The 144179-nt window shown below is 49.9% G+C and overlaps 1 protein-coding gene across 6 annotated transcripts; it reads left to right on the forward strand.

Moving 5' to 3' along the window:
* Positions 1-8044: 8044 nt before the first annotated feature.
* LOC116957150 (serine/threonine-protein kinase 25-like) lies at positions 8045-115885 on the forward strand. 6 transcript variants are annotated; one of them, XR_012931582.1, is made up of 13 exons: positions 8045-8561; positions 17958-18059; positions 25428-25556; positions 50178-50234; positions 51238-51346; positions 71347-71501; positions 84468-84653; positions 94506-94639; positions 101096-101207; positions 105391-105465; positions 107293-107429; positions 110754-114252; positions 114313-115885. XR_012931582.1 is itself a non-coding variant. In XM_032979115.2 (12 exons), the coding sequence occupies exons 1-12, from the start codon at positions 8529-8531 to the stop codon at positions 110794-110796; spliced, it is 1272 nt and encodes a 423-aa protein (XP_032835006.1). In that variant the 5' UTR covers positions 8045-8528; the 3' UTR covers positions 110797-115885. The 6 variants fall into 6 exon arrangements, 2 of the variants coding, with proteins under 2 accessions (XP_032835006.1, XP_032835007.1); XR_012931580.1 differs by having other exon boundaries at positions 110754-114128; positions 114165-115885; XR_012931581.1 differs by having other exon boundaries at positions 110754-113992; positions 114119-115885.
* Positions 115886-144179: the final 28294 nt, after the last annotated feature.

Here is a 144179-nt window from a genome sequence, read left to right on the forward strand (position 1 = left end):
AGCGGAGGGGGGGGTCCACTTTACAATAGGCGTGCAAAAATTTGCATAAAGAGAATTTGCATAACGTCTCAGCCAATCACGGGAGCCGCTGCTATATTTAGACCCCCTATATAACCCCCCATCTACCCTCCCTCACGCTCGCTCCTCCGCAGGGACGCATGCCACGTGACCTGCCGCTGCACGCGAGTTCGAACCCCGCTCGGAGGAGAGTAAACATATTTATTATTTAATATTTATTTAAAATATATTACAAAAAATAAATTTGTTGTTCACAATTAACTGTTCGTTCGTTAGCAAGACTGCGAAACCGCGGTGACGATGATTACACCGAGAGAGGGCTTAAAGAACACACACGGAGGGTAAAGAACATCCTTCTCATCACCATCACGCTGATGTCCATCCAGCAGTGGACAGAACCTGGTGGTGGTGTTGGCACGTTGGTGATGTCTCTACCCCGTCTCGCAGTGTCACCACCACCACCACCAGGCCCTATCCACTGCTGGATGGACATCAGTGTGATGGTGATGCACTCCGGCTGTACAAATAACAACACCACCAACACCACCACCACCATCTATTCAACACGAAGAAGGACCATTGCCTGAAACGTCGATTGCCCTGAGCGGTATTTTTGTTTAAAGGTTATAGTGTAACTAGCAGTAGTGTGTGAGTGTGTGTGTTTATCGGCGTATTTGGGGTAATTTATAGACTTTGGGGAGTCATAAATAGAAGCCCTAAGGAACTTTGAACTTTGGAACCCAAGACATGGCTCCCCAGCACGTCCAACGCCTGGCCATGGGATTTGTCCTTATGGGGCCGTCCATAAATGACGTCACGCACCTAGGGGAGGGGGGTGTCAGACATTTGTGACGATGTGTGACATCAAAATGCGCAACTTTAAATAAATATAGACAACACGTTCTACTTAAATAGACTTTAATAATTAAACAAACTTTAAATAAACTTTAATAAATATTTTCTCCCACAACATCAGAGTGCAGTGCCACATTAAGTACGCACTACAATGACAACAATAGTTTAAAGCGATTTGAAGCATGTTTTATTTTTTTGGGGGGGGCAGAGCTTTGTGACATCATATTTGAGGGGGGGCAGAGCTTTGTGACGTCATATTTGAGGGGGCGGGGCAGAGCTTTGTGACGTCATATTTGAGGGGGGGCAGAGCTTTGCGACGTCATATTTGAGGGGGCGGGGGCAGAGCTTTGTGACGTTATATATGAAGGGGGGGCCAGAGCTTTGTGACGTCATATTTGAGGGGGGGGGCAGAGCTTTGTGACGTCATATTTGAGGGGGGGCAGAGCTTTGTGACGTCATATTTGAGGGGGGGCAGAGCTTTGTGATGTCATATTTGAGAGGGGTGGGGGCAGAGCTTTGTGACGTCATATTTGAGGGGGGCAGAGCTTTGTGACGTCATATTTGAGGGGGGGCAGAGCTTTGTGACGTCATATTTGAGGGGGGGCAGAGCTTTGTGACGTCATATTTGAGGGGGGGCAGAGCTTTGTGACGTCATATTTGAGGGGGGGGGCTGACTTTTTGTGACGCCGCATGACGAAGGGGGGGGGGGGGTTAAAAATCCTCCAAGCTCGCGTGACGTCATTTATGGACAGTCCCTAAACGTGAATCGTCCATCACAGCCACGAGATGATGAGTGAGTACATGTCCTGAGTAGTCCACGTCCTGAGTACACGTCCTGAGTACACGTCCTGAGTACACGTCCTGAGTGAGTACACGTCCTGAGTAGTACACGTCCTGAGTAGTACACGTCCTGAGTACACGTCCTGAGTGAGTACACGTCCTGAGTGAGTACACGTCCTGAGTAGTACACGTCCTGAGTACACGTCCTGAGTAGTACACGTCCTGAGTAGTACACGTCCTGAGTACACGTCCTGAGTGAGTACACGTCCTGAGTACACGTCCTGAGTGAGTACACGTCCTGAGTACACGTCCTGAGTACACGTCCTGAGTGAGTACACGTCCTGAGTAGTACACGTCCTGAGTACACGTCCTGAGTGAGTACATGTCCTGAGTACACGTCCTGAGTACACGTCCTGAGTGAGTACACGTCCTGAGTGAGTACACGTCCTGAGTGAGTACACGTCCTGAGTACACGTCCTGAGTACACGTCCTGAGTAGTACACGTCCTGAGTAGTACACGTCCTGAGTACACGTCCTGAGTGAGTACATGTCCTGAGTACACGTCCTGAGTACACGTCCTGAGTGAGTACATGTCCTGAGTACACGTCCTGAGTGAGTACACGTCCTGAGTGAGTACACGTCCTGAGTACACGTCCTGAGTACACGTCCTGAGTGAGTACATGTCCTGAGTACACGTCCTGAGTACACGTCCTGAGTACACGTCCTGAGTGAGTACACGTCCTGAGTACACGTCCTGAGTACACGTCCTGAGTACACGTCCTGAGTGAGTACACGTCCTGAGTACACGTCCTGAGTACACGTCCTGAGTACACGTCCTGAGTGAGTACACGTCCTGAGTACACGTCCTGAGTACACGTCCTGAGTACACGTCCTGAGTGAGTACAAGTCCTGAGTACACGTCCTGAGTACACGTCCTGAGTGAGTACACGTCCTGAGTGAGTACACGTCCTGAGTGAGTACACGTCCTGAGTACACGTCCTGAGTACACGTCCTGAGTACAGGTCGTGAGTGAGTACACGTCCTGAGTACACGTCCTGAGTACAAGTCCTGAGTGAGTACAAGTCCTGAGTACACGTCCTGAGTACACGTCCTGAGTGAGTACACGTCCTGAGTGAGTACACGTCCTGAGTGAGTACACGTCCCAGACCTTCCGAGGTGATGAATTCGTCACTAAAAACTGCCCACGACCGGTGCCAACCCACAGGGCTTAACTCCGTGTGGTTGATGTGAAACAACAACAACTACTACTACTACACATGATGTTGCTGCTGTTTCACTTACATGCCACTCTGATGTAAGTGAAACAACATCACGTTAAGAGGTTTTCTCGTTCACGTTTTCGTGTGTTGCAGAGTCTCACCCCGATGTAAGAGCTGAATGGCTCACAGGGCCCCACCTGATACACAAGACTGAACCGGGGCCGTTTTGTTCAGGGAAATTTGTCGATTTGTTGGTGTTTCTCTACTTATTATGGGACTCTGTCGTAGTGAACTTTGAGATTTACAAGGGGCACACAGTGACCAATGAGGTCTGAATTGGTCTGTAATAAAGTGGGGCACTGATAAGGGTTTGACAGGTCCCATAGACTCCAATGTTAAAGTCTCTACCCATAGACCCCAATGTTAAAGTCTCTACCCATAGACTCCAATGTTAAAGTCTCTACCTATAGACTCCAATGTTAAAGTCTCTACCCATAGACTCCAATGTTAAAGTCTCTACCCATAGACTCCAATGTTAAAGTCTCTACCCATAGACTCCAATGTTAAAGTCTCTACCCATAGACTCCAATGTTAAAGTGTCTACCCATAGACTCCAATGTTAAAGTGTCTACCCATAGACTCCAATGTTAAAGTGTCTACCCATAGACTCCAATGTTAAAGTCTCTACCCATAGACTCCAATGTTAAAGTCTCTACCCATAGACTCCAATGTTAAAGTCTCTACCCATAGACTCCAATGTTAAAGTCTCTACCCATAGACTCCAATGTTAAAGTCTCTACCCATAGACCCCAATGTTAAAGTGTCTACCCATAGACTCCAATGTTAAAGTGTCTACCCATAGACTCCAATGTTAAAGTCTCTACCCATAGACTCCAATGTTAAAGTCTCTACCCATAGACTCCAATGTTAAAGTCTCTACCCATAGACTCCAATGTTAAAGTCTCTACCCATAGACTCCAATGTTAAAGTCTCTACCCATAGACTCCAATGTTAAAGTCTCTACCCATAGACTCCAATGTTAAAGTGTCTACCCATAGACCCCAATGTTAAAGTCTCTACCCATAGACCCCAATGTTAAAGCTCCCATAGACTCCAATATTAAAGTCTCTACCCATAGACTCCAATGTTAAAGTCTCCCATAGACTCCAATGTTAAAGCCTCTACCCATAGACTCCAATGTTAAAGTCTCTACCCATAGACTCCAATGTTAAAGTCTCCCATAGACTCCAATGTTAAAGTCTCTACCCATAGACTCCAATGTTAAAGTATCTAACCATAGACCCCAATGTTAAAGTCTCTACCCATAGACTCCAATGTTAAAGTCTCTACCCATAGACTCCAATGTTAAAGTCTCTACCCATAGACTCCAATGTTAAAGTCTCTACCCATAGACTCCAATGTTAAAGTCTCTACCCATAGACTCCAATGTTAAAGTCTCTACCCATAGACTCCAATGTTAAAGTGTCTACCCATAGACCCCAATGTTAAAGTCTCTACCCATAGACCCCAATGTTAAAGCTCCCATAGACTCCAATATTAAAGTCTCTACCCATAGACTCCAATGTTAAAGTCTCCCATAGACTCCAATGTTAAAGCCTCTACCCATAGACTCCAATGTTAAAGTCTCTACCCATAGACTCCAATGTTAAAGTCTCCCATAGACTCCAATGTTAAAGTCTCTACCCATAGACTCCAATGTTAAAGTCTCTACCCATAGACCCCAATGTTAAAGTCTCTACCCATAGACTCCAATGTTAAAGTCTCTACCCATAGACTCCAATGTTAAAGTCTCTACTCATAGACTCCAATGTTAAAGTCTCTACCCATAGACTCCAATGTTAAAGTCTCTACCCATAGACTCCAATGTTAAAGTCTCTACTCATAGACTCCAATGTTAAAGTCTCTACCCATAGACTCCAATGTTAAAGTGTCTACCCATAGACCCAATGTTAACGTCTCTACCCATAGACTCCAATGTTAAAGTCTCTACCCATAGACTCCAATGTTAAAGTCTCTACCCATAGACTCCAATGTTAAAGTCTCTACCCATAGACTCCAATGTTAAAGTCTCTACCCATAGACTCCAATGTTAAAGTCTCTACCCATAGACTCCAATGTTAAAGTCTCTACCCATAGACTCCAATGTTAAAGTCTCTACCCATAGACTCCAATGTTAAAGTCTCTACCCATAGACTCCAATGTTAAAGTCTCTACCCATAGACTCCAATGTTAAAGTGTCTACCCATAGACTCCAATGTTAAAGTCTCTACCCATAGACTCCAATGTTAAAGTCTCTACTCATAGACTCCAATGTTAAAGTCTCTACCCATAGACTCCAATGTTAAAGTGTCTACCCATAGACCCCAATGTTAACGTCTCTACCCATAGACTCAAATGTTAAAGTCTCTACCCATAGACTCCAATGTTAAAGTCTCTACCCATAGACTCCAATGTTAAAGTCTCTACCCATAGACTCCAATGTTAAAGTCTCTACCCATAGACTCCAATGTTAAAGTCTCTACCCATAGACTCCAATGTTAAAGTCTCTACCCATAGACTCCAATGTTAAAGTCTCTACCCATAGACTCCAATGTTAAAGTCTCTACCCATAGACTCCAATGTTAAAGTCTCTACCCATAGACTCCAATGTTAAAGTGTCTACCCATAGACTCCAATGTTAAAGTCTCTACCCATAGACTCCAATGTTAAAGTGTCTACCCATAGACTCCAATGTTAAAGTCTCTACCCATAGACTCCAATGTTAAAGTCTCCCATAGACTCCAATGTTAAAGTATCTACCCATAGACTCCAATGTTAAAGTGTCTACCCATAGACTCCAATGTTAAAGTCTCTACCCATAGACTCCAATGTTAAAGTCTCCCATAGACTCCAATGTTAAAGTATCTACCCATAGACTCCAATGTTGAAGTCTCTACCCATAGACTCCAATGTTAAAGTCTCTACCCATAGACCCCAATGTTAAAGTATCTACCCATAGACTCCAATGTTAAAGTCTCTACCCATAGACTCCAATGTTAAAGTTTCTACCCATAGACTCCAATGTTAAAGTCTCTACCCATAGACTCCAATGTTAAAGTCTCTACCCATAGACTCCAATGTTAAAGTCTCTACCCATAGACTCCAATGTTAAAGTCTCTACCCATAGACTACAATGTTAAAGTCTCCCATAGACTCCAATGTTAAAGTCTCTACCCATAGACTCCAATGTTAAAGTCTCTACCCATAGACTCCAATGTTAAAGTCTCTACCCATAGACTCCAATGTTAAAGTATCTACCCATAGACTCCAATGTTAAAGTCTCTACCCATAGACTCCAATGTTAAAGTCTCTACCCATAGACTCCAACGTTAAAGTGTCTACCCATAGACTCCAATGTTAAAGTTTCTACCCATAGACTCCAATGTTAAAGTCTCTACCCATAGACTCCAATGTTAAAGTGTCTACCCATAGACTCCAATGTTAAAGTCTCTACCCATAGACTCCAATGTTAAAGTCTCCCATAGACTCCAATGTTAAAGTATCTACCCATAGACTCCAATGTTGAAGTCTCTACCCATAGACTCCAATGTTAAAGTCTCTACCCATAGACTCCAATGTTAAAGTCTCTACCCATAGACTCCAATGTTAAAGTCTCTACCCATAGACTCCAATGTTAAAGTTTCTACCCATAGACTCCAATGTTAAAGTGTCTACCCATAGACTCCAATGTTAAAGTCTCTACCCATAGACTCCAATGTTAAAGTCTCTACCCATAGACTCCAATGTTAAAGTGTCTACCCATAGACTCCAATGTTAAAGTCTCTACCCATAGACTCCAATGTTAAAGTCTCCCATAGACTCCAATGTTAAAGTATCTACCCATAGACTCCAATGTTGAAGTCTCTACCCATAGACTCCAATGTTAAAGTCTCTACCCATAGACTCCAATGTTAAAGTTTCTACCCATAGACTCCAATGTTAAAGTGTCTACCCATAGACTCCAATGTTAAAGTCTCTACCCATAGACTCCAATGTTAAAGTCTCTACCCATAGACTCCAATGTTAAAGTCTCTACCCATAGACTCCAATGTTAAAGTCTCTACCCATAGACTCCAATGTTAAAGTCTCCCATAGACTCCTATGTTAAAGTCTCTACCCATAGACTCCAATGTTAAAGTCTCTACCCATAGACTCCAATGTTAAAGTCTCTACCCATAGACTCCAATGTTAAAGTCTCTACCCATAGACTCCAATGTTAAAGTCTCTACCCATAGACTCCAATGTTAAAGTCTCTACCCATAGACTCCAATGTTAAAGTCTCTACCCATAGACTCCAAAGTTAAAGTCTCTACCCATAGACTCCAATGTTAAAGTCTCCCATAGACTCCAATGTTAAAGTCTCTACCCATAGACTCCAATGTTAAAGTCTCTACCCATAGACTCCAATGTTAAAGTCTCTACCCTTAGACTCCAATGTTAAAGTGTCTTCCCATAGACTCCAATGTTAAAGTGTCTACCCATAGACTCCAATGTTAAAGTGTCTACCCATAGACTCCAATGTTAAAGTCTCTACCCATAGACTCCAATGTTAAAGTCTCTACCCATAGACTCCAATGTCAAAGTCTCCCATAGACTCCAATGTTAAAGTCTCTACCCTTAGACTCCAATGTTAAAGTGTCTTCCCATAGACTCCAATGTTAAAGTGTCTACCCATAGACTCCAATGTTAAAGTCTCTACCCATAGACTCCAATGTTAAAGTCTCTACCCATAGACTCCAATGTTAAAGTCTCTACTCATAGACTGCAATGTTAAAGTCCCCCATAGACTCCAATGTAACTAAATATAGTTCTTGTCTACGTGTTTGTGTTTCTCTGCTTGTGATGGGACTTTGTAGGATGGAACTTTGAGACGTATAAGAGCAAAACTGTCCGAATTGTTATGCAATTATCTAGGACACCAATAAATGGTGGACACAAATGCACCTGTGAGGGAAAGTCGCGTCCCAAGTACGCGTTTAAACCTTCGGAAGTGATTAATTTGTCACAAAATCGAACAGTTTAATTATCAATGTGTTCAGTTTTTTTCACCACGATTCACCACCCCACTCCACCCATTGCAATGCATTGCCGGCACTACTTTCATCGCGGTGGCGGCGGAAGGTTTGAGGGCGCGCGCGTGCGCTCGCTCGCTCGCTCGCGCGCGGACGCATCACCGCCCGCTGCTCCGCCCAACTTAAGAACTATTTTATTTTTAGGTTCTAAAACACCTCGGGCAGTCGCGGCAAAGTTTCGCCGGCGGTTTCTCGCGGCTTCCCGTCGATAATTGTCAGATTTTAAACGAACAAACGAACAAACAAAAAAACCCTCCGCCGCAAATATTCCGTGGCCGGCTACGTTCCCGCATCGACGTTCGCCTCGCGTTAAATTTTCTATTTTTTATTTAAAAAAAATATTCGCGGATTTATTTTAATCACCAACGTAGTCGCTCCCCATACCCGTTACGGCCCAGTGAACCCTGCGGGGAAAGCCTGCGCCTAGCCCCCCTGGAAAACTAGGCGAGGCCGCTATCTTCCTTCGGGGTGGGGGTCCCGTCATTAAAAAAGAAAACATTAAGTTAACAAGACGAACGGGGATATGGCGCTGCTGGCGAAAGAACTGAACGTGCAGGTGAGTGGTGCGAGCGCTTTTAATCGCTGTCGTTTTTTTAATCCGTTACAATTTCGTTTTAATTTACATTGTCGTGGAGTTCGGGTCGTTGGATTTCCGACTTCCGGGTTTTCCCCGCAACCTCCCGACGTGCCGAATCCGGGAGTCGGAGCTTGTTGGGGTTGGCGGTTCCCGGTACAAATCCCGGAACGGATTCGCGTGAAGTGGATTCTTCGACAACATTTTAATTAGTTTAACACGTAGGCTTTCGCGACCAATATTATTCATAATAAAGGTTTTTGGGTTAGATCGCGTTTATTTATAAATGTGTCGTAACCCTCCACCACCCGACACGACCACTGCAATAATTGCAAATTCATTAATCCCTAAAAATGAGCAATACCTAATTAAGCCAAGGGCCTCAAAACCACCTAGACTCTATGGGCTACCAAAGATTCATAAAATCGGCATCCCATTACGACCCATAGTCAGTACAATTGGCTCTGCCACATATCAATTAGCAAAATAGATAACCAAACAAATACAGCCCTACATCGGTAAGACATCTTCATTCATAAAAAATTCAGAACATCTTGTGAATGTGATTAAAGATATTAAACTTACTCCTGATGATATTCTGGTAAGTTTTGATGTGATTTCTCTATTCACTAAGGTTCCAGTGGACGAATCGCTTAAATTACTTGATACACTAGTAAAGAATACCGGTTTACAAAAAGATATTCCGAAACTTGCTGGCCATTGTTTAAATAACACTTACTTCTTATGGAGAGGGGATTTCTTTAAACAAAAGGAAGGAGCAGCAATGGGTTCTCCTTTATCCCCTGCTATAGCAAATTTGTACATGGAAAACTTTGAAATAAGAGCACTTGCCTCGAGCACATTAAAACCATCCTTTTGGTTTAGGTATGTGGATGACACTTTGGTTGTCTGGCCACATGGTAAAGATACACTTAATGATTTTCTAAATCATCTCAATGCACAAAACCCGGCCATCCAGTTCACCATGGAAATGGAGGTGAATAACACACTCCCATTCCTAGATATTTTGCTTGGACATGGTCTAAACGGTAAAATAACACACAGCGTTTACAGAAAGCAAACGCACACTGATGCCTATCTGAATGCAGAATCACATCATCATCCAGCTCAAAAATCCTCTCTTATCAAGACGCTCGTACATCGGGCGAAAACAGTGTCAGATGGTGAGAGTCTAGTGAGAGAGATTAAACACGTTAAAGACGCACTACGACAGAATGGCTACAATAATGCTCAAATTAACAGAGCACTGAATGCCAAATCACGATCGCAAAGCAATACTACTGAAAGCGACCAGATTGTTAAAACAATAAAAATTCCATATATCTCAGGAGTAACTGACAAATTAGCCCGCGTTTTGCAAAAGCAAAACATTACAGTAAGATTTGGTACAGTACACAAAATTCAAAAACTAGTATCTTGCACTAAAGACGCATTACCTAAACTATCAACAGAAGGTGTATATCGGATTAATTGTTCATGTGGCAGCTGCTACATTGGGCAGACGGGACGTAATATCAGCGTAAGACTAAAAGAACATCAGAGAAATATTAAATTATCTCAAACACAACTGTCGGCAGTGGCAGAACATGCTTGTCAACAAGGACACTCAATTGATTTTGACAATGTTGCAGTGGTGTGTAAAACTAATTATTACTGGCAAAGACTAATTAGAGAATCCATTGAAATTGAGAGGAACAAGAATAACTTTAATCGCTCTGACAGCTACCGGCTTAGTGCGGCCTGGAAGCGTATTATTAAATAATACACATTACATTTTGTTTTAAAGAATTACTAATCTACAACTCATTACTAATCATAACCAATGACTGATTACTAATCGATTATATAATTACATTACCCCCCCCCCCTCCGCATCAAATCACTGCACCTGATGAGTTAAGTGATGACGTCACCCTGCTGCCCTATATAAAACCAGGAGCAAGCGAGGGCTTTACCATTCTGGCGAATTGCCCGATGATGCTGGAAGTATTTACCAGCGAAACGTCGTACTCAAACTGTAAATGTGGATTAACTCTTCAACACACCGGTGGGCTGAAGTAGTGAATTATTTGTCTTTTGTCAACGTGACACTTTTTTTGCTGATTGGCCGTGTCGGGTGGTGGAGGGTTACGACACATTTATAAATAAACGCGATCTAACCCAAAAACCTTTATTATGAACATTTTAATTACTTGTTTCGTATTATCCGCAGTATTGTGCTTAGACAACTTAACAGGTGACAATGTGTATCCTTCCGAGATTGCCGGCTCTTCTCACGAACACGCATTTATTTTTACACATGGCATCAGCCCTCAACCACAGTATTGGTTCAACACAACCAACTCTCATCACCAGCAGTCTGTGATTGAACCAATCTGGTAGTGGTGGTGGTGGTAGTGGTGGTGGTAGTGGTGGTGGTAGTGGTGGTTGAACACAGTGTGGTGGTAGTGGTGGTGGTAGTGGTGGTGGTAGTGGTGGTGGTGGTTGAACACAGTGTGGTGGTAGTGGTGGTAGTGGTGGTGGTAGTGGTGGTGGTGGTAGTGGTGGTGGTGGTAGTGGTGGTGGTAGTGGTAGTGGTGGTAGTGGTGGTGGTAGTGGTAGTGGTGGTTGAACACAGTGTGGTGGTAGTGGTGGTAGTGGTGCTTGAACACATTGTGGTAGTGGTGGTGGTAGTGGTGGTGGTAGTGGTGGTGGTTGAACACAGTGTGGTAGTGGTAGTGGTGGTGGTAGTGGTGGTGGTAGTGGTGGTGGTGGTAGTGGTAGTGGTGGTTGAACACAGTGTGGTGGTTGAACACCGCGTGGTGGTGGTAGTGGTGGTGGTAGTGGTGGTAGTGGTGGTAGTGGTAGTGGTGGTAGTGGTGGTAGTGGTAGTGGTGGTAGTGGTAGTGGTGGCAGTGGTAGTGGTGGTGGTGGTAGTGGTTGTTGAACACAGTAGTAGTGGTGGTAGTGGTTGTTGAGCACAGTGTGGTGGTGGTTGAACACAGCGTGGTGGTAGTGGTGGTGGTAGTGGTGGTAGTGGTGGTGGTAGTGGTGGTGGTGGTTGTTGAGCACAGTGTGGTGGTTGTTGAACACCGCGTGGTGGTGGTGGTGGTTGACACAGTGGCACAGAGTCCAGGAGAACAGGATCCCCACACAGGAGCAGGTGGAATCGGTGAGTGAGGCTCACGTGACCAGTCTCCACGGTCGTCGCATCATAGCGATGATGAATCCACGGTGTGTTGTTGTTGTTTTGGCGATATTGTTATTGTTGTTATCGTGTTGTACGTGTTATATTCCTTTGTGTTGTTGTTGTTGTTTTGGTGATATTGTTGTGTTGGTATTGTTATTGTTGTGTTGTTATCGTGTTGTACGTGTTATATTCCTTTGTGTTGTTGTTGTTGTTTTGGTGATATTGTTGTGCTGGTATTGTTATTGTTGTGTTGTTATCGTGTTGTAGGTGTTATATTCCTTTGGGTTGTTGGTGTGTTGTTGTTTTGGTGATATTGTTGTGTTGGTATTGTTATTGTTGGGTTGTTATTGTTGTGTTTTTATCGTGTTGTAGGTGTTATATTCCTTTGCGTTGTTGATGTGTTGTTGTTTTGGTGATATTGTTGTGCTGGTATTGTTATTGTTGTGTTGTTATTGTTGTGTTGTTATCGTGTTGTAGGTGTTATATTCCTTTGGGTTGTTGATGTGTTGTTGTTTTGGTGATATTGTTGTGCTGGTATTGTTATTGTTGTGTTGTTATTGTTGTGGTGTTATCATGTTGTACGTGTTATATTCCTTTGGGTTGTTGATGTGTTGTTGTTTTGGTGATATTGTTGTGCCGGTATTGTTATTGTTGGGTTGTTATCGTGTTGTAGGTGTTATATTCCTTTGTGTTGTTGTTGTTTTGGTGATATTGTTGTGTTGGTATTGTTATTGTTGTGTTGTTATTGTTGTGTTGTTATCGTGTTGTACGTGTTATATTCCCTTGCGTTGTTGATGTGTTGTTGTCTTGGTGGTATTGTTGTGCTGGTATTGTTATTGTTGTGTTGTTATCGTGTTGTAGGTGTTATATTCCTTTGCGTTGTTGATGTGTTGTTGTCTTGGTGGTATTGTTGTGCTGGTATTGTTATTGTCGTGTTGTTATTGTTGGGTTTTATCGTGTTGTAGATGTTATATTCCTTTGCGTTGTTGATGTGATGTTGTTTTGGTGGTATTGTTGTGCTGGTATTGTTTGTGTTATTGTATTGTTGTATTGTTATTGTTGCATTTTCGTAGAAAATGTAGGTGGGCAAATCAATAAAAAATGACTCCCCCCCACCTAAAACTGGCCCGTTTTGCCTTGCAACCATTCGCTGGTAAGACCACCTCATCTGTACTTAACTCAGCTCACTTGGTATTGTTAATTAAGGACATCTCACTATCTTCAGATGATTTGCTCGTTTCGATGTAGTATCTTTATTCACCAAATTTCCTGTGCCCGACAATCATTGAAGATTTGGTCCAGCAAGGACTGAATGCTGATGTAGCGGCCCTGGCGAGACACTGCCTCACCAACACTTACTTCACCTGGAATGGAACATTCTACAAACAAGTTGAGGGCAACCCAATGGGTTCTCCCTTATCTGCGGTTGCAGCCAATGTTTTCATGGAAAAATCTGAGACAAGCCATCCAGGCATCCACTCTACGCCCGTCCTTGTGGAAGAGGCACGTAGATGACACGTTCGTCATCTGGCCACATGGCCGACCAGCTCTGAACCAATTCCTCAACCACATCAGTTCCATACACCCAGCCATCACATTCACCATGGAGGTGGAAAAGGATGGCAAGCTTCCATTCCTTGATGTTTTTTTATCGAAAAGAGACCAGATGGCTCAATGGGACACTGTCTACAGGAAAGCCTCCCATATGGATGCCGACCTAAAACCTGACTCCCACCACCATCCATCCCAGAAGAATTCCCTCATCAAAACTCGACACCATAGAGCTCGATGTATCTCCGACCATCATCACCTAGCCAGTGAACTGAAACACGTGCACCAAGCTCTCAAGACGAATGGATATTCAGACTACACAATCCGTAAAGCTATCACCCCAACCGTTGGGAAAGAACCATCTGAGGACCCAATCAAAACCATCACCTTGCCATATATAGCAAGGGTCACCAAAAATATTTCGAAAATCATGAGCAAACACAAGATCCAGGTTTGATTTAACACAGTGCATTAAATTCGTGATTTGATCCCATCTGTGAAGGATATGATCCCCGACATGCAATACCCCAGCGTCTACAAACTAAGCTGTGTCTGAGGCATTCGTTACATTGGGGAAACTAAGCGACATGTCTCGGACCGTGTTTGTGAACATAAGGCAGATCTGAAACACGGTAGGACCAATACCTCAGCCGTGGCTGATCGTTGTTTTAATGCAGTTGGCTCACACGGAATTGATTTCTCTAAGACAAAGGTACTTTGCAAGCCCACTGGCTATTAACAAAGATTCGTTCATGAAGCCATACAGATATATACAGACACAGACACAATTTCAACCGAGCGGATGGTTACAAACCCGGCAATCATTGGAAGGACGTCGTCAGCCAGTTTAAGTCATACCTGGCTGTGATGTTACCATCTTGTCACCTTCCGATGTTAGTTTTATTTTATTTTACTAATTTCTCCACGGCTCGTGCACCTACCCTTCTCTTGATTCTCCGATTTCACGTGAACATGACCATCTCCGCTTGAAGTTGGGCGCACTACAAGTGTTGTGAAGTGCAGAACGACTCGGAGACAGAATTCCTAGCCAGGCCTTGCGCCGGTTTATCAACACAAGGGGTATCAATTTACACCAGAGGGGCTGGTGTCCCTACACTCGGTCGTTCACTCGGAGCTCGGGCTCTATCTGTCCCGAGCGTCGGGCTATCCCTTGGGCCCCCTCACTCGAGTCGGGACGGGGGATCAGCCACCGAGGAGAGCGGCACCCCACGTTACCCTAGCCGGCTCTGACAGACTTCTCCGAGCCCTACCCCTGGCTGTATCTTCGGCTCGTAGAACCCGGACGGGGGCTCGGCCAACGCCGCCCGGTCTCGAGCAGGAGAGAGACCTCCTTGTCCAGACGCTACCCATCCCGGGGCTCCCACAACGACCCCCCTTAAGTATCCCCTTGGGCGGCTCCTCCCCCCCTTTTCTCGGACCCGCCCTCGTTCTTCCCGATGTCTGCCTTTGGTGCGCGTGACGCCAAGTCATCGCGCCTCACAGCGCGTCACGACGTCACGTCATCGTCACGCTACTCTACACAAGTACAAAAAGTTGTTAATTTGCCACATCAACAAAACCATCGCCGCTTGCGCTGAGCCCAAGGCCCTTGTGGCCCCGCCCACTTGGTTGGGCGCACTGCAAGTTGTATCCATAGGCCTTTGTGTCTCGAGAGACAATTCTATTTGCGCCTTACCAGGTCAGCTGTAGGCTTCGCAGCGCCTAGAATGACTTAGTAGGCCAATCCTTGAGTGACAATCCTTGCCACGGCAATTGCAAGTGAATGCGGTGGCAGCTCCAGAGGTTGTTTGTTGATTTTCCTTGACGTCGCTCCGTCTTGGTCTGCCAAGCGTTGCGTCTTTTCTCCTCGCCTCTCCCGAGGCCTGTCTTCACAGCCTGCTGGTCCCAGCTGAGTCGGTCGCCGGCAGTTTTCTCCCAGTCATTTGGGCTGATGTCGCAGCTCTTCACGTCCCGTTTACAGACATCTTTGAAGCACAGGACCGGGCGACCAGTGGCCCTTGTGCCTGATGCCAGCTCGCCGTACGAGACATCCTTGGGTATTCTGCCATCCTGCGTGCGGCGCACGTGTCCAAGCCATCTCGAGCGCCTATGACTGAGTAGAGAGTACGTGCTGGGAATGTTGGCCAAGTTGAGAACTGAGGTGTTGGGAATGCGATCTTGCCATCCGATATCGAGGATGCGCCTGAGACATCGGAGGCGGAATGTGTTTAGTCGGTGTTCTTGATGGGCGTATGTTGTCCAGGACTCGGACCCATAGAGCAGGGTGCTAAGGACGCAGGCCCGGTACACCTGTACTTTGGTGTTGAGCGTTAGGGATGTGTTCTCCCACACTCTTTTAGTCAACCTGAACGTAGCTGTAGACGCCTTCCCAATGCGCTTGTCAATCTCTGTGACGAGGGACAAATTGTAGTAGGTGATGGTAGAGCCCAAGTAGGTGAAGTCCTGAACGACTTCCAGGGTGTAGCTGTCAATGTTTATGGAAGGGGTGTCTCTGACATCCTGGCCCATGACATTGGTCTTTTTCAGACTGATTGTCAGGCCAAAGTTGTTGCAGGCATTGGCAAGGTGGTCGATGAGTGTCTGCAAACCTTGTTCTGTGTGAGCTGTCATCGCAGCATCATCAGCAAAAAGGAGTTCTCTAATGAGGACTTTGCGGACTTTGGTGTTGGATCTGAGACGGTCAAGGTTGAAGAGTTTGCCAGCAGATCTTGTATGAAGAAAGACTCCCCCTCTTCTGCTGTCCCAAAGGCACGTGTGTGAGCATAAGTGAGAAAAAGATGCCAAACAGTGTTGGGGCAAGCACGCACCCCGCCTGCTTTACACCGCTGATTAATGGAGATTCCTCTGAGGTGGTGCCGCTGTGCTGTGTCGTTCCTTTCATGTTGTCATGGAAAGAGGAGATGACTGCCAGCTGCTTCGGTGGACAGCCGATCACTTTGAGGAGTTTGAAGATGCCTCCCCTACTGCTGAGGTCAAAGGCTTTAGTAAGATCAATGAATGCCAAGTACACAGGGGCATTCTCTGTTCTCGACATTTCTCCTGTAGCTGACGCAAGGAGAAGAGCATGTCAATTGTAGACCTTCCTGCTCTGAAGCCACACTGAGCCTCAGGATGCGTCCTCTCAGCTAGTATCTGTAACCTGCTGAGGGCCACACGGGCAATGGTTTTCCCCACGATGCTCAGCAGGTAGATGCCGCGGTAGTTATTGCAGTCCCCACGGTCACCCTTGTTTTTATATAGGGTGATGATGTTGTGGAGTCTCTCATTGTCTTGAGGCACTGCTCCTTCTTCCCAGCACTGGCAGAGAAGTTCACGGAGTTTTTGTGAGGACGGCGGGTTTTGCACATTTCAGTACCTCAGGCGTGATGCCGTCCTGTCCCGGTGACTTGCCGCTGGCTAGTGAGTTGATGGCGTTGTCAAGTTCCTTCAAGGTTGGAACATTGTCCAGTTCGTGTATCGTTGGTAGGGGCTTTACAGCAGCAAGGGCAGCTTCTGACACACCGTTGTCTCGTGAGTAGAGCTCTGAGTAGTGTTCTACCCACCTGGCCATTTGCTCTTGTTTATCAGTGATGATGGCCCCTGTGCTGGATTTAAGGGGGGCAGTCCTTGGGCTATGTCCACCTTAAACCTTAAAAAAACAGCGCTTGCCTTTGGGAGGGTTTCCCCCTTGTTTCCCACCTGAAGACGGTTACTTGTGTTGCCATGGAAACATCGTGGTTTTTTGTTTATTTTTTTATAAATTTTAAACCTAACTACGTGACTTTACCGAAGTACCCCAAGAATATTGATTCCTGCGGTCACGAAAGATTTAAGTCAAGAATTAGAATTGCTTTGTTTTTATTGTGTTGGTGTTGTTGTTGTGTTGTTATTGTGGTCTTCTTCTTTGGTTCTTTCGGTAAAGTCACCACGTAGAATGAGAATAAAATAATAAATTGATAAAATAAAATAACACAATAAAATTCTCACGACGTTTCGGCCACAACTCAAGTGGCCTTCATCAGGTGAAGGGACGAGACTGTCTGGAGGACAGCGCTGGAGCGACAGTCTCGTCCCTTCACCTGATGAAGGCCGCTTGTGTTGTGGCCGAAACGTCGTGAGAATTTTATTGTGTTATTTTATTTTATCAATTTATTATTTTATTCTCATTCTACGTGGTGACTTTACCGAAAGAACCAAAGAAGATGAATCCTTGCAGTCACGAAAGCTTTAAATCGAAATATTGTGGTCTTGTGTTGGTATTTTTGTCGTGGTGTTGTATTGTTGTATGGTTATTGTTATTGTAATGTTACTGTTGTGTTGGTGTTGTTGTGTTATTGTGGTCTTGTGTTGGTATTGTTGTTGTAGTGTTGTATTGTTGTATGGTTATTGTTATAGTAATGCTATTGTTGTGTTGGTGTTGTTGTGTTGTTATTGTGGTCTTGTGTTGGCATTTTTGTTGTATTGTTGTATGGTTATTATAGTAATGTTATTGCATTGTTTTTGTTATGTTGTTAGATTGCGGTGGCATTTTTGTGTCATTGATGGGTTTGCGATTGTTGTGGTGTCATTGTTGTGGTGTCATTGTTGTGTTGTCATTGTTATGGTGCCATTGTTGCATTGCTGTTGTTTATTCACAGAGGACCAAGGCAGACCCAGAGGAGTTGTTTACCAAGCAGGAGAGGATTGGCAAGGGGTCGTTTGGGAAGGTGTTCAAGGGCATCAACAATCACACCAAGGAGGCAAGGCGGGCGGGGAGCGGCTTCACCGCAGCGGGCGGCGTCATTGTCATCATCACCGTCATCGTTCTTGTCGTCATACACAGCGTCATCATCACCATCATTGTTCTTGTCGTCATACACACAGCGTCATCATCACCACCATTGTTCTTGTCGTCATACACATAGCGTCATCATCACCATCATTGTTCTTGTCGTCACACACACAGCGTCATCATCACCATCATTGTTCTTGTCGTCATACACACAGCGACATCACCATCATTGTTCTTGTCGTCACACACACAGCGTCATCATCACCATCATTGTTCTTGTCGTCACACACACAGCGTCATCATCACCATCATTGTTCTTGTCACACACACAGCGTCATCATCACCATCATTGTTCTTGTTGTCACACACAGCGTCATCATCACCATCATTGTTGTTGTCGTCATGCACAGTGTCATCATCACCATCATTGTTCTTGTCACACACACACAGCATCATCATCACCATCATTGTTCTAGTCGTCACACACACAGCGTCATCATCACCATCATTGTTATTGTCGTCACACACACAGCGTCATCATCACCATCATTGTTCTTGTCACACACACAGCGTCATCATCACCATCATTGTTGTTGTCGTCATGCACAGTGTCATCATCACCATCATTGTTCTTGTCACACACACAGCGTCATCATCACCATCATTGTTCTTGTCACACACAGCGTCATCACCACCATCATTGTTCTTGTCGTCACACACACAGCGTCATCATCACCATCATTGTTCTTGTTGTCACACACACAGCGTCATCATCACCATCATTGTTCTTGTCATCACACACACAGCGACATCATCACCATCATTGTTCTTGTCGTCACACACACAGCGTCATCATCACCATCATTGTTCTTGTCGTCACACACACAGCGTCATCACCATCATTGTTCTTGTCGTCACACACACAGTGTCATCATCACCATCATTGTTCTTGTCGTCACACACAGCGTCATCATCACCATCATTGTTCTTGTCACACACACAGCGTCATCATCACCATCATTGTTCTTGTCGTCATACACACAGCGTCATCATCACCATCATTGTTCTTGTCACACAAACAGCGTCATCATCATTGTTCTTGTCGTCACACACACAGCGTCATCATCACCATCATTGTTCTTGTCACACAAACAGCGTCATCATCATTGTTCTTGTCGTCACACACAGCGTCATCATCACCATCATTGTTCTTGTCACACACACAGCGTCATCATCACCATCATTGTTCTTGTCGTCACACACACAGCGTCATCATCACCATCATTGTTCTTGTCACACACACAGCGTCATCATCATCATCATTGTTCTTGTCGTCACACACACAGCGTCATCATCACCATCATTGTTCTTGTCGTCACACACACAGCGTCATCATCACCATCATTGTTCTTGTCACACACACAGCGACATCATCACCATCATTGTTCTTGTCGTCATACACAGCGTCATCACCATCATTGTTCTTGTCGTCACACACACAGCGTCATCATCACCATCATTGTTCTTGTCGTCATACACAGCGTCATCACCATCATTGTTCTTGTCGTCACACACACAGCGTCATCACCACCACCATTGTTCTTGTCACACACACAGCGTCATCATCACCATCATTGTTCTTGTCGTCACACACAGCGTCATCATCACCATCATTGTTCTTGTCGTCACACACACAGCGTCATCACCATCATTGTTCTTGTCACACACACAGCGTCATCATCATCACCATTGTTCTTGTCGTCACACACGGCGTCATCATCACCATCATTGTTCTTGTCGTCACACACACAGCGTCATCATCACCATCATTGTTCTTGTCGTCATACACACAGCGTCATCATCACCATCATTGTTCTTGTCACTACACACAGCGTCATCATCACCATCATTGTTCTTGTCACACACACAGCGTCATCATCATCATCATCGTTCTTGTCGTCACACACACAGCGTCATCATCATCATCATTGTTCTTGTCGTCATACACACAGTGTCATCATCACCATCATTGTTCTTGTCGTCACACACACAGCGTCATCATCACCATCATTGTTCTTGTCGTCATACACACAGCGTCATCATCATCATCATCATTGTTGTTCTTGTCGTCACACACACAGCGTCATCATCACCATCATTGTTCTTGTCACTACACACAGCGTCACCATCACCATCATTGTTCTTGTCGTCACACACAGCGTCATCATCACCATCATTGTTCTTGTCGTCATACACACAGTGTCATCATCACCATCATTGTTCTTGTCGTCACACACACAGCGACATCATCACCATCATTGTTCTTGTCGTCATACACACAGCGTCATCATCACCATCATTGTTCTTGTCGTCACACACACAGCGTCATCATCACCATCATTGTTCTTGTTGTCACACACAGCGTCATCATCACCATCATTGTTCTTGTCGTCATACACACAGCGTCATCATCACCATCATTGTTCTTGTCGTCACACACACAGCGTCATCATCATCATCATTGTTCTTGTCGTCACACACACAGCGTCATCATCATCATCATTGTTCTTGTCATCACACACACAGCGTCATCATCACCATCATTGTTCTTGTCGTCACACACACAGCGTCATCATCACCATCATTGTTCTTGTCGTCACACACACAGCGTCATCATCATCATCACCATCATTGAGGAGTGTTGGTCGTGGTTACTTATGCCCCACCGAAGACGAACATCCGTGGAGGGATGCAGGCAAAGCCGATGAGTCAGATGCCTTCTATGACCTCCTGTCACAGGTGCTGGCTAAAGTCGCACCTCGGGATAGAGTCATCATGTTGGGTGACTTCAATGCCCGAGTTGGTCATGATGCTGGCACCTGGTCTGGAGTGATTGGAGGGCATGGGCCAGATCAGCTCAATAACAATGGTAGGAGGCTGCTAGATTTTTGTGCAGCCCATGGGCTTGTAATTACCAACACGCTGTTCCAGCATCGGCGCATCCACACAACATCATGGATGCATGCCGGGTCCAAGTAAGAACATCTGCTGGACTACATAGTGACGGACCAGCGGATGCAAGCCCATGTCCTTGACACCAGGACCTACCGTGGAGCTGATCTGCCCTCTGACCATCGACTAGTCATCTGTAAGATGCGCCTGCCATTCTTCCACTCCGGTGGTGGGTCTACACCCAGGACCCCATTCCAACCTAAAGTGGCCTGGTCTCAGTTATCTGATGAAAGTTGCAAGCAAGAATTTCATCATCGCTTGCGGCTGGGTTTGGCATCGTCCCCCACTCCTCCTGATGTCGAGGGTAAATGGGCGAGGTTTAGGACTGTGACTCATGCAGCTGCAATGGCTGCTTTGGGTACGCGGTCCAGACCTCCCTAGAGACCCTTGCTGACAGAGGAGGTGTTCAGGATGGTTGAGAAAAAGCGACAGGCCCACTGTCATCGGCTACAGAATCCCACGTCAGAGAATGAGGAGGCTTACCGCAGCCTTCGCTCGGAGGTTCGGAGAGCCGTGAGGCGCTGCAAGGATGGGTGGTGGTCGTGGGTTGCTGAGGAGATGGAGTCTGCCTCAGTGGCCCGCGATCACAAATCTCTATTTAACTCCATCAAAAAAGTAACCTGCAGCGCCACACCTATTACCATCATTAGGTGAAAAAACGGTGATCCAATCTCCGACCCCCAGGAACAGGTTTGCAGATTTGCTGAGCATTTCTGGGAGGTCCTGGGGGAGGGAAAATCCCTCAGCCAGGAAAACATCGTGGCACAAAGTGAGGATGACTCTGCTGAGGCTGCAGTGCCTCAAATATTGGAAGAAGTCACCCCTTGTGAGTGGCTGGCTGAAGTACCATCCGTTGAGGATGTACTGAAGGCGATCCGGAGTCTAAGACCAGGAAAGTCAGCGGGCAGAGATGATCTGTTGAGGGAGGGTGGCGTTTGTGCACAGACTGCCCTATATGACATCATAACAACAGTCTGGACCACTGGACGGGTTCCGCAGGATTAGAAGGATGCCCTGGTGGTCTCCCTCTTTAAGAAGGGGGACCGCACAGACTGTAACAACTACAGGGGCATCTCACGCCTCAGTGTGCCGGGAAAGGTCCTGGCAAGGATTATTCAACATCGCCTCACCAGGCACGCTGAGGAGAGGCTTGCGGAGCCCCAATGCGGTTTCAGGAAAGGGCGGTCCTGCACAGATGCCATATTTTCTGTCCGTATGCTACAGCAGAGGTGTAGGGAATTCCAACAAGACCTACATCTCTGCTTTATTGACCTGGTCAAGGCCTATGATACCATCAGTAGGCCTGGGCTCTGGGTTGTTCTTCATCCTTTTGGAGTCCCTGACCCTCTGCTCACGATCATTAAGGACCTTCATGATGGTGAGCCGGGAGTCAGAGCCATTCCCTGTACACCTTGGGGTGCGACAGGGATGTCCTCTGGCTCCCACATTATTTAACATCTATTTTGCCCCCGTAGTTCGTGAAGCCTTCAATAGCTGTACCGGGGGAATCTCCATTTGGTACAGATATAATGGGAGGCTGATCGATGCCCGGGTGCGGTCAAGGGATGGCTCCCTATTGCTCAACCACGTTATGTATGCCGATGATTTGGTAATAGCTGCTCATTCAGAGGAGGAGTTGGAGACGCTGCTGCTGAGACTGGAGCGTGCCACTAAGAGATGGAACCTTACCATCAGCCCCACCAAAACTAAGCACCTGCCTGGGTATTTTGTACCATCGGACACTCCACCCCCACAACTCCAAATTGGTGATGGGGCAGTTGTGGAAAGTGTGGAAAGTTTCCCATACCTGGGCAGTGTGCTTATGACCGGCTCCAGTTTAACAGCAGAGGTTTCACTCTGAATCAGTCGAGCGGCATTATCTTTTCATGGGTTGCGTAACGCTGTGTGGAAGCTACCTGGTCTGTCGCTCCGCACTAAGCTTCAGGTCTTCTCGGCCACGGTCTTTCCCTCCCTTCTCTACGCTTGCGAAACGTGGACCCCCTTAATGGAGCATCTTCACCGGTTGGAAACATTTAGGCTGGCCTGCCTACGATCCATCCTGGGTTTAACCAGACTGGATTGTGTGAGGAGCTCACAAATCCTTGAAAGATCTGGGCAAGGTCCCATCGGTGAGCTTCTTCAGGAGGCAAGGCTGCGTTGGCTGGGTCATGTAGCCCGCATGCCCAGACACCGCATGCCGAAACAGCTTTTGTTCGGCCGGATCGAGGGGGCTAAACGGGCGCGGCACGGGCTAGAGAAGAGATGGAGTGATGTGGTACGGGAGGACGTGGAGCTGAATGGACTTGCCGATGACTGGTACCAGCGGTGTCAAGATCGGCCTCTGTGGAGGAGGCTCGTGAAGGACGCTACTGGGCAGTTGGAGGTAGTCGCCCTCCAACAACAACGGAGGGCGGAGGAGCGACGCTCACAACAACGAGCGGAGCGCCGGGTGGCTAAAGCACAGCAGGTTGGCACAGTAGGGGGCACAGGTGGTGCATCAGCCAGTCATCTCAGTCAGTCGACCCGTGGCACCTGGGTCTGCCCCGTGACCTCCTGCCAGCGGGCGTTCGACACTTCACGTGGCCTCAGGGTGCACATAGCCTGGCACAAGCGTCGTGGTGATGTCACCGCCACTTAGTGGCGAACGGCGGTTGTTGTTGTTGCGCGCGTGTGTGTACGTGTGTGTGCGCGTGTGTGTACGTGTGTGCGCGCGTGTGTGTATGTGTGTGTGTACGTGTGTGTGCGCGTGTGTGTACGTGTGTGTGCGTGTGTGTATGGGGAGCGGTAGTGTAGCGGTTAGCGCTACGCTGCGCTACGAACTTGGCGCCACGAGTTCGATTCCCGGTCACGGCCACCAGTACCTGGTGCGGTGTGTAGTAAACATCGCCACTGGAGAGACAAAGGTGGCCGGGCGTGGTGTTGGCCACCAAGCTTCCTCATGTGCCTTGCCGGCCTTCAGAGGTGCTCGCTAAAAGCACTTGCCAAAACAGTCTGTTAAGGCTGTACGGGGAGCTTTGTCTTTGTTGTGTGTGTGTGGTACAGGCTGTGCGTGGTGCAGGCTGTGTGTGGTACAGTGTGTGTGTGGTACAGGCTGTGTGTGTGTGTGGTATAGGGTGTGTGTGTGTGTTACAGGATGTGTGTGTGGTACAGGATGTGTGTGTGTGTGTGGTACAGGCTGTGTGTGTGTGTGGTACAGGGTGTGTGTGTGTTACAGGATGTGTGTGTGGTACAGGGTGTGTGTGTGTGGTACAGGCTGTGTGTGTGTGTTACAGGGTGTGTGTGGTACAGGGTGTGTGTGTGTGTGGTACAGGCTGTGCGTGGTGCAGGCTGTGTGTGGTACAGTGTGTGTGTGGTACAGGCTGTGTGTGTGTGTGGTACAGGCTGTGTGTGTGTGTGTGGTACAGGCTGTGTGTGTGTGTGTGGTACAGGCTGTGTGTGTGTGTGTTACTTGCTGTGTGTGTGGTACAGGATGTGTGTGTGTGTGTGGTACAGGGTGTGTGTGTGTGGTACAGGGTGTGTGTGTGTGTTACTTGCTGTGTGTGTGGTACAGGATGTGTGTGTGTGTGGTACAGGGTGTGTGTGTGTGGTACAGGGTGTGTGTGTGTGTTACTTGCTGTGTGTGTGGTACAGGATGTGTGTGTGTGTGGTACAGGGTGTGTGTGTGTGGTACAGGGTGTGGGTGTGTGTGTGGTACAGGGGGTGTGTGTGTGTGTGTGGTACAGGCTGTGTGTGTGGTACAGGATGTGTGTGTGTGTGGTACAGGGTGTGTGTGGTACAGGGTGTGTGTGTGTGTAGTACAGGGGGTGTGTGTGTGTGTAGTACAGGGTGTGTGTGTGTGACAGGCTGTGTTTGTGTGAGTGTGGTACAGGCTATGTGTGTGCGTGTGTGGTACAGGGAGTGTGTGTGTGTGTGGTACAGGGTGTGTGTGTGTGTGACAGGCTGTGTGTGTGTGGTACAGGATGTGTGTGTGTGGTACAGGGTGTGTGTGTGTGTGACAGGGTGTGTGTGTGTGTGTGACAGGGAGTGTGTGTGTGTGACAGGGAGTGTGTGTGTGTGACAGGGTGTGTGTGTGTGTTACTTGCTGTGTGTGTGGTACAGGGTGTGTGTGTGTGTGTGGTACAGGGGGGTGTGTGTGTGTGTGTGTGTTACAGGGTGTGTGTGTGTTACAGGGTGTGTGTGTGACGGGCTGTGTGTGTGTGTGGTACAGGGTGTGTGTGTGACGGGCTGTGTGTGGTACAGGCTGTGTGTGTGTGAGTGTGGTCAGGCTGCGCCTAGAGGCTATAAGGGGGCGTCTGTCTGTGTCACCCCTCCCCCACCCCGCCAGGTGGTGGCCATCAAGATGATCGACCTGGAGGCGGCTGAGGATGAGATTGAGGACATCCAGCAGGAGATCACGGTGCTGAGTCAGTGCGACTCTCCCTTCGTCACGCGCTACCACGGCTCCTACCTCAAGGTGCACGTACACACGTACACATGCACGTACGCACACACGTACACGTACGCACGCACGCACGTACACACGTACGCACGCACGGACGTACACACGTACACACGTACGCACGCACATACAAAAAAGGCAAAGATCCCCTTTAACCACCTGGCCCTCCGCTCGTTGTTGTGAGCGTCGCTCCTCCGCCCTCCGTTGTTGTTGGAGGGCGACTGCCTCCAACGGCCCAGTAGCATCCTTCACGAGCCTCCTCCACAGAGGCCGATCTTGACACCGCTGGTACCAGTCATCGGCAAGTCCACTCAGCTCCACGTCCTCCTGTACCACATCACTCCATCTCTTCTCTAGCCCGTGCCGCGCCCGTATAGCCCCCTCGATCCGGCCGAACAAAAGCCGTTTAGGCATGCGGTGGCTGAGCATGTGGGCTACATGACCAATCCAATGCAGCCTTGCCTGCCGGAGGAGCTCACCGATGGGACCTTGCCCAGATCTTTCAAGGATTTGTGAGCGCCTCACACAATCCAGTCTGGTTAAACCCAGGATGTATCGTAGGCAGGCCAGCCTAAATGTTTCCAACCGGCGAAGATGCTCCATTAAGGGGGTCCACGTTTCGCAAGCGTAGAGAAGGGAGGGAATGACCGTGGCCGAGAAGACCTGAAGCTTAGTGCGGAGCGACAGACCAGGTAGCTTCCACACAGCGTTACGCAACCGATGAAAAGATATTGCCACTCGACTGATTCGGAGTGAGACCTCTGCTGTTAAACCGGAGCCGGTCATAAGCACACTGCACAGGTATGGGAAACTCTCCACTCTCTCCAAAACTGCCCCATCACCGATTGGGAGTTGTGGGGGTGGAGTGTCCGATGGTACAAAATACCCAGGCAGGTGCTTAGTTTTGGTGGGGCTGATGGTAAGGCCCCACCTCTTAGTGGCACGCTCCAGTCTCAGAAGCAGCGTCTCCAACTCCTCCTCTGAATGAGCAGCTATTACCAAATCATTGGCATACATAACGTGGTTGAGGAATAGGGAGCCATCCCTTGACCGCACCCGGGCATCGATCAGCCTCCCATTCTATCTGTACCATATGGAGATTCCCGCGGTACAGCTGTTGAAGGCTTCACGAACACACACGTACACGCACGCAAACACACACACATACATGTACACACACGCAAACACACACACACACGTACACACACGCAAACACACACACGTATACACACGCAAACACACACACACGTACACGCACGCAAACACACACACGTATACACACGCAAACACACACACGCACGTACACGCATGCAAACACACACACGTACACGCACGTATACACAGACATGCACACGCACGTGCATGCACGTACGGGCGGTTCCCGATTGTACGACGTTCCGATGCCGTTCCCGGAAGCCACCGGCGCCGTGAGCCCCACAGCCTTTCCCAGTCTCACACCGGCGAGGGAGGTGATCCAAGGCGGAGCTGCGATCCGGGAATTCTTCCCATCCTGCCGGAACTCCCTCCTGTGGTTCCAGACTGCATCGCGCACAGGGCAGCCTTGCACACAATCGATGAATGGTCAGCTCTGCCCGGCGCTTTCTCAGCACACTGCCTTATCAGCCGGCCACTCCTCCAGTATTCAAACTGGAAAACTAAAGATGATCATCGGTCGTCCGGCACCGCTGCGACCCTTACATTCCTGGGTTCCATCCAGTGAAACCACTCCAAAGATTGTAAACCGATCCGGCGATCGGCACCACAAAGGGTAGCTCCGATGGATTTCACTGTTGAATATTGCACAGAGCACAGTGGGGACCCCTCTGAACGAGCACACCTCGCTTAACGACGGGCGTCCATAGAGACCAATGTGTAGTGTCTAGTGGTGTAGTGTCTAGTGGTGTAGTGTCTAGTGGTGTGGTGTCTAGTAGTGTGGTGTCTTAGTAGTGTGGTGTCTTAGTAGTGTGGTGTCTAGTAGTGTAGTGTCTAGTAGTGTAGTGTCTAGTGGTGTAGTGTCTAGTGGCGTAGTGTCTAGTGGTGTAGTGTCTAGTGGTGTAGTGTCTAGTGGTGTAGTGTCTAGTGGTGTAGTGTCTAGTGGTGTAGTGTCTAGTGGTGTAGTGTCTAGTAGTGTAGTGTCTAGTGGTGTAGTGTCTAGTGGTGTCTAGTGGTGTAGTGTCTAGTGGTGTAGTGTAGTGTCTAGTGGTGTAGTGTCTAGTAGTGTAGTGTCTAGTGGTGTAGTGTCTAGTAGTGTGGTATCTAGTAGTGTGGTGTCTTAGTAGTGTAGTGTCTAGTGGTGTAGTGTCTAGTAGCGTAGTGTCTAGTAGTGTAGTGTCTAGTAGTGTCTAGTAGTGTAGTGTCTAGTAGCGTAGTGTCTAGTGGTGTAGTGTCTAGTAGCGTAGTGTCAAGTAGTGTCTAGTGGCGTAGTGTCTAGTGGTGTAGTGTCTAGTGGTGTAGTGTATAGTGGTGTAGTGTCTAGTAGTGTAGTGTCTAGTAGTGTAGTGTCTAGTAGTGTAGTGTCTAGTAGTGTAGTGTCTAGTGGCGTAGTGTCTAGTAGTGTCTAGTGGCGTAGTGTCTAGTAGTGTAGTGTCTAGTGGTGTAGTGTCTAGTAGTGTGGTGTCTAGTAGTGTAGTGTCTAGTGGTGTAGTGTCTAGTAGCGTAGTGTCTAGTGGTGTAGTGTCTAGTGGTGTAGTGTCTAGTAGTGTCTAGTAGTGTCTAGTAGTGTCTAGTAGTGTAGTGTCTAGTAGTGTAGTGTCTAGTAGTGTAGTGTCTAGTAGTGTAGTGTCTAGTAGTGTAGTGTCTAGTAGTGTAGTGTCTAGTAGTGTAGTGTCTAGTGGTGTAGTGTCTAGTAGCGTAGTGTCTAGTAGGATAGTGTCTAGTGGTGTAGTGTCTAGTGGTGTAGTGTCTAGTAGTGTAGTGTCTAGTAGTGTAGTGTCTAGTAGTGTAGTAGTGTAGTGTCTAGTAGTGTAGTGTCTAGTAGTGTAGTGTCTAGTAGTGTCTAGTAGTGTAGTGTCTAGTGGTGTAGTGTCTAGTAGTGTAGTGTCTAGTAGTGTAGTGTCTAGTGGTGTAGTGTCTAGTAGTGTCTAGTGGTGTAGTGTCTAGTAGTGTCTAGTGGTGTAGTGTCTAGTAGTGTGGTGTCTAGTGGTGTAGTGTCTAGTAGCGTAGTGTCTAGTGGTGTAGTGTCTAGTGGTGTAGTGTCTAGTAGTGTCTAGTAGTGTCTAGTAGTGTCTAGTAGTGTAGTGTCTAGTAGTGTAGTGTCTAGTAGTGTAGTGTCTAGTAGTGTAGTGTCTAGTAGTGTAGTGTCTAGTGGTGTAGTGTCTAGTGGTGTAGTGTCTAGTAGCGTAGTGTCTAGTAGGATAGTGTCTAGTGGTGTAGTGTCTAGTGGTGTAGTGTCTAGTAGTGTAGTGTCTAGTAGTGTCTAGTAGTGTAGTGGCGTAGTGTCTAGTGGTGTAGTGTCTAGTAGTGTAGTGTCTAGTAGTGTAGTGTCTAGTAGTGTAGTAGTGTAGTGTCTAGTAGTGTAGTGTCTAGTAGTGTAGTGTCTAGTGGTGTAGTGTCTAGTAGTGTCTAGTAGTGTAGTGTCTAGTAGTGTAGTGTCTAGTAGTGTAGTGTCTAGTGGCGTAGTGTCTAGTAGTGTAGTGTCTAGTGGTGTAGTGTCTAGTGGTGTAGTGTATAGTAGTGTAGTGTCTAGTAGTGTAGTGTCTAGTGGTGTAGTGTCTAGTGGTGTAGTGTCTAGTGGTGTAGTGTCTAGTGGTGTAGTGTCTAGTGGTGTAGTGTCTAGTAGCGTAGTGTCTAGTGGCGTAGTGTCTAGTAGTGTAGTGTCTAGTAGCGTAGTGTCTAGTAGTGTAGTGTCTAGTAGTGTAGTGTCTAGTAGTGTAGTGTCTAGTGGCGTAGTGTCTAGTAGTGTAGTGTCTAGTAGTGTCTAGTGGTGTAGTGTCTAGTAGTGTAGTGTCTAGTAGTCTAGTGTCTAGTAGTGTCTAGTAGTGTAGTGTCTAGTGGTGTAGTGTCTAGTGGTGTAGTGTCTAGTGGTGTAGTGTCTAGTGGTGTAGTGTCTAGTGGTGTAGTGTCTAGTAGTGTAGTGTCTAGTAGTGTAGTGTCTAGTAGTGTAGTGTCTAGTAGTGTAGTGTCTAGTAGTGTAGTGTCTAATAGTGTAGTGTCTAGTAGTGTAGTGTCTAGTGGTGTAGTGTCTAGTAGTGTAGTGTCTAGTAGTGTAGTGTCTAGTAGTGTAGTGTCTAGTAGTGTAGTGTCTAGTAGTGTAGTGTCTAGTAGTGTAGTGTCTAGTGGTGTAGTGTCTAGTGGTGTAGTGTCTAGTGGTGTAGTGTCTAGTGGCGTAGTGTCTAGTGGTGTAGTGTCTAGTAGTGTCTAGTGGTGTAGTGTCTAGTGGTGTAGTGTCTAGTGGTGTAGTGTCTAGTAGTGTAGTGTCTAGTAGTGTAGTGTCTAGTAGTGTAGTGTCTAGTGGTATAGTGTCTAGTAGTGTCTAGTAGTGTAGTGTCTAGTGGTGTCTAGTGGTGTAGTGTCTAGTGGTGTAGTGTCTAGTGGCGTAGTGTCTAGTGGTGTAGTGTCTAGTGGTGTAGTGTCTAGTGGTGTAGTGTCTAGTGGTGTAGTGTCTAGTAGTGTCTAGTAGTGTAGTGTCTAGTGGTGTGTCTAGTGGTGTAGTGTCTAGTGGTGTAGTGTCTAGTAGTGTAGTGTCTAGTGGTGTAGTGTCTAGTAGCGTAGTGTCTAGTGGTGTAGTGTCTAGTGGTGTAGTGTCTAGTGGCGTAGTGTCTAGTGGTGTAGTGTCTAGTAGCGTAGTGTCTAGTGGTGTAGTGTCTAGTAGTGTAGTGTCTAGTAGCGTAGTGTCTAGTAGTGTAGTGTCTAGTAGTGTAGTGTCTAGTAGCGTAGTGTCTAGTGGTGTAGTGTCTAGTGGTGTAGTGTCTAGTAGTGTAGTGTCTAGTAGTGTAGTGTCTAGTAGCGTAGTGTCTAGTAGTGTAGTGTCTAGTAGTGTCTAGTAGTGTAGTGTCTAGTAGTGTAGTGTCTAGTAGTGTAGTGTCTAGTGGTGTAGTGTCTAGTAGTGTAGTGTCTAGTAGCGTAGTGTCTAGTGGTGTAGTGTCTAGTGGTGTAGTGTCTAGTGGTGTAGTGTCTAGTGGCGTAGTGTCTAGTAGTGTAGTGTCTAGTAGTGTAGTGTCTAGTAGCGTAGTGTCTAGTAGTGTAGTGTCTAGTAGTGTAGTGTCTAGTAGTGTAGTGTCTAGTAGCGTAGTGTCTAGTAGCGTAGTGTCTAGTAGCGTAGTGTCTAGTAGCGTAGTGTCTAGTGGTGTAGTGTCTAGTGGTGTAGTGTCTAGTGGTGTAGTGTCTAGTGGTGTAGTGTCTAGTAGTGTAGTGTCTAGTGGTGTAGTGTCTAGTGGTGTAGTGTGTAGTGGTGTAGTGTCTAGTGGTGTAGTGTCTAGTAGTGTAGTGTCTAGTAGCGTAGTGTCTAGTGGTGTGGTGTCTAGTGGTGTAGTGTCTAGTGGTGTAGTGTCTAGTAGTGTAGTGTATAGTAGTGTCTAGTAGTGTAGTGTCTAGTAGTGTAGTGTCTAGTAGTGTAGTGTCTAGTGGTGTAGTGTCTAGTGGTGTAGTGTCTAGTAGTGTCTAGTAGTGTAGTGTCTAGTGGTGTGTCTAGTGGTGTAGTGTCTAGTGGTGTAGTGTCTAGTAGCGTAGTGTCTAATGGTGTAGTGTCTAGTGGTGTAGTGTCTAGTGGTGTAGTGTCTAGTGGCGTAGTGTCTAGTGGTGTAGTGTCTAGTGGCGTAGTGTCTAGTGGTGTAGTGTCTAGTAGTGTAGTGTCTAGTAGTGTAGTGTCTAGTAGCGTAGTGTCTAGTAGTGTAGTGTCTAGTAGTGTAGTGTCTAGTGGCGTAGTGTCTAGTGGTGTAGTGTCTAGTAGTGTAGTGTCTAGTAGTGTAGTGTCTAGTAGCGTAGTGTCTAGTAGTGTCTAGTAGTGTAGTGTCTAGTAGTGTAGTGTCTAGTAGTGTAGTGTCTAGTGGTGTAGTGTCTAGTAGTGTAGTGTCTAGTAGCGTAGTGTCTAGTAGTGTAGTGTCTAGTAGTGTCTAGTAGTGTAGTGTCTAGTAGTGTAGTGTCTAGTAGTGTAGTGTCTAGTAGTGTAGTGTCTAGTAGCGTAGTGTCTAGTAGCGTAGTGTCTAGTGGTGTAGTGTCTAGTGGTGTAGTGTCTAGTAGTGTAGTGTCTAGTGGTGTAGTGTCTAGTGGTGTAGTGTCTAGTAGTGTAGTGTCTAGTGGTGTAGTGTCTAGTAGTGTAGTGTCTAGTGGTGTAGTGTGTAGTGGTGTAGTGTCTAGTGGTGTAGTGTCTAGTAGTGTAGTGTCTAGTGGTGTAGTGTCTAGTGGTGTAGTGTGTAGTGGTGTAGTGTCTAGTAGTGTAGTGTCTAGTAGCGTAGTGTCTAGTGGCGTAGTGTCTAGTAGTGTAGTGTCTAGTAGTGTCTAGTAGTGTAGTGTCTAGTAGTGTAGTGTCTAGTGGTGTAGTGTCTAGTAGCGTAGTGTCTAGTAGCGTAGTGTCTAGTAGCGTAGTGTCTAGTAGTGTAGTGTCTAGTAGCGTAGTGTCTAGTAGCGTAGTGTCTAGTAGCGTAGTGTCTAGTAGTGTAGTGTCTAGTAGTGTAGTGTCTAGTAGTGTAGTGTCTAGTAGTGTAGTGTCTAGTAGCGTAGTGTCTAGTGGTGTAGTGTCTAGTGGTGTAGTGTCTAGTGGTGTAGTGTCTAGTGGTGTAGTGTCTAGTAGTGTAGTGTCTAGTGGTGTAGTGTCTAGTGGTGTAGTGTCTAGTAGTGTAGTGTCTAGTGGTGTAGTGTCTAGTAGTGTAGTGTCTAGTGGTGTAGTGTCTAGTGGTGTAGTGTGTAGTGGTGTAGTGTGTAGTGGTGTAGTGTCTAGTAGTGTAGTGTCTAGTGGCGTAGTGTCTAGTGGTGTAGTGTCTAGTGGCGTAGTGTCTAGTGGTGTAGTGTCTAGTAGTGTCTAGTAGTGTAGTGTCTAGTGGTGTAGTGTCTAGTGGTGTAGTGTCTAGTGGCGTAGTGTCTAGTGGTGTAGTGTCTAGTGGTGTAGTGTCTAGTGGTGTAGTGTCTAGTGGTGTAGTGTCTAGTAGTGTCTAGTAGTGTAGTGTCTAGTGGTGTGTCTAGTGGTGTAGTGTCTAGTGGTGTAGTGTCTAGTAGCGTAGTGTCTAGTGGTATAGTGTCTAGTGGCGTAGTGTCTAGTAGTGTAGTGTCTAGTAGCGTAGTGTCTAGTAGTGTAGTGTCTAGTAGTGTAGTGTCTAGTAGCGTAGTGTCTAGTGGCGTAGTGTCTAGTAGCGTAGTGTCTAGTAGTGTAGTGTCTAGTGGTGTAGTGTCTAGTGGTGTAGTGTCTAGTAGTGTAGTGTCTAGTAGTGTAGTGTCTAGTAGTGTAGTGTCTAGTAGCGTAGTGTCTAGTGGTGTAGTGTCTAGTGGTGTAGTGTCTAGTAGTGTAGTGTCTAGTAGCGTAGTGTCTAGTAGTGTAGTGTCTAGTAGTGTAGTGTCTAGTAGCGTAGTGTCTAGTGGTGTAGTGTCTAGTGGTGTAGTGTCTAGTAGTGTAGTGTCTAGTGGCGTAGTGTCTAGTAGCGTAGTGTCTAGTAGTGTAGTGTCTAGTAGTGTCTAGTAGTGTAGTGTCTAGTAGTGTAGTGTCTAGTAGTGTAGTGTCTAGTGGTGTAGTGTCTAGTAGTGTAGTGTCTAGTAGCGTAGTGTCTAGTAGTGTAGTGTCTAGTGGTGTAGTGTCTAGTAGCGTAGTGTCTAGTAATGTAGTGTCTAGTAGTGTAGTGTCTAGTAGCGTAGTGTCTAGTGGCGTAGTGTCTAGTGGTGTAGTGTCTAGTGGTGTAGTGTCTAGTGGTGTAGTGTCTAGTGGTGTAGTGTCTAGTAGCGTAGTGTCTAGTGGTGTAGTGTCTAGTGGTGTAGTGTCTAGTGGTGTAGTGTCTAGTAGTGTAGTGTCTAGTAGTGTAGTGTCTAGTAGCGTAGTGTCTAGTAGTGTAGTGTCTAGTAGTGTAGTGTCTAGTAGTGTAGTGTCTAGTAGTGTAGTGTCTAGTAGCGTAGTGTCTAGTAGTGTAGTGTCTAGTGGTGTAGTGTCTAGTGGTGTAGTGTCTAGTGGTGTAGTGTCTAGTGGTGTAGTGTCTAGTGGTGTAGTGTCTAGTAGTGTGGTGTCTAGTAGTGTGGTGTCTAGTAGTGTAGTGTCTAGTAGTGTCTAGTAGTGTAGTGTCTAGTGGTGTAGTGTCTAGTGGTGTAGTGTCTAGTAGTGTAGTGTCTAGTGGTGTAGTGTCTAGTGGTGTAGTGTCTAGTAGTGTAGTGTCTAGTGGTGTAGTGTCTAGTGGTGTAGTGTCTAGTGGTGTAGTGTCTAGTGGTGTAGTGTCTAGTGGTGTAGTGTCTAGTGGTGTAGTGTCTAGTAGTGTAGTGTCTAGTGGTGTAGTGTCTAGTGGTGTAGTGTCTAGTGGTGTAGTGTCTAGTGGCGTAGTGTCTAGTGGCGTAGTGTCTAGTGGTGTAGTGTCTAGTGGTGTAGTGTCTAGTGGCGTAGTGTCTAGTGGTGTAGTGTCTAGTAGTGTAGTGTCTAGTAGTGTAGTGTCTAGTGGTGTAGTGTCTAGTAGTGTCTAGTAGTGTAGTGTCTAGTAGTGTAGTGTCTAGTAGTGTAGTGTCTAGTAGTGTAGTGTCTAGTAGTGTAGTGTCTAGTGGTGTAGTGTCTAGTAGCGTAGTGTCTAGTAGTGTAGTGTCTAGTGGTGTAGTGTCTAGTAGCGTAGTGTCTAGTAGTGTAGTGTCTAGTAGTGTAGTGTCTAGTAGCGTAGTGTCTAGTAGCGTAGTGTCTAGTGGTGTAGTGTCTAGTAGTGTAGTGTCTAGTAGCGTAGTGTCTAGTAGTGTAGTGTCTAGTAGTGTAGTGTCTAGTAGTGTAGTGTCTAGTAGTGTAGTGTCTAGTAGCGTAGTGTCTAGTAGTGTAGTGTCTAGTGGTGTAGTGTCTAGTGGTGTAGTGTCTAGTGGTGTAGTGTCTAGTGGTGTAGTGTCTAGTAGTGTAGTGTCTAGTGGTGTAGTGTCTAGTGGTGTAGTGTCTAGTGGCGTAGTGTCTAGTGGTGTAGTGTCTAGTGGCGTAGTGTCTAGTGGTGTAGTGTCTAGTAGTGTAGTGTCTAGTAGTGTAGTGTCTAGTAGCGTAGTGTCTAGTAGTGTAGTGTCTAGTAGTGTAGTGTCTAGTGGCGTAGTGTCTAGTGGTGTAGTGTCTAGTAGTGTAGTGTCTAGTAGTGTAGTGTCTAGTAGCGTAGTGTCTAGTAGTGTCTAGTAGTGTAGTGTCTAGTAGTGTAGTGTCTAGTAGTGTAGTGTCTAGTGGTGTAGTGTCTAGTAGTGTAGTGTCTAGTAGCGTAGTGTCTAGTAGTGTAGTGTCTAGTAGTGTCTAGTAGTGTAGTGTCTAGTAGTGTAGTGTCTAGTAGTGTAGTGTCTAGTAGTGTAGTGTCTAGTAGCGTAGTGTCTAGTAGCGTAGTGTCTAGTGGTGTAGTGTCTAGTGGTGTAGTGTCTAGTAGTGTAGTGTCTAGTGGTGTAGTGTCTAGTGGTGTAGTGTCTAGTAGTGTAGTGTCTAGTGGTGTAGTGTCTAGTAGTGTAGTGTCTAGTGGTGTAGTGTGTAGTGGTGTAGTGTCTAGTGGTGTAGTGTCTAGTAGTGTAGTGTCTAGTGGTGTAGTGTCTAGTGGTGTAGTGTGTAGTGGTGTAGTGTCTAGTAGTGTAGTGTCTAGTAGCGTAGTGTCTAGTGGCGTAGTGTCTAGTAGTGTAGTGTCTAGTAGTGTCTAGTAGTGTAGTGTCTAGTAGTGTAGTGTCTAGTGGTGTAGTGTCTAGTAGCGTAGTGTCTAGTAGCGTAGTGTCTAGTAGCGTAGTGTCTAGTAGTGTAGTGTCTAGTAGCGTAGTGTCTAGTAGCGTAGTGTCTAGTAGCGTAGTGTCTAGTAGTGTAGTGTCTAGTAGTGTAGTGTCTAGTAGTGTAGTGTCTAGTAGCGTAGTGTCTAGTAGTGTAGTGTCTAGTAGCGTAGTGTCTAGTAGTGTAGTGTCTAGTAGTGTAGTGTCTAGTAGTGTAGTGTCTAGTAGTGTAGTGTCTAGTGGCGTAGTGTCTAGTGGTGTAGTGTCTAGTGGTGTAGTGTCTAGTGGTGTAGTGTCTAGTAGTGTAGTGTCTAGTGGTGTAGTGTCTAGTGGTGTAGTGTCTAGTAGTGTAGTGTCTAGTGGTGTAGTGTCTAGTAGTGTAGTGTCTAGTGGTGTAGTGTCTAGTGGTGTAGTGTGTAGTGGTGTAGTGTGTAGTGGTGTAGTGTCTAGTGGTGTAGTGTCTAGTGGTGTAGTGTCTAGTGGTGTAGTGTCTAGTAGTGTAGTGTCTAGTGGCGTAGTGTCTAGTGGTGTAGTGTCTAGTGGCGTAGTGTCTAGTGGTGTAGTGTCTAGTAGTGTCTAGTAGTGTAGTGTCTAGTGGTGTAGTGTCTAGTGGTGTAGTGTCTAGTGGCGTAGTGTCTAGTGGTGTAGTGTCTAGTGGTGTAGTGTCTAGTGGTGTAGTGTCTAGTGGTGTAGTGTCTAGTAGTGTCTAGTAGTGTAGTGTCTAGTGGTGTGTCTAGTGGTGTAGTGTCTAGTGGTGTAGTGTCTAGTAGCGTAGTGTCTAGTGGTATAGTGTCTAGTGGCGTAGTGTCTAGTAGTGTAGTGTCTAGTAGCGTAGTGTCTAGTAGTGTAGTGTCTAGTAGTGTAGTGTCTAGTAGCGTAGTGTCTAGTGGCGTAGTGTCTAGTAGCGTAGTGTCTAGTAGTGTAGTGTCTAGTGGTGTAGTGTCTAGTGGTGTAGTGTCTAGTAGTGTAGTGTCTAGTAGTGTAGTGTCTAGTAGTGTAGTGTCTAGTAGCGTAGTGTCTAGTGGTGTAGTGTCTAGTGGTGTAGTGTCTAGTAGTGTAGTGTCTAGTAGCGTAGTGTCTAGTAGTGTAGTGTCTAGTAGTGTAGTGTCTAGTAGCGTAGTGTCTAGTGGTGTAGTGTCTAGTGGTGTAGTGTCTAGTAGTGTAGTGTCTAGTGGCGTAGTGTCTAGTAGCGTAGTGTCTAGTAGTGTAGTGTCTAGTAGTGTCTAGTAGTGTAGTGTCTAGTAGTGTAGTGTCTAGTAGTGTAGTGTCTAGTGGTGTAGTGTCTAGTAGTGTAGTGTCTAGTAGCGTAGTGTCTAGTAGTGTAGTGTCTAGTGGTGTAGTGTCTAGTAGCGTAGTGTCTAGTAATGTAGTGTCTAGTAGTGTAGTGTCTAGTAGCGTAGTGTCTAGTGGCGTAGTGTCTAGTGGTGTAGTGTCTAGTGGTGTAGTGTCTAGTGGTGTAGTGTCTAGTGGTGTAGTGTCTAGTAGCGTAGTGTCTAGTGGTGTAGTGTCTAGTGGTGTAGTGTCTAGTGGTGTAGTGTCTAGTAGTGTAGTGTCTAGTAGTGTAGTGTCTAGTAGCGTAGTGTCTAGTAGTGTAGTGTCTAGTAGTGTAGTGTCTAGTAGTGTAGTGTCTAGTAGTGTAGTGTCTAGTAGCGTAGTGTCTAGTAGTGTAGTGTCTAGTGGTGTAGTGTCTAGTGGTGTAGTGTCTAGTGGTGTAGTGTCTAGTGGTGTAGTGTCTAGTGGTGTAGTGTCTAGTAGTGTGGTGTCTAGTAGTGTGGTGTCTAGTAGTGTAGTGTCTAGTAGTGTCTAGTAGTGTAGTGTCTAGTGGTGTAGTGTCTAGTGGTGTAGTGTCTAGTAGTGTAGTGTCTAGTGGTGTAGTGTCTAGTGGTGTAGTGTCTAGTAGTGTAGTGTCTAGTGGTGTAGTGTCTAGTGGTGTAGTGTCTAGTGGTGTAGTGTCTAGTGGTGTAGTGTCTAGTGGTGTAGTGTCTAGTGGTGTAGTGTCTAGTAGTGTAGTGTCTAGTGGTGTAGTGTCTAGTGGTGTAGTGTCTAGTGGTGTAGTGTCTAGTGGCGTAGTGTCTAGTGGCGTAGTGTCTAGTGGTGTAGTGTCTAGTGGTGTAGTGTCTAGTGGCGTAGTGTCTAGTGGTGTAGTGTCTAGTAGTGTAGTGTCTAGTAGTGTAGTGTCTAGTGGTGTAGTGTCTAGTAGTGTCTAGTAGTGTAGTGTCTAGTAGTGTAGTGTCTAGTAGTGTAGTGTCTAGTAGTGTAGTGTCTAGTAGTGTAGTGTCTAGTGGTGTAGTGTCTAGTAGCGTAGTGTCTAGTAGTGTAGTGTCTAGTGGTGTAGTGTCTAGTAGCGTAGTGTCTAGTAGTGTAGTGTCTAGTAGTGTAGTGTCTAGTAGCGTAGTGTCTAGTAGCGTAGTGTCTAGTGGTGTAGTGTCTAGTAGTGTAGTGTCTAGTAGCGTAGTGTCTAGTAGTGTAGTGTCTAGTAGTGTAGTGTCTAGTAGTGTAGTGTCTAGTAGTGTAGTGTCTAGTAGCGTAGTGTCTAGTAGTGTAGTGTCTAGTGGTGTAGTGTCTAGTGGTGTAGTGTCTAGTGGTGTAGTGTCTAGTGGTGTAGTGTCTAGTAGTGTAGTGTCTAGTGGTGTAGTGTCTAGTAGTGTAGTGTCTAGTAGTGTAGTGTCTAGTAGTGTAGTGTCTAGTAGTGTAGTGTCTAGTGGTGTAGTGTCTAGTGGTGTAGTGTCTAGTGGTGTAGTGTCTAGTAGTGTAGTGTCTAGTGGTGTAGTGTCTAGTAGTGTAGTGTCTAGTAGCGTAGTGTCTAGTAGCGTAGTGTCTAGTAGTGTAGTGTCTAGTGGTGTAGTGTCTAGTAGTGTAGTGTCTAGTAGTGTAGTGTCTAGTGGTGTAGTGTCTAGTGGTGTAGTGTCTAGTGGTGTAGTGTCTAGTGGTGTAGTGTCTAGTGGTGTAGTGTCTAGTAGTGTGGTGTCTAGTGGTGTAGTGTCTAGTGGTGTAGTGTCTAGTGGTGTAGTGTCTAGTGGTGTAGTGTCTAGTGGTGTAGTGTCTAGTAGTGTAGTGTCTAGTGGTGTAGTGTCTAGTAGTGTAGTGTCTAGTAGCGTAGTGTCTAGTAGTGTAGTGTCTAGTAGTGTAGTGTCTAGTGGTGTAGTGTCTAGTAGTGTAGTGTCTAGTGGTGTAGTGTCTAGTAGTGTAGTGTCTAGTAGTGTAGTGTCTAGTGGTGTAGTGTCTAGTGGCGTAGTGTCTAGTGGTGTAGTGTCTAGTGGTGTAGTGTCTAGTGGCGTAGTGTCTAGTGGTGTAGTGTCTAGTGGTGTAGTGTCTAGTGGTGTAGTGTCTAGTGGTGTAGTGTCTAGTAGTGTAGTGTCTAGTAGTGTAGTGTCTAGTAGTGTAGTGTCTAGTGGTGTAGTGTCTAGTGGTGTAGTGTCTAGTAGTGTAGTGTCTAGTGGTGTAGTGTCTAGTGGTGTAGTGTCTAGTGGTGTAGTGTCTAGTGGTGTAGTGTCTAGTGGTGTAGTGTCTAGTGGTGTAGTGTCTAGTAGTGTAGTGTCTAGTGGTGTAGTGTCTAGTAGTGTAGTGTCTAGTGGTGTAGTGTCTAGTGGTGTAGTGTCTAGTGGTGTAGTGTCTAGTGGTGTAGTGTCTAGTGGTGTAGTGTATAGTAGTGTAGTGTCTAGTAGTGTAGTGTCTAGTGGCGTAGTGTCTAGTGGTGTAGTGTCTAGTGGTGTAGTGTCTAGTAGTGTAGTGTCTAGTAGTGTCTAGTAGTGTGGTATCTAGTAGTGTGGTGTCTTAGTAGTGTAGTGTCTAGTGGTGTAGTGTCTAGTGGTGTAGTGTCTAGTGGTGTAGTGTCTAGTGTGTAGTGTATAGTAGTGTAGTGTCTAGTAGTGTAGTGTCTAGTGGTGTAGTGTCTAGTGGTGTAGTGTCTAGTGGTGTAGTGTCTAGTAGTGTAGTGTCTAGTAGTGTAGTGTCTAGTAGTGTAGTGTCTAGTAGTGTAGTGTCTAGTGGCGTAGTGTCTAGTGGTGTGGTGTCTAGTAGTGTGGTATCTAGTAGTGTGGTGTCTTAGTAGTGTAGTGTCTAGTGGTGTAGTGTCTAGTGGTGTAGTGTCTAGTGGTGTAGTGTCTAGTGGTGTAGTGTCTAGTGGCGTAGTGTCTAGTGGTGTGGTGTCTAGTAGTGTGGTATCTAGTAGTGTGGTGTCTTAGTAGTGTAGTGTCTAGTGGTGTAGTGTCTTAGTAGTGTAGTGTCTAGTGGTGTAGTGTCTAGTGGTGTAGTGTCTAGTGGTGTAGTGTCTAGTGGTGTAGTGTCTAGTGGTGTAGTGTATAGTAGTGTAGTGTCTAGTAGTGTAGTGTCTAGTGGTGTAGTGTCTAGTGGTGTAGTGTCTAGTGGTGTAGTGTCTAGTAGTGTAGTGTCTAGTAGTGTAGTGTCTAGTAGTGTAGTGTCTAGTAGTGTAGTGTCTAGTAGTGTCTAGTAGTGTAGTGTCTAGTAGTGTAGTGTCTAGTGGTGTAGTGTCTAGTGGTGTAGTGTCTAGTAGTGTAGTGTCTAGTAGTGTCTAGTAGTGTAGTGTCTAGTAGTGTAGTGTCTAGTGGTGTAGTGTCTAGTGGTGTAGTGTCTAGTAGTGTAGTGTCTGGTAGTGTAGTGTCTAGTGGTGTAGTGTCTAGTGGTGTAGTGTCTAGTGGTGTAGTGTCTAGTAGTGTAGTGTCTAGTAGTGTAGTGTCTAGTAGTGTAGTGTCTAGTGGTGTAGTGTCTAGTGTCTAGTAGTGTAGTGTATAGTAGTGTAGTGTATAGTAGTGTAGTGTCTAGTAGTGTAGTGTCTAGTAGTGTAGTGTATAGTGGTGTAGTGTCTAGTAGTGTAGTGTCTAGTGGTGTAGTGTCTAGTAGTGTAGTGTCTAGTAGTGTAGTGTCTAGTGGCGTAGTGTCTAGTGGTGTAGTGTCTAGTAGCGTAGTGTCTAGTAGTGTAGTGTCTAGTAGTGTAGTGTCTAGTGGTGTGGTGTCTAGTGGTGTGGTGTCTAGTGGTGTGGTGTCTAGTGGTGTGGTGTCTAGTGGTGTGGTGTCTAGTGGTGTAGTGTCTAGTGGTGTAGTGTCTAGTGGTGTAGTGTCTAGTGGTGTGGTGTCTAGTGGTGTGGTGTCTAGTGGTGTGGTGTCTAGTAGTGTGGTGTCTAGTGGTGTAGTGTAGTGTCTAGTAGTGTGGTGTCTAGTAGTGTAGTGTCTAGTAGTGTAGTGTAGTGTCTAGTAGTGTCTAGTAGTGTAGTGTCTAGTAGTGTAGTGTCTAGTAGTGTAGTAGTGTAGTGTCTAGTAGTGTAGTAGTGTAGTGTCTAGTAGTGTCTAGTAGTGTAGTGTCTAGTAGTGTAGTAGTGTAATGTAGTGTCTAGTAGTGTAGTGTCTAGTGGCGTAGTGTCTAGTAGTGTAGTGTCTAGTGGCGTAGTGTCTAGTGGTGTAGTGTCTAGTGGTGTAGTGTCTAGTGGTGTAGTGTCTAGTGGTGTAGTGTCTAGTAGTGTGGTGTCTAGTGGTGTGGTGTCTAGTGGTGTGGTGTCTAGTAGTGTGGTGTCTAGTGGTGTAGTGTAGTGTCTAGTAGTGTGGTGTCTAGTAGTGTAGTGTCTAGTAGTGTAGTGTAGTGTCTAGTAGTGTCTAGTAGTGTAGTGTCTAGTAGTGTCTAGTAGTGTAGTGTCTAGTAGTGTCTAGTAGTGTAGTGTCTAGTAGTGTCTAGTAGTGTAGTGTCTAGTAGTGTCTAGTAGTGTAGTAGTGTAGTGTCTAGTAGTGTAGTAGTGTAGTGTCTAGTAGTGTCTAGTAGTGTAGTGTCTAGTAGTGTAGTAGTGTAATGTAGTGTCTAGTAGTGTAGTGTCTAGTGGCGTAGTGTCTAGTAGTGTAGTGTCTAGTGGTGTAGTGTATAGTAGTGTAGTGTCTAGTAGTGTAGTGTCTAGTAGTGTAGTGTCTAGTGGTGTAGTGTCTAGTAGTGTAGTGTCTAGTGGTGTAGTGTCTAGTAGTGTAGTGTCTAGTGGTGTAGTGTCTAGTAGCATAGTGTATAGTAGTGTAGTGTCTAGTAGTGTAGTGTCTAGTAGTGTAGTGTCTAGTGGTGTAGTGTCTAGTAGTGTAGTGTGTAGTGTTTAGTGTCTAGTGGTCTAGTGTCTAGTGGTGTAGTGTCTAGTAGTGTAGTGTCTAGTAGTGTAGTGTCTAGTAGTGTAGTGTCTAGTAGTGTAGTGTCTAGTAGTTTAGTGTCTAGTAGTGTAGTGTCTAGTAGTGTAGTGTCTAGTAGTCTAGTAGCGTAGTGTATAGTAGTGTAGTGTCTAGTGGTGTAGTGTCTAGTGGCGTAGTGTCTAGTGGTGTAGTGTCTAGTGGTGTAGTGTCTAGTGGTGTAGTGTCTAGTGGTGTAGTGTCTAGTAGTGTAGTGTCTAGTAGTGTAGTGTCTGGTAGTGTAGTGTCTAGTGGTGTAGTGTCTAGTGGTGTAGTGTCTAGTAGTGTAGTGTCTAGTGGTGTAGTGTCTAGTAGTGTAGTGTCTAGTAGTGTAGTGTCTGGTAGTGTAGTGTCTAGTGGTGTAGTGTCTAGTGGTGTAGTGTCTAGTGGCGTAGTGTCTAGTGGTGTAGTGTCTAGTAGTCTAGTAGCATAGTGTCTAGTAGTGTAGTGTCTAGTGGCGTAGTGTCTAGTGGTGTAGTGTCTAGTAGTGTAGTGTCTAGTGGTGTAGTGTCTAGTGGCATAGTGTCTAGTAGCGTAGTGTCTAGTGGTGTAGTGTCTAGTGGTGTAGTGTCTAGTGGCATAGTGTCTAGTGGTGTAGTGTCTAGTAGTGTAGTGTCTAGTGGTGTAGTGTCTAGTGGCATAGTGTCTAGTAGCGTAGTGTCTAGTAGTGTAGTGTCTAGTAGTGTAGTGTCTAGTAGCGTAGTGTCTAGTAGTGTAGTAGTGTAGTGTCTAGTAGTGTAGTGTCTAGTGGTGTAGTGTCTAGTAGCGTAGTGTCTAGTAGTGTAGTGTCTAGTGGTGTAGTGTCTAGTGGCGTAGTGTCTAGTAGTGTAGTGTCTAGTAGTGTAGTGTCTAGTGGCGTAGTGTCTAGTGGCGTAGTGTCTAGTAGTGTAGTGTCTAGTAGTGTAGTGTCTAGTAGTGTAGTGTCTAGTAGTGTAGTGTCTAGTAGTGTAGTGTCTAGTAGTTTAGTGTCTAGTAGTTTAGTGTCTAGTAGTGTAGTGTCTAGTAGTGTAGTGTCTAGTAGTCTAGTAGCGTAGTGTATAGTAGTGTAGTGTCTAGTGGTGTAGTGTCTAGTGGCGTAGTGTCTAGTGGTGTAGTGTCTAGTGGTGTAGTGTCTAGTGGTGTAGTGTCTAGTGGTGTAGTGTCTAGTAGTGTAGTGTCTAGTAGTGTAGTGTCTGGTAGTGTAGTGTCTAGTGGTGTAGTGTCTAGTGGTGTAGTGTCTAGTAGTGTAGTGTCTAGTGGTGTAGTGTCTAGTGGTGTAGTGTCTAGTGGTGTAGTGTCTAGTAGTGTAGTGTCTAGTAGTGTAGTGTCTGGTAGTGTAGTGTCTAGTGGTGTAGTGTCTAGTGGTGTAGTGTCTAGTGGCGTAGTGTCTAGTGGTGTAGTGTCTAGTAGTGTAGTGTCTAGTGGTGTAGTGTCTAGTGGCATAGTGTCTAGTAGCGTAGTGTCTAGTGGTGTAGTGTCTAGTGGTGTAGTGTCTAGTAGTGTAGTGTCTAGTGGCGTAGTGTCTAGTGGTGTAGTGTCTAGTAGTGTAGTGTCTAGTGGTGTAGTGTCTAGTGGCATAGTGTCTAGTAGCGTAGTGTCTAGTGGTGTAGTGTCTAGTAGTGTAGTGTCTAGTAGCGTAGTGTCTAGTAGCGTAGTGTCTAGTGGTGTAGTGTCTAGTAGTGTAGTGTCTAGTAGTGTAGTGTCTAGTGGCGTAGTGTCTAGTGGTGTAGTGTCTAGTAGTGTAGTGTCTAGTGGTGTAGTGTCTAGTGGCATAGTGTCTAGTAGCGTAGTGTCTAGTGGTGTAGTGTCTAGTAGTGTAGTGTCTAGTAGCGTAGTGTCTAGTAGTGTAGTGTCTAGTAGTTTAGTGTCTAGTAGTGTAGTGTCTAGTAGTGTAGTGTCTAGTAGTCTAGTAGCGTAGTGTATAGTAGTGTAGTGTCTAGTGGTGTAGTGTCTAGTGGCGTAGTGTCTAGTGGTGTAGTGTCTAGTGGTGTAGTGTCTAGTGGTGTAGTGTCTAGTAGTGTAGTGTCTAGTAGTGTAGTGTCTGGTAGTGTAGTGTCTAGTGGTGTAGTGTCTGGTAGTGTAGTGTCTAGTAGTGTAGTGTCTAGTGGTGTAGTGTCTAGTAGTGTAGTGTCTGGTAGTGTAGTGTCTAGTAGTGTAGTGTCTAGTAGTGTAGTGTCTAGTGGTGTAGTGTCTAGTGGCGTAGTGTCTAGTGGCGTAGTGTCTAGTAGTGTAGTGTCTAGTAGTGTAGTGTCTAGTGGTGTAGTGTCTAGTAGTGTAGTGTCTGGTAGTGTAGTGTCTAGTGGTGTAGTGTCTAGTAGTGTAGTGTCTAGTGGTGTAGTGTCTAGTAGTGTAGTGTCTAGTGGTTTAGTGTCTAGTGGTGTAGTGTCTAGTAATGTAGTGTCTAGTGGTGTAGTGTCTAGTGGTGTAGTGTCTAGTGGTGTAGTGTCTAGTGGTGTAGTGTCTAGTAGTGTAGTGTCTAGTGGTGTAGTGTCTAGTAGTGTAGTGTCTAGTAGTGTAGTGTCTAGTAGTGTAGTGTCTAGCAGTTTAGTGTCTAGTAGTGTAGTGTCTAGTAGTGTAGTGTCTAGTAGTTTAGTGTCTAGTAGTTTAGTGTCTAGTAGTTTAGTGTCTAGTAGTGTAGTGTCTAGTAGTTTAGTGTCTAGTAGTTTAGTGTCTAGTAGTGTAGTGTCTAGTAGTGTAGTGTCTAGTAGTGTAGTGTCTAGTGGCGTAGTGTCTAGTGGCGTAGTGTCTAGTGGTGTAGTGTCTAGTAGTTTAGTGTCTAGTAGTTTAGTGTCTAGTAGTGTAGTGTCTAGTAGTGTAGTGTCTAGTGGTGTAGTGTCTAGTGGTGTAGTGTCTAGTGGTGTAGTGTCTAGTAGTGTAGTGTCTAGTAGTGTAGTGTCTGGTAGTGTAGTGTCTAGTGGTGTAGTGTCTAGTGGTGTAGTGTCTAGTAGTGTAGTGTCTAGTGGTGTAGTGTCTAGTAGTGTAGTGTCTAGTAGTGTAGTGTCTGGTAGTGTAGTGTCTAGTAGTGTAGTGTCTAGTGGTGTAGTGTCTAGTAGTGTAGTGTCTAGTAGTGTAGTGTCTAGTGGTGTAGTGTCTAGTGTCTAGTAGTGTAGTGTATAGTAGTGTAGTGTCTAGTAGTGTAGTGTCTAGTGGTGTAGTGTATAGTGGTGTAGTGTCTAGTAGTGTAGTGTCTAGTAGTGTAGTGTCTAGTGGTGTAGTGTCTAGTAGTGTAGTGTCTAGTGGTGTAGTGTCTAGTAGTGTAGTGTCTAGTGGTGTAGTGTCTAGTAGTGTAGTGTCTAGTAGTGTCTAGTTGTGTAGTGTCTAGTGGTGTAGTGTCTAGTGGTGTGGTTTCTAGTGGTGTAGTGTCTAGTGGTGTAGTGTCTAGTGGCGTAGTGTCTAGTGGTGTAGTGTCTAGTAGTGTCTAGTGGTGTAGTGTCTAGTGGTGTAGTGTCTAGTGGCGTAGTGTCTAGTGGTGTAGTGTCTAGTGGTGTAGTGTGTAGTGGTGTAGTGTCTAGTAGTGTAGTGTCTAGTGGTGTAGTGTCTAGTGGCGTAGTGTCTAGTGGTGTAGTGTCTAGTGGCCTAGTGTCTAGTGGCGTAGTGTCTAGTAGCGTAGTGTCTAGTGGTGTAGTGTCTAGTAGTGTAGTGTCTAGTGGCGTAGTGTCTAGTAGTGTAGTGTCTAGTAGTGTCTAGTGGCGTAGTGTCTAGTGGTGTAGTGTCTAGTGGCGTAGTGTCTAGTGGTGTAGTGTCTAGTAGTGTAGTGTCTAGTGGCGTAGTGTCTAGTGGCATAGTGTCTAGTAGCGTAGTGTCTAGTGGTGTAGTGTCTAGTGGTGTAGTGTCTAGTAGTGTAGTGTCTAGTGGCGTAGTGTCTAGTAGTGTAGTGTCTAGTGGCGTAGTGTCTAGTGGTGTAGTGTCTAGTAGTGTAGTGTCTAGTGGTGTAGTGTCTAGTGGCATAGTGTCTAGTAGCGTAGTGTCTAGTGGTGTAGTGTCTAGTAGTGTAGTGTCTAGTAGCGTAGTGTCTAGTAGTGTAGTGTCTAGTAGTGTAGTGTCTAGTAGTGTAGTGTCTAGTAGTGTAGTGTCTAGTGGTGTAGTGTCTAGTAGTGTAGTGTCTAGTAGTGTAGTGTCTAGTAGTGTAGTAGTGTAGTGTCTAGTAGTGTCTAGTAGTGTAGTGTCTAGTAGTGTCTAGTAGTGTAGTGTCTAGTAGTGTAGTGTCTAGTAGTGTAGTGTCTAGTAGTGTAGTGTCTAGTGGCGTAGTGTCTAGTGGTGTAGTGTCTAGTGGCGTAGTGTCTAGTGGCGTAGTGTCTAGTAGTGTAGTGTCTAGTAGTGTAGTGTCTAGTAGTGTAGTAGTGTAGTGTCTAGTAGTGTCTAGTAGTGTAGTGTCTAGTAGTGTCTAGTAGTGTAGTGTCTAGTAGTGTAGTGTCTAGTAGTGTAGTGTCTAGTAGTGTCTAGTGGTGTAGTGTCTAGTAGTGTAGTGTCTAGTGGCATAGTGTCTAGTAGTGTAGTGTCTAGTAGCGTAGTGTCTAGTGGTGTAGTGTCTAGTAGTGTAGTGTCTAGTAGTGTAGTGTCTAGTAGTGTAGTGTCTAGTGGTGTAGTGTCTAGTAGTGTAGTGTCTAGTAGTGTAGTGTCTAGTAGTGTAGTAGTGTAGTGTCTAGTAGTGTCTAGTAGTGTAGTGTCTAGTAGTGTCTAGTAGTGTAGTGTCTAGTAGTGTAGTGTCTAGTAGTGTAGTGTCTAGTAGTGTAGTGTCTAGTGGCGTAGTGTCTAGTGGTGTAGTGTCTAGTGGCGTAGTGTCTAGTAGTGTAGTGTCTAGTAGTGTAGTGTCTAGTGGTGTAGTGTCTAGTAGTGTAGTGTCTAGTGGCATAGTGTCTAGTAGTGTAGTGTCTAGTAGCGTAGTGTCTAGTGGTGTAGTGTCTAGTGGTTTAGTGTCTAGTGGTGTAGTGTCTAGTGGTGTAGTGTCTAATGGTGTAGTGTCTAGTGGTGTAGTGTCTAGTAGTGTAGTGTCTAGTAGTGTAGTGTCTAATGGTGTAGTGTCTAGTGGTGTAGTGTCTAGTGGTGTAGTGTCTAGTGGTGTGGTGTCTAGTGGTGTGGTGTCTAGTGGTGTAGTGTCTAGTGGTGTAGTGTCTAGTGGTGTAGTGTCTAGTGGTGTGGTGTCTAGTGGTGTGGTGTCTAGTGGTGTAGTGTCTAGTGGTGTAGTGTCTAGTGGTGTAGTGTCTAGTGGTGTAGTGTCTAGTGGTGTAGTTTCTAGTGGTGTGGTGTCTAGTGGTGTAGTGTCTAGTGGTGTGGTGTCTAGTGGTGTGGTGTCTAGTGGTGTAGTGTCTAGTGGTGTAGTGTCTAGTAGTGTAGTGTCTAGTGGTGTAGTGTCTAGTGGTGTAGTGTCTAGTGGTGTAGTGTCTAGTAGTGTAGTGTCTAGTGGTGTAGTGTCTAGTGGTGTAGTGTCTAGTGGTGTAGTGTCTAGTAGTGTAGTGTCTAGTGGTGTAGTGTCTAGTGGTGTAGTTTCTAGTGGTGTGGTGTCTAGTGGTGTAGTGTCTAGTGGTGTGGTGTCTAGTGGTGTGGTGTCTAGTAGTGTAGTGTCTAGTGGTGTAGTGTCTAGTGGTGTAGTGTCTAGTATTGTGGTGTCTAGTGGTGTAGTGTAGTGTCTAGTAGTGTGGTGTCTAGTAGTGTAGTGTCTAGTAGTGTAGTGTAGTGTCTAGTAGTGTCTAGTAGTGTAGTGTCTAGTAGTGTAGTGTCTAGTAGTGTCTAGTAGTGTAGTGTCTAGTAGTGTAGTGTCTAGTGGTGTAGTGTCTAGTGGTGTAGTGTCTAGTAGTGTAGTGTCTAGTGGTGTAGTGTCTAGTGGTGTAGTGTCTAGTGGTGTGGTGTCTAGTAGTGTAGTGTCTAGTGGTGTAGTGTCTAGTGGTGTGGTGTCTAGTGGTGTAGTGTCTAGTAGTGTAGTGTCTAGTGGTGTAGTGTCTATTAGTGTAGTGTCTAGTAATGTAGTGTCTAGTGGTGTAGTGTCTAGTAGTGTAGTGTCTAGTAGTGTAGTGTCTAGTGGTGTAGTGTCTAGTAGTGTAGTGTCTAGTAGTGTAGTGTCTAGTGGTGTAGTGTCTAGTGGTGTAGTGTCTAGTGGTGTGGTGTCTAGTAGTGTAGTGTCTAGTGGTGTAGTTTCTAGTGGTGTAGTGTCTAGTAGTGTGGTGTCTAGTAGTGTAGTGTCTAGTGGTGTAGTGTCTAGTGGTGTAGTGTCTAGTGGTGTGGTGTCTAGTGGTGTAGTGTCTAGTGGTGTGGTGTCTAGTGGTGTGGTGTCTAGTAGTGTGGTGTCTAGTGGTGTAGTGTAGTGTCTAGTAGTGTGGTGTCTAGTAGTGTAGTGTCTAGTAGTGTAGTGTAGTGTCTAGTAGTGTCTAGTAGTGTAGTGTCTAGTAGTGTAGTGTCTAGTAGTGTAGTAGTGTAGTGTCTAGTAGTGTAGTGTCTAGTTGTGTAGTGTCTAGTAGTGTAGTGTCTAGTAGTGTGGTGTCTAGTGGTGTAGTGTATAGTGGTGTAGTGTCTAGTAGTGTAGTGTCTAGTGGTGTAGTGTCTAGTGGTGTAGTGTCTAGTGGTGTAGTGTCTAGTGGTGTAGTGTCTAGTGGTGTAGTGTCTAGTGGTGTAGTGTCTAGTGGTGTGGTGTCTAGTGGTGTGGTGTCTAGTGGTGTAGTGTCTAGTGGTGTAGTTTCTAGTGGTGTGGTGTCTAGTAGTGTGGTGTCTAGTAGTGTAGTGTCTAGTGGTGTAGTGTCTAGTGGTGTGGTGTCTAGTGGTGTGGTGTCTAGTGGTGTGGTGTCTAGTAGTGTAGTGTCTAGTAGTGTGGTGTCTAGTGGTGTGGTGTCTAGTAGTGTGGTGTCTAGTGGTGTAGTGTAGTGTCTAGTAGTGTGGTGTCTAGTAGTGTAGTGTCTAGTAGTGTCTAGTAGTGTAGTGTCTAGTAGTGTAGTGTCTAGTAGTGTCTAGTAGTGTAGTAGTGTAGCAGTGTAGTGTCTAGTAGTGTAGTGTCTAGTTGTGTAGTGTCTAGTAGTGTAGTAGTGTAGTGTCTAGTAGTGTCTAGTAGTGTAGTGTCTAGTAGTGTAGTAGTGTAATGTAGTGTCTAGTAGTGTAGTGTCTAGTGGCGTAGTGTCTAGTAGTGTAGTGTCTAGTGGTGTAGTGTCTAGTAGTGTAGTGTCTAGTAGTGTAGTGTCTAGTAGTGTAGTGTCTAGTGGTGTAGTGTCTAGTAGTGTAGTGTTTAGTGAGTAGTGTAGTGTTTAGTGTCTAGTGGTGTAGTGTCTAGTAGCGTAGTGTCTAGTAGTGTAGTGTCTAGTAGTGTAGTGTTTAGTGTCTAGTGGTCTAGTGTCTAGTGGTGTAGTGTCTAGTAGTGTAGTGTCTAGTAGTGTAGTGTATAGTGGTGTAGTGTCTAGTAGTGTAGTGTCTAGTAGTGTAGTGTCTAGTAGTGTAGTGTCTAGTAGTGTAGTGTCTAGTAGTTTAGTGTCTAGTAGTCTAGTGTCTAGTAGTTTAGTGTCTAGTAGTTTAGTGTCTAGTAGTCTAGTAGCGTAGTGTATAGTAGCGTAGTGTCTAGTGGTGTAGTGTCTAGTGGCGTAGTGTCTAGTAGTGTCTAGTGGCGTAGTGTCTAGTGGTGTAGTGTCTGGTAGTGTAGTGTCTAGTGGTGTAGTGTCTAGTGGTGTAGTGTCTAGTGGCGTAGTGTCTATTGTATAGTGTATCGTAGTGCAGTATATATTTTAGTGCAGTGTATAATAGTTTATTGTAGTGCAGTGTATAGTAGTCTAGTGTCTAGTAGTGTAGTGTCTAGTGTATCGTACTGCAGTATATATTTTAGTGCAGTGTATAATAGTTTATTGTAGTGCAGTGTATAGTAGTCTAGTGTCTAGTAGTGTAGTGTCTAGTGTATCGTACTGCAGTATATATTTTAGTGCAGTGTATAATAGTTCAGTGTATAGTACTGTAGTGTATAGGGTAGTGTAGAGTGTAGAGTAGAACCCTTCTTAACGACCCACAGAGATGGAACCCACGACTTTCTGTGTATCAGGCCAGTTGGTTAACACCTTTTCGCCACCGCGACGATGATGAGAGATTCCCCTAACCCCCAAGACCTCAAAGAAACTGCTCAGCAAACCGGCAGGGCAGTTCCCGTGGGGTCGGACATGGGTTCACCGTCCTTTCTCTTACAGTTAGACCACGGCCAGTGATGTTGATGACGATGTTGACGGTGATGATGACGATGTTGATGATGACGATGTTGACATTGATGATGACGATGTTGACGATGATCTTGATGATGATGTTTATGATGGCGATGTTGTTGATGACGATGTTGACGATGTTGATGATGATGATGATATTGATGATGATATTGATGATATTGATGATGATGTTATTGACGATGACGATGTTGATGACGACGATGTTGATGACGACGATAACGATGATGATGTTGATGATGTTGATGATGTTGATGACGATGATGACGATGATGATGTTGATGACGACGATGTTGATGACGATAACGATGATGACGATAACGGTGATGATGTTGATGATGTTGATGATGTTGATGATGATGACGATGATGACGATGTTGATGACGATGACGATAACGATGATGATGTTGATGATGACGATGATGACGATGATGATGTTGATGATGATGATGTTGATGACGACGATGTTGATGATGTTGACGATGCATGTGTGTTGGTGTGTCTCTGTGTGCAGGACAGCAAGCTGTGGATCATCATGGAGTACTTGGGCGGTGGCTCTGCCCTTGACCTGGTAAGTTTGCGTGTTCCTGTGTGTTCCTGTGTGTGCCTGTGTGTGCGTGTGCGTGTGTGTGCGTGTGTGCGTGTGTGCGCGTGTGTGTGCGTGTGTGCGTGTGTGTGTTGAGTGTGTGTCTTTGTGTGTGTGTGCGTGTGAGTGCGTGTGTGCGTGTGAGTGCGTGTGTGTGTGTGCGTGTGTGAGTGTGTTGTGTGAGTGTGTGAGTGTTGTGTGTGCGTGTTGTGTGTGCGTGTGTGAGTGTGTGTGTGTACGTGTGTGTGTGTGTGTATGTGTGTGTGTGCGTGTGTGCGCGTGTGTGCGTGTGTGCGTGTGTGTGTTGAGTGTGGGTCTTTGCGTGTGAGTGCGTGTGTGTGTGTGTGCATGTGTGAGTGTGTTGTGTGAGTTTGTGTGTGAGTGTGTGAGTGTGTGTGTGTGCGTGTGTGCGTGTGTGTGTACGTGTGTGTGTACGTGTGTGTGTGAGTGTGTGTGTGTGTATGTGTGTGTGCGTGTGTGCGTGTTGTGTGTACGTGTGTGTGTGTACGTGTGTGTGTGAGTGCGTGTTGTGTGTGCGTGTGTGTGTGCGTGTGTGTGTGAGTGTGTGTGAGTGTGAGTGTTGTGTGTGTGTGTGAGTGTGTGTGTGAGTGTGTGTGTGTGTGAGTGTGTGTGCGTGTAAGTGTGTGTGTGTCTGCAGCGGTTAGCGCGCTGGGTAGCGGCAGTGCAGTGCTGGGCGCTCTGCGCTGGGAACCCGACCACCCGAGTTCGATTCCCGGCCAACGCCGCCGGTGACGATTGGCTGCACCGGTCCCTGGGCCCTCCCCTAGGTCGGCTCGGCCTCAAACGAGTACCCGGTGCGATGCGTGAGAGCGTCGCCACTGGGGAGACAAAGGCGGCCGGGCGTTGTCCTGGCAACCGACCCCCTCGTGTGCCGTGCCGGCGTTCACGGGCGCCGCTCGCCAAGCGCGCTTGCCCCGGCAGTCTGTCGAGGCTACACGGGGGACCTTTGTCTTTGTTACGTGCGTAGCTGCAGGCCGGCCCGCTGGAGGAGTACCATATCGCCACGATCCTTCGCGAGATACTCAAGGGGCTGGAGTACCTTCACTCGGAGAGGAAGATTCACAGAGACATCAAAGGTAGCCCCGTGGCAGACGGAGGAAGCAACGATTCACTCGGAGACCCAGGGACTCGCATAGAGAGACCCATAGACTCACTCACACAGAGACCCATAGACTCACATAGAGAGACCCATAGACTCACATAGAGAGACCCATAGACTCACATAGAGACCCACAGACTCACTCACACAGAGACCCATAGACTCACTCACACAGAGACCCATAGACTCACTCACACAGAGACCCATAGACTCACTCAAACAGAGACCCATAGACTCACTCACACAGAGACCCATATACTCACACAGACCCACAGACTCACATAGAGACCCACAGACTCACTCACACAGAGACCCATAGACTCACTCACACAGAGACCCACAGACTCACTCGCACAGAGACCCATAGACTCACATAGAGAGACCCAGAGACTCGCATAGAGACCCATAGACTCACTCACACAGAGACCCATAGACTCACATAGAGAGACCCATAGACTCACATATAGAGGCTCATAGACTCACATAGAGACCCACAGACTCACTCACACAGAGACCCGTAGACTCACACAGAGACCCACAGACTCACATAGAGACCCATAGACTCACAGAGACACCTATAGACTCACACAGAGACCCATAGACTCACTCACTCAGAGACCCATAGACTCACTCACTCAGACCCATAGACTCACTCACACAGAGACCCATAGACTCACTCACACAGAGACTCATAGACTCACTCACACAGAGACCCATAGACTCACATAGAGAGACCCATAGACTCACTCACACAGAGACCCATAGACTCACTCACACAGAGACCCATAGACTCACTCGCATAGAGAGCCATAGATTCACTCGCATAGAGAGCCATAGACTCACTCACACAGAGACCCATAGACTCACTCACACAGAGACCCATAGACTCACTCACACAGAGACCCATAGACTCACTCACACAGAGACCCATAGACTCACTCACACAGAGACCCATAGACTCACTCACATAGAGACCCATAGACTCACTCACACAGAGACCCATAGACTCACTCACATAGAGAGCCATAGACTCACTCACTCAGAGACCCAGAGACTCACACAGAGAGACCCATAGACTCACACAGATAGACCCATAGACTCACACAGAGACCCATAGACTCACATAGAGACCCATAGACTCACTCACACAGAGAGCCATAGACTCACTCACACAGAGACCCATAGACTCACTCAGACAGAGACCCATAGACTCACTCACACATAGACCCATAGACTCGCTCACACAGAGAGCCATAGACTCACACAGAGACCCATACACTCACCACACAGACACCCACGGACTCACTCACACAGAACCATAGACTCACTCACTCAGAGACCCATAGACTCACACAGAGACCCATAGACTCACCACACAGAGAACCATAGACTCACTCACACAGAGAACCATAGACGTACTCACACAGAGACCCATAGACTCACTCACACAGAGACCCATAGACTCACTCACTCAGAGACCCATAGACTCACACAGAGACCCATAGACTCACCACACAGAGAACCATAGACTCACTCACACAGAGAACCATAGACGTACTCACACAGAGACCCATAGACTCACTCACACAGAGACCCATAGACTCACTCACACAGAGACCCATAGACTCACCACACAGACACCCATAGACTCACTCACACATAGACCCAGAGACTCACTCACACAGAGACCCATAGACTCACTCACACAGAGAAACATAGACTCACTCACACAGAGACTCATAGACTCACACAGAGACCATAGACTCACTCACACAGAGACCCATAGACTCACTCACACAGAGACCCACAGACTCAATCACACAGAGACCCATAGGCTCACACAGAGAGACCCATAGACTCACTCACACAGAGAGACCCATAGACTCACTCACACAGAGACCCATAGACTCACTCACACAGAGACCATAGACTCACTCACATAGAGACCCATAGACTCACTCATATAGAGACCCATAGACTCACTCACATAGAGACCCATAGACTCACTCACACAGAGACCCATAGACTCATTCACACAGAGAGCCATAGACTCACACAGAGACCCATACACTCACCACACAGACACCCATAGACTCACTCACACAGAACCATAGACTCACTCACACAGAGAGCCATAGACTCACTCACTCAGAGACCCATAGACTCACACAGAGACCCATAGACTCACCACACCGAGAACCATAGACTCACTCACACAGAGAACCATAGACTTACTCACACAGAGACCCATAGACTCACTCACACAGAGACCCATAGACTCACTCACACAGAGTCCCATAGACTCACCACACAGACACCCATAGACTCACTCACACATAGACCCAGAGACTCACTCACACAGAGACCCATAGACTCACTCACACAGAGAAACATAGACTCACTCACACGGAGACTCATAGACTCACACAGAGAGACCCATAGACTCACTCACACAGAGAGACCCATAGACTCACTCACACAGAGACCCATAGACTCACTCACACAGAGACCCATAGACTCACTCACATAGAGACCCATAGACTCACTCATATAGAGACCCATAGACTCACTCACATAGAGACCCATAGACTCACTCACACAGAGACCCATAGACTCACTCACACAGAGAGCCATAGACTCACTCACACAGAGACCCATAGACTCACTCACACATAGACCCATAGACTCACCACACAGACACCCATAGACTCACTCACACAGAACCATAGACTCACTCACACAGGGCCCCATAGACTCAACACACAGAGACCCATAGACTCACACACAGACCCATAGACTCAATCACACAGAGACCCATAGACTCACTCACACAGAGACCCAAAGACTTACTCACACAGAGACCCATAGACTCACTCACATAGAGACCCATAGACTCGCTCACACAGAGAACCATAGACTCACTCACATAGAGACCCATAGACTCACTCAATCAGAGACCCATAGACTCACTCACACAGAGACCCATAGACTCGCTCACACAGAGAACCATAGACTCACCACACAGACACCCATAGACTCACTCATACAGAGAACCATAGACTCACTCATACAGAGAGCCATAGACTCACTCACTCACTCAGAAACCCATAGACTCACTCACACATAGACCCATAGACTCACCACACAGACACCCATAGACTCACTCACACAGAACCATAGACTCGCTCACACAGAGAACCATAGACTCACTCACATAGAGACCCATAGACTCACTCAATCAGAGACCCATAGACTCACTCACACAGAGACCCATAGACTCGCTCACACAGAGAACCATAGACTCACCACACAGACACCCATAGACTCACTCATACAGAGAACCATAGACTCACTCATACAGAGAGCCATAGACTCACTCACTCAGAAACCCATAGACTCACTCACACATAGACCCATAGACTCACCACACAGACACCCATAGACTCACTCACACAGAACCATAGACTCACTCACACAGAGAGCCATAGACTCACTCACTCAGAGACCCATAGACTCACCACACAGAGAACCATAGACTCACTCACACAGAGAACCATAGACTTACTCACACATAGACCCATAGACTCACCACACAGACACCCATAGACTCACTCACACATAGACCCATAGACTCACTCACACAGAGACCCATAGACTCACTCACACAGAGAAACATAGACTCACTCACACAGAGACCCATAGACTCACACACAGACCCATAGACTCAATCACACAGAGACCCATAGACTCACTCACACAGAGACCCACAGACTCACTCACACAGAGACCCATTGACTCACTCACACAGAGACCCATAGACTCACTCACACAGAGACCCAAAGACTTACTCACACAGAGACCCATAGACTCACTCACATAGAGACCCATAGACTCGCTCACACAGAGAACCATAGACTCACCACACAGACACCCATAGACTCACACACAGACCCATAGACTCAATCACACAGAGACCCATAGACTCACTCACACAGAGACCCACAGACTCACTCACACAGAGACCCATTGACTCACTCACACAGAGTACCATAGACTCACTCACACAGAGAACCATAGACTCACTCACATAGAGACCCATAGACTCACTCACTCAGAGATCCATAGACTCACTCACACAGAGACCCATAGACTCACCACACAGACACCCATAGACTCACTCATACAGAGGATCCATAGACTCACTCACACAGAGAGCCATAGACTCACTCACACAGAGAACCATAGACTCACACAGAGACCTCTAGACTCACTCACACATAGACCCATAGACTCACCACACAGACACCCATAGACTCACTCATACAGAGAACCATAGACTCACTCACACATAGACTCACTCACACAGAGAGCCATAGACTCACTCACTCAGAAACCCATAGACTCACTCACACATAGACCCATAGACTCACCACACAGACACCCATAGACTCACACAGAGAGCCATAGACTCACTCACTCAGAGACCCATAGACTCGCTCACACAGAGACCCATAGACTCACCACACAGAGACCCATAGACTCACTCACACAGAGAGCCATAGACTCACTCACACAGAGACCCATAGACTCACCACACAGAGAACCATAGACTCACTCACACAGAGAACCATAGACTTACTCACACATAGACCCATAGACTCACCACACAGACACCCATAGACTCACTCACACAGAGACCCATAGACTCACTCCCACAGAGACCCATAGACTCACCACACAGAGAACCATAGAATCACTCACACAGAGAACCATAGACTTACTCACACATAGACCCATAGACTCACCACACAGACACCCATAGACTCACTCACACATAGACCCATAGACTCACTCACACAGAGACCCATAGACTCACTCACACAGAGAAACATAGACTCACTCACACAGAGACCCATAGACTCACTCACACAGAGACCCATAGACTCACTCACACAGAGACCCATAGACTCACTCACACAGAGAGCCATAGACTCACTCACACAGAGACCCATAGACTCACTCAGACAGAGACCCATAGACTCACTCACACATAGACCCATAGACTCGCTCACACAGAGAGCCATAGACTCACACAGAGACCCATACACTCACCACACAGACACCCACGGACTCACTCACACAGAACCATAGACTCACTCACACAGAGAGCCATAGACTCACTCACTCAGAGACCCATAGACTCACACAGAGACCCATAGACTCACCACACAGAGAACCATAGACTCACCACACAGACACTCATAGACTCACTCACACATAGACCCAGAGACTCACTCACACAGAGACCCATAGACTCACTCACACAGAGACCCATAGACTCACTCACACAGAGACCCATAGACTCACCACACAGACACCCATAGACTCACTCACACATAGACCCAGAGACTCACTCACACAGAGACCCATAGACTCACTCACACAGAGAAACATAGACTCACTCACACAGAGACTCATAGACTCACACAGAGACCATAGACTCACTCACACAGAGACCCATAGACTCACTCACACAGAGACCCACAGACTCAATCACACAGAGACCCATAGGCTCACACAGAGAGACCCATAGACTCACTCACACAGAGACCATAGACTCACTCACATAGAGACCCATAGACTCACTCATATAGAGACCCATAGACTCACTCACATAGAGACCCATAGACTCACTCACACAGAGACCCATAGACTCATTCACACAGAGAGCCATAGACTCACACAGAGACCCATACACTCACCACACAGACACCCATAGACTCACTCACACAGAACCATAGACTCACTCACACAGAGAGCCATAGACTCACTCACTCAGAGACCCATAGACTCACACAGAGACCCATAGACTCACCACACCGAGAACCATAGACTCACTCACACAGAGAACCATAGACTTACTCACACAGAGACCCATAGACTCACTCACACAGAGACCCATAGACTCACTCACACAGAGACCCATAGACTCACCACACAGACACCCATAGACTCACTCACACATAGACCCAGAGACTCACTCACACAGAGACCCATAGACTCACTCACACAGAGAAACATAGACTCACTCACACGGAGACTCATAGACTCACACAGAGAGACCCATAGACTCACTCACACAGAGAGACCCATAGACTCACTCACACAGAGACCCATAGACTCACTCACACAGAGACCCATAGACTCACTCACATAGAGACCCATAGACTCACTCATATAGAGACCCATAGACTCACTCACATAGAGACCCATAGACTCACTCACACAGAGACCCATAGACTCACTCACACAGAGAGCCATAGACTCACTCACACAGAGACCCATAGACTCACTCACACATAGACCCATAGACTCACCACACAGACACCCATAGACTCACTCACACAGAACCATAGACTCACTCACACAGGGACCCATAGACTCAACACACAGAGACCCATAGACTCACACACAGACCCATAGACTCAATCACACAGAGACCCATAGACTCACTCACACAGAGACCCAAAGACTTACTCACACAGAGACCCATAGACTCACTCACATAGAGACCCATAGACTCGCTCACACAGAGAACCATAGACTCACTCACACAGAGACCCATAGACTCACTCACAGAGACACCCATAGACTCACTCACACAGAGACCCATAGGCTCACTCAAACAGAGACCCAGAGACTCACCACACAGACACCCATAGACTCACTCATACAGAGAACCATAGACTCACTCATACAGAGAGCCATAGACTCACTCACTCACTCAGAAACCCATAGACTCACTCACACATAGACCCATAGACTCACCACACAGACACCCATAGACTCACTCACACAGAACCATAGACTCGCTCACACAGAGAACCATAGACTCACTCACATAGAGACCCATAGACTCACTCAATCAGAGACCCATAGACTCACTCACACAGAGACCCATAGACTCGCTCACACAGAGAACCATAGACTCACCACACAGACACCCATAGACTCACTCATACAGAGAACCATAGACTCACTCATACAGAGAGCCATAGACTCACTCACTCAGAAACCCATAGACTCACTCACACATAGACCCATAGACTCACCACACAGACACCCATAGACTCACTCACACAGAACCATAGACTCACTCACACAGAGAGCCATAGACTCACTCACTCAGAGTCCCATAGACTCACCACACAGAGAACCATAGACTCACTCACACAGAGAACCATAGACTTACTCACACATAGACCCATAGACTCACCACACAGACACCCATAGACTCACTCACACATAGACCCATAGACTCACTCACACAGAGACCCATAGACTCACTCACACAGAGAAACATAGACTCACTCACACAGAGACCCATAGACTCACACACAGACCCATAGACTCAATCACACAGAGACCCATAGACTCACTCACACAGAGACCCACAGACTCACTCACACAGAGACCCATTGACTCACTCACACAGAGTACCATAGACTCACTCACACAGAGAACCATAGACTCACTCACATAGAGACCCATAGACTCACTCACTCAGAGATCCATAGACTCACTCACACAGAGACCCATAGACTCACCACACAGACACCCATAGACTCACTCATACAGAGGATCCATAGACTCACACAGAGAGCCATAGACTCACTCACACAGAGAACCATAGACTCACACAGAGACCTCTAGACTCACTCACACATAGACCCATAGACTCACCACACAGACACCCATAGACTCACTCATACAGAGAACCATAGACTCACTCACACATAGACTCACTCACACAGAGAGCCATAGACTCACTCACTCAGAAACCCATAGACTCACTCACACATAGACCCATAGACTCACCACACAGACACCCATAGACTCACTCACACAGAGAGCCATAGACTCACTCACTCAGAGACCCATAGACTCGCTCACACAGAGACCCATAGACTCACCACACAGAGACCCATAGACTCACTCACACAGAGAGCCATAGACTCACTCACACAGAGACCCATAGACTCACTCACACAGACACCTATAGACTCACCCACACAGAGACCCATAGACTCACTCCCACAGAGACCCATAGACTCACCACACAGAGAACCATAGACTCACTCACACAGAGAACCATAGACTTACTCACACATAGACCCATAGACTCACCACACAGACACCCATAGACTCACTCACACAGAGACCCATAGACTCACTCCCACAGAGACCCATAGACTCACCACACAGAGAACCATAGAATCACTCACACAGAGAACCATAGACTTACTCACACATAGACCCATAGACTCACCACACAGACACCCATAGACTCACTCACACATAGACCCATAGACTCACTCACACAGAGACCCATAGACTCACTCACACAGAGAAACATAGACTCACTCACACAGAGACCCATAGACTCACTCACACAGAGACCCATAGACTCACTCACACAGAGACCCATAGACTCACTCACACAGAGAGCCATAGACTCACTCACACAGAGAGCCATAGACTCACTCACACAGAGACCCACAGTCTCACTCACACAGAGATCCATAGACTCACTCACACAGAGACCCATAGACTCACTCACACAGAGAAACATAGACTCACTCACACGGAGACTCATAGAGTCACACAGAGAGACCCATAGACTCACTCACACAGAGAGACCCATAGACTCACTCACACAGAGACCCATAGACTCACTCACACAGAGACCCATAGACTCACTCACATAGAGACCCATAGACTCACTCATATAGTGACCCATAGACTCACTCACATAGAGACCCATAGACTCACTCACACAGAGACCCATAGACTCACTCACACAGAGAGCCATAGACTCACTCACACAGAGACCCATAGACTCACTCACACATAGACCCATAGACTCACCACACAGACACCCATAGACTCACTCACACAGAACCATAGACTCACTCACACAGGGACCCATAGACTCAACACACAGAGACCCATAGAATCACACACAGACCCATAGACTCAATCACACAGAGACCCATAGACTCACTCACACAGAGACCCAAAGACTTACTCACACAGAGACCCATAGACTCACTCACATAGAGACCCATAGACTCGCTCACACAGAGAACCATAGACTCACTCACATAGAGACCCATAGACTCACTCAATCAGAGACCCATAGACTCACTCACACAGAGACCCATAGACTCGCTCACACAGAGAACCATAGACTCACCACACAGACATCCATAGACTCACTCATACAGAGAACCATAGACTCACTCATACAGAGAGCCATAGACTCACTCACTCAGAAACCCATAGATTCACTCACACATAGACCCATAGACTCACCACACAGACACCCATAGACTCACTCACACAGAACCATAGACTCACTCACACAGAGAACCATAGACTCACTCACATAGAGACCCATAGACTCACTCAATCAGAGACCCATAGACTCACTCACACAGAGACCCATAGACTCGCTCACACAGAGAACCATAAACTCACCACACAGACACCCATAGACTCACTCATACAGAGAACCATAGACTCACTCATACAGAGAGCCATAGACTCACTCACTCAGAAACCCATAGACTCACTCACACATAGACCCATAGACTCACCACACAGACACCCATAGACTCACTCACACAGAACCATAGACTCACTCACACAGAGAGCCATAGACTCACTCACTCAGAGACCCATAGACTCACCACACAGAGAACCATAGACTCACTCAGACAGAGAACCATAGACTTACTCACACATAGACCCATAGACTCACCACACAGACACCCATAGACTCACTCACACATAGACCCATAGACTCACTCACACAGAGACCCATAGACTCACTCACACAGAGAAACATAGACTCACTCACACAGAGACCCATAGACTCACACACAGACCCATAGACTCAATCACACAGAGACCCATAGACTCACTCACACAGAGACCCACAGACTCACTCACACAGAGACCCATTGACTCACACAGAGTACCATAGACTCACTCACACAGAGAACCATAGACTCACTCACATAGAGACCCATAGACTCACTCACACAGAGACCCATAGTCTCACCACACAGACACCCATAGACTCACTCATACAGAGATCCATAGACTCACTCACACAGAGAGCCATAGACTCACTCACACAGAGAACCATAGACTCACACAGAGACCTCTAGACTCACTCACACATAGACCCATAGACTCACCACACAGACACCCATAGACTCACTCATACAGAGAACCATAGACTCACTCACACATAGACTCACTCACACAGAGAGCCATAGACTCACTCACTCAGAAACCCATAGACTCACTCACACATAGACCCATAGACTCACCACACAGACACCCATAGACTCACTCACACAGAGAGCCATAGACTCACTCACTCAGAGACCCATAGACTCGCTCACACAGAGACCCATAGACTCACCACACAGAGACCCATAGACTCACTCACACAGAGAGCCATAGACTCACTCACACAGAGACCCATAGACTCACTCACACAGACACCTATAGACTCACCCACACAGAGACCCATAGACTCACTCCCACAGAGACCCATAGACTCACCACACAGAGAACCATAGACTCACTCACACAGAGAACCATAGACTTACTCACACATAGACCCATAGACTCACCACACAGACACCCATAGACTCACCACACAGAGAACCATAGAATCACTCACACAGAGAACCATAGACTTACTCACACATAGACCCATAGACTCACCACACAGACACCCATAGACTCACTCACACATAGACCCATAGACTCGCTCACACAGAGACCCATAGACTCACTCACACAGAGAAACATAGACTCACTCACACAGAGACCCATAGACTCACTCACACAGAGACCCATAGACTCACTCACACAGAGACCCATAGACTCACTCACACAGAGAGCCATAGACTCACTCACACAGAGAGCCATAGACTCACTCACACAGAGACCCATAGACTCACTCACACGGAGAGCCATAGACTCACTCACACAGAGACCCATAGACTCACTCACACAGATACCCATAGACTCACTCACACAGAGACCCATAGACTCACTCACACAGACCCATAGACTCACCACACAGAGACCCATAGACTCACTCACACAGAGACCCATAGACTCACTCACACAGAGACCCATAGACTCACTCACACAGAGACCCATAGACTCAGACAGAGACCCATAGACTCACTCACACAGAGACCCATAGGCTCACTCACACAGAAACCCATAGACTCACTCACACAGAGACCCATAGACTCGCTCACATAGAGACCCACAGACCCACTCACAGAGACACCCATAGACTCACTCGCAATAGAGACCCATAGACTCAACACACAGAGAGCCATAGACTCACTCACACAGAGACCCATAGACTCACTCACAGAGACACCCATAGACTCACTCACACAGAGACCCATAGGCTCACTCAAACAGAGACCCAGAGACTCACTCACACAGAGACCCAGAGACTCAACACACAGAGACGCATAGAGTCACTCACACAGACCCATAGACTCACTCGCACAGAGACCCATAGACTCACTCACACAGAGACCCATAGACTCACTCACACAGAGCCCCATAGATTCACTCACACAGAGACCCACAGACTCACTAACACAGAGACCCACAGATTCACTCACACAGAGACCCACAGACTCACTCACACAGAGACCCACAGACTCACTCACACAGAGACCCACAGACTCACTCGCACAGAGACCCATAGACCCACTAGCACAGAGACCCATAGACTCGCTCACACAGAGACCCATAGACTCACACAGAGACCCAACGACTCACTCACACAGAGACCCATAGACTCACCACACAGAGACCCACAGACTCACTCACACAGAGACCCATAGACTCACTCACACAGAGACCCATAGGCTCACTCACACAGAAACCCATAGACTCACTCACACAGAGACCCATAGACTCGCTCACATAGAGACCCACAGGCCCACTCACAGAGACACCCATAGACTCACTCGCAATAGAGACCCATAGACTCAACACACAGAGAGCCATAGACTCACTCACACAGAGACCCATAGACTCACTCACAGAGACACCCATAGACTCACTCACACAGAGACCCATAGGCTCACTCAAACAGAGACCCAGAGACTCACTCACACAGAGACCCAGAGACTCAACACACAGAGACCCATAGAGTCACTCACACAGACCCATAGACTCACTCGCACAGAGACCCATAGACTCACTCACACAGAGCCCCATAGATTCACTCACACAGAGACCCACAGACTCACTAACACAGAGACCCACAGATTCACTCACACAGAGACCCACAGACTCACTCACACAGAGACCCACAGACTCACTCACACAGAGACCCACAGACTCACTCGCACAGAGACCCATAGACCCACTAGCACAGAGACCCATAGACTCGCTCACACAGAGACCCATAGACTCACACAGAGACCCAACGACTCACTCACACAGAGACCCACAGACTCACTCACACAGAGACCCATAGACTCACACAGAAACCCACAGACTCACCACACAGAGACCCATAGACTCACTCACACAGAGACCCACAGACTCGCTAACAAAGAGACCCATAAACTCACTCACACAGAGACCCACAGACTCACTCACACAGAGACCCATAAACTCACACAGAGACCCACAGACTCACCACACAGAGACCCACAGACTCACCACACAGAGACCCACAGACTCACCACACAGAGACCCACAGGCTCACCACACAGAGACCCACAGACTCACACAGAGACCCACAGACTCACCACACAGAGACCCACAGACTCACTTACACAGAGACCCACAGACTCACACAGAGACCCATAGACTCACACAGAGACCCACAGACTCACTCAAACAGAGACCCATAGACTCACTCACACAGAGACCCACAGACTCACCACACAGAGAGCCACAGTCTCACTCACACAGAGATCCATAGACTCACTAACACAGAGACCCATAGAATCACTCACACAGAGACCCATAGACTCACTCACACAGAGATCCATAGGCTCACTCACACAGAGACATACAGACTCACTCACACAGAGACCCATAGACTTACTCACACAGAGACCCATAGACTCACTCACACACAGAGACATAGACTCACTCACACAGAGACCCATAGACTCACTCACACAGAGACCCATAGACTCACTCACACACAGAGACATAGACTCACCACACAGAGACATAGACTCACTCACACAGAGACCCACAGACTCACTCACACAGAGACCCACAGACTCACTCACACAGAGACCCACAGACTCACTCACACAGAGACCCATAGACTCACACAGAGACCCACAGACTCACACAGAGACCCATAGACTCACCACACAGAGACCCACAGACTCACACAGAGACCCACAGACTCACACAGAGACCCACAGACTCACTCACACAGAGATCCATAGACTCACTCACACAGAGACCCACAGACTCACTCACACAGAGACCCACAGTCTCACTCACACAGAGACATACAGACTCACTCACACAGAGATCCATAGACTCACTCACACAGAGACATACAGACTCACTCACACAGAGACCCACAGACTCACCACTCAGAGACCCATAGACTCACCACACAGAGACCCACAGACTCACACAGAGACCCACAGACTCACTCACACAGAGACCCACAGACTCAATCACACAGAGACCCACAGACTCACTCACACAGAGACCCACAGACTCACTCACACTGAGACCCATAGACTCACTCACACAGAGACCCACAGACTCACTCACACATAGACCCACAGACTCACTCACACAGAGACCCATAGACTCACTCACACAGAGCATCATAGACTCACTCACACAGAGACCCATAGACTCACTCACACAGAGACCCACAGACTCACACAGAGACCCATAGACTCACCACACAGAGACCCACAGACTCACACAGAGACCCACAGACTCACACAGAGACCCACAGACTCACTCACACACAGAGACATAGACTCACTCACATAGAGACCCACAGACTCACTCACACAGACCCACAGACTCACACAGAGACCCATAGACTCACCACACAGAGACCAACAGACTCACCACACAGAGACCCATAGACTCACTCACACAGAGACCCACAGACTCACTCACACAGAGACCCACAGACTCACCACACAGAGACCCATAGACTCACTCACCACACAGAGACCCACAGACCCACTCACTCACACAGAGACCCACAGACCCACTCACACACAGACCCACAGACTCACCACACAGAGACCCACAGACCCACTCACACACAGACCCACAGACTCACCACACAGAGACCCACAGACTCACTACACAGAGACCCACAGACTCACCACACAGAGACCTATAGACTCACCACACAGAGACCCATAGACTCACTCACACAGATACCCATAGACTCACCACACAGAGACCCACAGACTCACACAGAGACCCCCACAGACTCACACAGAGACCCACAGACTCACTCACACAGAGACATAGACTCACTCACATAGAGACCCACAGACTCACTCACACAGAGACCCACAGACTCACACAGAGACCCATAGACTCACCACACAGAGACCCATAGACTCACCACACAGAGACCCACAGATTCCCTCACACAGAGACCCACAGACTCACTCACACAGAGACCCACAGAGTCACCACACAGAGACCCACAGACCCACTCACTCACACAGAGACCCACAGACTCACACAGAGACCCACAGACTCACCACACAGAGACCCACAGACTCACCACACAGAGACCCATAGACTCACTCACACAGAGACCCATAGACTCACTCACACAGAGACCCATAGACTCACTCACACAGAGACCCACAGACTCACTCACACAGAGACCCACAGACTCACTCACACAGAGACCCACAGACTCACTCACACAGAGACCCACAGACTCACTCACACAGAAACCCACAGACTCACACAGAGACCCATAGACTCACCACACAGAGACCCATAGACTCACCACACAGAGACCCACAGATTCACTCACACAGAGACCCACAGACTCACTCACACAGAGACCCACAGAGTCACCACACAGAGACCCACAGACCCACTCACTCACACAGAGACCCACAGACTCACACAGAGACCCACAGACTCACCACACAGAGACCCACAGACTCACCACACAGAGACCCATAGACTCACTCACACAGAGACCCATAGACTCACTCACACAGAGACCCATAGACTCACTCACACAGAGACCCACAGACTCACTCACACAGAGACCCACAGACTCACTCACACAGAGACCCATAGACTCACTCACACAGAGACCCACAGACTCACTCACACAGAGACCCACAGACTCACTCACACAGAGACCCACAGACTCACTCACACAGAGACCCATAGACTCACTCACACAGAGACCCACAGACTCACCACACAGAGACCCACAGACTCACTCACACAGAGACCCATAGACTCACTCACACAGAGACCCATATACTCACTCACACAGAGACCCACAGACTCACTCACACAGAGACCCACAGACTCACTCACACAGAGACCCACAGACTCACTCACACAGAGACCCACAGACTCACTCACACAGAGACCCACAGACTCACTCACACAGAGACGCACAGACTCACTCGCACAGAGACCCATAGACTCACTCACACAGAGACCCATAGACTCACTCACACAGAGACCCATAGACTCACTCACACAGAGACCCACAGACTCACTCACACAGAGACCCACAGTCTCACTCACACAGAGACCCATAGACTCACTCACACAGAGACCTATAGACTCACTCACACAGAGACCCATAGACTCACTCACACAGAAACCCATAGACTCACTCACACAGAGACCTACAGACTCACACAGAGACCCATACACTCACTCACACAGAGACCCACAGACTCACCATACAGAGACCCACAGACTCACCATACAGAGACCCACAGACTCACACAGAGACCCATAGACTCACACAGAGGCCCATAGACTCACACAGAGACCCATAGACTCACACAGAGACCCATAGACTCACTCACACAGAGACCCACAGACTCACTCACACAGAGACCCACAGACTCACTCACACAGAGACCCACAGACTCACTCACACAGAGACCCACAGACTCACTCACACAGAGACCCACAGACCCACTCACACACAGACCCACAGAATCACTCGCACAGAGACCCATAGACTCACTCACACAGAGACCCATAGACTCACTCACACAGAGACCCATAGACTCACTCACACAGAGACCCATAGACTCACTCACACAGAGACCCACAGACTCACTCACACAGAGACCCACAGTCTCACTCACACAGAGACCCATAGACTCACTCACACAGAGACCTATAGACTCACTCACACAGAGACCCATAGACTCACTCACACAGAAACCCATAGACTCACTCACACAGAGACCTACAGACTCACACAGAGACCCATACACTCACTCACACAGAGACCCACAGACTCACCATACAGAGACCCACAGACTCACCACACAGAGACCCACAGACTCACACAGAGACCCATAGACTCACACAGAGACCCATAGACTCACACAGAGACCCATAGACTCACACAGAGACTCATATACTCACTCACACAGAGACCCACAGACTCACTCACACAGAGACCCACAGACTCACTCACACAGAGACCCACAGACTCACTCACACAGAGACCCACAGACTCACTCACACAGAGACCCACAGACTCACTCACACAGAGACCCACAGACTCACTCACACAGAGACCCACAGACCCACTCGCACACAGACCCACAGACTCACTCGCACAGAGACCCATAGACTCACTCACACAGAGACCCATAGACTCACTCACACAGAGACCCATAGACTCACTCACACAGAGACCCACAGACTCACTCACACAGAGACCCACAGTCTCACTCACACAGAGACCCATAGACTCACTCACACAGAGACCTATAGACTCACTCACACAGAGACCCATAGACTCACTCACACAGAAACCCATAGACTCACTCACACAGAGACCTACAGACTCACACAGAGAACCATACACTCACTCACACAGAGACCCACAGACTCACCATACAGAGACCCACAGACTCACCACACAGAGACCCACAGACTCACACAGAGACCCATAGACTCACACAGAGACCCATAGACTCACACAGAGACCCATAGACTCACACAGAGACCCATAGACTCACTCACACAGAGACCCACAGACTCACCACACAGAGACCCACAGACTCACTCACACAGAGACCCACAGACTCACTCACACAGAGACCCACAGACTCACTCACACAGAGACCCACAGACTCACTCACACAGAGACGCACAGACTCACTCGCACAGAGACCCATAGACTCACTCGCACAGAGACCCATAGACTCACTCACACAGAGACCCATAGACTCACTCACACAGAGACCCACAGACTCACTCACACAGAGACCCACAGTCTCACTCACACAGAGACCCATAGACTCACTCACACAGAGACCTATAGACTCACTCACACAGAGACCCATAGACTCACTCACACAGAAACCCATAGACTCACTCACACAGAGACCTACAGACTCACACAGAGACCCATACACTCACTCACACAGAGACCCACAGACTCACCATACAGAGACCCACAGACTCACCACACAGAGACCCACAGACTCACACAGAGACCCATAGACTCACACAGAGGCCCATAGACTCACACAGAGACCCATAGACTCACACAGAGACCCATAGACTCACTCACACAGAGACCCACAGACTCACCACACAGAGACCCACAGACTCACTCACACAGAGACCCACAGACTCACTCACACAGAGACCCACAGACTCACTCACACAGAGACCCACAGACTCACTCACACAGAGACCCACAGACCCACTCACACACAGACCCACAGAATCACTCGCACAGAGACCCATAGACTCACTCACACAGAGACCCATAGACTCACTCACACAGAGACCCATAGACTCACTCACACAGAGACCCATAGACTCACTCACACAGAGACCCACAGACTCACTCACACAGAGACCCACAGTCTCACTCACACAGAGACCCATAGACTCACTCACACAGAGACCTATAGACTCACTCACACAGAGACCCATAGACTCACTCACACAGAAACCCATAGACTCACTCACACAGAGACCTACAGACTCACACAGAGACCCATACACTCACTCACACAGAGACCCACAGACTCACCATACAGAGACCCACAGACTCACCACACAGAGACCCACAGACTCACACAGAGACCCATAGACTCACACAGAGACCCATAGACTCACACAGAGACCCATAGACTCACACAGAGACCCATATACTCACTCACACAGAGACCCACAGACTCACTCACACAGAGACCCACAGACTCACTCACACAGAGACCCACAGACTCACTCACACAGAGACCCACAGACTCACTCACACAGAGACCCACAGACTCACTCACACAGAGACCCACAGACCCACTCACACACAGACCCACAGACTCACTCGCACAGAGACCCATAGACTCACTCACACAGAGACCCATAGACTCACTCACACAGAGACCCATAGACTCACTCACACAGAGACCCACAGACTCACTCACACAGAGACCCACAGTCTCACTCACACAGAGACCCATAGACTCACTCACACAGAGACCTATAGACTCACTCACACAGAGACCCATAGACTCACTCACACAGAAACCCATAGACTCACTCACACAGAGACCTACAGACTCACACAGAGACCCATACACTCACTCACACAGAGACCCACAGACTCACCATACAGAGACCCACAGACTCACCACACAGAGACCCACAGACTCACACAGAGACCCATAGACTCACACAGAGACCCATAGACTCACACAGAGACCCATAGACTCACACAGAGACCCATAGACTCACCACACAGAGACCCACAGACTCACTCACACAGAGACCCACAGACTCACTCACTCACACAGAGACCCACAGACTCACCACACAGAGACCCATAGACTCACCACACAGAGACCCACAGACTCACCACACAGAGACTCACAGACTCACCACACAGAGACCCACAGACTCACTCACACAGAGACCCATAGACTCACTCACTCACACAGAGACCCACAGACTCACTCACTCACACAGAGACCCACAGACTCACACAGAGACCCATAGACTCACTCACACAGAGACCCATAGACTCACTCACATAGAGACCCATAGACTCACTCACACAGAGACCCATAGACTCACTCACACAGAGACCCACAGACTCACTCACACAGAGACCCATAGACTCACTCACACAGAGACCCACAGACTCACTCACACAGAGACCCATAGACTCACTCACACACAGAGACCCACAGACTCACTCACACAGAGACCCATAGACTCACTCACACACAGAGACCCATAGACTCACTCACACAGAGACCCATAGACTCACTCACACACAGAGACCCATAGACTCACTCACACAGAGACCCATAGACTCACTCACATAGAGACCCATAGACTCACTCACACAGAGACCCATAGACTCACTCACACAGAGACCCACAGACTCACTCACACAGAGACCCATAGACTCACTCACACAGAAACCCACAGACTCACTCACACAGAGACCCATAGACTCACTCACACACAGAGACCCACAGACTCACCACACAGAGACCCACAGACTCACCACACAGAGACCCACAGACTCACCACACAGAGACCCATAGACTCACACAGAGACCCACAGACTCACCACACAGAGACCCACATTCTCCCCCACCGTCTCCCCCCGTGTCTCCCCGCCGTGCGTCCCTGCCGCAGCTGCCAACGTGCTGCTGTCGGAGCAGGGCGACGTGAAGCTGGCCGACTTTGGCGTGGCGGGCCAGCTGACGGAGACGCAGGCCAAGCACACGTTCGTGGGCACGCCATTCTGGATGGCCCCCGAGGTCATCAAGCAGGCCGCCTACGACGCTAAGGTGCTCGCCGCTCTGCCGCTCGCCTGCGTGTGTGTGTGTCACTGTGTGTGTGTGTGTGTCACTGTGTGTGTGTGTGTGTCACTCTGTGTGTGTGTCACTCTGTGTGTGTGTGTGTGTCACTCTGTGTGTGTGTCACTCTGTGTGTGTGTGTGTGTCACTCTGTGTGTGTGTGTGTCACTCTGTGTGTGTCACTGTGTGTGTGTCACTCTATGTGTGTCACTCTGTGTGTGTCACTCTGTGTGTGTCACTGTGTGTGTGTATGTGTCACTCTGTGTGTGTGTGTGTCACTCTGTGTGTGTGTGTGTGTCACTCTGTGTGTGTGTCACTGTGTGTGTGTGTGTCACTGTGTGTGTGTCACTGTGTGTGTGTGTGTGTGTGTCACTGTGTGTGTGTCACTGTGTGTGTGTGTCACTGTGTGTGTGTGTGTCTCTGTGTGTGTGTCACTCTGTGTGTCACTCTGTGTGTGTGTGTCACTGTGTGTGTGTGTGTCACTCTGTGTGTGTGTCACTCTGTGTGTGTGTCACTCTGTGTGTGTGTCACTCTGTGTGTGTGTGTGTCACTCTGTGTGTGTGTGTCACTCTGTGTGTGTGTGTCACTCTGTGTGTGTGTGTGTCACTTTGTGTGTGTGTGTGTGTCACTTTGTGTGTGTGTGTGTCACTCTGTGTGTGTGTCACTCTGTGTGTGTGTGTGTGTCACTCTGTGTGTGTGTGTGTGTCACTGTGTGTGTGTTTGTGTCACTGTGTGTGTGTCACTGTGTGTGTGTGTGTCACTCTGTGTGTGTGTCACTCTGTGTGTGTGTCACTCTGTGTTTGTCACTGTGTGTGTGTCACTGTGTGTGTGTGTCACTCTGTGTGTGTCACTGTGTGTGTGTCACTGTGTGTGTGTGTCACTGTGTGTGTGTCACTCTGTGTGTGTGTGTCACTGTGTGTGTGTGTGTGTCACTGTGTGTGTGTGTCACTCTGTGTGTGTGTGTCACTCTGTGTGTGTGTCACTGTGTGTGTGGCACTCTGTGTGTGTGTCACTCTGTGTGTGTGTCACTCTGTGTGTGTGTGTGTCACTCTGTGTGTGTGTGTGTGTGTCACTCTGTGTGTGTGTGTGTCACTCTGTGTGTGTGTCACTGTGTGTGTGTGTGTCACTGTGTGTGTGTCACTGTGTGTGTGTGTGTGTGTCACTGTGTGTGTGTCACTGTGTGTGTGTGTCACTGTGTGTGTGTGTGTCTGTGTGTGTGTGTGTCACTCTGTGTGTGTGTGTCACTGTGTGTGTGTGTGTCACTCTGTGTGTGGGGAGCGGTAGTGTAGCGGTTAGCGCGCTGCGCTATGAACCTGGCGACCCGGGTTCGATTCCCGCTCACGGCCAACACCAGTGACGATTATTTGAACCGGTCCCGGGCCTCCCCTAGGTCGACTCAGCCTCAAATGAGTACCTGGTGTGGTGTGTAAACATCGTCACTAGGGAGACAAAGGCGGTCGGGCGTGGTGCTGGCCACCCACCCCCTCGTGTACCGTTCCGGCCTTCATAGGTGCTCGCTAACAGCACTTGCCCCTACAGTCTGTTAAGGCTATACGGGGGATCTTTGTGTGTGTCACTCTGTGTGTGTGTGTCACTCTGTGTGTGTGTCACTCTGTGTGTGTGTGTCACTCTGTGTGTGTGTGTCACTCTGTGTGTGTGTGTCACTGTGTGTGTGTGTGTCACTCTGTGTGTGTGTGTGTCACTTTGTGTGTGTGTGTGTGTCACTCTGTGTGTGTGTCACTCTGTGTGTGTGTCACTCTGTGTGTGTGTGTGTGTGTCACTGTGTGTGTGTTTGTGTCACTCTGTGTGTGTCACTCTATGTGTGTCACTGTGTGTGTGTCACTGTGTGTGTGTGTGTGTCACTCTGTGTGTGTGTCACTCTGTGTGTGTGTCACTGTGTGTGTGTCACTGTGTGTGTGTGTCACTGTGTGTGTGTGTCACTCTGTGTGTGTCACTGTGTGTGTGTCACTGTGTGTGTGTGTCACTGTGTGTGTGTCACTCTGTGTGTGTGTGTCACTGTGTGTGTGTGTGTGTCACTGTGTGTGTGTGTCACTCTGTGTGTGTGTCACTCTGTGTGTGTGTCACTGTGTGTGTGGCACTGTGTGTGTGTCACTCTGTGTGTGTGTCACTCTGTGTGTGTGTGTGTCACTCTGTGTGTGTGTGTGTCACTCTGTGTGTGTGTGTGTCACTCTGTGTGTGTGTCACTGTGTGTGTGTGTCACTGTGTGTGTGTGTGTCACTGTGTGTGTGTGTGTCACTGTGTGTGTGTGTCACTGTGTGTGTGTGTCTCTGTGTGTGTGTCACTGTGTGTGTCACTGTGTGTGTGTGTGTGTGTCACTGTGTGTGTGTGTCACTGTGTGTGTGTGTCACTGTGTGTGTGTGTGTCACTGTGTGTGTGTGTGTCTGTGTGTGTGTGTCTCTGTGTGTGTGTCACTCTGTGTGTATGTGTCACTGTGTGTGTGTATGTGTCACTGTGTGTGTGTGTGTCACTCTGTGTGTGTGTCACTCTGTGTGTCACTCTGTGTGTGTGTGTCACTGTGTGTGTGTGTGTCACTGTGTGTGTGTTTGTCACTGTGTGTGTGTGCGTGTGTCACTCTGTGTGTGTGTGTCACTGTGTGTGTGTGTCACTGTGTGTGTCACTGTGTGTGTGTGTGTCACTGTGTGTGTCACTCTGTGTGTGTCACTCTGTGTGTGTGTGTGTCATTGTGTGTGTCACTCTGTGTGTGTCACTCTGTGTGTGTCACAGTGTGTGTCACTGTGTGTGTGTGTCACTGTGTGTGTCACTCTATGTGTGTCACTGTGTGTGTGTGTCACTCTGTGTGTCACCCCCGTGTGTGTGGCACGACGTGTGCCTCCTCCCCGTGTCTCACCGTGTCTCCTCGTGTCTCCCCCCGTGTCTCCCCGTGTCTCACCGTGTCTCACCGTGTCTCCCCGTGTCTCCCCGTGTCTCCCCGTGTCTCCCCGAGTCTCACCGTGTCTTCCCGTGTCTCCCCGTGTCTCACCGTGTCTCACCGTGTCTCCCCGTGTCTTCCCGTGTCTCCCTGTGTCTGCCTGTGTCTCCTCATGTCTCTCTGTCTCCCTGTGTCTCCCTGTGTCTCCGTGTCTCCCCGTGTCTCCCCGTGTCTCTCCGTGTCTCCCCGTGTCTCCCCGTGTCTCCCTGTGTCTCACCGTGTCTCACCGTGTCTCCCCGTGTCTTCCCGTGTCTCACCGTGTCTCCCCGTGTCTCCCCGTGTCTCCCCGTTTCTCCCCGTGTCTCCCCGTGTCTTCCCGTGTCTCCCCGTGTCTCCCCGTGTCTCTCTGTGTCTCCCCGTGTCTCCTCGTGTCTCTCTGTGTCTCCCCGTGTCTCCCCGTGTCTCTCTGTGTCTCCCCGTGTCTCCCCGTGTCTCCCCGTGTCTTCCCGTGTCTCTCCGTGTCTCCCCCTGTTTCCCCCGTGTCTCCCCCTGTCTCTCCGTGTCTCCCCGTGTCTCCACGTGTCTCCACGTGTCTCCCCTGCGTCACGCCCTGTCTCCCTCCTGTCTCCCCCTGTCTCTCCGTGTCTCCCCGTGTCTCCCCCGTGTCTCCCCCGTGTCTCCCCTGTGTCTCCCCGCGTCACACCCTGTCTCCCCCGTGTCTCCCCGTGTCTCCCCCTGTCTCTCCGTGTCTCCCCCTGTCTCCCCGTCTCCCCTGTGTCTCCCCCGTGTCTCACCGTGTCTCCCCCATGTCTCCCCCTGTCTCCCCCTGTCTCCCCGTCTCCCCTGTGTCTCCCCCGTGTCTCACCGTGTCTCCCCCATGTCTCCCCCTGTCTCCCCCCTGTCTCTCCCGTGTCTCCCCCTGTCTCCCCCTGTCTCCCCCTGTGTCTCCCCCGTGTCTCCCCGTGTCTCCCTCGTGTCTCCCTCGTGTCTCCCCGTGTCTCCCCCGTGTCTCCCCGTGTCTCCCCCGTGTTTCCCCCTGTCTCCCCCGTGTCTCCCCCGTGTCTCCCCCGTGTCTCCCCCGTGTCTCCCCGTGTCTCTCCGTGTCTCCCCCTGTCTCCGTGTCTCCCCGTGTCTCCCCCGTGTCCCCCACGTGTCTCCCCCTGTCTCCCCCTGTCTCCACGTGTCTCCCCGTGTCTCCCCCGTGTCTCCCCGTGTCTCCCCCGTGTCTCCCCCTGTCTCCCCCGTGTTTCCCCCGTGTCTCCCCGTGTCTCTCCGTGTCTCCCCCTGTCTCCGTGTCTCCCCGTGTCTCCCCCGTGTCCCCCACGTGTCTCCCCCTGTCTCCACGTGTCTCCCCCTGTCTCCACGTGTCTCCCCCTGTCTCCCCCGTGTCTCCCCGTGTCTCCCCCGTGTCTCCCCCTGTCTCCGTGTCTCCCCGTGTCTCCCCCGTGTCCCCCCCGTGTCTCCCCGTGTCTCCCCCGTGTCTCCCCCTGTCTCCCCCGTGTCTCCCCCGTGTCTCCCCGTGTCTCCCCGTGTCTCTCCGTGTCTCCCCCTGTCTCCGTGTCTCCCCGTGTCTCCCCCGTGTCCCCCACGTGTCTCCCCCTGTCTCCACGTGTCTCCCCCTGTCTCCACGTGTCTCCCCGTGTCTCCCCGTGTCTCCCCGTGTCTCCCCCTGTCTCCGTGTCTCCCCCGTGTCCCCCCCGTGTCTCCCCCTGTCTCCCCCTGTCTCCACGTGTCTCCCCCGTGTCTCCCCCGTGTCTCCCCCGTGTCTCCCCCTGTCTCCCCCTGTCTCCCCCTGTCTCTCCGTGTCTCCACGTGTCCCCCACGTGTCTCCCCCGTGTCTCCCCCTGTCTCCCCGTGTCTCCCCCGTGTCCCCCACGTGTCTCCCCGTGTCTCCCCCGTGTCTCCCCCTGTCTCCCCCGTGTCTCCCCGTGTCTCCCCCTGTCTCCCCCTGTCTCCCCTTGTCTCTCCCGTGTCTCCCCCTTGTCTCCCCCGTGTCTCCCCGTGTCTCCCCCTGTCTCCCCCTGTCTCCCCTTGTCTCTCCCGTGTCTCCCCCTGTCTCCCCCTGTCTCCACGTGTCTCCCCCGTGTCTCCCCCGTGTCTCCCCCGTGTCTCCCCCTGTCTCCCCCTGTCTCTCCGTGTCTCCACGTGTCTCCACGTGTCCCCCACGTGTCTCCCCCGTGTCTCCCCCTGTCTCCCCGTGTCTCCCCCGTGTCTCCCCCGTGTCTCCCCCGTGTCCCCCACGTGTCTCCCCCTGTCTCCCCCGTGTCTCCCCCGTGTCTCCCCCGTGTCTCCCCCGTGTCTCTCCGTGTCTCCCCCTTGTCTACCCCGTGTCTCCCCCGTGTCTCCCCCGTGTCTCCCCCTGTCTCCCCGTGTCTCCCCCGTGTCTCCCCCTGTCTCCACGTCTCCCCCCTGTCTCCCCCGTGTCTCCCCCGTGTCTCCCCCGTGTCTCCCCCTTGTCTCCCCCGTGTCTCCCCGTGTCTCCCCCGTGTCTCCCCCTGTCTCCCCGTGTCTCCCCCGTGTCTCCCCCTGTCTCCACGTCTCCCCCCTGGCTCCCCGTGTCTCCCCGTGTCTCCCCCGTGTCTCCACGTGTCTCCACGTGTCTCCCCTGCGTCACGCCCTGTCTCCCTCCTGTCTCCCCCTGTCTCTCCGTGTCTCCCCGTGTCTCCCCCTTGTCTCCCCCGTGTCTCCCCTGTGTCTCCCCGCGTCACACCCTGTCTCCCCCGTGTCTCCCCGTGTCTCCCCGTGTCTCACCGTGTCTCCCCGTGTCTCCCCCTGTCTCTCCGTGTCTCCCCCTGTCTCCCCCTGTCTCCCCCTGTCTCCCCCGTGTCTCCCCCGTGTCTCCCCCTGTCTCCCCCGTGTCTCCCCCTGTCTCCGTGTCTCCCCTTGTCTCCCCCTGTCTCTTCGTGTCTCCACGTGTCTCCCCCGTGTCTCCCCGTGTTTCACCGTGTCTCCCCTGTGTCTCCCCCGTGTCTCCCCCGTGTCTCCCCCTGTCTCCCCTGTGTCTCACCGTGTCTCCCCTGTGTCTCACCGTGTCTCCCCGTGTCTCCCCCGTGTCTCCCCCGTGTCTCCCCCGTGTCTCCCCCTGTCTCCCTGTGTCTCACCGTGTCTCCCCTGTGTCTCCCCGTGTCTCCCCCGTGTCTCCCCTTGTCTCCCCCTGTCTCCCCCCTGTCTCCCCCGTGTCTCCCCCTGTCTCCCCCTGTCTCCCCCTGTGTCTCCCCCGTGTCTCCCCGTGTCTCCCTCGTGTCTCCCCGTGTCTCCCCGTGTCTCCCCGTGTCTCCCCGTGTCTCCCCGTGTCTCCCCGTGTCTCCGTGTCTCCCCGTGTCTCCCCCGTGTCCCCCACGTGTCTCCACGTGTCTCCCCGTGTCTCCCCGTGTCTCCCCCTGTCTCCCCCGTGTCTCCCCCGTGTCTTCCCGTGTCTCCCCGTGTCTCCCCGTGTCTCTCCGTGTCTCCCCCTGTCTCCGTGTCTCCCCGTGTCTCCCCCGTGTCCCCCACGTGTCTCCCCCTGTCTCCACGTGTCTCCCCCTGTCTCCACGTGTCTCCCCGTGTCTCCCCGTGTCTCCCCCGTGTCTCCCCCTGTCTCCGTGTCTCCCCGTGTCTCCCCCGTGTCCCCCCCGTGTCTCCCCCGTGTCTCCCCCGTGTCTCCCCCTGTCTCCCCCGTGTCTCCCCCGTGTCTCCCCGTGTCTCCCCGTGTCTCTCCGTGTCTCCCCCTGTCTCCGTGTCTCCCCGTGTCTCCCCCGTGTCCCCCACGTGTCTCCCCCTGTCTCCACGTGTCTCCCCCTGTCTCCCCCTGTCTCCACGTGTCTCCCCGTGTCTCCCCCGTGTCTCCCCGTGTCTCCCCCGTGTCTCCCCCTGTCTCCGTGTCTCCCCGTGTCTCCCCCGTGTCCCCCCCGTGTCTCCCCCTGTCTCCCCCTGTCTCCACGTGTCTCCCCCGTGTCTCCCCCTGTCTCCCCCTGTCTCTCCGTGTCTCCACGTGTCCCCCACGTGTCTCCCCCGTGTCTCCCCCTGTCTCCCCGTGTCTCCCCCGTGTCTCCCCGTGTCTCCCCCGTGTCCCCCACGTGTCTCCCCGTGTCTCCCCCGTGTCTCCCCCGTGTCTCCCCCTGTCTCCCCCGTGTCTCCCCGTGTCTCCCCCTTGTCTCCCCCGTGTCTCCCCGTGTCTCCCCCTGTCTCCCCTTGTCTCTCCCGTGTCTCCCCGTGTCTCCCCGTGTCTCCCCGTGTCTCCCCCGTGTCCCCCCCGTGTCTCCCCCTGTCTCCCCCTGTCTCCACGTGTCTCCCCCGTGTCTCCCCCTGTCTCCCCCTGTCTCTCCGTGTCTCCACGTGTCCCCCACGTGTCTTCCCCGTGTCTCCCCCTGTCTCCCCGTGTCTCCCCCGTGTCTCCCCGTGTCTCCCACGTCTCCCCCCTGTCTCCCCCGTGTCTCCCCCGTGTCTCCCCCGTGTCTCCCCCTTGTCTCCCCCGTGTCTCCCCGTGTCTCCCCCGTGTCTCCCCCTGTCTCCCCGTGTCTCCCCCGTGTCTCCCCCTGTCTCCACGTCTCCCCCCTGGCTCCCCGTGTCTCCCCGTGTCTCCCCCGTGTCTCCACGTGTCTCCACGTGTCTCCCCTGCGTCACGCCCTGTCTCCCTCCTGTCTCCCCCTGTCTCTCCGTGTCTCCCCGTGTCTCCCCCTTGTCTCCCCCGTGTCTCCCCTGTGTCTCCCCGCGTCACACCCTGTCTCCCCCGTGTCTCCCCGTGTCTCCCCGTGTCTCACCGTGTCTCCCCCTGTCTCTCCGTGTCTCCCCCTGTCTCCCCCGTGTCTCCCCCGTGTCTCCCCCTGTCTCCCCCGTGTCTCCCCCTGTCTCCGTGTCTCCCCTTGTCTCCCCCTGTCTCTTCGTGTCTCCACGTGTCTCCCCCGTGTCTCCCCCGTGTCTCCCCCTGTCTCCCTGTGTCTCACCGTGTCTCCCCTGTGTCTCCCCGTGTCTCCCCCGTGTCTCCCCTTGTCTCCCCCTGTCTCCCCCCTGTCTCCCCCGTGTCTCCCCCTGTCTCCCCCTGTCTCCCCCTGTGTCTCCCCCGTGTCTCCCCGTGTCTCCCTCGTGTCTCCCCCTGTCTCCCCGTGTCTCCCCGTGTCTCCCCGTGTCTCCCCCGTGTCTCCCCGTGTCTCTCCGTGTCTCCGTGTCTCCCCGTGTCTCCCCCGTGTCCCCCACGTGTCTCCCCCTGTCTCCACGTGTCTCCCCGTGTCTCCCCGTGTCTCCCCCGTGTCTCCCCCTGTCTCCCCCGTGTCTCCCCCGTGTCTTCCCGTGTCTCCCCGTGTCTCCCCGTGTCTCTCCGTGTCTCCCCCTGTCTCCGTGTCTCCCCGTGTCTCCCCCGTGTCCCCCACGTGTCTCCCCCTGTCTCCACGTGTCTCCCCCTGTCTCCACGTGTCTCCCCGTGTCTCCCCCGTGTCTCCCCGTGTCTCCCCCGTGTCTCCCCCTGTCTCCGTGTCCCCCCCGTGTCTCCCCCGTGTCTCCCCCGTGTCTCCCCCTGTCTCCCCCGTGTCTCCCCCGTGTCTCCCCGTGTCTCCCCGTGTCTCTCCGTGTCTCCCCCTGTCTCCGTGTCTCCCCGTGTCTCCCCCGTGTCCCCCACGTGTCTCCCCCTGTCTCCACGTGTCTCCCCCTGTCTCCACGTGTCTCCCCGTGTCTCCCCCGTGTCTCCCCGTGTCTCCCCCGTGTCTCCCCCTGTCTCCGTGTCTCCCCGTGTCTCCCCCGTGTCCCCCCCGTGTCTCCCCCTGTCTCCCCCTGTCTCCACGTGTCTCCCCCGTGTCTCCCCCTGTCTCCCCCTGTCTCTCCGTGTCTCCACGTGTCCCCCACGTGTCTCCCCCGTGTCTCCCCCTGTCTCCCCGTGTCTCCCCCGTGTCTCCCCGTGTCTCCCCCGTGTCCCCCACGTGTCTCCCCGTGTCTCCCCCGTGTCTCCCCCGTGTCTCCCCCTGTCTCCCCCGTGTCTCCCCGTGTCTCCCCCTTGTCTCCCCCGTGTCTCCCCGTGTCTCCCCGTGTCTCCCCCTGTCTCCCCTTGTCTCTCCGGTGTCTCCCCGTGTCTCCCCGTGTCTCCCCCGTGTCTCCCCCTGTCTCCCCTTGTCTCTCCCGTGTCTCCCCCTGTCTCCCCCTGTCTCCACGTGTCTCCCCCGTGTCTCCCCCTGTCTCTCCGTGTCTCCCCGTGTCTCCACGTGTCCCCCACGTGTCTCCCCCGTGTCTCCCCCGTGTCTCCCCCTGTCTCCCCCGTGTCTCCCCGTGTCTCCCCCGTGTCCCCCACGTGTCTCCCCCTGTCTCCCCGTGTCTCCCCCGTGTCTCCCCCTGTCTCCCCCGTGTCTCCCCGTGTCTCCCCCTTGTCTCCCCCGTGTCTCCCCGTGTCTCCCCCGTGTCTCCCCGTGTCTCCCCCGTGTCTCCCCCTGTCTCCACGTCTCCCCCCTGTCTCCCCCGTGTCTCCCCCTGTCTCCCCCGTGTCTCCCCCGTGTCTCCCCCTTGTCTCCCTCGTGTCTCCCCGTGTCTCCCCCGTGTCTCCCCCTGTCTCCCCGTGTCTCCCCCGTGTCTCCCCCTGTCTCCACGTCTCCCCCGTGTCTCCCCGTGTCTCCCCGTGTCTCCCCCGTGTCTCCCCCGTGTCTCCCCCTGTCTCCCCCTGTCTCCCCCTGTCTCCCCGTGTCTCCCCCTGTCTCCCCCTGTCTCCCCCTGTCTCCCTCTGTCTCCCCGTCTCCCCCGTGTCTCCCCGTGTCTCCCCCTGTCTCCCCCCTGTCTCTCCATGTCTCCCCCTGTCTCCCCCGTGTCTCCCCCGTGTCCCCCCGTGTCTCCCCCTGTCTCCCCCTGTCTCCCCGTGTCTCCCCCTGTCTCCCCCTGTCTCCACGTGTCTCCCCCTGTCTCCCCCTGTCTCCCCATGTCTCCCCCTGTCTCCCCCTGTCTCCACGTCTCCCCCCTGTCTCCCCGTGTCTCCCCGTGTCTCCCCGTGTCTCCCCCTGTCTCTCCGTGTCTCCCGGTGTCTCCCCGTGTCTCCCCCTGTCTCCCCGTGTCTCCCCGTGTCTCCCCCTGTCTCCACGTCTCCCCCCTGTCTCCCCGTGTCTCCCCGTGTCTCCCCCTGTCTCCCCCTGTCTCCCCGTGTCTCCCCCTGTCTCCCCCTGTCTCCCGTGTCTCCACGTGTCTCCCCCTGTCTCCCCCTGTCTCCCCGTGTCTCCCCCTGTCTCCCCCTGTCTCCCCCTGTCTCCCCCTGTCTCCACGTCTCTCCCCGTGTCTCCCCGTGTCTCCCCCTGTCTCCCCCTGTCTCTCCGTGTCTCCCCCTGTCTCCCCGTGTCTCCCCGTGTCTCCCCCTGTCTCCCCGTGTCTCCCCGTGTCTCCCCCTGTCTCCACGTCTCCCCCCTGTCTCCCCGTGTCTCCCCGTGTCTCCCCCTGTCTCCGCCTGTCTCCCCCTGTCTCCCCCTGTCTCCCCGTGTCTCCCCGTGTCTCCCCCTGTCTCCCCCTGTCTCCCCGTGTCTCCCCCGTGTCTCCCCGTGTCTCCCCCTGTCTCCCCCCTGTCTCTCCGTGTCTCCCCCGTGTCTCCCCCGTGTCTCCCCCGTGTCTCCCCCGTGTCTCCCCGTGTCTCCCCCTGTCTCCCCGTGTCTCCCCCGTGTCTCCCCCTGTCTCCCCCTGTCTCCCCCTGTCTCCCCCTGTCTCCACGTGTCTCCCCCTGTCTCCCCGTGTCTCCCCCGTGTCTCCCCCGTGTCTCCCCCGTGTCTCCCCCTGTCTCCGCCTGTCTCCCCCTGTCTCTCCGTGTCTCCCCGTGTCTCCCCGTGTCTCCCCGTGTCTCCCCCTGTCTCTCCGTGTCTCCCCGTGTCTCCCCGTGTCTCCCCCTGTCTCCCCCTGTCTCCCCCTGTCTCCCCCTGTCTCCACGTGTCTCCCCCTGTCTCCCCGTGTCTCCCCCGTGTCTCCCCCGTGTCTCCCCCGTGTCTCCCCCTGTCTCCGCCTGTCTCCCCCTGTCTCTCCGTGTCTCCCCCTGTCTCCCCGTGTCTCCCCGTGTCTCCCCGTGTCTCCCCGTGTCTCCCCCTGTCTCTCCGTGTCTCCCCGTGTCTCCCCCTGTCTCCCCGTGTCTCCCCGTGTCTCCCCCTGTCTCCCCGTGTGTCTCCCCGTGTGTCTCCCCCTGTCTCCCCGTGTCTCCCCCTGTCTCCCCCTGTCTCCCCCTGTCTCCCCCTGTCTCCACGTGTCTCCCCCTGTCTCCCCGTGTCTCCCCCGTGTCTCCCCCGTGTCTCCCCCGTGTCTCCCCCTGTCTCCGCCTGTCTCCCCGTGTCTCCCCGTGTCTCCCCCTGTCTCCCCGTGTCTCCCCCTGTCTCCCCGTGTCTCCCCGTCTCTCCCCCTGTCTCCCCGTGTCTCCCCCTGTCTCTCCGTGTCTCCCCCTGTCTCCCCGTGTCTCCCCGTGTCTCCCCCTGTCTCCCCGTGTCTCCCCCTGTCTCCCCGTGTCTCCCCGTGTCTCCCCCTGTCTCCCCGTGTCTCCCCGTGTCTCCCCGTGTCTCCCCCGTGTCTCCCCGTGTCTCCCCCTGTCTCCCCCTGTCTCCCCCTGTCTCCCCGTGTCTCCCCCTGTCTCCCCGTGTCTCCCCCGTGTCTCCCCGTGTCTCCCCCTGTCTCCCCGTGTCTCCCCCTGTCTCCCCGTGTCTCCCCGTGTCTCCCCCTGTCTCCCCGTGTCTCCCCTTGTCTCCCCCTGTCTCCCCCTGTCTCCCCCTGTCTCCCCGTGTCTCCCCGTGTCTCCCCCGTGTCTCCCCGTGTCTCCCCCTGTCTCCCCGTGTCTCCCCCTGTCTCCCCGTGTCTCCCCGTGTCTCCCCCTGTCTCCCCGTGTCTCCACCGTGTCTCATCGTGTCTCATCGTGTCTCTCTGTGTCTCCCCGTGTCTCCCCCTGTCTCCCCGTGTCTCCCCCTGTCTCCCCACTGTCTCCACGTGTCTCCCCCGTGTCTCCCCGTGTCTCCCCCGTGTCTCCCCCGTGTCTCCCCCTGTCTCCCCGTGTCTCCCCGTGTCTCCCTCTGTCTCCCCGTGTCTCCCCCTGTCTTTCCGTGTCTCCCCCTGTCTCCCCCTGTCTCCCCCTGTCTCCCCCTGTCTCCCCCGTGTCCCCCCCGTGTCCCCCACGTGTCTCCCCCTGTCTCCCCCGTGTCCCCCACGTGTCTCCCCCTGTCTCCCCCGTGTCTCCCCCTGTCTCCCCCTGTCTCTCCGTGTCTCCCCGTCTCTCCACGTGTCTCCCCCACGTGTCTCCCCGTGTCTCCTCCGTGTCTCCCCGTGTCTCCCCCTGTCTCCCCGTGTCTCCCCCGTGTCTCATCGTGTCTCTCTGTGTCTCCCCGTGTCTCCCCCTGTCTCCCCGTGTCTCCCCACTGTCTCCCCCGTGTCTCCCCGTGTCTCCCCCGTGTCTCCCCCGTGTCTCCCCCTGTCTCCCCGTGTCTCCCCGTGTCTCCCTCTGTCTCCCCGTGTCTCCCCCTGTCTCTCCGTGTCTCCACGTGTCTCCCCCTGTCTCCCCCGTGTCCCCCACGTGTCTCCCCCTGTCTCCCCCGTGTCTCCCCGTGTCTCCCCGTGTCTCCCCCTGTCTCCCCCTGTCTCCCCACTGTCTCCCCCGTGTCTCCCCGTGTCTCCCCGTGTCTCCCCCTGTCTCCCCCTGTCTCTCCGTGTCTCCCCGTGTCTCCACGTGTCTCCCCCACGTGTCTCCCCGTGTCTCCTCCGTGTCTCCCCCTGTCTCCCCCTGTCTCCCCCTGTCTCCCCCTGTCTCTCCGTGTCTCCCACGTGTCTCCCCACGTGTCTCCACGTGTCTCCACGTGTCTCCACGTGTCCCCCACGTGTCTCCCCCCTGTCTCCCCGTGTCTCCCCCACGTGTCTCCCACGTGTCTCCCCACGTGTCTCCCCGTGTCTCCACGTGTCTCCACGTGTCCCCCACGTGTCTCCCCCCTGTCTCCCCGTGTCTCCCCCACGTGTCTCTCCGTGTCTCCCCCTGTCTCCGTGTCTCCCCCTGTCTCCGTGTCTCCTCCTGTCTCCCCGTGTCCCCCCCCCCCCCGTGTCTCCCCCGTGTCTCCCCGTGTCTCCCCGTGTCTCCCCCCGTGTCTCCCCCTTGTCTCCTCCCGCCCCGTGTCCCCCAGGCGGACATCTGGTCTCTGGGCATCACGGCGATGGAGCTGGCACAGGGGGAGCCCCCGCACGCCGACCAGCACCCCATGAAGGTGCTCTTCGTGATCCCCACGTGCGAGCCGCCCAGCCTGCAGGGCGGCTACAGCCGCGTGTTCAAGGACTTCACACAGAGCTGCCTCAACAAGGACCCGCAATACGTACGCACGCACGCTTACACACACACACTCACGCTTTCACACTTACACACACACACTTACACACACACACGCTTACACACACGCTTTCACACACACACACACGCTTACACACACGCACACACGCACACTTACACACACACACGCTTTCACACACACACACACATACGCTTACACACACGCTTTCACACACACACACACGCTTACACACACAAACACACTTACACACACACACACACGCACGCTTACACACACACACACGCTTACACACACACTTACACACACACACACACGCACGCTTACACACACACACACACTCACGCTTACACACGCTTACACACACGCGCACGCTTACACACACACACACACTTACACACACACACGCACGCTTACACACACACGCTTACACACACACGCTTACACACACACACGCACACTTACACACACACACACGCTTACACACACACGCGCTTACACACACACGCACGCTTACACACACGCTTACACACACACGCTTACACACACACACGCTTACACACACACGCACGCTTACACACGCACGTTACACACACACACACGCTTACACACACACACACGCACGCTTACACACACACACGCACGCTTACACACACACACGCACGCTTACACACACACTTACACACACACACGCTTACACACACACACACACGCTTACACACACACACACTTACACACACGCTTACACACACACGCACGCTTACACACACACGCTTACACACACACACTTACACACACACACGCTTACACACACACGCTTACACACACGCACGCACGCTTACACACACACACACGCTTACACACACACGCTTACACACACGCACGCACGCTTACACACACACACACGCTTACACACACACACACGCACGCTTACACACACGCTTACACACACGCTTACACACACACGCTTACACACACACACACACGCTAACACTTACACACACACACGCTTTCACACACACACACACACACGCTTACACACACGCTTACACACACACACACTTACACACACACACACACGCACGCTTACACACACACACACGCTTACACACACACACACGCTTACACACACACTTACACACACACACACACGCACGCTTACACACACACACACTCACGCTTACACACGCTTACACACACGCGCACGCTTACACACACACACACACTTACACACACACACGCACGCTTACACACACACGCTTACACACACACGCTTACACACACACACGCACACTTACACACACACACACGCTTACACACACACGCGCTTACACACACACGCACGCTTACACACACACGCTTACACACACACGCTTACACACACACACGCTTACACACACACACACACGCACGCTTACACACGCACGTTACACACACACACACGCTTACACACACACACACGCACGCTTACACACACACACGCACGCTTACACACACACACGCACGCTTACACACACACTTACACACACACACGCTTACACACACACACACACGCTTACACACACACACACTTACACACACGCTTACACACACACGCACGCTTACACACACACGCTTACACACACACACTTACACACACACACGCTTACACACACACGCTTACACACACACACGCACGCTTACACACACACACGCTTACACACACACGCTTACACACACACGCACGCTTACACACACACGCACGCTTACACACACACACACACACACGCTTACACACACGCTTACACACACGCTTACACACACACGCACGCTTACACACACACACACGCTTACACACACACGCACACGCTAACACACACACGCTTACACACACACACGCATGCTTACACACACACACACTTACACACACACACGCACGCTTACACACACACGCTTACACACACACGCTTACAAACACACGCTTACACACACACACGCACACTTACACACACACACACGCTTACACACACACGCGCTTACACACACACGCGCTTACACACACACGCACGCTTACACACACACGCTTACACACACACGCTTACACACACACACGCTTACACACACACACACACACGCACGCTTACACACGCACGTTACACACACACACACGCTTACACACACACACACGCACGCTTACACACACACACGCACGCTTACACACACACACGCACGCTTACACACACACACACACACGCTTACACACACACACGCTTACACACACACACACTTAAATACACGCTTACACACACACGCACGCTTACACACACACGCTTACACACACACACTTACACACACACACGCTTACACACACACGCTTACACACACACACGCACGCTTACACACACACACGCTTACACACACACGCACGCTTACACACACACGCACGCTTACACACACACACACGCTTACACACACGCTTACACACACGCTTACACACACACGCACGCTTACACACACGCACACACGCTTACACACACACGCACACGCTAACACACACACGCTTACACACACACACGCATGCTTACACACACACACACTTACACACACACACGCACGCTTACACACACACACGCACACTTACACACACACACACGCTTACACACACACGCGCTTACACACACACGCACGCTTACACACACGCTTACACACACACGCTTACACACACACACGCTTACACACACACGCACGCTTACACACGCACGTTACACACACACACACGCTTACACACACACACACGCACGCTTACACACACACACGCACGCTTACACACACACACGCACGCTTACACACACACTTACACACACACACGCTTACACACACACACACACGCTTACACACACACACACTTACACACACGCTTACACACACACGCACGCTTACACACACACGCTTACACACACACACTTACACACACACACGCTTACACACACACGCTTACACACACGCACGCACGCTTACACACACACACACGCTTACACACACACGCTTACACACACGCACGCACGCTTACACACACACACACGCTTACACACACACACACGCACGCTTACACACACACACACGCATGCTTACACACACGCTTACACACACGCTTACACACACACGCTTACACACACACACACACGCTTACACTTACACACACACACGCTTTCACACACACACACACACACGCTTACACACACGCTTACACACACACACGCATGCTTACACACACACACACTTACACACACACACACACGCACGCTTACACACACACACACGCTTACACACACACACACGCTTACACACACACTTACACACACACACACACGCACGCTTACACACACACACACTCACGCTTACACACGCTTACACACACGCGCACGCTTACACACACACACACACTTACACACACACACGCACGCTTACACACACACGCTTACACACACACGCTTACACACACACACGCACACTTACACACACACACACGCTTACACACACACGCGCTTACACACACACGCACGCTTACACACACACGCTTACACACACACGCTTACACACACACACGCTTACACACACACACACACGCACGCTTACACACGCACGTTACACACACACACACGCTTACACACACACACACGCACGCTTACACACACACACGCACGCTTACACACACACACGCACGCTTACACACACACTTACACACACACACGCTTACACACACACACACACGCTTACACACACACACACTTACACACACGCTTACACACACACGCACGCTTACACACACACGCTTACACACACACACTTACACACACACACGCTTACACACACACGCTTACACACACACACGCACGCTTACACACACACACGCTTACACACACACGCTTACACACACACGCACGCTTACACACACACGCACGCTTACACACACACACACACACACGCTTACACACACGCTTACACACACGCTTACACACACACGCACGCTTACACACACACACACGCTTACACACACACGCACACGCTAACACACACACGCTTACACACACACACGCATGCTTACACACACACACACTTACACACACACACGCACGCTTACACACACACGCTTACACACACACGCTTACACACACACACGCACACTTACACACACACACACGCTTACACACACACGCGCTTACACACACACGCGCTTACACACACACGCACGCTTACACACACACGCTTACACACACAAGCTTACACACACACACGCTTACACACACACACACACACGCACGCTTACACACGCACGTTACACACACACACACGCTTACACACACACACACGCACGCTTACACACACACACGCACGCTTACACACACACACGCACGCTTACACACACACACACACGCTTACACACACACACGCTTATACACACACACACTTACACACACGCTTACACACACACGCACGCTTACACACACACGCTTACACACACACACTTACACACACACACGCTTACACACACACGCTTACACACACACACGCACGCTTACACACACACACGCTTACACACACACGCTTACACACACACGCACGCTTACACACACACGCACGCTTACACACACACACACGCTTACACACACGCTTACACACACGCTTACACACACACGCACGCTTACACACACACACACACGCTTACACACACACGCACACGCTAACACACACACGCTTACACACACACACGCATGCTTACACACACACACACTTACACACACACACGCACGCTTACACACACACACACGAACGCTTACACACACACACACACTTACACACACGCACGCTTACACACACACACACACGCGCGCTTACACACACACGCACGCTTACACACACACGCTTACACACACACACACACACGCTTACACACACACGCTTACACACACACGCTTACACACACACGCTTACACACATACACGCTTACACACACACGCTTACACACACACGCACACACACTTACACACACGCACGCTTACACACACACACACGCTTACACACACACACACACGCACGCTTACACACACACACACGCTTACACACACGCACGCTTACACACACACGCTTACACACACACACACGCTTACACACACACGCACGCTTACACACACGCACGCTTACACACACACGCACGCTTACACACACACGCACGCGCTTACACACACACACACGCTTACACACACGCTTACACACACACGCTTACACACACACACTTACACACACACACGCTTACACACACACGCTTACACACACACACACACGCACGCTTACACACACACGCTTACACACACACACACACGCACGCTTACACACACACACGCTTACACACACACGCTTACACACACACGCACGCTTACACACACACGCACGCTTACACACACACACACACACGCTTACACACACGCTTACACACACACGCACGCTTACACACACACACACACGCTTACACACACACGCACACGCTAACACACACACGCTTACACACACACACGCATGCTTACACACACACACACACACTTACACACACACACGCACGCTTACACACACACACACACGCACGCTTACACACACACACACACGCACGCTTACACACACACACACGCACGCTTACACACACACACACGAACGCTTACACACACACACACTTACACACACGCGCGCTTACACACACACACACGCGCGCTTACACACACACGCACGCTTACACACACACGCTTACACACACACACACACGCTTACACACACACGCTTACACACACACGCTTACACACATACACGCTTACACACACACACACGCTTACACACACGCTTACACACACACGCACACACACACGCACACACACTTACACACACGCACGCTTACACACACACACACGCTTACACACACACACACACGCACGCTTACACACACACACGCTTACACACACGCACGCTTACACACACACACACACACGCTTACACACACACACACGCTTACACACACGCACGCTTACACACACACGCACGCTTACACACACACGCACGCGCTTACACACACACACACGCTTACACACACACACACGCTTACACACACGCACGCTTATACACACGCACGCTTACACACACACGCTTACACACACACGCTTACACACACACATACACACGCTTACACACACACGCTTACACACACACACGCACGCTTACACACACACACGCACGCTTACACACACACACGCACGCTTACACACACACACACACGCTTACACACACACACACGCTTACACACACGCGCGCTTACACACACGCACGCTTACACACACGCACGCTTACACACACACACACACGCTTACACACACATACACGCTTACACACACACACGCTTACACACACACACACACGCTTACACACACACACGCGCTTACACACACGCACGCTTACACACACACACGCTTACACACACACGCACGCTTACACACACGCACGCTTACACACACACACACACGCACGCTTACACACACGCTTACACACACACACGTTTACACACACGCTTACACACACACACACACGCTTACACACACACGCTTACACACACGCACGCTTACACACGCTTACACACACACGCACGCTTACGCTTACACACACACGCACGCTTACACACACGCACGCTTACACACACACACACACGCTTACACACACGCTTACACACACACGCACGCTTACACACACGCACACACGCACGCTTACACACACACACGCACGCTTACACACACACACGCACGCTTACACACACACACACGCACGCTTACACACACACGCTTACACACACACACATGCACGCTTACACACACACACACGCACGCTTACACACACACACACACGCACGCTTACACACACGCACGCTTACACATACACACACACGCACGCTTACACACACACACACACGCTTACACACACACACACACGCTTACACACACACACATGCACGCTTACACACACACACACGCACGCTTACACACACACACGCACGCTTACACACACACACACACGCATGCTTACACACACACACGCACGCTTACACACACACACGCACGCTTACACACACACACACGCACGCTTACACACACACACGCACGCTTACACACACACACACACGCACGCTTACACACACACGCACGCTTACACACACGCACGCTTACACACACGCACGCTTACACACACACGCACGCTTACACACACACACGCTTACACACACACACGCTTACACACACGCTTACACACACGCACGCTTACACACACGCACGCTTACACACACGCACGCTTACACACACGCACGCTTACACACACACGCTTACACACGCACGCTTACGCTTACACACACACACGCACGCTTACACACACGCTTACACACACACACGCTTACACACACGCACGCTTACACACGCACGCACGCTTACACACACACACGCACGCTTACACACACACACGCTTACACACACACATGCACGCTTACACACACACACATGCACGCTTACACACACACGCACGCTTACACACACACGCACGCTTACACACACACACACACACACGCACGCTTACACACACACACGCTTACACACACACACGCACGCTTACACACACACACGCACGCTTACACACACACACACGCACGCTTACACACACACGCATGCTTACACACACACACACGCACGCTTACACACACACGCACGCTTGCACACACACGCACGCTTACACACACACGCACGCTTACACACACACACGCACGCTTACACACACACACACGCTTACACACACGCACGCTTACACACACACGCACGCTTACACACACGCACGCTTGCACACACACGCTTACATACACACACGCTTACACACACACGCACGCTTACACATGCACGCTTACACACACACACACACACGCTTACACACACACACACGCTTACACACACACGCACGCTTACACACACACGCTTACACACACACACGCACGCTTACACACACACGCTTACACACACACACGCTTACACACACACACGCACGCTTACACACACGCACGCTTACACACGCATGCTTACACACACACGCACGCTTACACACACGCACGCTTACACACACACGCACGCTTACACACACACGCACGCTTACACACACACGCACGCTTACACACACACGCACGCTTACACACGCACACTTACACACACACACACGCTTACACACACGCACGCTTACACACACACGCACGCTTACACACACACGCACGCTTACACACACACACACACGCACGCTTACACACACGCATGCTTACACACACACACACGCTTACACACACACACGCTTACACGCACGCTTACACACACACGCATGCTTACACACACACACACGCACGCTTACACACACACGCACGCTTGCACACACACGCACGCTTACACACACACGCACGCTTACACACACACACGCACGCTTACACACACACACGCTTACACACACGCACGCTTACACACACGCACGCTTACACACACACGCACGCTTACACACACACGCACGCTTACACACACACGCTTACACACACACACACACACGCTTACACACACACGCACGCTTACACATGCACGCTTACACACACACACACACGCTTACACACACACACACACACGCTTACACACACACACACACGCTTACACACACACGCACGCTTACACACACACGCTTACACACACACACGCACGCTTACACACGCACGCTTACACACACACACGCTTACACACACACACACACGCACGCTTACACACACGCACGCTTACACACGCATGCTTACACACACACGCACGCTTACACACACGCACGCTTACACACACACGCACGCTTACACACACACGCACGCTTACACACACACGCTTACACACACACGCTTACACACACACACACGCACGCTTACACACGCACACACGCTTACACACACGCACGCTTACACACACACGCACGCTTACACACACACGCACGCTTACACACACACACACACACACGCACGCTTACACACACGCACGCTTACACACACACACACACGCTTACACACACGCACGCTTACACACACACGCACGCTTACACACACACACACGCGCGTAGACAAAGGTCCCCCGCATGGCCTGAACAGACCGTCGGGGCAAGTGCTGTTAGCGAGCGCCTGCGAAGGGCGGAACGGCACACGAGGGGGTGGGTGGCCAGCACCAGCCATCGCAGCCTTGCCCGCCGGAGGAGCTCACCGATGGGACCCTGCCCAGATCTTTCAAGGGTTTGTGAGCTCCTCACACAATCCAGCCTGCAGGTTAAACCCAGGATGGATCGTAGGGAGGCCAGCCTAAATGTTTCTAACCGGCGAAGATGTTCCATTAGGGGGGTCCACGTTTCGCAAGCGTAGAGAAGGGAGGGAATGACCGTGGCCGAGAAGACCTGAAGCTTAGTGCGGAGCGACAGACCAGGTAGCTTCCACACAGCGTTACGCAACCGATGAAAAGATATTGCCGCTCGACTGATTCGGAGTGAGACCTCTGCTGTTAAACCGGAGCCGGTCAAGAGCACACTGCCCAAGTATGGGGAACTCTCCACTCTCTCCACAACTGCCCCATCGCCGATAGCGAGGTGAGGGGGTGGAGTGTTTGATGGCACAAAATCTCCATGCAGATACGTATAGATACAATGGCAAAGATCCCCCGCATAGCCTTAATGTACTGTCGGAGCAAGTGCTGCATGTGTCTATCTCTCTGCGTCTGTCTCTCTGTGCTTCTCTCACTGTCTCTGCCTCTCCCTCTGTCCGTGTCCCCGTCTCAGCGGCCGTCTGCTAAGGAGCTCCTGCGTCACCGCTTCCTGGCACAGAAAGCCAAGCGCACGTCATGCCTCACGGAGCTCATCGACCGCTACCGCCGCTGGAGACTCGAAAAGCCTGAGGACAGCTCGGACTCCGAGTGAGGGGTCACGCGGGGGTCACGCGGGGGTCACGTGGGGGTCACGCGGGGGGAGACGCGGGGGGAGACGCGGGGGGAGACGCGGGGGGAGACGCGGGGACAACGGGGTGATAGTGGCAGAGATGATCATAATGATTGTGGTGATAGTGGCAGAGATGATCATAATGATGATGATGGTGGCAGAGATGATTATAATGATGATGATGGTGGCAGGGATGATCATAATGATTGTGGTGATAGTGGCAGAGATGATCATAATGATGATGATGGTGGCAGAGATGATTATAATGATGATGATGGTGGCAGGGATGATCATAATGATTGTGGTGATAGTGGCAGAGATGATATAATGATGATAGTGGCAGAGGTGATTATAATGATGATGATGGTGGCAGAGATGATTATAATGATGATGATGGTGGCAGAGATGATTATAATGCTGATGGTGGCAGAGATGATTATAATGCTGATGGTGGCAGAGATGATCATAATGATGATGATGGTGGCAGAGATGATTATAATGATGGTGATAGTGGCAGAGATGATATAATGATGATGGTGGCAGAGATGATTATAATGATGATGATGGTGGCAGAGATGATTATAATGATGATGATGGTGGCAGAGGTGATTATAATGATGTTGATGGTGGCAGAGATGATTATAATGATGATGATGATGGTGGCAGAGGTGATTATAATGATGATGGTGGCAGAGATGATCATAATGATGATGATGGTGGCAGAGATGATCATAATGATGATGATGGTGGCAGAGATGATCATGATGATGATGGTGGCAGAGATGATTATAATGATGATGATGGTGGCAGAGATGATTATAATGATGATGATGGTGGCAGAGATGATCATAATGATGATGATGGTGGCAGAGATGATTATAATGATGATGATGGTGGCAGAGATGATCATAATGATGATGGTGGCAGAGATGATCATGATGATGGTGACAGAGATGATCATAATGATGGTGATAGTGGCAGAGATGATCATAATGATTGTGGTGATAGTGGCAGAGATGATCATAATGATGATGATGGTGGCAGAGATGATTATAATGATGATGATGGTGGCAGGGATGATCATAATGATTGTGGTGATAGTGGCAGAGATGATATAATGATGATAGTGGCAGAGGTGATTATAATGATGATGATGGTGGCAGAGATGATTATAATGATGATGATGATGGTGGCAGAGATGATTATAATGCTGATGGTGGCAGAGATGATCATAATGATGATGATGGTGGCAGAGATGATTATAATGATGGTGATAGTGGCAGAGATGATATAATGATGATGGTGGCAGAGATGATTATAATGATGATGATGGTGGCAGAGATGATTATAATGATGATGATGATGGTGGCAGAGGTGATTATAATGATGATGGTGGCAGAGATGATCATAATGATGATGATGGTGGCAGAGATGATCATAATGATGATGATGGTGGCAGAGATGATCATGATGATGATGGTGGCAGAGATGATTATAATGATGATGATGGTGGCAGAGATGATTATAATGATGATGATGGTGGCAGAGATGATCATAATGATGATGGTGGCAGAGATGATTATAATGATGATGATGGTGGCAGAGATGATCATAATGATGATGGTGGCAGAGATGATCATGATGATGGTGGCAGAGATGATCATAATGATGGTGATAGTGGCAGAGATGATCATAATGATTGTGGTGATAGTGGCAGAGATGATCATAATGATGATGATGGTGGCAGAGATGATTATAATGATGATGATGGTGGCAGGGATGATCATAATGATTGTGGTGATAGTGGCAGAGATGATATAATGATGATAGTGGCAGAGGTGATTATAATGATGATGATGGTGGCAGAGATGATTATAATGATGATGATGATGGTGGCAGAGGTGATTATAATGATGTTGATGGTGGCAGAGATGATTATAATGATGATGATGGTGGCAGAGGTGATTATAATGATGATGGTGGCAGAGATGATCATAATGATGATGATGGTGGTGGCAGAGATTATCATAATGATGATGATGGTGGCAGAGATTATCATGATGATGATGGTGGCAGAGATGATTATAATGATGATGATGGTGGCAGAGATGATTATAATGATGATGATGGTGGCAGAGATGATCATAATGATGATGATGGTGGCAGAGATGATCATAATGATGATGGTGGCAGAGATGATCATGATGATGATGGTGGCAGAGATGATCATAATGATGATGATGGTGGCAGAGATGATCATAATGATGGTGATGGTGGCAGAGATGATTATAATGATGTTGATGGTGGCAGAGATGATTATAATGATGTTGATGGTGGCAGAGATGATATAATGATGATGATGGGGGCAGAGATGATTATAATGATGATGATGGTGGCAAGATGATATAATGATGATGATGGTGGCAGAGATGATTATAATGATGATGATGGTGGCAGGGATGATCATAATGATTGTGGTGATAGTGGCAGAGATGATATAATGATGATGGTGGCAGAGATGATTATAATGATGATGATGGTGGCAGAGATGATTATAATGATGATGATGATGGTGGCAGAGGTGATTATAATGATGTTGATGGTGGCAGAGATGATTATAATGATGATGATGATGGTGGCAGAGGTGATTATAATGATGATGGTGGCAGAGATGATCATTATAATGATGATGGTGGCAGAGATGATCATAATGATGATGATGGTGGCAGAGATGATCATAATGATGATGATGGTGGCAGAGATGATCATGATGATGATGGTGGCAGAGATGATTATAATGATGATGATGGTGGCAGAGATGATTATAATGATGATGATGGTGGCAGAGATGATCATAATGATGATGATGGTGGCAGAGATGATTATAATGATGATGATGGTGGCAGAGATGATCATAATGATGATGGTGGCAGAGATGATCATGATGATGGTGGCAGAGATGATCATAATGATGGTGATAGTGGCAGAGATGATCATAATGATTGTGGTGATAGTGGCAGAGATGATCATAATGATGATGATGGTGGCAGAGATGATTATAATGATGATGATGGTGGCAGGGATGATCATAATGATTGTGGTGATAGTGGCAGAGATGATATAATGATGATAGTGGCAGAGGTGATTATAATGATGATGATGGTGGCAGAGATGATTATAATGATGATGATGATGGTGGCAGAGATGATGATGGTGGCAGAGATGATTATAATGATGATGGTGGCAGAGATGATTATAATGATGATGATGGTGGCAGAGATGATTATAATGATGATGATGATGGTGGCAGAGATGATCATGATGATGATGGTGGCAGAGATGATTATAATGATGATGATGGTGGCAGAGGTGATTATAATGATGATGGTGGCAGAGATGATCATAATGATGATGATGGTGGCAGAGATGATCATAATGATGATGATGGTGGCAGAGATGATCATAATGATGATGGTGGTGGCAGAGATGATTATAATGATGATGATGGTGGCAGAGATGATCATAATGATGATGGTGGCAGAGATGATCATGATGATGGTGGCAGAGATGATCATAATGATGGTGATAGTGGCAGAGATGATCATAATGATTGTGGTGATAGTGGCAGAGATGATCATAATGATGATGATGGTGGCAGAGATGATTATAATGATGATGATGGTGGCAGGGATGATCATAATGATTGTGGTGATAGTGGCAGAGATGATATAATGATGATAGTGGCAGAGGTGATTATAATGATGATGATGGTGGCAGAGATGATTATAATGATGATGATGATGGTGGCAGAGATGATGATGGTGGCAGAGATGATTATAATGATGATGGTGGCAGAGATGATTATAATGATGATGATGGTGGCAGAGATGATTATAATGATGATGATGATGGTGGCAGAGATGATCATGATGATGATGGTGGCAGAGATGATTATAATGATGATGATGGTGGCAGAGGTGATTATAATGATGATGGTGGCAGAGATGATCATAATGATGATGATGGTGGCAGAGATGATCATAATGATGATGATGGTGGCAGAGATGATCATAATGATGATGGTGGCAGAGATGATCATGATGATGGTGGCAGAGATGATCATAATGATTGTGGTGATAGTGGCAGAGATGATCATAATGATGATGATGGTGGCAGAGATGATCATAATGATGATGATGGTGGCAGAGATGATTATAATGATGATGATGGTGGCAGGGATGATCATAATGATTGTGGTGATAGTGGCAGAGATGATATAATGATGATAGTGGCAGAGGTGATTATAATGATGATGATGGTGGCAGAGATGATTATAATGATGATGGTGGCAGAGATGATTATAATGATGATGGTGGCAGAGATGATTATAATGATGATGATGGTGGCAGAGATGATTATAATGATGATGATGATGGTGGCAGAGGTGATTATAATGATGTTGATGGTGGCAGAGATGATTATAATGATGATGATGGTGGCAGAGGTGATTATAATGATGATGGTGGCAGAGATGATCATAATGATGATGATGGTGGTGGCAGAGATGATCATAATGATGATGATGGTGGCAGAGATTATCATGATGATGATGGTGGCAGAGATGATTATAATGATGATGATGGTGGCAGAGATGATTATAATGATGATGATGGTGGCAGAGATGATCATAATGATGATGGTGGCAGAGATGATTATAATGATGATGATGGTGGCAGAGATGATCATAATGATGATGGTGGCAGAGATGATCATGATGATGATGGTGGCAGAGATGATCATAATGATGGTGATGGTGGCAGAGATGATTATAATGATTATGATGGTGGCAGAGATGATTATAATGATGTTGATGGTGGCAGAGATGATTATAATGATGTTGATGGTGGCAGAGATGATATAATGATGATGATGGGGGCAGAGATGATTATAATGATGATGATGGTGGCAAGATGATATAATGATGATGATGGTGGCAGAGATGATTATAATGATGATGGCAGGGATGATCATAATGATTGTGGTGATAGTGGCAGAGATGATATAATGATGATGGTGGCAGAGATGATTATAATGATGATGATGGTGGCAGAGATGATTATAATGATGATGATGATGGTGGCAGAGGTGATTATAATGATGTTGATGGTGGCAGAGATGATTATAATGATGATGATGATGGTGGCAGAGGTGATTATAATGATGATGGTGGCAGAGATGATCATAATGATGATGATGGTGGCAGAGATGATCATAATGATGATGATGGTGGCAGAGATGATCATGATGATGATGGTGGCAGAGATGATTATAATGATGATGATGGTGGCAGAGATGATTATAATGATGATGATGGTGGCAGAGATGATCATAATGATGATGATGGTGGCAGAGATGATTATAATGATGATGATGGTGGCAGAGATGATCATAATGATGATGGTGGCAGAGATGATCATGATGATGGTGGCAGAGATGATCATAATGATGGTGATAGTGGCAGAGATGATCATAATGATTGTGGTGATAGTGGCAGAGATGATCATAATGATGATGATGGTGGCAGAGATGATTATAATGATGATGATGGTGGCAGGGATGATCATAATGATTGTGGTGATAGTGGCAGAGATGATATAATGATGATAGTGGCAGAGGTGATTATAATGATGATGATGGTGGCAGAGATGATTATAATGATGATGATGGTGGCAGAGATGATTATAATGATGATGGTGGCAGATGATTATAATGATGATGATGGTGGCAGAGATGATTATAATGATGATGATGATGATGGTGGCAGAGGTGATTATAATGATGTTGATGGTGGCAGAGATGATTATAATGATGATGATGGTGGCAGAGGTGATTATAATGATGATGGTGGCAGAGATGATCATAATGATGATGGTGGTGGCAGAGATGATCATAATGATGATGATGGTGGCAGAGATTATCATGATGATGATGGTGGCAGAGATGATTATAATGATGATGATGGTGGCAGAGATGATTATAATGATGATGATGGTGGCAGAGATGATCATAATGATGATGGTGGCAGAGATGATCATGATGATGATGGTGGCAGAGATGATCATAATGATGGTGATGGTGGCAGAGATGATTATAATGATTATGATGGTGGCAGAGATGATTATAATGATGTTGATGGTGGCAGAGATGATTATAATGATGTTGATGGTGGCAGAGATGATATAATGATGATGATGGGGGCAGAGATGATTATAATGATGATGATGGTGGCAAGATGTTATAATGATGATGGTGGCAGAGATGATTATAATGATGATGATGGTGGCAGAGATGATATAATGATGTTGATGGTGGCAGAGATGATATAATGATGTTGGTCATGGTGGTGATGATGATGATGGTGGTGGTGGTGGTAGGGATGATGAGGAGCAGGCCGACGGCTGTGAGGCCGACAAGGCGGAGCCTCCGCACTGGGACGACACGGACGGCAGCGGCGTCGAGAAGATCCTGCCGGCGGAAGACGCGCAGGTCCGCTCAGCCTGAAACACGCACGTGTGTGTGAATGAGTGTGAGAGAGGGTGATTGTGTGTGTGAGGGGGTGGTTGTGTGTGAGAGTGTGTGAGATCAGCTCAATAACAACGGTAGGGGGCTGCTAGACTTTTGTGTAGCCCATGGGCTTGTAATTACCAACCACGCTGTTCCAGCATCGGCGCATCCACACAACATCATGGATGCATGCCGGGTCCAAGCAAGAACATCTGCTGGACTATATAGTGATGGAACAGTGGATGCGGGCCCATGTCCTTGACACCAGGACCTACCGTGGAGCTGATCTGCCCTCTGACCATCGACTAGTCATCTGTAAGATGCGCCTGCCATTCTTCCACTCCGGTGGTGGGTGTACACCCAGGACCCCATTCAAACCCACAGTGGCCTGGTCTCAGTTATCTGATGAAAGTTGCAAGCGAGAATTTCATCATCGCTTGCGGCTGGCGTTGGCATCATCCCCCACTCCTGATGTCGAGGGTAAATGGGCGAGGTTTAGGACTGTGACTAATGTAGCTGCAATGGCTGCTTTGGGTACGCGGTCCAAACCTATCCAGAGACCTTAGCTGACAGAGGAGGTGTTAAAGCTGGCTGAAAAAAAGCGACAGGCCCACTCTCATCGTCTACAGCATCCCACGTCAGAGATTGAGGAGGCTTACCGCAGCCTTCGCTTGGAGGTTCGGAGAGCCTTGAGGCGCTGCACGGATAGTTGGTGGTCGCGGGTTGCTGAAGAGATTAAATCTGCCTCAGTATCCTGCGATCACAGATTACTCTTTAATTCCATCAAAAAGTAACTTGCAGTGCCACACCTATCACCATCATTATGGAAAAGAACGGTGATCCAATCTCTGAGCCCCAGGAACAGGTTTGCAGAGCATTTCTGTGAGGTCTTAGGGGAGGGGAAATCCCTCAGCCTAGAAAACATCATGGGGCAATGTGGGGATGACCTTGCTGAGGCTGCCGTGCCTCAAATTTTGGAATAAGTCACCCCCTGTGAGTGCCTCGCTGAGGTGCCATCTGTTGAGGAAGTACTGAAGGCGAGTCTGAGACCAGGAAAAGCACCGGGCAGAGATGATCTCCCAAGCGAAATGCTGAGGGAGGGTGGCGTTTGTGCACAGACTGCCCTACATTATTCATAACAGTTTGGACCACTGGACGGGTTCCGCAGGATTGGAAGGATGCCCTGGTGGTCCCCCTTTTTAAGAAGGGGGACCGCACAGACTGTAACAACTACAGGGGCATGTCACTCCTCAGTATGCCGGGAAAGGACCTGGCAAGGATTATGCAACACCGCTTTGCCAGGCACGCTGAGGAGAGGCTTGCGGAGCCTCAATGTGGTTTCAGGAAAGGGCGGTCCTGCACAGATGCCATATTTTCTGTCCGTCTGCTACAGCAGAGGTGTAAAGAATTCCAACAAGACCTACATCTCTGCTTTATTGACCTGGTCAAGGCCTATGATACCATCAGTAGGCCTGGGATCTGGGTTGTTCTTTGTGATTTTGGAGTCCCTGACCCCCTGCTCACGATCATTGAGGACCTTCATGATTTTTCGATTTAAAGCTTTCGTGACTGCAATGATTCATCTTCTTTGGTTCTTTCGGTAAAGTCACGTAGAATGAGAATAAAATAATAAATTGATAAAATAAAATAACACAATAATATTCTCACGACGTTTCGGCCACAACACAAGCGGCCTTCATCAGGTGAAGGGACGAGACTGTCTGGTAGGACAGCGCTGGAGTGAAAGAGCCACGTTCAGATCACGACCATTAAGCTGTGTGGGAGGAAACAAAGCGCCTTGACAAAGGAATTAGCATAGAATTTAGCATTGAAATAGCTGAGTGATTAGCTTGTGGCTGGTCACAGAAATAGCTATGTTAAAAGTTAAAGCATACACATCCGCAGAGGCACCCCTTGATAAAGGAATTAGCATAGAATTTAGCATTGAAATAGCTAAGTTAAAGCATACACATCTGCAGAGGCACCCCTTGACAAAGGAATTAGCATAGAATTTAGCATTGAAATAGCTGAGTGATTAGCTTGTAACTGGTCCCAGAAATAGCTACGTTAAAGTCAGAGCATACACATTCACCGAGGCACTTAGTACAAATCAAACAGGAGAATTTAGTATTGAAATAACTAGGCGAATTTAGCATTGAAATAACTGAGTGATTAGCTAGTGACTGGTCACAGAAATGACTGTTGAAGTCAAGGCCTACACATCTGAGCTATTCACAGTACTATATAGTGAACCAATAAAAAACTGAAATATAAATTACCTTAATGTTATCAATAAACTTTATATTCTCCAATCAGCTAAGCTACCAACAATAAGTCGTTATATAACACAATGCTATATGGCGAAAAAATGGGTGGATTCTTACCCTCAACTTTAGCACCACGGATAGCTACGGGCCCCGTTCAGACGGACGAGTTCATCCATGGTCGGAACAGAGGAGGGGGAGAGAGACAGCTGCGAGGCGCTATTATACTCCATGTTGTAAACCATACCATTAACCGTGGTTGTGAGAGGTATTAAGAGTCAATGCTGGCGACCTTCATGATGGTGAGCGGGCCTGGGTCAAACTACGTGGCTGGGAGTCGGAGCCTTCCCTGTTCACCTTGGGGTGCGACAGGGATGTCCTCTGGCTCCCACATTATTTAACATCTATTTCGATTTCGTAGTTTGTGAAGCCTTCAGTAGCTGTACCAGAGGAATTTACATCTGGTACAGATTTAATGGGAGGCTGATCGATGCCCAGGTGCAGTCAAGGGATGGCTCCCTATTGGTCAACCATGTTATGTATGCCGATGATCTGGTGATTGCTTCTCACTCAGAAGAGGAGTTGGAGATGCTTCTGTTGAAACTGGAGCATGCCACTAAGAGGTGGGGTCTTACCATCAGCCCCACCAAAACTAAGAACCTGCCTGGGTATTTTGTACCATCGGACACTCCACCCCCACAATTCTTAATTGGTTATGCGGCAGTTGCGGAGAGAGTGGAGAGTTTCCCATATCTGGGCAGTGTGCTCATGACCGGCTCCGGTTTGACAGCAGAGGTCTCACTCCGAATCAGTCGAGCGGTATTATATTTTCATCGGCTGCGTAATGCTGTGTGGTAGCTACCCGGTCTATCACTCCGCACGAAGCTTCAGGTTCTTATTCTTTGGGTGTTTCGGTAAAGTCACGTAGATAGGTTCAAAGAAAATAACAAAAAACTACGATGTTTCAATCGCAACACAAGCGGTCCTATCTACGTGACTTGACCAAAAGTCCCAAAAAATATGAATTCCTGCAGTCATGAAAGCTTTAAGTCAAGAAGCTTCAGGTCTTCTCGGCCACGGTCAATCCCCTCGCTTCTCTACGCTTGCGAAACGTGGACCCCCCCTAATGGAACATCTTCGCCGGTTAGAAACATTTAGGCTGGCCTGCCTACGAACCATCCTGGGTTTAACCTGCAGGCTGGATTGTGTGAGAAGCTCACAAATCCTTGAAAGATCTGGACAGTCCCCATCGGTGAGTTCCTCCAGCAGGCAAGGCTGTGTTGGCTGGGTCGTCGCCCGTACGTCCAGCCACCGCATGCCCAAACAGCTTCGGTGTGGCTGCATAGAGGGGGCTAAACGGGCGCGGCATCGGCTAGAGAAGAGATGGAGTGATGTGGTACAGGAAGACGTGGAGCTGAGTGGACTTGCTGATGACTGGTACCAGCGGTGTCAAGATCGGCCTCTGTGGAGGAAGTTCATGGAGGACGCTGCTGGGTAGTTGGAGGCAGTCGCCCTCCAACAACAATGGAGGGCGGAGGAGCGACACTCACAACAACGAGCGGAGCGCCGGGTGGCTAAAGCACAGCAGGTTGGCACAGTAGGGGGCACAGGTGGTGCATTGGCCAGTCATCTCGGTCATCTCAGTCAGTCGACCGGTGGCACCTGCCTGGGGTCTGTCCTGTGACCTCCTGCCAGCGGGCGGTCGACACTTCACGTGGCCTTAAAGTGCATATAGCCTGGCACAGGTGATGTGGTGACGTCACCGCCACTTAGTGGCAAATGGTGGTTGTTGTTGTTGCTGTTGTGAGTGTGTGTGGTGCTCGCGAACAGCACTTGCCCTAACAGTCTGTTAAGGCTACAAGGTGGACCTTTGCCTTTTTCTTATCTGTGTGATAATTTAGCCTGAAGAAAAACCGGTGGTACGGCAACCAAAGTCTGAGAGTTTGTACAGCCTGCTCACCCCGCTATTCACACAGGTGAGACACACCCACTGTGAACTCAGCAACACAGCCACTGTGAACCCAGCCACACGGCCACTGTGAACCCACCCACACGGCCACTGTGAACCCACCCACACGGCCACTGTGAACCCACCCACACGGCCACTGTGAACCCAGCCACACGGCCACTGTGAACCCAGCCACACGGCCACTGTGAACCCAGCCACACGGCCACTGTGAACCCAGCCACACGGCCACTGTGAACCCAGCAACACGGTCACTGTGAACCCAGCCACACGGCCACTGTGAACCCACCCACACGGCCACTGTGAACCCACCCACACGGCCACTGTGAACCCAGCCACACGGCCACTGTGAACCCACCCACACAGCCACTGTGAACCCACCCACACGGCCACTGTGAACCCACCCACACGGCCACTGTGAACCCACCCACACGGCCACTGTGAACCCAGCCACACGGCCACTGTGAACCCAGCAACACGGCCACTGTGAACCCAGCAACACGGCCACTGTGAACCCACCCACACGGCCACTGTGAACCCAGCCACACGGCCACTGTGAACCCAGCCACACGGCCACTGTGAACCCACCCACACGGCCACTGTGAACCCACCCACACGGCCACTGTGAACCCAGCCACACGGCCACTGTGAACCCACCCACACGGCCACTGTGAACCCAGCAACACGGCCACTGTGAACTCACCCACATGGCCACTGTGAACCCACCCACACGGCCACGGTGAACCCAGCCACACGGTCACTGTGAACCCACCCACATGGCCACTGTGAACCCACCCACACGGCCACTGTGAACCCACCCACACGGCCACTGTGAACCCAGCCACACGGCCACTGTGAACCCACCCACACGGCCACTGTGAACCCAGCCACACGGCCACTGTGAACCCACCCACACGGCCACTGTGAACCCACCCACACGGCCACTGTGAACCCAGCAACACGGCCACTGTGAACCCAGCCACACGGCCACTGTGAACCCAGCAACACGGCCACTGTGAACCCAGCCACACGGCCACTGTGAACCCAGCAACACGGTCACTGTGAACCCACCCACACGGCCACTGTGAACCCAGCCACACGGCCACTGTGAACCCAGCCACACGGCCACTGTGAACCCAGCCACACGGCCACTGTGAACCCAGCCACACGGCCACTGTGAACCCAGCCACACGGCCACTGTGAACCCAGCCACACGGCCACTGTGAACCCAGCCACACGGCCACTGTGAACCCACCCACACGGCCACTGTGAACCCAGCCACACGGCCACTGTGAACCCAGCCACACGGCCACTGTGAACCCAGCCACACGGCCACTGTGAACCCACCCACACGGCCACTGTGAACCCAGTCACACGGCCACTGTGAACCCAGCCACACGGCCACTGTGAACCCAGCCACACGGCCACTGTGAACCCACCCACACGGCCACTGTGAACCCAGCCACACGGCCACTGTGAACCCAGCCACACGGCCACTGTGAACCCACCCACACGGCCACTGTGAACCCAGCCACACGGCCACTGTGAACCCAGCCACACGGCCACTGTGAACCCAGCCACACGGCCACTGTGAACCCAGCCACACGGCCACTATGAACCCAGCCACACGGCCACTGTTAACCCAGCAACTCTCTCGTGTGCTGTTCCGGCCTTCATAGGTGCTGCTCGCTAACAGCACTTGCCCCAACAGTGTGTTAAGGCTACACGGGTGGTCTTTGTCTTTATGTGCGTGTGGTGCGTGCGTGTGCAGCGTGTGTAATGTGTGTGTGTGGTGCGTGCATGTGTGTAACGTGTGTGTGGTGTGTGCGGTGTGTAGCTGAGAGACCGGAGGGCACGCACGGGCGAGGCTGTGGGAGCGCTGGAGGAGCTCCTCGTGGCGTTCTCCCTCGCCGAGGAGACGTCCCCGGGGATCGCCGACCGCCTCGTGTCGGCCATCGTGTCCCGCGTTCACAGGTACACACACGGACACAGGCGCACGGACACAGGCGCACGGACACACGCGTACGCACACGTACGTACGCACGCACGCACGTACGCACGCACGGATATACACATATGCACGTACACACGTCCAAGTCCACATACACACGCACGCACGGACACACAACAATATACGTACACACACATATACGTACACATATGCATGGACACATACACACGCATGTACACATACACATGTACACGCACGTACGCACGCATGCGTATAGACATGTATGTGTGTGTTGGCACAGTAGGGGGCACAGGTGGTGCATCAGCCAGTCATCTCAGTCATCTCAGTCAGTCGACCCGTGGCACCTGCTGGGTCTGTCCCGTGACCTCCTGCCGTCGGGCGTTCGACACTTCACGTGGCCTCAACGTGCACCTAGCCTGGCACAAGCGCCGTGGTGATGTTACCACCACTTAGTGACGGATGGCGGTTGTTGTTGTGCGAGTGTAGCGATAGTGTAGCGGTTAGCGCTACGCTGCGCTATGAACCCGGCGACCCGGGTTTGATTCCTGCTCACGGCCAACACCAGTGACGATTATCTGAACCGGTCCTGGGCCTCCCCTAGGTCGACTCAGCCTCAAATGAATACCTGGTGCGGTGGATAAAAACATTGCCACTGGGGAGACAAAGGCGGTCGGGCGTGGTGCTGGCCACCCACCCCCTCGCGTACCGTTCCGGCCTTCATAGGTGCTGTTAAGGCTATACGGGGGATCTTTGTTTTTGTCGGTGTGTGTGTACGTGTGTGTGTGTATGTGTATGTAACGTGTGCAGGCACACTCACTCATAAACACACTCACTCATACACACACACACACTCATACACTCACTCATACACACACACATACTCATACACACAACAACAACCGCCATTCGCCACTAAGTGGCGGTGACGTCACCACGACGCTTGTGCCAGGCTATGTGCACCCTGAGGCCACGTGAAGTGTCGAACGCCCGCGGGCAGGAGGTCATGGGGCAGACCCAGGTGCCACGGATCGACTGACTGAGATGACTGAGATGATTGGCTGATGCACCACCTGTGCCCCCTACTCTGCCAACCTGCTGTGCTTTAGCCACCCGGCGCTCCGCTCGTTGTTGTGAGCGTCGCTCCTCCGCCCTCCGTTGTTGTTGGAGGGCGACTGCCTCCAACTGCCCAGTAGCGTCCTTCACGAGCCTCCTCCACAGAGGCCGATCTTGACACCGCTGGTACCAGTCATCGGCAAGTCCACTCAGCTCCACGTCCTCCTGTACCACATCACTCCATCTCTTCTCTAGCCCGTGCCGCGCCCGTTTAGCCCCCTCGATCCGGCCGAACAGAAGCTGTTTCGGCATGCGGTGGCTGGGCATGCGGGCTACATGACCCAGCCATCGCAGCCTTGCCTGCCGGAGGAGCTCACCAATGGGACCTTGCCCAGATCTTTTAAGGATTTGTGAGCTCCTCACAAATCCTCTTTCCTGAAACCGCATTGGGGCTCCACAAGCCTCTCCTCAGCGTGCCTGGCAAGGCGATGTTGAATAATCCTTGCCAGGACCTTTCCCGGCACATTGAGGAGTGAGATGCCCCTGAAGTCGTTACAGTCTGTGCGGTCCCCCTTGTTAAAGAGGGGGACCACCAGGGCATCCTTCCAATCCTGCGGAACCTGTCCAGTGATCCAGACTGTTGTTATGATGTCATATAGGGCAGACTGTGCACAAACGCCACCCTCCCTCAGCATTTCGCTTGGGAGATCATCTCTGCCCGCTGCCTTTCCTGGTCTCAGACTCCGGATCGCCTTCAGTACTTCCTCAACAGATGGCACCTCAGCCAGCCACTCACAGGGGGTGACTTCTTCCAATATTTGAGGCACCGCAGACTCAGCAGGGTCATCCTCACTTTGTGCCACGATGTTTTCCTGGCTGAGGGATTTTCCCTCCCCCAGGACCTCACAGAAATGCTCAGCAAATCTGCAAACCTGTTCCTGGGGGTCGGCGATTGGATCACCGTTTTTTCTCCTAATGATGGTAATAGGTGTGGCGCTGCAGGTTACTTTTTTGATGGAGTTAAATAGAGATTTGTGATCGCGGGCCACTGAGGCAGACTCCATCTCCTCAGTAACCCGCGACCACCACCCATCCTTGCAGCGCCTCACGGTTCTCCGAACCTCCGAGCGAAGGCTGCATTAAGCCTCATTCTCTGACATGGGATTCTGTAGCCGATGACAGTGGGCCTGTCGCTTTTTCTCAACCATCCTCAACACCTCCTCTGTCAGCCAGGGTCTCTGGGGAGGTCTGGACCACGTACCCAAAGCAGCCAGTCACTCATACACACTCACTCACACACACACTCATACACACACTCACTCATACACACATACACACACTCATACACACACACACATACACACACACACTCATACACACACATACACACTCATACACTCATACACACACTCACTCATACACACATACACACACTCATACACACTCACTCATACACACTCACTCATACACACACACACTCATACACACACATACACTCATACACACTCACTCATACACACACACACTCATACACACTCACTCATACACACTCACTCATACACACTCACTCATACACACACATACACTCATACACACACACATACACTCATACACACACACATACACTCATGCACACACATACACTCATACACACACAGTAATACACACACACACACTCACTCATACACACTCACTCATACACACTCACTCATACACACTCACTCATACACACTCACTCATACACACTCACTCATACACACACACACTCATACACACACACACATACTCATACACACGCACACACACTCATATACACGCACACACACTCATATACACGCACACACACACATACACTCATACACACACACACTCATACACACACACACTCATACACACACACACTCATACACACACACTCATACACACACTCACACACACATACACACACACTCATACACACACTCATACACACACACAGTCACTCATATACACACAGGCACTCATATACACACACAGGCACTCATACACACACACTCATACACACACACTCATACACACACTCATACACACACACAGTCACTCATATACACACAGGCACTCATATACACACACAGGCACTCATACACACACACTCATACACACACACTCATATACACACACAGTCACTCATATACACACACACACACTCATATACACACACACACTCATACACACACACAGACACTCATACACACTCATACACACACTAACTCACTCACTTATTCTGTCCGCAGTTTTTCTACCAGCGAGCTCCCCCAGGTGACCTCTGCCAACTGAAGGTCACCGTGGTCAAGAGGTCGCGACCTGCTGCCCTTCCCTCATCGCTCCATCACCGTCATCCACCACCCTCATCGCCTCTTCACCCCTCGTGTACCACCGCCATGTACCCCGTGGTGATGGTGACGTACCCACCTCCGTGTACCCCCGCTGTGTCTACCCCCGCTGTGTCTACCCCGTGGTGATGGTGACGTACCCACCCCCCGTGTACCCCCACTGTGTCTACCCCCGTGTGTCTACCCCCGTGTGTGTCTACCCCGTGGTGATGGTGACGTACCCACCCCCCGTGTACCCCCGCTGTGTCTACCCCCGTGTGTCTACCCCGTGGTGATGGTGACGTACCCACCCCCCGTGTACCCCCACTGTGTCTACCCCCGTGTGTCTACCCCCGTGTGTGTCTACCCCGTGGTGATGGTGACGTACCCACCCCCCGTGTACCCCCGCTGTGTCTACCCCCGTGTGTCTACCCCGTGGTGATGGGGACGTACCCACCCCCGTGTACCCCCGCTGTGTCTACCCCCGCTGTTTCTACCCCGTGGTGATGGTTCACGCTGAGAGACGGAGAGAGAGAGGAACATGTGGGGTATGTCGGGTAGAAACATCATCATCACGTGACAGAGACACCATCGTCATCATCATCACGTGGTAGAGACATCATCACGTGACAGAGACATCATCGTCATCATCATCACGTGGCAGAGACATCATCATCATTACGTGGTAGAGACATCATGATCACGTGGTAGAGACATCATCATCATCACGTGGTAGAGACATCATCATCATCACGTGGTAGAGACATCATCATCATCACGTGGTAGAGACATCATCATCATCACGTGGTAGAGACATCATCATCATCACGTGGTAGAGACATCATCATCATCACGTGGTAGAGACATCATCATCATCACGTGGTAGAGACCTCATCATCATCACGTGGTAGAGACATCATCATCATCATCACGTGGTAGAGACATCATCATCATCATGACGTGGTAGAGACATCATCATCATCATCACGTGGTAGAGACATCATCATCATCACGTGGTAGAGACATCATCACGTGGTAGAGACAACATCATCATCACGTGGTAGAGACATCATCATCATCACGTGGTAGAGACATCATCATCACGTGGTAGAGACATCATCATCATCATCATCACGTGGTAGAGATGTCATCATCACGTGGTAGAGACATCACATTTATGATGATGATGATGTCTCTATCCCACGTGTATCCCACATCTCCCCCCCCCCCCCAACTGTGTCTCAGTGCAATCATTACCGTGGTCTATCCGCTGCTGGATGGGGATCAACGATGACGTCTTTATCCCACGCACACGCACCCCAAAGTACAATCACCACCACGCTCTCTCTCTCTCTCTCCGCCGCTGTATGGCAGCGGAGAGAGACCATGGTGGTGATTGTAGCCGCAGCGGCGCTACAATCACCACCACGCTCTCTCTCTCTCTCTCCGCCGCTGTATGGCAGCGGAGAGAGACCATGGTGGTGATTGTAGCCGCAGCGGCGCTACAATCACCACCACGCTCTCTCTCTCTCTCCGCCGCTGTATGGCAGCGGAGAGAGAGCGTGGTGGTGATTGTAGCCACAGCCGCAGCAGCGGCGCTACAATCACCACCACGCTCTCTCTCTCTCTCCGCCGCTGTATGGCAGCGGAGAGAGAGCGTGGTGGTGATTGTAGCCACAGCCGCAGCAGCGGCGCTACAATCACCACCACGCTCTCTCTCTCTCCGCCGCTGTATGGCAGCGGAGAGAGACCATGGTGGTGATTGTAGCCGCAGCGGTGCTACAATCACCACCACGCTCTCTCTCTCTCTCTCTCCGCCGCTGTATGGCAGCGGAGAGAGAGCGTGGTGGTGATTGTAGCCGCAGCGGTGCTACAATCACCACCACGCTCTCTCTCTCTCTCTCTCCGCCGCTGTATGGCAGCGGAGAGAGAGCGTGGTGGTGATTGTAGCCGCAGCGGTGCTACAATCACCACCACGCTCTCTCTCTCTCTCTCTGCCGCTGTATGGCAGCGGAGAGAGAGCGTGGTGGTGATTGTAGCCGCAGCGGTGCTACAATCACCACCACGCTCTCTCTCTCTCTCTCCGCCGCTGTATGGCAGCGGCGGAGAGAGAGCGTGGTGGTGATTGTAGCCGCAGCGGTGCTACAATCACCACCACGCTCTCTCTCTCTCTCTCCGCCGCTGTATGGCAGCGGCGGCTTTTGGATAACCGTCAGACGAAGGTGGTGGCCGGCGGATCGGCATCGCGCGGCGCTTCTGCGGCCGTCTGGAACGCTCTCTTCCTATATGAGGCAGCCATTGGGAGCTCCGATGCACTTTTAAATTGTGATTTAGAGCTGCTCTTTGTGTTTGGTTTGTTATCCCCCTCCCCCCCCCCCTCCACGCACCTTCGATTAGCAGCGGTTTGCTACGCAGTGTGCAAAAAAGTTCAACGTACATATGAGTGTGGGTCTCTGTGGGTCTCTATGGTTATATGTGAGTCTGTGGGTCTCTGTGGGTCTCTATGGTTATATGTGAGTCTGTGGGTCTCTGTGGTTATATGTGAGTCTGTGGGTCTCTGTGGGTCTCTGTGGGTCTCTATGGTTATATGTGAGTCTGTGGGTCTCTATGGTTATATGTGAGTCTGTGGGTCTCTATGGTTATATGTGAGTCTGTGGGTCTCTATGAGTCTCTGGTTATACGTGAGTCTGTGGGTCTCTGTGGGTCTCTGTGGGTCTCTGCGGTTATATGTGAGTCTGTGGGTCTCTGTGGGTCTCTATGGTTATACGTGAGTCTGTGGGTCTCTATGGTTATATGTGAGTCTGTGGGTCTCTGTGGGTCTCTGTGGGTCTCTATGGTTATATGTGAGTCTGTGGGTCTCTGTGGGTCTCTATGGTTATATGTGAGTCTGTGGGTCTCTGGGTCTCTGGTTATACGTGAATCTGTGGGTCTCTGTGGGTCTCTGTAGGTGTCTGTGGGTCTCTGTGGTTATACCTGAGTCTGTAGGTCTCTGTGGGTCTCTGTAGGTCTCTGTAGGTCTCTGTGGGTCTCTGTGGGTCTCTGTAGGTCTCTGTAGGTCTCTGTGGGTCTCTGTGGTTATACGTGAGTCTGTGGGTCTGTGTAGGTCTCTGTAGGTCTCTGTGGGTCTCTGTGGGTCTCTGTGGTTATACGTGAGTCTGTGGGTCTCTGTGGGTCTCTGTAGGTCTCTGTGGGTCTCTGTGGGTCTCTGGTCATACGTGAGTCTGTGGGTCTCTGTGGGTCTCTGTGGTTATACGTGGGTCTGTGTAGGTCTCTGTGGGTCTCTGTAGGTCTCTGTGGGTCTCTGTGGGTCTGTGGTTATACGTGAGTCTGTAGGTCTCTGTGGGTCTCTGTGGGTCTCTGTAGGTCTCTGTGGGTCTCTGTGGTTATACGTGAGTCTGTAGGTCTCTGTGGGTCTCTGTGGGTCTCTGTAGGTCTCTGTAGGTCTCTGTGGGTCTCTGTGGGTCTCTGTGGGTCTCTGTAGGTCTCTGTGGGTCTCTGTGGGTCTCTTCCTTCCGGTATTTGGAAGCCACTTGGAGCTACACTGCACTTTTAAATTATCATCTCGATTGACAAACTCATTTCTGTAGAACTGCTTCTTGTCGTTGCATCCTTTGTTCCCGTTCTCCGTACCTCCATGCTGCCATTGCAACGACGATTATGCGGTTGCAGGCAACCGGGGTGTGCAACCGATTTAGTTGCACGCAACCGATTTAGTTGCACGCAACCGATTTGCTTAAATTTTGATTTAAAGCGTTCGTGACTGCAGGGATTCATATTCTCGGTTCTTTCGGTGAAGTCACTTTAGATGGGAAATAATTAAATAAAAAAGATAAAACTATATTCATATTCTTAGTTCTTTCGGTAAAGTCACGTTGAAGGGAAACAACAAAAAAATAAAATATATAAAACAATAAAAATTCTCACGACGTTTCGACCGTAACACAAACGGTCGCCTTCAGGTGTGTTGGTTTGCATAAATTGATTTATTTTTTATAAATAAATAAATACACCGTTTAAAAATAAATAAATTTATGCAAACCAACACACCTGAAGGCGACCGTGTGGTCGAAACGTCGTGAGAATTTTATTGTTTTATATATATATTTTATTATTTTGTTGTTTCCCTTCAACGTGACTTTACCGAAAGAACTAACATTATGAATTACTGCAGTCACGAAAGCTTTAAATAAAAAAAATAAAACTATTAAATTCTCACGACGTTTCGGCCACAATGCAAGCAGCAGTCGTCCTCGGGTGAAGGAGCAGAACTGTCGGCAAGACGGCGTCCTAATGAACACCGCTAAGCTTGGCAGCGTCTTTTAAGCTGGGGGGGGGGGGTGGAGGAGCAGAGAGCCTTGACCAAGGAGTCTACATATCAACAGAAGGATTTAGCATATTGATGACAGATGCAGATGTGGGGTTAGTCACTCCACAAGGAGTTTTAAAAAGACGCTGCCAAGCTTGGCGGTGTCCATTTGGAGCGCCGTCTTTCCGACAGCTCAGTTTCTTCACCTGAGGAAGGCTGCTTGCGTTGTGGCCGAAACGTCGTGAGAATTTTATTCTATTCTATTGTTTCATTTCCCTTCTCTTAAAGTGACTTTACCGAGAGGACCAAGAATATAACCGATTCGCTTGCACGCAACAGAGTTGAGTAACCGATCCGGGTTGCGGGCGACCGGATTGGTGCCACCGATTTAGTTGCACGCAACCGATCTTCTTGTGCCCAACAGAGCCAAATAACCGATTCGGTTGCATGCAACTGATCTGCTTGCGAGCAACGAGAGTCGAATAACCGATTCGGTTGCGGGCGACTGAGTTGCAAGCAACCGATTTAGCTTTCAACGCGAGCCGATTTTTGGTTGGATGCAACCAATTTTACTTGCACGCAACCGGATTTAGTTGCACGCAACTGATCCGTTTGCGATGTTGACGACGACGACGATGATGTTGTTGCCATCACAGAGTTGGCGTCGTCTGCGTGTGTTTTTACACAAACTCTCTTCTGTGTATTTGTAAAGCCCAATAATAATAAAAACCTACATCGCTTCCCTTAACGTGCGTGCCTGTGCGTGTGCGTGCCTGTGTGTGTCTGTGTGTGTCTGTGAGTGCCTGTGTGTCTGTGTGTGTGCGTGCCTGTGCGTGTCTGTGTGTGCCTGTGTGTGCCTGCGTGTGCCTGTGTGTCTGTGTGTGCCTGTGTGTGTCTGCGTATGCCTGCGTGTGCCTGTGTGTCTGTGTGTGTGTGTGTGCGTGCCTGTGCGTGTCTGTGTGTGCCTGCGCGTGTCTGTGTGTGTCTGCGTATGCCTGCGTGTGCCTGTGTGTCTGTGTGTGTGTGTGTGCGTGCCTGTGCGTGTCTGTGTGTGCCTGCGCGTGTATGTGTGTGTCTGCGTGTGCCTGCGTGTGCCTGTGTGTCTGTGTGTGTGTGTATGCCTGTGCGTGTCTGTGTGTGCCTGCCTGTGGTGGTGGTGGTGGTGGTGGCGGCTGTGGTGGTTGAACAGTGTCGAGGTGGTTGTGGTGGTTGTTGAACGCAGTTTTGTTGCGACTTCTCTGATCACAAGGGTTCTGGTCAACTAGCCGATTAAATTACTTGATAGGAGCAGCAATGGGCCCTCCTTTGTCGCCTGTGATTGCGAATTTGTCCATGGGAGATTTTGAAGCCAAAGCAATAACTGCAAGCACACTAAACCCCTCTGCTTGGTTTAGATATGTGGATGACACATTTGTGGTCTGGCCACACGGCAAAGATACACGTAACAAATCTACAAATCATCTCGACTCGTAAAATCCATCCATCCATCCAGTTCATCATGGAGGTGGAAATTAACAGCACCCTCCCATTTCTGGATGCTCTGCTCTGGTCGGGCGTGGCCAAAATGGCGAAATAACTTTACTAAAGGAAAATGCACAGCTGACGCCTCCTCTGAAATGCAGAGTCACACCATCACCCTGCACAGAAATAATCTCTCATCAAAAGACGCTCGTACATCGGTTTAAGAAAGTGTGAGATGGTGATTGTCTGAGAAGTGAAATTAAACACGTTAAAGAAGCGCTGCAATTGAACGGTTACAATGATGCACAAATCAACTGGGCACCAAATACCTAAACCAAATCAAATAACACGACCATTGAAACTGACCAAGTAATTTAAGCTATTAGATTATCATACATTGCAGGAGTAACTGATAATCTTGCAAAATTTTGGGGGAAAACTAAACATCTGAGTCAGATTTGGCACGGCACATAAAATACAGAAACTAATATCTGGTACATCTTCTTTGGTTCTTTCGGTAAAGTCACGTAGAATGAGAATAAAATAATAAATTGATAAAATAAAATAACACAATAATATTCTCACGACGTTTCGGCCACAACACAAGCGGCCTTCATCAGGTGAAGGGAGCGAGACTGTCTGGTAGGACAGCGCTGGAGTGAGAGAGCCACGTTCAGATCACGGCTTTTAAGCTGTGTGAAATTAAACACGTTAAAGAAGCGCTGCAATTTTAAGCTGTGTGAAATTAATTCAATTCCCCCTGTTGACTCCAAGCGGAGCTGAAGAGAAAGTGAATCGTCAAATAACACAGCTTAAAAGCCGTGATCTGAACGTGGCTCTCTCACTCCAGCGCTGTCCTACCAGACAGTCTCGCTCCCTTCACCTGATGAAGGCCGCTTGTGTTGTGGCCGAAACGTCGTGAGAATATTATTGTGTTATTTTATTTTATCAATTTATTATTTTATTCTCATTCTACGTGACTTTACCGAAAGAACCAAAGAAGATGAATCATTGCAGTCACGAAAGCTTTAAATCGAAATTTAATATCTGGTACTAAAGATGTATTACCAAAGCTATCAGAAGAAGGTGTGTTATCGGATACATTGTTCTCGTGGCAAATGCTATGTTGGGCAAACAGGACGAATGATCAGCACGAGACTAAGAACACAAAATAAATATTAAATACTCCCTCATATAACTGTCGGCAATAGCAGAGCACCCGGGCCAACAAGGACACTCAATTGATTTTGATAACGTTGAAGTTCTGTGCAAAACTAGTTGCCAAGACTAATTAGAGAATCTATAGAAAATTGAAAGAAATAAAAATAATTTCATTCGGATAGCCACAGGTAAAGTGTTGCTTGGAAGTGAATCGTCAAATAAAACATTGTTTAAACGCATGCCTATGTAGTGGAGTACGAAGGTGCGTGGTGGAGGCGACGTGATTGCATGATCACACAGACAGTACGGGTTATCTTGGGTCAGCCTGTAGCGAAGGCAAAAACAGTGCAGGTTATGTTGGGACAGCCAGGTGCAAGGGGCTGGGATGATGAGGTAACGGTTGGGCCAATTAAGCCAGAGGACCAGCAACGGCGGTGATTGGCTGTGGCTGTTGTCAAGGGCGAGGAGGCGTCGAGATGTCTGGAGGCAGGCAGGTGTTTGAGGACGCGAAGCGTGGGGAGGCACCCGGGCCAATTAATTAGGGGTAATGAGAATGGAGATAAATTGGGGGAGACACACAGAGAGCGGGGGAGTTGGAGTTGGGAGCTGGACGAGGCAAGACGTGGAGTTGGGAGAGCTTGGAGTCAACAGGGGGAATTGAAGTGTGGAGAGTTGAGAGACAAGAGTTTGGAAGACAGAGTTGAGAGACAGAGTTGGAAGGAGAGAGCGTAGCGATAGCGAAGCTGAATAAAGACGAAGTATATATTTTATTATTTTATTGTTTCCCTTCGAAAGAGCTAAGAATAATAAAGACGAAGTAGTTATCAGTGGAGTGAGCGTAGCGATAGCGGAGCTGAAGAGAATAGCCAGCAGTGGAGTGAGCGTAGCGATAGCGGAGCTGAAGAGAATAGCCAGCAGTGGAGTGAGCGTAGCGATAGCGGAGCTGAAGAGAATAGCCAGCAGTGGAGTGAGCGTAGCGATAGCGGAGCTGAAGAGAATAGCCAGCAGTGGAGTGAGCGTAGCGATAGCGGAGCTGAAGAGAATAGCCAGCAGTGGAGTGAGCGTAGCGATAGCGGAGCTGAAGAGAATAGCCAGCAGTGGAGTGAGCGTAGCGATAGCGGAGCTGAAGAGAATAGCCAGCAGTGGAGTGAGCGTAGCGATAGCGGAGCTGAAGAGAATAGCCAGCAGTGGAGTGAGCGTAGCGATAGCGGAGCTGAAGAGAATAGCCAGCAGTGGAGTGAGCGTAGCGGTAGCGGAGCTGAAGAGAATAGCCAGCAGTGGAGTGAGCGTAGCGATAGCGGAGCTGAAGAGAATAGCCAGCAGTGGAGTGAGCGTAGCGATAGCGGAGCTGAAGAGAATAGCCAGCAGTGGAGTGAGCGTAGCGATAGCGGAGCTGAAGAGAATAGCCAGCAGTGGAGTGAGCGTAGCGGTAGCGGAGCTGAAGAGAATAGCCAGCAGTGGAGTGAGCGTAGCGATAGCGGAGCTGAAGAGAATAGCCAGCAGTGGAGTGAGCGTAGCGATAGCGGAGCTGAAGAGAATAGCCAGCAGTGGAGTGAGCGTAGCGATAGCGGAGCTGAAGAGAATAGCCAGCAGTGGAGTGAGCGTAGCGGTAGCGGAGCTGAAGAGAATAGCCAGCAGTGGAGTGAGCGTAGCGATAGCGGAGCTGAAGAGAATAGCCAGCAGTGGAGTGAGCGTAGCGATAGCGGAGCTGAAGAGAATAGCCAGCAGTGGAGTGAGCGTAGCGATAGCGGAGCTGAAGAGAATAGCCAGCAGTGGAGTGAGCGTAGCGATAGCGGAGCTGAAGAGAATAGCCAGCAGTGGAGTGAGCGTAGCGATAGCGGAGCTGAAGAGAATAGCCAGCAGTGGAGTGAGCGTAGCGATAGCGGAGCTGAAGAGAATAGCCAGCAGTGGAGTGAGCGTAGCGATAGCGGAGCTGAAGAGAATAGCCAGCAGTGGAGTGAGCGTAGCGATAGCGGAGCTGAAGAGAATAGCCAGCAGTGGAGTGAGCGTAGCGATAGCGGAGCTGAAGAGAATAGCCAGCAGTGGAGTGAGCGTAGCGGTAGCGGAGCTGAAGAGAATAGCCAGCAGTGGAGTGAGCGTAGCGGTAGCGGAGCTGAAGAGAATAGCCAGCAGTGGAGTGAGCGTAGCGATAGCGGAGCTGAAGAGAATAGCCAGCAGTGGAGTGAGCGTAGCGGTAGCGGAGCTGAAGAGAATAGCCAGCAGTGGAGTGAGCGTAGCGATAGCGGAGCTGAAGAGAATAGCCAGCAGTGGAGTGAGCGTAGCGGTAGCGGAGCTGAAGAGAATAGCCAGCAGTGGAGTGAGCGTAGCGGTAGCGGAGCTGAAGAGAATAGCCAGCAGTGGAGTGAGCGTAGCGGTAGCGGAGCTGAAGAGAATAGCCAGCAGTGGAGTGAGCGTAGCGGTAGCGGAGCTGAAGAGAATAGCCAGCAGTGGAGTGAGCGTAGCGGTAGCGGAGCTGAAGAGAATAGCCAGCAGTGGAGTGAGCGTAGCGGTAGCGGAGCTGAAGAGAATAGCCAGCAGTGGAGTGAGCGTAGCGGTAGCGGAGCTGAAGAGAATAGCCAGCAGTGGAGTGAGCGTAGCGGTAGCGGAGCTGAAGAGAATAGCCAGCAGTGGAGTGAGCGTAGCGGTAGCGGAGCTGAAGAGAATAGCCAGCAGTGGAGTGAGCGTAGCGATAGCGGAGCTGAAGAGAATAGCCAGCAGTGGAGTGAGCGTAGCGATAGCGGAGCTGAAGAGAATAGCCAGCAGTGGAGTGAGCGTAGCGGTAGCGGAGCTGAAGAGAATAGCCAGCAGTGGAGTGAGCGTAGCGGTAGCGGAGCTGAAGAGAATAGCCAGCAGTGGAGTGAGCGTAGCGATAGCGGAGCTGAAGAGAATAGCCAGCAGTGGAGTGAGCGTAGCGGTAGCGGAGCTGAAGAGAATAGCCAGCAGTGGAGTGAGCGTAGCGATAGCGGAGCTGAAGAGAATAGCCAGCAGTGGAGTGAGCGTAGCGGTAGCGGAGCTGAAGAGAATAGCCAGCAGTGGAGTGAGCGTAGCGGTAGCGGAGCTGAAGAGAATAGCCAGCAGTGGAGTGAGCGTAGCGGTAGCGGAGCTGAAGAGAATAGCCAGCAGTGGAGTGAGCGTAGCGGTAGCGGAGCTGAAGAGAATAGCCAGCAGTGGAGTGAGCGTAGCGGTAGCGGAGCTGAAGAGAATAGCCAGCAGTGGAGTGAGCGTAGCGGTAGCGGAGCTGAAGAGAATAGCCAGCAGTGGAGTGAGCGTAGCGATAGCGGAGCTGAAGAGAATAGCCAGCAGTGGAGTGAGCGTAGCGATAGCGGAGCTGAAGTCGCTGAGTGCGGAGTCGCTGTGTGCGGAGTCGCTGAGTGCGGAGTCGCTGTGTGCGGAGTCGCTGAGTGCGAAGCAAGCGAAGTAATCGTGGGGAGTGGAGAGACAAAGGAGGCGAGCGAGTCGAGTGAGGCACTGCGAGCGAGCCGTGGCGACCAGGATATTGTGGAATGTGGAGGACATGCGGAGAGTTGTAAATAAAGCGGCGTTCGTAGAAAGACTGAAGTTGTCCGAGTGAAATCGAACACTACACCTGTACAGGTCACCATACATCAATGGAGATTAGGGGTCGTCCATAAATGACGTCACGCACCTTGGGGGGTGAGACATTTGTGACGATGTGTGACAAGGGGGGGGCGGCGGGGGGGTTGAGAAATGTGACGTCACGTCAAAATGCGCAAATTGTAATAAATATAGACAAACACGTTCTACTTGATTAAATAGACTTTTTAATAAATGTTTTCTCCAACAACATCAGAGTGCAGCGCCGCATTAAGTACGCACTACAATGACAACAATAGTTTAAAGCGATTTGAAGCATGTTTTTTTTTGGGGGGGGGGGGAGGGGGGCAGAGCTTGTGACGTCATATTTGAGGGGGCGGGGGGTCAAAAATCGTCCAAAATCACGTGACGTCATTTATGGACGGCCCCTTACCTGTGCGCACACAATGACGGGTACTGCTATTTTAGTGCACACAAACGAGAGGTACAAGTACAATGTGCACGCGTACTGTACGCTGATAACCGCTCGTAACGGATTTTCAGATGCTCACAGCTGACGTCATCACATCTATCCCTCTAAGGAACGAAACAGGAGGATTTCTATACTCTGGTTCTTTCGGTAAAGTCACGTAGGTTCATACCGACGTGACTTTACCGAAAGAACCAAGGAGTATGAGATTCCTGCAGTCACGAAAGCTTCAAATCAGGAGGATTTCTCCACAAATCTGGCTGTTCCCCCGATGATGCTGGTTGTCATTACTGGCAAAACGTCGTACTCCGATTGTAAATGTTGTGGATTTGCTCCAACACACGTGTGTGCTGTACTAGTGAAGTGAGTCGCTTCGGAGACACGAGCTAGGAGGCAACAACGTTTATTCTACACTATGTAACATCGTTACACACGGCACTACGATATGCCTATCTCCTACACACCGTTACACACGGGACTACGATACGCCTATCTGTTTACACACCGTTACACACGGCACTACAATATGCCTATCTCTTACACACCGTTACACATGGCACTACAATATGTCTATCTCTTACATTCCGTTACACACGGCACTACGATATGCCTATCTCTTACACACCGTTACACACGAGACTACGATATGCCTATCTCTTACACACCGTTACACATGGGACTACGATACGCCTATCTCCTACACACCGTTACACACGGCACTACGATATGCCTATCTCTTACACACCATTACACACGGCACTACGATATGCCTATCTCTTACACACCGTTACACACGGCACTACGATATGCCTATCTCTTACACACCGTTACACACGGCACTACGATATGCCTATCTCTTACACACCGTTACACACAAGACTACGATATGCCTATCTCTTACACACCGTTACACACGGCACTACGATATGCCTATCTCTTACACACCATTACACACGGCACTACGATATGTCTATCTCTTACACACCGTTACACACGGCACTACGATATGTCTATCTCTTACACACCGTTACACACGAGACTACGATATGCCTATCTCTTACACACCGTTACACACGGCACTCCGATGTGCCTATCTCTTACACACCGTTACACACGGCACTACGATATGCCTATCTCTTACACACCGTTACACACGGGACTACGATATGCCTATCTCTTACACACCATTACACACGGCACTACGATATGCCTATCTCTTACACACCGCTACACACGGCACTACGATATGCCTATCTCTTACACACCGTTACACACGGCACTACGATATGCCTATCTCTTACACACCGTTACACACGGGACTACGATATGCCTATCTCTTACACACCGTTACACACGGCACTACGATATGCCTATCTCTTACACACCGTTACACACGGGACTACGATATGCCTATCTCTTACACACCGTCGTTACACACGAGACTACGATATGCCTATCTCTTACACACCGTTACACACGGGACTACGATATGCCTATCTCTTACACACCGTTACACACGGCACTACAATATGCCTATCTCTTACACACCATTACACACGGCACTACGATATGCCTATCTCTTACACACCGTTATACACAGCACTACGATATGCCTATCTCTTACACACCGTTACACACGGCACTACGATATGTCTATCTCTTACACACCGTTACACACGAGACTACGATATGCCTATCTCTTACACACCGTTACACACGGCACTACAATATGCCTATCTCTTACACACCATTACACACGGGACTACGATATGTCTATCTCTTACACACCGTTATACACAGCACTACGATATGCCTATCTCTTTACACACCGTTACACACGGCACTACAATATGCCTATCTCTTACACACCGTTACACACAAGACTACGATATGCCTATCTCTTACACACCGTTACACACGGCACTACGATATGCCTATCTCTTACACACTGTTAACACGGGACTATGATATGCCTATCTCTTACACACCGTTACACACGGCACTACGATATGTCTATCTCCTACACACCGTTACACACGAGACTACGATATGCCTATCTCTTACACACCGTTACACACGGCACTACGATATGTCTATCTCTTACACACCGTTACACACGGCACTACGATATGTCTATCTCCTACACACCGTTACACACGAGACTACGATATGCCTATCTCTTACACACCGTTACACACGGCACTACGATATGCCTATCTCTTACACACCGTTACACACGGCACTACGATATGCCTATCTCTTACACACCGTTACACACGGGACTACGATATGCCTATCTCTTACACACCGTTACACACGGGACTACAATATGCCTATCTCTTACACACCGTTACACACGGCACTACGATATGTCTATCTCTTACACACCGTTACACACGGCACTACGATATGTCTATCTCTTACACACCGTTACACACGGCACTACGATATGTCTATCTCCTACACACCGTTACACACGGGACTACGATATGCCTATCTCTTACACACCGTTACACACGGTACTATGATATACCTATCTCTTACACACCATTACACACAGCACTACGATATGCCTATCTCTTTACACACCGTTACACACGGCACTACAATATGCCTATCTCTTTACACACCGTTACACACGGGACTACGATATGCCTATCTCTTACACACCGTTACACACGGTACTACGATATACCTATCTCTTACACACCGTTACACACAGCACTACGATATGTCTATCTCTTACACACCGTTACACACGGCACTACGATATGTCTATCTCCTACACACCGTTACGGGACTACGATATGCCTATCTCTTACACACCATTACACACGGTACTACGATATGTCTATCTCTTACACACCGTTACACACGGCACTACGATATGCCTATCTCTTTACACACCGTTACACACGGCACTACAATATGCCTATCTCTTTACACACCGTTACACACGGGACTACGATATGCCTATCTCTTACACACCGTTACACACGGTACTACGATATACCTATCTCTTACACACCGTTACACACAGCACTACGATATGTCTATCTCTTACACACCGTTACACACGGCACTACGATATGTCTATCTCCTACGCACCGTTACGGGACTACGATATGCCTATCTCTTACACACCATTACACACGGCACTACGATATGCCTATCTCTTACACACCGTTACACACGAGACTACGATATGCCTATCTCTTACACACCGTTACACACGGCACTCCGATGTGCCTATCTCTTACACACCGTTACACACGGCACTACGATATGCCTATCTCTTACACACCGTTACACACGGGACTACGATATGCCTATCTCTTACACACCATTACACACGGCACTACGATATGCCTATCTCTTACACACCGCTACACACGGCACTACGATATGCCTATCTCTTACACACCGTTACACACGGCACTACGATATGCCTATCTCTTACACACCGTTACACACGGGACTACGATATGCCTATCTCTTACACACCGTTACACACGGCACTACGATATGCCTATCTCTTACACACCGTTACACACGGGACTACGATATGCCTATCTCTTACACACCGTCGTTACACACGAGACTACGATATGCCTATCTCTTACACACCGTTACACACGGGACTACGATATGCCTATCTCTTACACACCGTTACACACGGCACTACAATATGCCTATCTCTTACACACCATTACACACGGCACTACGATATGCCTATCTCTTACACACCGTTATACACAGCACTACGATATGCCTATCTCTTACACACCGTTACACACGGCACTACGATATGTCTATCTCTTACACACCGTTACACACGAGACTACGATATGCCTATCTCTTACACACCGTTACACACGGCACTACAATATGCCTATCTCTTACACACCGTTACACACGGGACTATGATGTGTCTATCTCTTACACACCGTTATACACAGCACTACGATATGCCTATCTCTTTACACACCGTTACACACGGCACTACAATATGCCTATCTCTTACACACCGTTACACACAAGACTACAATATGCCTATCTCTTACACACCGTTACACACGGCACTACGATATGCCTATCTCTTACACACTGTTAACACGGGACTATGATATGCCTATCTCTTACACACCGTTACACACGGCACTACGATATGTCTATCTCCTACACACCGTTACACACGAGACTACGATATGCCTATCTCTTACACACCGTTACACACGGCACTACGATATGTCTATCTCTTACACACCGTTACACACGGCACTACGATATGTCTATCTCCTACACACCGTTACACACGAGACTACGATATGCCTATCTCTTACACACCGTTACACACGGCACTACGATATGCCTATCTCTTACACACCGTTACACACGGCACTACGATATGCCTATCTCTTACACACCGTTACACACGGGACTACGATATGCCTATCTCTTACACACCGTTACACACGGGACTACAATATGCCTATCTCTTACACACCGTTACACACGGCACTACGATATGTCTATCTCTTACACACCGTTACACACGGCACTACGATATGTCTATCTCTTACACACCGTTACACATGGCACTACGATATGTCTATCTCCTACACACCGTTACACACGGGACTACGATATGCCTATCTCTTACACACCGTTACACACGGTACTATGATATACCTATCTCTTACACACCATTACACACAGCACTACGATATGCCTATCTCTTTACACACCGTTACACACGGCACTACAATATGCCTATCTCTTTACACACCGTTACACACGGGACTACGATATGCCTATCTCTTACACACCGTTACACACGGTACTACGATATACCTATCTCTTACACACCGTTACACACAGCACTACGATATGTCTATCTCTTACACACCGTTACACACGGCACTCCGATATGTCTATCTCCTACACACCGTTACGGGACTACGATATGCCTATCTCTTACACACCATTACACACGGCACTACGATATGTCTATCTCTTACACACCGTTACACACGGCACTACGATATGCCTATCTCTTTACACACCGTTACACACGGCACTACAATATGCCTATCTCTTTACACACCGTTACACACGGGACTACGATATGCCTATCTCTTACACACCGTTACACACGGTACTACGATATACCTATCTCTTACACACCGTTACACACAGCACTACGATATGTCTATCTCTTACACACCGTTACACACGGCACTACGATATGTCTATCTCCTACACACCGTTACGGGACTACGATATGCCTATCTCTTACACACCATTACACACGGCACTACGATATGTCTATCTCTTACACACCGTTACACACGGCACTACGATATGTCTATCTCTTACATACCATCACACACAGCACTACGATATGCCTATCTCTTTACACACGGCACTACGATACGCCTATCTCTTACACACCGTTACACACGGCACTACGATATGCCTATCTCTTACACACCGTTACACACGGCACTACGATATGCCTATCTCTTACACACGGTTACACACGGCACTACGATATGCCTATCTCTTACACACCGTTACACACGGCACTACGATATGCCTATCTCTTACACACCGTTACACACGGCACTACAATATGCCTATCTCTCACACACCATTACACACGGCACTACGATATGTCTATCTCTTACACACCGTTACACACGGCACTACGATATGCCTATCTCTCACACACCGTTACACACGGCACTACAATATGCCTATCTCTTACACACCGTTACACACGGCACTACGATATGCCTATCTCTCACACACCGTTACACACGGCACTACGATATGTCTATCTCTTACACACCGTTACACACGGCACTACGATATGCCTATCTCTTACACACCGTTACACACGGCACTACGATATGCCTATCTCTTACACACCGTTACACACGGCACTACGATATGCCTATCTCTTACACACCGTTACACACGAGACTACGATATGCCTATCTCTTATACACCGTTACACACGGCACTACAATATGCCTATCTACCGTTACACACGAGAGTACGATATGCCTATCTCTTACACACCGTTACACACGAGACTACGATATGCCTATCTCTTACACACCGTTACACACGGCACTACGATATGCCTATCTCTTACACACCGTTACACACGGCACTACGATATGCCTATCTCTTACACACCGTTACACACGGGATAACTATAAACGGCTCAGAGCAGCTGTCTGACCCATGACGTCAGAGACGAAAACAAAGCACCTCGTGTTCCCTTCACCTGCAGATCTTCGATCGGGACTTCCCTTTTATCTCTCTCGGCGCGGCCTAGCTCCGCCCTCGGCCACGCCCCCTTCTGGAACATTCCCGGAGGTTCCAGGCCACCTTGCACGTGCCACCTACCTGCCCGGCTCCGCCCTTAACCACGCCCCCTTCAGGAACTCTCGAGAAGATTCCCGTCCTACACTTCCCGTGTCCCCTCGGTCACCTTTGGCCCACATCCCTCAACCCGGCCCTTCACGTGACTCGTCTGTCACGTGCCCCCTTCCGCCAGCAGCCCACACCACGCCCTCTCGTGACCAATCACGTGGTGTTCACTCGCTGTGCTGGCTGAGTGGCTGCTATCGCCGACTCTGTCGGCAGGGCTCATCAGCCTCTCTCTGCGGGCGCCCAGTTCCACGCACCACAGCGACCCACTGTGTAGTCCTGCCTCTATACCCCCCATATTTCCTCATTCTACTGCACTTAGCGCTACGTTGCCGGAGTGATCCATTCTATATCACGACACTGGTAATTAACTGGCATGTTCTGTTTACGTGATTAAACCTTAATAATTGACTGTGTCGGGTGGTGGCGGGTTTAACGACACGTTTAGAAAAATAAATAAAATTATTTCTAACCACGTGACGTTACCGAGAGAACCCAAAGAGTATGGATTCCTGCAGTCACGATAGCTTCAAATCAAGATTGACAGATTTAGATTAACGCGATCTAACCCAAAAAGCATTATGGATGATATTGGTCGCGAAAGCCTAGGTGCTAAACTGAACACACTGTGGTGGTGATGGTTGTTGTACACAGTGTGTTGTGTGCGTGTGTCTGTGTGTGCTCGCTAACAGCACTTGCCCCAACAGTCCTGGGCCTCCCCTAGGTCGACTCAGCCTCAAGTGAGTAGCTCGTGGCGGTGTGTAGTAAACATAGCCACTGGAGAGACAAAGGCGGCCGGGGATGGCGCTGGCCACCCACCCCCTCGTGTGTCCAAGTGCCGGCCTTCATAGGTGCTGCTCGCTAATAGCACTTGCCCCAGCAACCTGTTATGGCTATACGGGGGATCTTTGTCCGTGTAGGTGTGTGTGTATGTGTACGTGTGTGTATGTATGTAATGTGTGCGTGTGTGTGTAACGTGCGTGTGCAACGTACGTATGTGTGCATGTGTGACGTGTGTGTACGTATGTAACATGTGTGTAGGTATATAACGTGTGTGGTGTATGTGTGTGGTAAGTGGGTGAGTCTGTGGGAGAGTGGATTAATGGGTAGGTTAGTGGGTGGCTGAGCGACTTGGTGTGTGTGTGTGTTTTGCGACTTGCAGTGTGGTAAGTAGGTGAGTGAGTGGGTGGGTGAGTTGGTGAGTCGGTGGGTCGGCGAATGGGTGGCTGAGTGAGTAGGTGGGTAGGTGGCTGAGTCAGTGGGTGGTTGAGTTGGTGAGTAGGAGGATGAGTGAGTGGTGAGTCGGTGGTGAGGGACTTGGTTAGTAGTTGATTGAGTAGGTGAGTGGGTGGCTGAGTGAGTGGGTGGCTGAGTGAGTAGGTGAAGGGGTGAGTAGGTGAGTGAGTTGGTGAGTGGGTGTGTAGGTGAGTGGGTGAGTGAGTTGGTGAGTCGTTGCGGGTGATTGAGTGAGTGGGTGAGTGACTCAGTGGCTTCTCCCCCACAAAGCGGTTGTGATTTTTATCGATCCCTGGAGTAGGTGATGGGAGGATGATTGGCTGAGTCAATACAGCCCCTAAAACCAGGGGTTGAACTTGCGACCTTCTCGTTGCGAGCTGCTTGCTCCGCCCATGAGCCAACTGGCCGGATATACATACACTGTACTCTACATACACACACACTTTGTGTGTATATGTACATACATACACACACTGTGTGTATATACATACACAATGTGTGTGTATATATACATACACACTGTGTGTATATATATACATACACACACTGTGTGTATATATATACACACACACACTGTGTGTATATATATACATACACACACATTGTGTATGTATATATACATCCATACACACTGTGTACATATATACACACTGTGTGTGTATATATGTACACACACACTGTGTGTCTATATATACATACACACATTGTGTATGTATATATACATACACACTGTGTATGTATATATACATGCACGCACATTGTGTATGTGTATATATACACACACTGTGTATATATACACTATAGATTCGCTAGATACTGGTATAGTCAGTAGATACTACTATAGAGTCGGTAAATACTACTATAAAGTCGGTAAATACTACAATAGAGTCAGCAGATACTACAATTGTCTTGGCCTCACTGTGCGCTGCATTGCACCACTATCCGAGTAGTTAACCTCGAATTCAGTAAACCTTCAGAGCCAGGGTGAACATCTGACTCCAACGTATTTAATAAATAGAACGAAGTTCAAGTGATGGAAAAACACAACGCAAAATACATCGTCTGTTAATACTTGCAATATCGATACAATGAATTAACACAAGGAGCATCATAGCATTGGCTTACAAAACATGAAACTCAACAATAGGTCCTGGATGGACCAGGCACCTACATTAGCACTGAATACAACAAGAGAATAAGCTACTGTGTTTAATAAGGTCACTTCATGTAATCACCATACTGCAGCCTAAATGTACAGCGCTGCATATAACACTGAACTGTGGATAAGATACTTCTTCATCCTTGCTCTCAAGATCGCATTAAAGTTACATGGGCACAAGTCTGGCTCGACTTATCCAATTACAAATAACATTCCCAATAATGCAAGTGGCAGGCTTCGTTGTTAACGTTCCCTCTCGAGAGAGCTCTCGAGAGGGAACGTTCTGGAAGGTGGGCGGGGCCAAGGGCGCAGCCGGCCCCGACCCGGGAGGATGTAAGGTGGGTCCCTGGTAAGGACCGGGGTTGCTTCGTTCTGCAAGCTGGAGGCACCACGTCCTACATCTGAAGAGGCACCAACACGTGACCCAGGACCCGAGTACGGGTACGGTCCGTCGTAGCCATAACTCCTGCATGGTAGTGTAGTTAGCTGGGTGGTCACCACCCTAGGCTGTATCTGGTAAAGGGGCAGCTACTCCTTTTGCATATATGTGTTGTATAATAAATGTGTTGCCTCTGAAGTAGAACGTCTGCCACTCAGTTGGACTCACTACATGCATACCAATGCCCGCCGTTCTCCACATCGTGACAGTCACGTCACCATGACGCTTGTGCCAGGCTTTGTGCACGTTAAGGCCACCTTAAGTGTCGCGCGCCCGCTGACAGAGGGTCATGGGACAGACCCAGGTGCCACGGGTCGACTGACTGAGATGACTGGCCGATGTACCACCTGTGCCCTCTACTTTGCCAACCTGCTGTGTTTTAGCCACCCGGCGCTCCACTCGTTGTTGTGAGCATCGCTCCTCCGCCCTCTGTTGTTGACGGAGGGCGACTGCCTCTAACTGCCCAGCAGCGTCCTTCACGAGCCTCCTCCACAGAGGCCGATCTTGACACCGCTGGTACCAGTCATCGGCAAGTCCACTCAGCTCCACATCCTCCTGTACCACATCACTCCATCTCTTCTCTTGCCTGTGCCGTGCCCGTTTAGCCCCCTCTATCCAGCTGAATAAAAGCTGTTTAGGCATGCGGTGGCTGTACATGGGGGTCACGCAGCCTTGCCTGCTGGAGGAGCTCTCCGATGGGACTTTGTCCAGATCTTTCAAGGGTTTGTGAGCTCCTAACACAATCCAGCCTGGTTAACCCCAGGATGGATCGTAGGCAGGCCAGCCTAAATGTTTTATAACCACTGAAGATGTTCCATTAGGGGGGGGGGGGGGGGTACACGTTTAGCAAGCACAAATAAGGGAGGACATGACCGTGGCCAAGAAGACCTAAAGCTTCGTGTGGAGCAACAGACCAGGTAGCTTCGAAACGGCATAATACATCCGATGAAAAGATGTCGCCCAAGTGATTCGAAGTGAACCCTCTGCTGTCAAATTGGAGCCGGTCATGAGCACACTGCCCAGGAATGGAAATCTCTCCACTCTCTCCACAACTGGCCCCATCACAAATTGGGAGATGGCACAAATTACCCAGGCAGGTGCTTAGTTTTGGTGGTGCTAATGGTAAAGCCCCACCTCTTAGTGGCAGGCTCAAGGTTCAGCAGCAGCACCTCCAACTCCTCTGAGTCAGCAGAAATCACCAGATTATCGGCATACATAACGTGGTTGACCAATAAGGAGCACCCAGGCATCTACCAGCCCGACATTGTATCTGTACCACTTGAAAATTCCTCTGATACAGCCATCGAATGCTTCACAAACAACGTGGTCGAAAAAGATGTTAAATAATGTGGGAGCCAAAAGACATCCCTGTCACACCCCAAAGTGAACAGGGAATGGCTCCAACTACGGGCAACGTAGTTGTCCCTGGGCCTGCCCACCATCATGGGTCTCTGTGTGAGAGTGTATATGGGTTTCTTTGTGAGTGAGTCTATGGGTCTCTTTGTGAGTGAGTCTATGGTTTTCTGTGTGATGAGTCTATGGGCACTCTATGGGTCTCTGTGTGAGTGAGTCTCTGGGGCTCTGTGTAAGTGAGTCTATGGGTCTCTATATGAGTGAGTCTATGGGTCTCTGCAGGAGTGAGTCTATGGGTCTTTGTGTGAGTGAGTCTGTGGATCTCTGTGTGAGAAAGTCTATTATTCTCTGTCTGAGTGTATCTATGGGTTTATATGGGTTTCTGAGTGAGTATGGGTATCTGTGTGAGTGAGTCTATGGGTCACTGTGTGATGAGTCCTTGGGTCTCTATGTGAAGAGTTTATGGGTCTCTGTGTGATGAGGATGTTGGTCACTGTGTGAGTGAGTCTATTGGTCTCTGTGTGAGTGAGTCTATGGGTCTCTGTGGGAGTGAGTCTATGGGTCTCTGTGTTAGTGAGTCTATGAGATTGTGTGAGTGAGTCTATGGGTCTCTGTGTGAGTGAGCCTATGGGTCTCTGTGTGAGTGAGTCTATGGGTCTCTGTGTAAATGTGTCTATGGGTCTCTGTGTGAGTGAGTCTATGGGGCTCTGTGTTAGTGAGTCTATGGGTCGCTGTGTGAGTGAGTCTTTGGGTCTCTGTGTGAGTGAGTCTATGGGTCTCTGTGATGAGGCTGTGGGTCTCTGTGGGAGTGAGTCTATGGGTCTCTGTGTTAGTGAGTCTATGGGTCTCTGTCTGAGTGAGTCTATGGGTCGCTGTGTGATTGAGTCTATGGGTCTCTGTGTGATTGAGTCTATGGGTCTCTGTGTGAGTGAGTCTGTGGATCTCTGTGTGAGAAAGTCTATTAGTCTCTGTCTGAGTGTATCTATGGGTTTATATGGGTTTCTGAGTGAGTATGGGTATCTGTGTGAGTGAGTCTATGGGTCTCTGTGTGATGAGTCTTTGGGTCTCTATGTGAAGAGTCTATTGGTCTCTGTGTGATGAGGATGTTGGTCTCTGTGTGAGTGAGTCTATGGGTCTCTGTGTGAATGAGTCTATGGGTCTCTGTGTTAGTGAGTCTATGCGATTGTGTGAGTGAGTCTATGGGTCTCTGTGTGAGTGAGCCTATGGGTCTCTGTGTGAGTGAGTCTATGGGTCTCTGTGTAAATGTGTCTATGGGTCTCTGTGTGAGTGAGTCTATGGGTCTCTGTGTGAGAGTGTATATGGGTTTCTTTGTGAGTGAGTCTATGGGTCTCTTTGTGAGTGAGTCTATGGTTTTCTGTGTGATGAGTCTATGGGCACTCTATGGGTCTCTGTGTGAGTGAGTCTCTGGGGCTCTGTGTAAGTGAGTCTATGGGTCTCTATATGAGTGAGTCTATGGGTCTCTGCAGGAGTGAGTCTATGGGTCTTTGTGTGAGTGAGTCTGTGGATCTCTGTGTGAGAAAGTCTATTATTCTCTGTCTGAGTGTATCTATGGGTTTATATGGGTTTCTGAGTGAGTATGGGTATCTGTGTGAGTGAGTCTATGGGTCTCTGTGTGATGAGTCCTTGGGTCTCTATGTGAAGAGTTTATGGGTCTCTGTGTGATGAGGATGTTGGTCACTGTGTGAGTGAGTCTATTGGTCTCTGTGTGAGTGAGTCTATGGGTCTCTGTGTGAGTGAGTCTATGGGTCTCTGTGTTAGTGAGTCTATGAGATTGTGTGAGTGAGTCTATGGGTCTCTGTGTGAGTGAGCCTATGGGTCTCTGTGTGAGTGAGTCTATGGGTCTCTGTGTAAATGTGTCTATGGGTCTCTGTGTGAGTGAGTCTATGGGGCTCTGTGTTAGTGAGTCTATGGGTCGCTGTGTGAGTGAGTCTTTGGGTCTCTGTGTGAGTGAGTCTATGGGTCTCTGTGATGAGGCTGTGGGTCTCTGTGGGAGTGAGTCTATGGGTCTCTGTGTTAGTGAGTCTATGGGTCTCTGTCTGAGTGAGTCTATGGGTCTCTGTGTGAGTGAGTCTGTGGGTCTTTGAGTGAGTAAATCTATGGGTCTCTGTGTGAGTGAGTCTATGGGTCTCTGTGTGACTGAATCTATGGGTCGCTGTGTGATTGAGTCTATGGGTCTCTGTGTGAGTGAGTCTGTGGATCTCTGTGTGAGAAAGTCTATTAATCTCTGTCTGAGTGTATCTATGGGTTTATATGGGTTTCTGAGTGAGTATGGGTATCTGTGTGAGTGAGTCTATGGGTCTCTTTGTGAGTGAGTCTATGGTTTTCTGTGTGATGAGTCTATGGGCACTCTATGGGTCTCTGTGTGAGTGAGTCTCTGGGGCTCTGTGTAAGTGAGTCTATGGGTCTCTATATGAGTGAGTCTATGGGTCTCTGCAGGAGTGAGTCTATGGGTCTTTGTGTGAGTGAGTCTGTGGAGCTCTGTGTGAGAAAGTCTATTATTCTCTGTCTGAGTGCATCTATGGGTTTATATGGGTTTCTGAGTGAGTATGGGTATCTGTGTGAGTGAGTCTATGGGTCTCTGTGTGATGAGTCCTTGGGTCTCTATGTGAAGAGTTTATGGGTCTCTGTGTGATGAGGATGTTGGTCACTGTGTGAGTGAGTCTATTGGTCTCTGTGTGAGTAAGTCTATGGGTCTCTGTGTGAGTGAGTCTATGGGTCTCTGTGTTAGTGAGTCTATGAGATTTTGTGAGTGAGTCTATGGGTCTCTGTGTGAGTGAGCCTATGGGTCTCTGTGTGAGTGAGTCTATGGGTCTCTGTGTAAATGTGTCTATGGGTCTCTGTGTGAGTGAGTCTATGGGGCTCTGTGTTAGTGAGTCTATGGGTCGCTGTGTGAGTGAGTCTTTGGGTCTCTGTGTGAGTGAGTCTATGGGTCTCTGTGATGAGGCTGTGGGTCTCTGTGGGAGTGAGTCTATGGGTCTCTGTGTTAGTGAGTCTATGGGTCTCTGTCTGAGTGAGTCTATGGGTCTCTGTGTGAGTGAGTCTGTGGGTCTTTGAGTGAGTAAATCTATGGGTCTCTGTGTGAGTGAGTCTATGGGTCTCTGTGTGACTGAATCTATGGGTCGCTGTGTGATTGAGTCTATGGGTCTCTGTGTGAGTGAGTCTGTGGATCTCTGTGTGAGAAAGTCTATTAATCTCTGTCTGAGTGTATCTATGGGTTTATATGGGTTTCTGAGTGAGTATGGGTATCTGTGTGAGTGAGTCTATGGGTCTCTGTGTGATGAGTCTTTGGGTCTCTATGTGAAGAGTCTATGGGTCTCTGTGTGATGAGGATGTTGGTCTCTGTGTGAGTGAGTCTATGGGTCTCTGTGTGAATGAGTCTATGGGTCTCTGTGTTAGTGAGTCTATGAGATTGTGTGAGTGAGTCTATGGGTCTCTGTGAGAGTGAGCCTATGGGTCTCTGTGTGAGTGAGTCTATGGGTCTCTGTGTAAATGTGTCTATGGGTCTCTGTGTGAGTGAGTCTATGGGTCTCTGTGTGAGTGAGTCTATGGGTCTCTGTGTGAGTGAGTCTATGGGTCTCTGTGATGAGGCTGTGGGTCTCTGTGGGAGTGAGTCTATGGGTCTCTGTGTTAGTGAGTCTATGGGTCTCTGTCTGAGTGAGTCTATGGGTCTCTGTGTGAGTGAGTCTGTGGGTCTTTGAGTGAGTAAATCTATGGGTCTCTGTGTGAGTGAGTCTATGGGTCTCTGTGTGACTGAATCTATGGGTCGCTGTGTGATTGAGTCTATGGGTCTCTGTGTGAGTGAGTCTGTGGATCTCTGTGTGAGAAAGTCTATTAGTCTCTGTCTGAGTGTATCTATGGGTTTATATGGGTTTCTGAGTGAGTATGGGTATCTGTGTGAGTGAGTCTATGGGTCTCTGTGTGATGAGTCTTTGGGTCTCTATGTGAAGAGTCTATGGGTCTCTGTGTGATGAGGATGTTGGTCTCTGTGTGAGTGAGTCTATGGGTCTCTGTGTGAAAGAGTCTATGGGTCTCTGTGTTAGTGAGTCTATGAGATTGTGTGAGTGAGTCTATGGGTCTCTGTGTGAGTGAGCCTATGGGTCTCTGTGTGAGTGAGTCTATGGGTCTCTGTGTGAGTGAGTCTATGGGTTTCTTTGTGAGTGAGTCTATGGGTCTCTTTGTGAGTGAGTCTATGGTTTTCTGTGTGATGAGTCTATGGGCACTCTATGGGTCTCTGTGTGAGTGAGTCTCTGGGGCTCTGTGTAAGTGAGTCTATGGGTCTCTATATGAGTGAGTCTATGGGTCTCTGCAGGAGTGAGTCTATGGGTCTTTGTGTGAGTGAGTCTGTGGAGCTCTGTGTGAGAAAGTCTATTATTCTCTGTCTGAGTGCATCTATGGGTTTATATGGGTTTCTGAGTGAGTATGGGTATCTGTGTGAGTGAGTCTATGGGTCTCTGTGTGATGAGTCCTTGGGTCTCTATGTGAAGAGTTTATGGGTCTCTGTGTGATGAGGATGTTGGTCACTGTGTGAGTGAGTCTATTGGTCTCTGTGTGAGTAAGTCTATGGGTCTCTGTGTGAGTGAGTCTATGGGTCTCTGTGTTAGTGAGTCTATGAGATTTTGTGAGTGAGTCTATGGGTCTCTGTGTGAGTGAGCCTATGGGTCTCTGTGTGAGTGAGTCTATGGGTCTCTGTGTAAATGTGTCTATGGGTCTCTGTGTGAGTGAGTCTATGGGGCTCTGTGTTAGTGAGTCTATGGGTCGCTGTGTGAGTGAGTCTTTGGGTCTCTGTGTGAGTGAGTCTATGGGTCTCTGTGATGAGGCTGTGGGTCTCTGTGGGAGTGAGTCTATGGGTCTCTGTGTTAGTGAGTCTATGGGTCTCTGTCTGAGTGAGTCTATGGGTCTCTGTGTGAGTGAGTCTGTGGGTCTTTGAGTGAGTAAATCTATGGGTCTCTGTGTGAGTGAGTCTATGGGTCTCTGTGTGACTGAATCTATGGGTCGCTGTGTGATTGAGTCTATGGGTCTCTGTGTGAGTGAGTCTGTGGATCTCTGTGTGAGAAAGTCTATTAGTCTCTGTCTGAGTGTATCTATGGGTTTATATGGGTTTCTGAGTGAGTATGGGTATCTGTGTGAGTGAGTCTATGGGTCTCTGTGTGATGAGTCTTTGGGTTTCTATGTGAAGAGTCTATGGGTCTCTGTGTGATGAGGATGTTGGTCTCTGTGTGAGTGAGTCTATGGGTCTCTGTGTGAATGAGTCTATGGGTCTCTGTGTTAGTGAGTCTATGAGATTGTGTGAGTGAGTCTATGGGTCTCTGTGTGAGTGAGCCTATGGGTCTCTGTGTGAGTGAGTCTATGGGTCTCTGTGTAAATGTGTCTATGGGTCTCTGTGTGAGTGAGTCTATGGGTCTCTGTGTGAGTGAGTCTATGGGTCTCTGTGTGAGTGAGTCTATGGGTCTCTGTGTGACTGAATCTATGGGTCGCTGTGTGATTGAGTCTATGGGTCTCTGTGTGAGTGAGTCTATGGGTCTCTGTGTTAGTGAGTCTATGGGTCTCTGTCTGAGTGAGTCTATGGGTCTCTGTGTGAGTGAGTCTGTGGGTCTTTGAGTGAGTAAATCTATGGGTCTCTGTGTGAGTGAGTCTATGGGTCGCTGTGTGATTGAGTCTAGGGGTCTCTGTGTGAGTGAGTCTATGGGTCTCTGTGTAACTGAGTCTATGGGTCTCTGTGTGAGTGAGTCTATGGGTCTCTGTGTGAGTGAGTCTATGGGTCTCTGTGTGAGTGAGTCTATGGGTCTCTGTGTGATGAGACTGTGGGTCTCTGTGTGAGTGAGTCTATGGGTCTCTGTGTAAGTGAGTGTATGGGTCTCTGTGTGAGTGAGTCTATGGGTCTCTGTGTGAGTGAGTTCATGGGTCTCTGTGTGAGTGAGTCTATGGGTCTCTGTGTTAGTGAGTCTATGAGTCTCTGTGATGAGGCTGTGGGTCTCTGTGGGAGTGAGTCTATGGGTCTCTGTGTTAGTGAGTCTATGGGTCTCTGTCTGAGTGAGTCTATGGGTCTCTGTGTGAGTGAGTCTATGGGTCGCTGTGTGATTGAGTCTATGGGTCTCTGTGTGAGTAAGTCTATGGGTCTCTGTGTGAGTGAGTCTGTGGGTCTCTGTGTAACTGAGTCTATAGGTCTCTGTGTGAGTGAGTCTATGGGTCTCTGTGTGAGTGAGTCTATGCGTCTCTGTGTGAGTGAGTCTATGGGTCTCTGTGTGATGAGACTGTGGGTCTCTGTGTGAGTGAGTCTATGGGTCTCTGTGTGAGTGAGTGTATGGGTCTCTGTGTGAGTGAGTCTATGGGTCTCTGTGTGAGTGAGTTTATGGGTCTATGTGTGAGTGAGTCTATGGGTCTCTGTATGAGTGAGTCTATCGGTTTTTGTGTGAGTGAGGCTATGGGTCTCTGTGTGATGAGACTGTGGGTCTCTGTGTGAGTGAGTCTATGGGTCTCTGTGTGAGTGAGTCTATGGGTCTCTGTGTGAGTGAGTCTATGGGTCTCTGTGTGAGTGACTCTATGGGTCTCTATGTGAGTGAGTCTATGGGTCTCTGTGTGAGTGAGTCTATGGGTCTCTGTGTGAGTGAGTCTATGGGTCTCTGTGTGAGTGAGTCTATGGGTCGGTGTGTGAGTGAGTCTATGGGTCTCTGTGTGAGTGAGTCTGACCGAGGGCTCGATCCCAGGACCCCAATCGTGTCCAACCGCTATGACCTCTGAGTGTGGAAACTCTGGGCAGGAAATAATTGCTTATCTCGCCAATGCAGACTTCGTTTGCCGACAGAAATGATAACGAATGACTCACAAAGCGACCCACAGACTCACTCGGAGAGCCACAGACTCGCACAAAGACCCACAGACTCACACAGAGCCTCATAGACTCATGTATCCAGAGACTCACACAATGAACAAGATACTCACACAGAGACGCATGGACTCACACGGAGAATCACAAAATCACTCGGAGACCCACAGACTCATAGCCTCATAACATAGAGGCTCATATAGCCATCTCGTAGAGACACATAGACTCATCACACAGATAGCCATAGACTCACACAGAGACCCGTAGACTCACTCACATAGAGACACATTGATTCACACAGAGACTCAGAATCATCACACATAGACTCATAGACTCACACAGAGACTCATAGACTCATTACTCCGAGACCCATAAACTCACACAGAGACTCATAGAATCATCATACAAAGATCCATAGACTCACACAGAGACCCATAGACTCACTCACACAGAGACCCATAGACTCATCATACAGAGACCCATAGACTCACTCACACAAATACCCATAGACTCATCACACAGATACCCATAGACTCACACAGAGACCCATAGACTCACTCACATAGAGACCCACAGACTCAGACAGAGACTCAGAATCATCACACAGATACCCATGGACTCACATAGAGACTCATAGACTCATCACTCTGAGACCCATAAACTCACGCAGAGGCTCATAGACTCATCGCGCAGATATCCATAGACTCACACAGAGACCCATAGATTCACTCACATAGAGACCCATAGACTCACTCACACAGAGACTCATAGACTCATCACACAGATACCCATAGACGCACACAGAGACCCATAGACTCATCACACAGATATCCATAGACTCACTCACACAGATACCCATAGACTCACACAGAGACCCATAGACTCACTCACACAGAGACCCATGGACTCACACAGAGACCCATAGACTCACTCACACAGAGACCCATAGACTCACTCACACAGATACCCATAGACTCACATAGAGACCCATAGACTCACTCACATAGAGACTCATAGACTCATCACACAGATACCCATAGACTCACTCACACAGAGACCCATAGACGCACACAGAGACCCACAGACTCACACAGACCAATCCCAGTAAACTTCCGCGCCTGTAATTTCTCCAAATTCCACGTCTGCCAAAATAATTAATACCTCGATACACGAGGCTGTTCAATGTGTCGACACCTCACGCGATGGATAACTCGCAACGTTTGTACTTTGGGGACGCGTTCTCAGCCTTCCTAACTTCCCCTTTCACACTTTGCACATTCCCCCCCGCCGCGCTTCCCATTCACATTGCGACACGAATGAATTCAGGCATCAACCCCTCGGCGCCGCTACGTGAGACGCCTTCCTGGATCTTTGATCGTGCGTGCGTTGAATCGTCTGATATGGAACCGCTCGTGAGATTGGTACGACGGAGGGATGCGTTTTTGGCCGGCATTCACAATTCACTCCGCCGAGTCTACGAACTCTCCCTCGCTTTGCCGGTCACGTTCGCCGGGTGATCACCTTAGGCTTTGCGCGGGATGGTATTAAAGCGATAGAATAAGGAAAGGTACTTGAGCAAGACAGGAAAAAAACATGGCGGGACATGAATCACCGCTGATCGCGAAGCGCATTATTTATTTATTTATAGCACGCACGTGCTGTCCGTTCATTAGTTTTACGTCGTGGTTTTGTGCTAGCAGCAAAAGCCTCGTTGACGAGACCTGCCGGTATCGAGCCAACATCACCGCGTTGGAAATATCGCGGGGCCGTTTACAGACACATTTGTCGAGCACCAAATTCTCGCCCCCCCTTCCCCCCCACAGCTCCCCCCCTGACAGCCCCCACCCCACAGCTCCCCCCCCACCCTGACAGCCCCCACCCCCCCCACGGCACCCTGCCCCCAAAGTTCCCCCTCCCATAGACCCCCCACGCAGCCCTCCCACAGAGCCCCGTCTACCATAGCAATCCACCCCACAGACCCCCCCCCCCTCAGCCCCCCCCAGCCCCCCCTCAGCCCCCCCCACAGCTCGCACAGCCCCCCCCCTCTCCACAAACTACCGCCCCCCCCCCACACAACAGAACTTCCCCCAAAGTGGCCCTCCCCCGTCCCATTACCTCTCCCCCCCCAAGCCCCTCCCACAGCCCCCCTCACAGGCCCCTCCCACAGCCCCCCCCTCACAGGCCCCTCCCACAGCGCCCCCCCCCCCACGATCCCCCAGACTCTACACTCCCCCACTCACCCCCCATAGAGTACGAGCTACGAGTTTCCATCAGGAACTTGCAGATTGCCTTCTGCGGGGAGTGGGGGGGTGGAGGAGTCTTCCGCATATTTCTCAAACGATTCGTTGATAAATTGCGCCCAATTAATTATTAATCCGCTTCACCCTTCTGCTGTTGTTGCTGCGAGCCACAACCACCACCCAACCAAACCACCACCTCAACCGGACGCATGTGCTGGAGCTGAGATTAGCAACTCGCCCGTTCATTTCACACCGAGAGGAAGACGTCGCCACGAAAGGCAAAAGTCCCCCGTGTAGCCCTCGACAGACTCGAGGGGCAAGTGCTGTGAGGAGCGAGTAGCAACAGCGCCTATAAGGGGTGGCCAGCACCCCGCCCAGCCGCCTTTGTCTCCCCGGTGGCGACATACAGTAGACTCTCATAGAGAGCCGAAGACTCTCGTGAGAGACCCATAGACCCACATGGAGGCTCATGGGATCACCACAAATTGACAATAGACTACTCACGCACGGAGACCCACAGACTCACACAGAAACCCACAGACACACAGAGACCCACAGACTCACACAGAGACCCACAGGCTACTCACGCACAGACCCACAGACTCACACAGAGACCCACAGACTCACACAGAGACCCACAGACTCACACAGAGACCCACAGACTCACACAGAGACCCATCTTCTCACGCACAGACCCATAGACTTCTCACGCACAGACCCACAGACTCACACAGAGACCCACAGACTCACACAGAGACCCATAGACTACTCATGCACAGACCCACAGACTCACACAGAGACCCACAGACTCACACAAAGACCCATTGCCTCACGCACAGACCCATAGACCTCTCACGCACAGACCCACAGACTCACACAGAGACCCACAGACTCACACAGAGACCCACAGACTCACACAGAGACCCATAGACTACTCACACAGAGACCCACAGACTCACACAGAGACCCATAGACTACTCACACAGAGACCCACAGACTCACACAGAGACCCATTGTCTCACACAGAGACCCATTTACTCCTCACACAGAGACCCACAGACTCACACAGAAACGCATATACTCATCACACAGAAAGACCCATAGACTCACAGAGACCCACCAACTCATGTAGAGACCCATAGACCCATTACACAGAGACACAAAGAGAGACCCGTAGACTCATCTTGGAACAGGTGGACATACCCACACTTTACCCCGAGACAATTGCATGCGACGTGCCAATCATGTGGTGGACTGATGGTGGAGGTGGTGGTGACCTTCTCTCAGTGAGCCGTCGACACTTCACGTGGCCTCGAAGTTGGCCTGGCACAGGCCCCGTCACTTACTGGTGAAGTGCGGGTGTTGGTGGTGTTGGTGGTGTTGGTGGTGGTGGAGGTGGTGGTAGTGCCAGACGGTGAGGCTCTGGTGGCTGTGAGCAATGCCATGCTAGGAAGGCCGATTCCGATCGGCTGTTCCCTTCATAACGCTTGTATCCACCACAGCGGTGGGGCTCTGGGCAGGTGCAAGGGGCTGGTAACCCCGCCACCTTCAATTTAATTTCCACTAAAACACGTGTGAAATATCTAAGCTTGTGCCGGAGGCCCAGTGGGGACAGATGTCTGCGACATCTCCTGGCCAAACCCCATTTGGCGGAGCCAGGAGACTGAATCTTTACCCTCGGAGTTCCTCCAGAAACAACAAAAAGTCACTGTGGGTGGCCACGTGGAATGCTCTAACGCTCACTGCGGAGGAGAGGCTGCCACTATTCTATCGGGAGCTGGACCGGTACTGCCTGGATCTCTGTGGTATTCAGGGGGTCCGGTGGACCGGCTCGGGCTCCTGCCACAATGAGGGGTGGACAGTCCTCTACTCAGGCCAGGAGACTGCCGAAAAACAGGGAGTGGCCCTTTATCTGAACACAAAAATGAAGGGGGCGTGAGAGCGTGGCGGTGAGGTGTGGGAAGCTGTTAGCCCCAGGCTACTTTGGGCTCGCCTCTCCAACAACAGGAGCTGAGGTTACTTATGCCCCACCAAAGATGAACATCAGTGGAGGGATGCAGGCAAGGCCGATGAGTCAGATGCCTTCTATGACCTCCTGTCACAGGTGCTGGCTAAAGTGGCCCCTCGGGATAGAGTCATCATGTTGGGTGACTTCAATGCCCGAGTTGGTCATGATGCTGGCACCTGGTTTGGAGTGATTGGAAGGCATGGGCCAGATCAGCTCAATAACAGCGGTAGGAGGCTGCTCGACTTTTGTGCAGCCCATGGGCTTGTAATTACCAACACGCTGTTCCGGCATCGGCGCATCCACACAACATCATGGATGCATGCCGGGTCCAAGCAAGAACATCTGCTGGACTACATAGTGATGAAACAGCGGATGCGAGCCCATGTCCTTGACACCAGAACCGACCATGGAGCTGCCCACTGACCATCGACTAGTCATTTATAAGATGCGCCTGCCATTCTTCCACTCCGGTGGTGGGTGTCTCTCTCGGACTCTATTGGTTTCATTTAGCTGATAAAAGTTGCCAGCAAGAATTTCATCATCGCGTACAGCTGCGGTTGGCATCGTCCCCCACTCCTCCTGATGCCGAGGGTAAATGGGCGAGGTTTAGGACTGTGACTCATGCAGCTTCAATGGCTGCTTTGGGTACACGGTCCAGACCTCCCCAGAGACC

This window comes from Petromyzon marinus (genome assembly GCF_048934315.1).
Source record: "Petromyzon marinus isolate PM22_M1 ecotype Great Lakes invasive population chromosome 70 unlocalized genomic scaffold, UKy_Petmar_22M1.pri1.0 chr70_unloc.1, whole genome shotgun sequence".
Classification (NCBI taxonomy): domain Eukaryota; kingdom Metazoa; phylum Chordata; class Hyperoartia; order Petromyzontiformes; family Petromyzontidae; genus Petromyzon; species Petromyzon marinus.

What these genes read in the sequence shown, in the direction of transcription:
- LOC116957150 (XM_032979115.2), top strand. Translation starts at nt 8,529, where the DNA reads ATGGCGCTGCTGGCGAAAGAACTGAACGTGCAG. An exon ending in ACCACGGCTCCTACCTCAAG is followed by an intron (nt 25,557 to 50,177) that starts GTGCACGTACAC and finishes CTCTGTGTGCAG; the next exon opens with GACAGCAAGCTGTGGATCAT. An exon ending in TCACCCCGCTATTCACACAG is followed by an intron (nt 105,466 to 107,292) that starts GTGAGACACACC and finishes TGCGGTGTGTAG; the next exon opens with CTGAGAGACCGGAGGGCACG.